Source organism: Bos mutus, chromosome 4, assembly GCF_027580195.1.
Source record: "Bos mutus isolate GX-2022 chromosome 4, NWIPB_WYAK_1.1, whole genome shotgun sequence".
Classification (NCBI taxonomy): Eukaryota; Metazoa; Chordata; class Mammalia; order Artiodactyla; family Bovidae; genus Bos; species Bos mutus.
The window spans coordinates 96,299,299-96,443,477 of record NC_091620.1 but is presented as its reverse complement, the minus strand read 5'-3'; the positions used below and the strand labels follow the sequence as shown (position 1 = coordinate 96,443,477).

The window sequence follows — 144,179 nt, the reverse complement described above, 5'->3', positions numbered from 1 at the left end:
TCAGGGTCTTTTCAAATGAGTCAGCTGTTCACATCAGGTGGCCAAAGTATTGGAGTTTCAGCTTCAACATCAGTCCTTCCAAAGAACACCCAGGACTGATCTCCTTTAGGATGGACTGGTTGGATCTCCTTGCAGTCCAAGGGACTCTCAAGAGTCTTCTCCAACACCACAGTTCAAAACCATCAACTCTTCGGCAATCAGCTTTCTTTATAGTCCAGCTCTCACACCCATACATGACTACTGGAAAAACCATAGCCTTGACTAGACTTTGTTGGCAAAGTAATGTCTCTGCTTTTTAATATGCTATCTAGGTTGGTCGTAACTTTTCTTCCAAGGAGTAAGCATCTTTTAATTTCATCACTGCAGTCACCTAATGAAGTGATTTTGGAGCCCCAAAAAATAAAGTCTGACACTGTTTCCACTGTTTCCACATCTATTTGCCATGAAGTGATGGAACCAGATGCCACGATCTTAGTTTTCTTAATGTTGAGCTTTAAGCCAACTTTTCACTCTCCTCTTTCACTTTCATCAAGAGGCTCTTTAGTTCTTCTATGCTTTCTGTCTTAGGGATGGTGTCATCTGCATATCTAGGTTATTGATATTTTTCCCAGCAATCTTGAATCCAGCTTGCAATTCATCCAACCCAGCGTTTCTCATGATGTACTCTGCATATAAGTTAAATAAGCAGGGTGACAACAAATAACCTTGATGTACTGCTTTTCCTATTTGGAACCAGTCCATTGTTCCATGTCAAGATCTAACTGTTGCTTCCTGACCTGCATAAAGGTTTCTCAAGAGGCAGGTCAGGTGGTCTGGTATGCAAATCTCTTGAAGATTTTCCACAGTTTATTGTGATCCACACAATCAAAGGCTTTGGCAAGGTCAAGAAAGCAGAAATAGATGTTTTCCTGGAACTCTCTTGCTTTTTCAATGATCCAGTGGATGTTGACAATTTGATCTCTGTTTCCCTTGCCTTTTCTAAAACCAGCTTGAACATCTGGAAGTTCATGGTTCACATATTGTTGAAGCGTGCCTTGGAGAATTTTGAGCATTACTAGCATGTGAGATGAGTGAAACTGTGCATTAGTTTGAGCATTCTTTGGCATTGCCTTTCTTTGCAATTCTTTTCTTATACTTCCCTGGTGGCTCAGACGGTAAAGCGTATGCCTACAATGTGGGAGACCCAGGTTCAATCCCTCGGTTGGGAACAGCTCCTGGAGAAGGAAATGGCAACCCACTCTAGTATTCTTGCCTGGAAAATCCCATGGACAGAGAAGCCTGGTAGACAACAGTCCATGGGGTTGCAAAGAGTCAGACACAACTGAGCGACTTCATTTTCTTTTCTTTGAGATTGGAATGAAAACTGACCTTTTCCAGTCCTGTGGCCACAGCTGTTTTCCAAATGTGCTGACATATTGAATGCAGCACTTTCATAGCATCATCTTTTAGGATTTGAAAGAGCTCAACTGATATTCCATCACCTCCACTAGTTTTGTTCATAGTGATGCTTCCTAAGGCCCACTTGACTTCACATTTCGGATGTCTGGCTTTAGGCTGGTGATCACACCATCGTGGTTATCTGGGTCATGAAGCTCTTTTTTAATAGTTCTTCTGTGTATTCTTGCCACCTCTTCTTAATATCTTCTGCTTCTGTTAGGTCCATACCATTTCTGTTCTTTATTGAGCCCATCTTTGCATGAAATATTCCTTTCGTATTTCTAATTTTCTTGAAGAGATCACTAGTCTTTCCCATTCTATTGTTTTCCTCTATTTCTTTGCATTGATCACTGAGGAAGATTTTCTTTTTTTTTTTTATTATTTTTTTTTGGAAGATTTTCTTATCTTTCCTTGCTATTCTTTGGAACTCTGCATTCAGATGTTTATATCTTTCCTTTTCTCCTTTGCTTTTTGCTTCTCTTCTATTCACAGCTATTTGTAAGGCCTCCTCAGACAGCCATTTTGCTTTTTTGCATTTTTTTTTCTTGGGAATGGTCTTGATCCCTGTCTCCTGTACAATGTCACGAACCTCCATCCATAGTTCATCAGGCACTCTGTCTACCAGATCTAGTCCCTTAAATCTATTTCTCACTTCCACTGTATAATCAAAAGGGATTTGATATTGGTCATACATGAATGGTCTAGTGGTTTTCCCTACTTTCTTCAATTTAAGTCTGAATTTGGCAATAAGGAGTTCATATCTGAGCCACACTCAGCTCCGGGTCCTGTTTTTGCTGACTGTATAGAGCTTCTCCATCTTTGGCTGCAAAGAATATAATCAATCTGATTTTGGTGTTGACCATCTGGTGATGTCCCTGTGTAGAGTTTTCTCTTGTATTGTTGGAAGAGGGTGTCTGCTGTGACCAAGGCATTCTCTTGGCAAAACTCTATTAGCCTTTGCCTGGCTTCATTCTGTACTCCAGCCAAAATTTGCCTGTTGCTCCAGGTGCAGTGGTACTTCATAAAAAATATGGGGAGTATTCTGACTAACCTGGATTCAGTCTCATGTTAATCTCTCAATTAAACACTGAGGGCTGGAAATGGATAAAATATTTAACTCGATAACAGCCCCACTAAAATCACATGGGCAGAGGAAGTTGCCAATTAAATGTGCCATATGACTACATAAGAAATTCTAAACTTCCATCTTCCAGTTACATGACCCTCAAAGACAGATTTTGATGTTGGATCAGAATAGTAGAGCTATTAAAAAGTTATGATTGGTCCATTTGGGGTTATAAATTCATCCTTGAACAACTAACACAGACACAGACACAGAAGTCGCTCAGTTGTGTCTGACTCTTTGCGACCCCATGGATTGTAGCCATCCTTTAATAACTTTAGGGAATAGAGAGTATTCTTATTTTCTCTTTCAACTTTTTATTTAGAAATAACTTCAAATTTTCATAAAAATTATTGGAATTCCATTATTTCCTTCACTCGAATTTACTAATTGTCAACATTTGGTCACATTTAAAAATTTATCATACTGTTCATTATGTGTATATGCACTTATGTTTCTAACCCATCACAAAGTATGTTGCAAACATCATTGCCTTTCCCTCCTCAGCACTCATTTTCTAAGTACAAGGACATTCTTTCACACATTATAACCTAATAATCAAGATCAAGAAATCTAATGTCAATAAAATGCTATTATATAATATATAGTCCATATTCAAATTTGATCAATTATCTCAATATTTTTAACCAATTTAACAAATATGTTGGATATTTACAATCTTCTTTACTATCCACACTCATTTTAATCCTATACTTTCTAAACTTTTGTGTACCATGGTAGATTATCTATCTTCTGTATCTCCTTTGTCTTGTTGCCTTCTACTATTTTCTCCTATTATTCCTTCCCTGTGTTGCATCTTTTAAATCTAAATATAGATTTGGTGTTTCCTCCTTTCTCCTGCTATAAATAGCTACAGTACTGTGTTTATCCCCTTTTGATGTCAGCAGTTTTGCCTTAGGTTTGCATATATATACTTTAGGATTCTATGATACAATAGCCATAAGATTTATTCACTATAATAAAAATTTTTTTTTCTTCAGAAAGAAAAAGGAGATAATGTTCCTAGGTCTTTTCCAATGTTCTTCCTAACCTGAAGTTTATTTACATCTCCCTGTAGCTAGTCAACTACTCTAAAATTCAATTAACTACACTGAACTTCTAGTCACTTACCTTAACTGAAAAAATTTCATTGATTTCTTTTTGCATGGTTACCTTTTATTCAGGAATATGGCTTTGTTATTTTCTCAAAAGTGACCTTGACATGGATTTCCTACTGGTTGATTAAACTTCAGCAAAAGTTAAAATAATGCTACAACAACACACTCTGTAACCCGGGGCTTCACCCCTAAGAATTAAACAACAAAATTATAAGATAAACATACAAAGATAAATCTATCTAAAATTTTTAAAATACAGGGGGAGAAAACTCCCTAGAAATAACTAAGTATCCATATTTAAAAACTGGATAAATACATCATAGAATACCTATACAAGTAAGCATTCAGTTCAGTTCAGTTCAGTCACTCAGTCGTGCCCAACACTTTGCAACCCCATGAATCGCAGCATGCCAGGCCTCCCTGTCCATCACCAACTCCTGGAGTTCACTCAGACTCACGTCCATTGAGTCGGTGATGCAATCCAGCCACCTCATCCTCCGTCGTCCCCTTCTCCTCCTGCCCCCAATCCCTCCCAGCATCAGAGTCTTTTCCAATGAGTCAACTCTTCTCATGAGGTGGCCAAAATATTGCAGTTTCAGCTTTAGCATCAGTCCTTCCAATGAACACCCAGGACTGATCTCCTTTAGAATGGACTGGTTGGATCTCCTTGCAGTCCAAAGGACTCTCAAGAGTCTTCTCCAACACCACAGTTCAAAAGCATCAATTCTTCGGCACTCAGCTTTCTTCACAGTCCAACTCTCACATCCATACATGACTACTGGAAAAACCATCGCCTTGACTAAGACGGACCTTTGTTGGCAAAGTAATATCTCTGCTTTTCAATATGCTATCTAGGTTGGTCATAACCCTCCTTCCAAGGAGTAAGCGTCTTTTAATTTCATGGCTGCAGTCACCATCTGCAGTGATTTTGGAGCCCCCCAAAATAAAGTCTGACACTGTTTCCACTGTTTCCCCATCTATTTCCCATGAAGTGATGGGACCAGATGCCATGATCTTGGTTTTCTGAATGCTGAGCTTTAAGCCAACTTTTTCACTCTCCTCTTTCACTTTCATCAAGAGGCTTTTTTATTCCTCTTCACTTTCTGTCATAAGGGTGGTGTCATCTACATATCTGAGGTTATTGATATTTCTCCTGGCACTCTTGATTCTAGCTTGTGCTTCCTCCATCCAGAGTTTCTTATGATGTACTCTGCATATAAGTTAAATAAACAGGGTGACAGTATACAGCCTTGATGTACTCCTTTTCCTATTTGGAACCAGTCTGTTGTTCCATGTCCAGTTCTAACTGTTGCTTCCTGACCTGCAGATAGGTTTCTTAAGAGGCAGGTCAGGTGGTCTGGTATTCCCATCTCTTTCAGAACTTTCCATAGTTTATTGTGATACACATAGTCAAAGGCTTAGGCATAGTCAATAAAGCAGAAATAGATGTTTCTCTGGAACTCTCTTGCTTTTTTGATGATACAGCAGATGCTGGGAATAATCTCTCGTTCCCTGCCTTTTCTAAAACCAAATTGAACATCTGGAAGTTCATAGTTCACATATTGTTGAAGCCTGGCTTGGAGAATTTTGAGCATTACTTTACTAGCATGTGAGATGAGTGCAAGTGTGCAGTAGTTTGAGCATTCTTTGGTATTGCCTTTCTTTGGGATTGGAATGAAAACTGACCTTTTCCAGTCCTGTGGCCACTGCTGAGTTTTCCAAATTTGCTGGCATATTGAGTGCAGCACTTTCACAGCATCATCTTTCAGGATTTCAAATAGCTGAACTGGAACTCCATCACCTCCACTAGCTTTGTTTGTAGTGATGCTTCCTAAGGCCCACTTGACTTCACCTTCCAGGATGTCTGGCTCTAGGTGAGTGATCACACCATCGTGATTATCTGGGTCATGAAGCTCTTTTTTGTACAGTTCTTCTGTGTATTCTTGCCACCTCTTCTTAATATCTTTTGCTTCTGTTAGGTCCATACAATTTCTGTCCTTTATCAAGTTCATCTTTACATAAAATGTTCCTTTGGTATCTCTAATTTTCTTGAAGAGATCTCTAGTCTTTCCCATTCTATTGTTTTCCTCTATTTCTTTGCACTGATCATTGAGGAAGGCTTTCTTATCTCTCCTGCTATTCTTTGGTACTCTGTATTCAAATGGGAATATCTTTCTTTTTCTCCTCTGCTTTTTGCTTCTCTTCTATTCACAGCTATTTGTAAGGCCTCCTCAGACAGCCATTTTGCTTTTTTGCATTTCTTTTCCATGGGGATGGTCTTGATCCCTGTCTCCTATACAATGTCACGAACCTCCATCCATAGTTCATCAGGCACTCTGTCTACCGGATCTAGTCCCTTAAATCTATTTCTCACTTCTACTGTATAATCATAAGGGTTTTGATTTAGGTCATACCTGAATGGTCTAGTGGCTTTCCCTACTTTCTTCAACTTAAGTCTGAATTTGGCAATAACGAATTCATGATCTGAGCCACAGTCAGCTCCCGGTCTTGTTTTTGCTGACTGTATAGAGCTTCTCCATCTTTGGCTGCAAAGAATATAATCAATCTGATTTTGGTGTTGACCATCTGGTGATGTCCATGTGTAGAGTCTTCTCTTGTGTTGTTGGAAGAGGGTGTTTGCTATGACCAGTGTGTTCTCTTGGCAAAACTCTATTAGCCTTTCCCTGCTTCATTCCATACTCCAAGGCCAAATTTAATTGTTACTCCAGGTGTTTCTTGACTTCCTACTTTTGCATTCCAGTCCCCTATAATGAAAAGGATATCTTTTTTGGGTGTTAGTTCTAAAAGGTCTTGTAGGTCTTCATAGAACCGTTCAACTTCAGCTTCTTCAGCGTTATTGGTTGAGGCATAGGTTTGGATTACCGTGATATTGAATGGTTTGCCTTGGAAATGAACAGAGATCATTCTCTCATTTTTGAGACTGCATCCAAGTACTGCATTTCAGACTCTTTTGTTGACCATGATGGCTACTTTAATTCTTTTAAGGGATTCTTGCCTGCAGTAGTAGATGTAATGGTCATCTGAGTTAAATTCACTCATTCCAGTCCATTTGAGTTTGCTGATCCCTAGAATGTCGACGTTCACTCTTACTATCTCCTCTTTGACCACTTCCAATTTGCCTTGATTCATGGACCTAACATTCCAGGTTCCTATGCAATATTGCTCTTTACAGCATCAGATCTTGCTTCTATCACCAGTCACATCCACAAGTGGATATTGTTTTTGCTTTGGCTCCATCCCTTCATTCTTTCTGAAGTTATTTCTTCACTGATCTCCAGTAGCATATTGGGCACATACTGACCTGGGGAGTTCCTGTTTCAGAATCCTATCATTTTTCCTTTTCATACTGTTCATGGGGTTCTCAAGGCAAGAATACTGACCTGGTTTGCCATTCCCTTCTCTAGTGGACCACATTCTGTTAGACCTGTCCACCATGACCCGTCCGTCTTGTTGGCCCCACAGGCATGGCTTAGTTTCATTGAGTTAAACAAGGCTGTGGTCTGTGTGATCAGATTGGCTAGTTTTCTGTGATTATGGTTTTAATGTGTCTGCCCTGTGATGTCCTCTTGCAACACCTACCACCATACTTGGGTTTCTCTTACCTTGGAGGTTGGGTATCTCTTCATGGCTCCTCCAGCAAAGTGCAGCTGTTGCTCCTTACCTTGGATAAGGGGTATCTCCTCACGGCCACCCCTCCTGACCTTGAACATGGAGTAGGTCCTCTCGACCCTCCTGTGTCCACACAGCCACTGCTCCTTGGACGTGGGGTTGCTCCTACAATTAAGCATTACATAACTTTAAAAAGCTATAATAGACAGCTATACCCAAGAAACAGAAAGTCAACCAGTTCAATATATCAGGTTATAAACTTATTATTCTAGGATTATTCCCAGATTTGATAGGAAAACTTGAGTTTATATGGATTTCTTACTCTGGGTCTGATACACCCAGTCAACACAGTCCAGTATGATTCTGCACATGACCTTTATGGCTTCTATCTTCTGTTTCTAGAGCACAGAGACAGAGGACACTGCCCTGCTGGGTCACATGGGGTCCAGTTTGGCTCTAGACTGCCCAGTTCATGAATGTCCATGGTTATCTTCATGTCTGTGGATATAAGATATTTGGAATTCCATTGCCCCATCGTCCTTGCAGTATTTATCAAACCAGCAATTAGGCCCATTGATTCAGTGTTTGTTTAATTATTGGGCTCCAAAATCACTGAAGATGGTGACTACAGCCATGAAATCAAAAGAAGCTTGCTCCCTGGAAGAAAAGTTATGACCAACCTAGACAGCATTTGCTAACAAAGGTCCGTCTAGAAAAGCTATGGTTTTTCCAGTAGTCATGTACGAATGTAAGAGTTGGCCTATAAAGAAGGCTGAGCACCAAAGAATTGATGATTTTGAACTGTGTTGTTAGAGAAGACTCTTGAGAGTCCCTTGGACAGCAAGGAGATCCAACCAGTCCATCCTAAAGGAAATCAGTCCTGAATATTCATTGGAAGGACTGATGCTGAAACTGAAACTCCAATACTTTGGCCATCTGATGCAAAGAACTGAGTCATATGAAAAGATTCTGATGTTTGGAAAGATTGAAGGCGGGAGGATAAGGGGATGACAGAGGATGAGATGGTTTTGCATAGCATCACAGACTTGATGGACATGAGTTTGAGTAAGCTCTGGGAGTTGGTGATGGACAGGGAAGCCTGGCGTGCTGCAGTCCATGGGGTCGCAAAGAGTCAGACATGACTGAGTGACTGAACTGAAATGAACAAGTCACACAAGGTCAAATTTAAACAACATACTACTTCAATTAGCCATGAGACATTAATACAAAACATACATAGAATAAGCAAGGAAATACAGGTGGAGGGTGAGTTTTAGATTTTCCAGAGTAAATGTTTATAGGGTGAGCTGAAGGGCCACAGCAGGAGAACAAAGGGCCTGTGACAGGACAGTTGCTGGGCTGGTTTGGGACACATTCCATTCAAGAGTGTAGTGGAATATCCAGGTTGAGATGTCCAGTAGTAAATTTGAAATTAAGATCTGGAGCTGGAGTTGCATATTAGATTTCTAGAATACATGAGAATAAGAGGTGATAGGAACGATAGGCTTCAAAGAGAGAATCCAGGGAGAATCCACAAAATGACACTAGAAAATGGCAAAGCATGCTAGCAGAGCAAAAATAATACACTAGAGACTGACAGGTGTGACCACAAAGGCAAGACAGAACGATACCTGGAAATGCCTTAAAGATAGAGATAGTGGCCAAGTGTTACTACCAATAAAAGGCTTTATTTGTCTCTAAATCCCCTACAAGACAACCTAGAACTCAAATTTCTATAAATACTAGCATTATTTTCACTATAACATGCATGGGAGAAACTACCTCTTCTGATCAGAAGAATCTACTGCATGTAAGAAGGTTCCTTCCAGTTTTCCTTGGTGTAGGCTACCTATTGATATGTGTGTTGACTCTGACTGTATTCAACCTTTTAGGTCCTGTTAAGATCCTTCCTGTAGAATTGGTTTCTGGTCACCTTAAAGACAGGGCTTCCCAGGAGGTACTAGTGGTAAAGAACCCGCTTGCCTATGTGGGAGCCATAAGAGACACCAGTTTGATTTCTGGGTTGGAAAGACTCCCTGAAGGAGGGCATGGCAACACATTTCAATAATCTTTCTGGAGAATCCCATGGACAGAGGAGCCTGGCAGGCTACTGTATGTAGGGTCTCAAAGAGGTGGATACAACTGAGCGACTTAGCATGCACCATGAAGATGGGCCTTGACCAGCTACTTCTTCCACTTTCTTTCAGCCCTTGACCAGTCCCCATCCACTCCTGTTCACGCTGTGATGCTACCAGACCAGAGTCTACCTATTCTGTGGTTTCTACTGGCATCAAAAGTTTTCAACTACCCTCTGTTTCTCAGTGCCAGTTATTCTAACAGGCCCTAAGTGATGGAGGCCTGAGCTAGACAGAGCTATTTTTGCTCTTTTAACTGTTTTCAATCTTTTGCTCTTTAGTACCTGTGAGTGGGAGCATTGGTAATAGAAGCCAGGTTGATTCACTAGCCTAAATACATATATATATTCAAGTACATTCCAAGACACTCTATTCAGTAATGCATAAAAGTCCACTTTCTCAAGCTGGAAGCCCCAAAACCCCACCCTGGAATTTTGAAGGGTTAAAGACACCCATTCAATTTCCAATCCTGAAGCTCACACAGTATTCTGCAGCAAGTGGCAACACTGAAAAATTGTTCAGATAGACCTGTTCCTTTATTTTATTATTATTTTTTTTTTAGACCTGTTCCTTTAGTCTCTTCTGACATTTATAAATGAGGCAGGATGCTGCTACTGAGCTGCAATTTGGGGCAGAATGTAAAAGACCTTCCAACCAACTTGTGCAGATGTGAGCGTGATGCTGACCTCCCCAGCATTACCTGTAAAGTACTGAATATTTAAAAGCAATCTCTCCACAGCAGGATATCACTGTTATCCATGCCCTTTCTTCACCTCTATTCCACTGCACCCTTTCTTTCTAGGTTTATTTCTTTATATCATTTGGGAATGCCAGATTTTAAGCTTCTTGTGAACAGATGTGAAGATGATAACTTTGTATTCTTCACAATTTTCTTGTGTTTTTAACATGGAGAGCAGACACAACTGTTGGGTAGGGGAAAGGGAGAAGATAAACCCAGCACCCTTCTCTCTTGTTTTTCCCAGAGGAGCTCACAGTCCCTAGAAAATGAGCTTCTAGGGTCTAATTATGATCCTCACCTATCTCTTGACTCAGCTAGCTGCATTCTAATTGATGAGCTTGTCTCCATGCTGCATCCTCGAATATATCTGCACATATCTATAAAAGAACATTTTTTTAAACAATGGCAACCCACTCCAGTACTCTTGCCTGGAAAATCCCATGGACAGAGGAGCCTGGTAGGCTGCAGTCCATGGGGTCGCCAAGAGTTGGGCACGACTGAGCGATTTCGCTTTCACTTTTCACTTTTATGCATTGGAGAAGGAAAGGGCAACCCACTCCAGTGTTCTTGCCTGGAGAATCCCAGGGACAGGGGAGCCTGGTGGGCTGCCGTCTATGGGGTCGCACAGAGTCGGACACGACTGAAGTGACAGCAGTAGCAGCAGCAGCAACCTCTTTCTACTTATGTTTAGGGACTCTTATGGCTCACTTTGGCCAAAAGCTGAGTTTCTAAAATTTGCTTTATATTAACAATCATATGAGGCCTTCTTTGGTGGTCCAGTGGCTAAGACCCTGAACTCCCAATACAGTGGGCCTGGGTTTGATCCCTCGTAGGGGAACTGGATCCTACATGCCACAACTAAAAAAAGGTCCTGCGTGCCACAACAAAGACTTAGCACAGCCAAATAAATAAATGTTTTTTTTTTTTTTGAGTTAAGAATATTTATATTTTTCCAATTCTTTACACTTTTATTAACACACTTACAAAAAAATAACATTCAAACACTGAAAAATTAAATAACTTTGGAAGCAGAGCTCATAGCCTTCTGCTCACATATAAGTGACAATTCTGGGCTGTTGGCACAAAAAAATAATCAACATTCATAAAACCCTTACTACTATATATCAAACATAAGTTAAAATCATAGGCACTAGTTTATCAAATCCACATTTCATCTGTAAGAGTAACCACAGCGAATCCTTATATTTTTCCCAAACAGAAAAATTGGCAATACACAAAGGCTTTCTAGTAAAAAGGCAATTTTTCTCTTTAGGAAACTAAAAGCCAATAGTCTGTGGTAGTATAACAGCAGGTAAAATAATACTTTACCTAACTCAGATCCATCATGTTCTTAACAAGTGATGAAAATTTTAATTAAAGAAAAATAGACATTTTTTTTTCTGATGCAGTCAGGTCATTAAAGGATTTTAGATATTTGAACATACGTTCATCTTCTGTTAGTCAAAGACATTCTTTAAGTTGGCAAAAGAAATTGAGAGAGAAATGGGAAGCTTATATTCAGCATAGTACTGAGGTTTATAGGTTGAGAGAAGGATAAAACTTTTAAGATCAAGACCGCTGTTCTGCCATGATGGACATCATGGTAGTCTTTATTAGCTTGACCAGTAAGGAGTCATTCAGTTAGCACAGCTGCTGGAAGTTTAAACTGCCAGTGCTAGTGTATTTTGGTGTATAATGCAAGGAAGAAATTTTATTCTTGGATTTGAGGGTGATGGGGGTGGGTCAGGAAAGGATGGCGCCAGAATTCCACATATAATGATGAACTTAAAAATGTTGCTTTTCAGAGGAAGATAATGCATCTGTTTCAGGTAGAGGGGTATCTCTTGTAAAAATCTAAGTAAGTAAAAGAGCTAGCCACTGTCTCTTTTAAACCACGTATACACAAGAGGAAAAATAGGTCTCAGTTTTCAGTGCAACATTGCAAAAAAAAAAAAAAAATGCTGCAATCTAATAATTAAAAGGAATTTTAACTCTTACAAAACACCCATTACATTTTTAAGTTAGATTATCAGTTTCAAAAGGAATATTCAGGTTATTTAACTTTTTTTTTAATGGCTGCATCAGATAAATGTTTTTTTAAAAACCCATTAAAAAAATAATCACTTGAGCCTCTTAATTTGACTGATATTTTATGAATTAAATTAACAAACAGTAAAATTAAAGATTTTCCTATTGGTTTGTAATTATATGAATTTTATGTAGCTCAATGCCTACATGTTGTGGTAGGCAGAATAGTGGACCCCCATACTTACAGACTGTATGAACCCTTATCTTTCCACAGGAGAATTTCAAGCTCTAGTTTCAGCTTCTCCCAATAACCTCAACTCTAGGTATACTTCCTCATATTTTCCATCCCATATAAGTGAGGTTGATGGATCTTGTACAGTAGAATCACATGGGATTAAGATTCATTGGAAAAGACTCTGATGCTGGGAAAGATAGAAGGCAAAAGGAGAAGAGTGTGGCAAAGAATGAGATGGTTCAATAGCATCATTGACTCAATGGACATGAATTTGAGCAAACTCCAGGAGATAGTGAAGGACAGGGAAGTCTGGTGTGCTACAGTCCATGGGATCTCAAAGAGTCAGACACAACTTAGTAACTGAACAACAACAAGAATCCCAGTCTTACTGAATCTGAAACTTGGGAATCTTTATTTTAAATCAAAGTCCCAAGTGACTCCAGTGTTAAAGATCTCAGTTGTGTAGGTTGTTGTCCTACTAGAGAGTAGAGCAAAGTATTGAGTGGTCATGGTGTTTGTATGGGTTGTGTATTCATTAGAATTATCTTTGAAACTTTATCAGCATAAGCAAGTCTCCTGCTTTTTGTCTGTTGTGTCAATGGGAGTTGGGGGATGGGGATGCATGGCTTAAGAAAGTTTCCAAGAAGATTCTGACATTCCCAGATTTTCTCTTTCTTCTCACTTGCCAGACCCTGTTATCTACTTGAAATTTTCCACCAAATTTATAAGCTTGGGCTATATATCATTTCATCTATAAAGATGTCTCCATATTCACATTCAAGCAAGATTAACTGCTCTCATAACTGTACTCAGATACTTATTAGATATTCATATACAAAATTTCCCACACTGAATTATAGTCAGTGATCTGTGTCTTTCTTGCTTGCAAGACTGAATTCCTCAAGAGAGGAAGCTTCTTTCTTTTTGTCATTTTCAGAGCTTATTCAATAAATATATGTTGAAGTAATTAAGAATTCTTGTTTTACAGACACAACAAACCAAATATCTCAGGTAACAGTAGTAAGAAAGTCAGTGAGACCAGTTCTAGTGTGGCAATTTTGACCCTCTCATCTCTAGAAAACTCTGTGTGGCCAGATGCAAAGCAGTTCTATTCCATGACTCCCTAAAATTTTTACTATGAATATCAGTGTAGCAACCATCACATTGTTTAAAGATGTCATTTTCCCATTGGGAAATTTTATGATGAATTCCAATGGTATTTTCCTTGAAATTCAAAACGAATATTAAGAGCCAAAGAAAGTTTATTTACTCGTATTAAATGCCCTCCCTCCCCCAGCAGAAATGCTGTACATTCTTACTCTTTGGAACTCAAACTTAGGGAAGTGACATTCTTTGGCTGAGTATGAACAGAAATGATACTGTAACTTCATAGCAGAAGCTCCAAGAGCTATGTTCTTCTTCCCTATAAGAACCATCACTGTTCTGCCGTAAGACTGCACCATCAAAAAAACTCTGGGATGAGACTGCAGCTGAACAGAAAAATAGACTTTGTTTTTGTAAGTCACTCAACACAAGCAAGATTCCTGTGACACTAGACTCTTGAATTCTCCAAGCAAGTATGACAAAACCCTTAAATATGGAAAACTTAGTTACTGAGATTTCTATGGTGAGTGTTTAAAAATTATTTTTTTAACTTTCTGGGAAGAGAGTGATGTTAAGGGCAGTTAGAAATTGTGCGTATGCATATGTAAGGGTTTGACTGTTATCATTACTAGAGGACATACTGGCATGTAATGTCTGGGACCTGCAGATGCCATACATCTTACAAAGCATGAGAATCTTGCTCAAGAATTGTCTGGCCCAAATGCCAACTGTTCTGCTAGTAAAGCACTGGACCAGACAAACCACTGAGAAACACACAGGTTAACCATACAAAAAAAAAAAAGGAATGAAGGAAGGAAGGGGCATGCAGATCCAACAGTTATGGTCATGATGGATATATAAAAAATATGTACTGGGATTTGAATTTTTATTCAAGTAAATTATTGAATATATCAGTTTGTCAAGAAGATTCTTAAGTTCTTGGCAAAGCTTTGTTCAGAAAGCCATTGCATTTCTCTACAGTAATCAAAACAGCATGGTATTGGCACAAAAACAGACATGGATCAATGGAACAGAATACATAACTCAGAAACAAAGCACACACCTACCATCAATTAATCTTAGACAAAGGAGACAAGAATACACAATAGAGAAAAGACAGTCTCTTTAGTAGGTGGTGTTGGGAAAAGCTGGACAGCCACATATGAATCAGTGAACTTAGAACACACCACACACAAAAATTAACCCAAAATGACTTAAAGACTTAAATATAACACCATAAAACTCTTCCAAGACAATAGAGGTGAAACATACCCTGACATATATCATACCACTGTTTTCTTAGATCAGTCTCCCAAGGGGGCTAGGGGATGGATGGAGAAGGAAGGTGGGGTTAGCAGATGTAAACTATTATACATGGAATGACTGAACAACAAGGTCCTACCATATAGCACAGAGAACTATGTTCAGTATCCTATGATAAACCACGATGAAAAAGAATAAGAAAAAAACAATGTATATACATTTATTATATAGGTATTGCTGAATCAGTTTGCTATACAGCAGAAATTAACAACACTGTAAATCAACTATACTTCAAAAGAAAGGTACATTTTGGTACATTCTCAAGTCAATTATTTAATCAAAGGGTAAAATCTAAAGACTTTCTCAGACATATAGTATCTCCCTTTCTCAGGATTTTATTTTTTATTAATGTGGCTATAAACTTACTAATTCTAAGTTTTTTAAGTTGAGTATTCTTCCTTCTCTTTAGAAAATATTTTCTTTTGCTACTCAGCCTAACAGATGTTATACATATATATATATATATATATATATATATATATATATATAAAATTCCTTTCCCTTTCAATAATGCTATATATTTTTTTTTCTTTCATTGTGAGGCTATCCTCTACTTCATAATCATTTTTTTGTTGCTGTATTCTGCTTCTCTCTGTACCTTTTTCTTACTCTGGAAAGGATGTTTCCAAAGGGAATAAACTCAGTCTTCCAGAAGGCACTTGAGCATTGTGTTAGAAACTGATGGATCTTTTATAAACTCATCTAGTAGATCAAACATCCTGTTACGTCTCTTGGGTGGTATCGGATATTGTAAACTCACACGCAAGTTGCTGTTTCCTGTCGCCTCCTGGCATGCTCCGGCTCACTGCTGAAAGTCTTTCTCCTTTCCAAGTGACTCTTGCACTTTGCATTTGACATATACATTTCTCAGTTGTGCCAGGGCACCAGTTATAATTTTACTGGTCTTACTGCTTTTTAGCAGCACCTCCCGACTTAGTATCAACTACGGATTTTATTGGAATGCTTCTGTGTGTGCTAAGTTAGTCGTGTCCGACTCTTTGCAACGCTGTGGATTGCAGCCTGTCAGGCTCCTTTGTCCATGGGATTTTTCAGGAAAGAATATTGGAGTGAGTCGCATTTCCTTCTCCAGGGGATCTTCCTGACCCAGGGATCCAACATGCATCTCTTTTGTCTCCTGCATTGGCAGGTTGGTTCTTTACTGCTAGAGTCACCTGGAAGGCCCCATGTTAATCACTTGGATGTGCTGGACTCTTTGCAACCCCATGGGCAGTAGCCTCCAGGGTCATCTGTGCCTGGAATTCTCCAGGCAAGAATACTGGAGTGGGTTGCCATGCCCTCTGCCAGGGGATCTTCCCAACCCAGGGACCAAACCTAGGTCTCTTGCATTGCAGGCAGATTCTTCACTGTCTGAGCCACCAGGGAAGCCCCAAAGAAAAGGGCTCATCCGGGACCTGAATCTGGGACCTCTCGTTGCCTCAGGCAGGAATCGTACCCTGTAGACCAACCAGCCAGCTTCCCACAGGAAGAGGGAATGCTTCTACTACTTTCTATTTATTTAATAGGTATCCTTTGAACTTGCACCTTAAGGGCAGTATCTACCATGAAGTCCAGATAGAGTGGTGGGATTCGAGTCACTTGAACACTAAAAAGTTGGGGAACCGAGAGCTTGTGTTGTCTTCAGTGATCTTTAGTATAAGGCCAGGCAGACTTACAGTAAATTATAGTATGATTTACCCCATATAAGAAGATGGATGACATAAAAAATGGGCTAGTCTTGAGACACAGAAAAAAGATCAAAGAATAGCATCATGACAAAACTCAGAGCACTACATGAATTCAATGATCCAGTGACACATATTTTTAAAGCCATCAAAAATACGTGAGTTCAAGTCTATGTTCTCCTTCCCTTAAATCTGCATTGACTTTATATACAGCCTGAAACCAAAAGGTGCATTCTGAATTCTTCATTCCATTTCTTTTTATCAAGCCCAAGAAAGCTGTGTGAATGTTAATATGGACTGAATAAATCCTGTGATCACTGGAGCACCTTATAATGATGTGTTCCCAGGCTGCCACATCATGGTTGAGTATTATTTCTTTTTCTTTGCAATCCTTCATTAATTTCCATTCCTTATCATGGTGTTAATATTCCTGACTCTTTAAATTCATTTTAGAGTTCATGAGATACTCTATCAAATGTTTTGCTAAAACCCAAATGTATTACATCTCCCACATTGCATTCATCCACTAATCTTGTAATTCAATAAAAAAAAGCAATCAGGTTTGTTTGGCATGATTTGTTCTTTGTAAACCCAGGCTGCTTATTGCTCAATGGTGCTTAAATGATAAGTAGTGCTCAATGTAAATTTCCTCATCTAACTTCTCATTTTAGCTCAGAAAAGCCTATAGTGTTTTTGTTCATGGATTTTTCTCCTAGCACATAGGAAGTTTATAGGTCCTAAAAAACAGAGACCAGAAGCAGTGTACTGATATTATTAGGGTTGCCACTTTCCCTTTTTGTTTTCTTTTTGTTTTTATATGATTTCTTTTCCCCATATATTATCCCTACAATCCCTTATTAGATTTTCATTATATTATGTGAGTAATCCCTTCATTTCTATTTTCCTCTAACATCTTTTTAGGAAAAGTGTTCATTGGTAAAAGGAAGAGGACTGAGAATAAAATTTATTTTAAACATTCTCATTAAGAATAAAGGGCAATGCCTCAGTTATATTTATGCAATATCTTTGTCTACATTAGTCATGTAATATAAGACACATACAGTTGTAATTTCTCTCAAGCTTAAATCTTACACGTAATGGATAATAATCATTTCATTTTAATGGATTCTTTCATTCAAGCCTAACTTAAGTACCTGCTATGGGTTTAACTGTGTCCTCCCTGAAAAAGACACCTGAAGTCCTAACCGCAACATCTCAGAAAGTGACCTTATTTGGAGATGACGTTGCTACTGAGCCAGGTTTGCCTTTCCTGTCAAGTCAAAGCAGGGGAGACGCCCAGGTTTGCAGGCAAGAGAGGGCTTATGTGCAAGGCAGCCCAGCAAGGAGACAGGAGAAAAGTATCAAAGCCACCTTCCCCAACGCAAGGGGTCCTGGGTACTGATACGATAACAAATAAGAAAGCAGGATGGTTTGAGGCCCCATAGGAAAGCAAGGAGAGGTGATTGGAGGAAAGGTGTGTGGTTCTGCGCAGGTGTAACTAAGCTAAGGCGTCTGCAGCTAGCGCGTGCCTAGATGTACGGTCAGTGATCCTAATCAGGCTTTAACAGAAGCAGTTTGATCGAGGGAGAGCTGACTCCAAGTTCCTAGATAACAACACGGGAACACATCTTATTGTTTAGGCCATGTGCGGCTTGGAGAACATGCAAATTTTAATGAACCTTGATTGGTGAAGGAAGGTGAAATGGATTTAACCACGGTTTCAGGGTCTTGGGTAAGTAATAAGGTCATTGGGGTTAGCCCTAACTCAGTGTGATCAGTATCCTTCTGAAAAAGGAGAAAGTGAACACAGAGGCAGATTCAAAGGAAAGATTAAGAAAAATGGGAAAAAGAAGAGCAGCTACAAGCCAAGGAAAGGGACCTGGAACAGATCGAGCCCTAGGTACCAATCCTGCAAAAACCCTTGATTTGGGACGTCTAGCCTCAGAACTTGAGAAAATAGGTTTCTGCATTTTAAACCACCCTGTTGGTACTAAATACATTGTTCGGGTGGCCTCAGTAAACTAGTACCCATCCTAAACTCATATTGTTTTGCTCTCATCGTTATTCCTCTTATACTCTTAGAGAACTTGGTAAAGACATCCAGTAATTGTTACTCACTGCTTTTATGCACATTACCATGTCAGCAGGCTTTAAAAACCCATAGGAATCAAAATACTCTTGAAGGAAATGGAAGAACAAAAAGGACAAGCTATATTCAGCAGTTTTCCCATTCTGAAGATGGATGATGATAATAATGTTATTTTGGGGGACTTTGAGAAAGACGACACCAGCAGGCAATTTCACTTCTTAAGTTGCCAGTTACTTGAGGGACTTACTTCTCATCCAGCATTCAGGGGCTTGATGGGACAGTATGATCTATGCCCATTTACAGGCAAGGAGTGAGGACATAATCCAAGGGCAAACCCTTGTGCTCTCCTGGACTCTGAGTCTTGGGTAAAGTAATGCAAGAATGGAAAGACAGTTGGTAATCATGGATTTTGGCAATGGTGACCTGAATAGATTGATGATTATTTCTTGCTACTAGGAATGTACACATAAAACAGCAAGTGGGCATTTGATAAATGCTGTTAATCAAGATGTTCAGGGTCAAGGAAGCCCAGAAGTTAATGAAATAAGTTGTCTGGTCTGCCTTGATTTTTAGTTAAATGTTCAGTATTCTTCTCCATGATGGGCCACACAGACTGCATGCAAGTCTATGATTAATTGAATGCTTCATTTTATAATAACAGGCACTATTGACCTGAAACACTCATTATATTTTGGGCTTCCCCAGTGGCTCAGTGGTAAAGAATCTGCTTGCAGTGCAGGAGCTGCAGGAGACACGGGTTTGATTCCTGGGTCGGAAGAGCCTCCGGAGGAGGGCATAGCAACTCACTCCAGTGTTCTCGCCTGGAGATTCCTGTGGACAGAGAACCTTGGTGGGGTTACAGTCCAGAGAGTCGCAAAGAGTCGGACACAACTGAAGCGACTTAGCATGCACGCACTTGCACATTATATTTGAATAAAAGTATACCTGCTTCTACTGTCACAAGCATTCTTAAGTCCACTTTTTAAAATCATACTCCTTTTCCATAGAGTGTAGGCATTAAATAAGGGATTATTGATACACCATATGCAGTTCTCTAAGGATGGGTTGGATTCACATGGGTTAGTCTTATTTAGTTTGAAGTAAAGGATCACTTTTATAAACCTACTATATCTTCTATAGAGTCTTCCTGTGGGGAGGTATACCTAAATTGCATGTGGTAGAAAATGAGATGGTTGAATGGCATCACTGACACAATGGACATGAGTTTGAGCAAACTCCAGGAAACAGGGAAGGACAGGGAAGCCTCGTGTGCTGCAGTCCATGCAGTCACAAGGAGTCGGACAAGACTTAACCACTGAATAACAATAACAACAAAGTAGAAAACCAACTGATTTTATGTGTGCATGTGTGTTCAGTTGTCTGACTCTTTGTGACCACATGGACTGTAGCTCACCAGGCTCCTCCGTCCACAGGATTATCCCAGCAAGAATACTGGAGTGGGTTGCCATTTCCTCATCCAAGGATTGAACCTGTGTCTCCTGTGCTGGCAGGTGGATTCTTTACCACTGAGCCACTGGGGAAGCCCAACTGATTTGATAGCAGTGTTTAATATCAGTTTGTAGAAGATTCATAATTGGTAATTTTGAGGGATTAAATCAATAGATTTCCCAACAAAGAACAAATTGAAATGAATAACTCAAAATCTCTTCTAATGAGTGAATTAATATTCACTCAATGAATAAATCAGTTTGTGATGTATTTCTCCTTTGAGATAGAAATTATTCAAGTATTTATTTTCATATTTCTCCTTGTTTTGGTTTTAGAAACACTGCCTCAGAGTTTCTACTCAATCACAAATTGTTATGAAAATAACTAAACAGTAAATTCTAGGGAAGAATTCCTTTTTTCAGTTGATTCTATTTCACAGTTTTCTTGATACTGAATTTCAGAGGTTAGCTCATGAAATAATTTAAATGGAAATATTATGGGTTATTTGTTATACCTGCAAGGCAAGCTCCTCATGAAACAAAAATCAACAAACAAATTTGGAATGTTATCACAGTTGGGCCTGATATTATATATCTGAGAAAAAATGAATAATAGAATCTTCTGTTTTCAGATGCTGTCTTTTCAATAATAAAGCAAAATTTAATCCATAAGTGAATGATTCTAAACAAGTCATCTTGTGATTAAGTACCATATTTCAGAAGACAGGTTTTGAAAGGAATCTATGAGATTTTAAAAGTCACAGAAAAATATTCAATTTCTGTTTTAATTTAGCAAGTTCTTAGTGTTTAAACTAAAAATATTGTGAAGGATGGTGGCATGGTGCCCAATGTATTGTGTTAGTCTGATTATACATTAATAAAATACATTTTTGTTAAATCTATCATGTTTCTATTTGGGATTTTTTTCCTTAAAAATTTTTATCTGAAACTATCACTGTATTAAAGAGTTTAAGTGTAGCTTTTGTATCTTTGTGTCTTTATGATCTGTTAATCAGATCTGTCCTTTCAAACTAAAGAAGCTTGAGTGCAACCTGTCAATTCTGTTTGATGTGGTTTGTTTTAAAGTGCTGGGCTGTTTTACTTGTTAATATAGAGATAAATTACTGAGTTATTTTCAAACATTTAATAAACTCAGTATCTAAGTGAACTTTTTTTCCCTGCAATCAGAGAGAATTTGAAGACATAGTATTTTTTATTGGAATATATTTGTTTACAATGTTGTGTTAGTCTCTGCTCTACAGCAAAGTGAATCAGCTAGATGTATACATTTATACCCCCTTCATGCCATCTTCTTTATCTATTCTTCTTTTGATGGACATTTAGGTTACTTCCATGTCCTGGCTACTAGAAATAGTCTTTATACGGATTTTTTTTTTCTTTCATAATGTTATTAAACCACAGTATGAAATCAAGGCCAACATATTAATAAAGGAACTATACCATGTGAATTATTAGAAAGCATAAGATTGCATTTTTACATTTTTAATATATAACAAAATATTTCATATATTTTTAAACAATGTTTTAGGAATAAAATAATCTAAATGGATTGGAAATACTAGCGGTGATGATTGTACAACACTGTGAATGCAATTAATATCACTCAAGTGGACACTCAAAATGGTCAATTTTATGTTACATATATTTTACTATAACTTTTTAAATGGGAAAAGTTTAAAGAATTTTTAAATTTTAAAATATTTTCAAGTATAAAGTAAAATATTTCTTGAGAATTAGATAACATTTTGCAATTTAAACTGTAATACCACATGTACTACCTTATTTTCTCCACTTTTTTGATGCCATATTTTTCTTCTTTCAATTAAATTCACAAAAAGTTTTCTACAGGACAAATAGTTTTATGGGCTGTTCACAAAATTTAAACACACATAAGATATCATAGTCCCCTCTGAAACAATATGATAGTTTTTAAAAATTCAGATTGCTTTGAAAAGATAGCTGCTGTGATTTCAGTTCTACTTTCTATTTTATTTTTTAATTGTGTTGTATTGATTTACTTTGTCTTTATTGGAGTTTAGGGCTTCTCTGGTGGCTCAGTTGGTAAAGAATCAGCCTGCAATGCAGGAGACCCGAGTTTGATCCCTAGGTTGGAAAGATCCCCTGGAGAAGGGAATGGCTACTCACTCCAGTATTCATGCCTAAAGAATTCCATGGACAGAGGAACTTGGCAGGCTACAGCCCATGGGGTCACAGAGTCAGACACGACTGAGCGATTAACACTTTCATTTCTCATAGTTGCTTTACAGTGTTGTGCTAGTTTCTGTTGTACAGCAAAGTGAGTCAGCCATATCTATACAGATATCCCCTCCTTCTTGGCTTTCCTTTCCATTTAGTCCACCACAGAGCAATGAGTAGGGTTCCCTGTGCTATACAGTAGGTTCTCATTAGTTATGTATTTTATGCATAGTATTGTTGTATTACAATCTCAATCTCCGAATTCATTCCACTCATTTGTTGCATCTTCTGAATCACATGACTACAAATCACATGACTTTTACCACACTTTAAAAGTTTTCTGGGAAATCTATTACTTTCAGAAATTATGTCTAACAGCATTAGTTATGGGGGCCGTGTTTACAACATCCTGAAGTTGACCTGTCTCTTTTGGAATCATTAAGCTGTATCCTTCTCCAGTGGAAAAACCAAAGTGATACTTCAATCGTTTTGATTTCTAAATGCTTAAAGACTCAAAAAAAAAAAAAATCATGTTTTGATATTGCTATTGTTTAAGTAGTACTTGACTTCTTTTTCAGATTTTCTATAAAGACTAATGAAAAATGTTTAATGAAATACATTTTAATTAAACCTGTTTCAGCAAAATGTGAATCATTGTTACATACATTTTTGTTAAAGTTTAAGTCAAGAAAGTAGCTAGGTTAAGATTACAGAAAAAAGAAGGGTTTATAAACTTGTCTGTGATCACTTGCCTGTGATATCTTAACACAAAGACTCTGGTTTTGTCGTTAGCCTCAGCTTCTCAGACAAAGCCAATGTGATGAAAGCTGTAACATGTGTCATGCATGCATGCTGGTTGGCACATGAGAGTCACTGAAATAATTTAGACAGCTCCTTTCCCAGAATTTCTTCCTAATATAGTTGAACAGATTAAGAGAAAAAATGCATTTAAAGAGATAGAACACAGTTCAAGAAAAAGATATATCAGGTGTCCTAGGACCTAAGGGCCTCCCTGGTCTTCTCCACCTGCAATGCAAGAGATGCAGGAGAATCTGTTTCAATCCCTGAGTCGGGAAGATCCCCTGGAGGAGAAAATAACAACTCACTCCAGCATTCTTGCCTGGGAAACTCCATTGACCGAGGAGCCTGACGGCTACAGTCCCTGGGGTTGCAAAGAGTTGGATAGGACTGAAGCTACAGAATTCAAGGGTCGTGGCCATAAATTAAATGATTAAAATGATTCAAAAGCAAGTCAAACATTTAGATAATATTTATCAGTTTTATATATGCCACCTTCCAGAGTGATCACGATACTGCAATATTTTCAGTTTCTGGGCTTTTATTTTAGACTTAAAATTTGAGCATATTTATTTGCTATAATCACATAAATTTCATAGAATGTTTTCTCAAACTGTACGTGTAATTTTAATACATCCAAGTGAATTAAAATTCTCTTCTCCATAGAAACATTTTAGAATAGAACTAAATAAGAATATTGGAGTCTATATGCAAAAACAGAAAATAATCCTATTTTACTTGGGTTTATAAACCATAGCTATTTTATATATACTTTTAATAGAACATTCTAAAAATCATCAGTATTTTTTTTCTATAAAGGCATCCACTACCCTGATCAAATTCTCCTTTTCTTAAGTTATATTTTTCTATAAACTGGGTTTTTAAAATAAATACATTTTTCTAAAGTAATCTCACATTAAAGGAAAAAAAAAAATAACAGCTAAGTCCTACAAGTACTAGTTAAGTTCTGAATAAATTGAACCAATTATCATGTCCAACACTGGTGTCTTAGGAAAACTTAAGTTTTTATGCAATTCTTATCACAATTGCTTAATATGTTCATTCGCCTTTTTTAACTTCCTTTTATTATTTTTTACCTTTTCTTTTTTCTTGCAATTCTGTTTTTCCCCTTCCTCGTATCAAACTGCAACTGGAAAATATCACTTATTTCTTATTTTCAAATTCAAGTTTTTCTAAGATACCAAGAAACATTCAAGTGGTCTTCCTTTCTGTAATGTTTTGTCATTATAAGGCCTGAAAATGCTGCCTGATAAGGATATGCCTTTTGGAAACATCTATGATCTGGCCAAAGGCTATACACCAGGTAATATATTTTCTTCCTTGTCAAATAAACATGAGTTGACTCATATTTTAGAATTGTCCTTTTGAGTAATAGATATATTCTATATATTATTCTTTCTTAAACAGTAATAGCTTGTATATGTTAAGATTGTACAGTAATAACTCATAATCTCACCAAAAGAAGTTTCTGTTACAAAATATGATCTGGCTTGGGCAATCTAATTCATTCTGCTACGACTCTGTAATTATCACTTTTTAATTTTTCTCTCTCATTACATAATGTTTACACAAGAGGGGATTAAATAATCTAAGCTCTATGTGATTACCAGACACTATTAGAGTAGGTGAACTTTAACCTAAGATGTTCTCATTATCTTTTATAAAGAGTATAGTGAGACTATCTTAATGGTAAAAAACCCAACGATCTTTAGTAATTTCCAATCCTAGATCAATAAAACATTTTTGTCCATACGTTAAGTCAATCAGTATTTTTAATACGCCATGTCTTCTTCTGTGTAGTAAAGTGAATAACAGCCATCCTTTCCCCCTCATATCCTTTATCCGCCCCCTGATCCCTGTGAATAACTTACCTGGCAAAAGGGACTTGAAAAATGTGATTAAGTTAAAGATTTTGAGATAGGGAGATAACCCTGGGTTATCTGGGTGGGCCCTAAATGTAATCACAGGTGTCCTTACAAGAGATAGGCTGAGGGAGATTTGACTACAGCAGAGGAGAAAGACAGACATGTCACCACAAAAGCAGAAACTGGAGTGGCAAAGCCAGGAGACAGAAATGACAACAGGGTGGGGCTGTCCCCTGAATCCTTCTGTAGCCCCTTTAGACTCGCTGTGGACTTCTGATCTCTAGAATGATAAGAGGGTAAATCTGCTTGCTTTGAGTAACTAAATTTGTGGCAATTTGTTATGACATCAACATGAAACTGATAAAATCTGTAAAAAGGAGCTTCAAGTATATGACCTCCAAGATCTTTCTATAATTTGAGGAAACTGCTCTGCACTGTCAGCTGTGTGAATTTTTATTTTTATGCATTTTTATAGGCATAACTTAAGGAAAGTCATTTTTCATTACTTATTTGAGAGGTGCCACTCTTTATTGTAATTAACCCCTTGGGTATTGGCATCGAGAGGCAGCAAACATGAGGGGAGATACTTCTTTAGTTTCTTTTACCAAGTTGAAGGAAAATGTTACATTATTGATTTCTATGTTTGAATAGCCAATTCAATTAGAAATTCAAAACACAAGAATCTTGCAGAAATCAGCTGCCAGATTTATTAATCTATCTGAAAATAAAAATACAACCAAACAAAAAGTAGAATAAGAACAGAACTTAAAAAAAAAAAACCCTTTAGATACATTTCCCAAAAGAGTTTATAATGTAATGTTTTGAACCCTTCTGTGTTGGAAATATACTTAATGTTGGCCAATTACTTATTTTATTCAGTGAGTTACTACCATAAACAGCAAAATATATAATTCGTCCTTAAATACTATATAATCAATACCAATTCTTCCTTGATTCTTTAAAATAGCTCATAGTCCGATTCTTTTTCACTATCAAACTAGAATTTTTAAAAGAATAAAAGAAAATGAGAGAAAAAAGAAAAAGTATTCTCAATATAATTTTCACTTGGATCATATTTTAAAGACCTACTTTCAATTTCTCCAAATGTGTCAATTCTCTTTCCAATAAAATTTTAGCTGAATATTTTAAAATCCATTTTTGTTCTAAGAACTGTAAATGGCCACATGAGCATAGTGGGTAGGGGGGGATTCTGATTTTTAAGGCATATTTGTTAACCCATAATGGGCCTAATGATATATAATGTAAATGTAGAACAACCATTGAAATCACAGGTTACATAAATATGTTGAAATTAGAATTATTTTGGTAGGAATAAATGTGAGTAAGTATAGGTTATGTTATGTGGGTTTCCCAATAACTGTTGAGTTTAGAGACATGAACTGTGATCAATGTCATGTTGGAAAATGGGTAGCCAGGAGATCATCTTTCAACAATTTTTCCTGTGTTCATCATGAAAATCTTTTGTAAGTTGATTTTGGCTTTGTGTTAAGGATTTTTTTAAAAATCCATTTTGCTATTGACTCTCTAAAATTTTTTTCCTCTGAGATAGTGAACAAAATTTATGTTTTTTGCTTGAATCATTTTAGCAAGCTAATCAGACATACTATAACACCATTTACTTATGGTTTGTCAAGGTAAACAGAACAACATACCCTGCTTTCACTATTTCCTCCAAATGCAAAACAAAACCAAAACAAAAACCTTTGAAACTTCAAATCTTTAAATCTTTCAAACAATCCAATCACATTTACACAAGTGTCCAGAACAAGATGATGGATAATATCAGTGCCAGCACTATGTCATACAGCAACTTGCTCATATTCTTGAACAGTTTGTAAATAATTTTCCATTTCACCAAAAGTTTCCACAATTTCCCTTAGCAAGCTGAAGCTTACTCTTCATTTTGTCAATGTGCATAAAAGCTGCTTATAGCATAGCATGGCAGAAGCTATTTTTTAAGCAATAAATGGTTTGAGTCATCTATTTTGTCCTGAAATGCTATCTGTAGTTAACTGCATTGCTTATAAATGGTCATAGTAAATTCAGCATGAAAGAGAATATTACAGAAAAGACAGCAGCAGAAGCATTAGCATTATCTAATATTTATATATGTTATCAACATAACACAGCAGTAAAAGGTTTAAATGCATATCAATGGGTACCATGTCTAAAAATTACTATAGTACCTATTTAGTGTATTGGATATTTTTCTTAAGAAGTGCTTGCTGTATCTAGAACAGCATAATATGTGATTTAGTACAGTTAATTCTTATTGATTAAATAATGTTTTTATGTACTGAAGGAAGTGAATGGAGACAGATATTTTTTGCTTCATTGCGATCCCAGATTTAACATTTAAATGAAGATCTCAAAGGACCATGAAAAATATCATTATGTAACTGAAATGGGTTTCAAAATATTTAAAGGACAGTATTATCTGTATCTAAATAGCAAGGTGGCACCAGATACGTGTACTGCTACTGGCCTTGTGACTCAGTTTGGAGCCAGAGTCCAAAATTGTGCCCCTCATTTACAGTCATGGTGATTACTCAGCTTCAGAGAGAATACCCATTGTATGGTTTTCCTCTGGGAGTCATACATAAAGCAAAACAAAACAAAAAAACAGTAAATGCAGTCTCTAAATAACTTTTTACAAGAGGTGCAAAAACAGTCATTTTTAACAATTAAACTGCCTTTTACAGTAGTTTTTTTTTTTTTTTTTTTTTTTTTGTACACCTTGCGGAGACACAGAAATGCTAGGGGAAAATGCCCAAGGCAGATAGTCTCCAAGTGGATATTTACACAATGTGAATTAACTGTACCATAGATACCCAGAGGAAATGAACATTTTCTAGGTTGTTATGAAATCAAATCAACATGATATAGCGTCATCATACTTAAAACTTGTAGGACCCCATCCCAAGCCTAAGTAAAAAGTAATACCCCAATCCCCCCTCCCATTCGCCCATTATCTTCCTGTTACACAGAATAAATGTTTAGGTTACCCCCACCCACCCTCAAATAAAGTGCGCAGTCCATTGCAGACCATAGAACAATGCAACAGGAAAGCCCCTTTTTGTGTATTATTATTTAAAAATAAAATACAAATGACCAAAATCAAATATTGAAGAGAATTCAGAGATTCTCTTCATCTTGCAAAAGAGCAGAAGCGCGAGGAGGCCCTTGACTGTCACTGTGTTAATACACATAGCCTTCGTTATAGGGGTGGGGGTTGCAGCAGCCCCCTTCCGGCATGTAGGCCATGCTCTCGTCAAAGTGGGACAGAGGCACCGTGTCCTCTTCGTTGATGTGGCGCTCCATGTCTGTCTTCAGCAGTGGGCGCTGATTATCTGGAAAGGCCATGGAGAAGAGGGCTTCTGGATCACACACAAATTTGTAGACATATCTCTCTCCAGCCACCTGAGGGAAACATGGAAGAAAAAGCCCATCCTTATGTGGGATGTTGGGATGGTACCTAAACTTAGAATAGTGAGCGTTTTGCAAGAGATACAAATATCCAATCATTATATTTTACATTGGAAGCTAATGCAAGGTTGTTACGTCAATTACACCTCAATTAAAACACACACACACACAAACACAACCTCATCTTCACCATTTCCAAATGGGGAATGCAGGGAGAGAAATGAACAAAAAACATGGTTTAATGCTCCAGAAAGGATGGATAACAAAAGAAAAGGCAATCAAGTATTAACAGATACAGATAGGGAAAAAAAAAAAAATTCCTCACTTTGTGGGATAAATTACAGTTCAAGCGAGGGAAATGCAAAATGCTGACCTTGAGTGATAATTACATTCATTTTAGATAAAACTGGAAACTTAGCAGTTTGTTGTTTTAATATAAATGTAAACTTACATTGTTATTTGGGGGAAAAAAATCAATGATTTCATGCAGGCATCTCACATTAAATTTTTTTCCCCTCTGTTTGAAAAGGTTTTGTACTTATAAAATAACACGACATTTAAAGTGTAGTGTTTCCCTCTTAACATTATATTTCTGAAATTATAGAAAAGCTAAACTTTCAAACCTTAAAAGAAAAAAATGGACTGTGTTCCTAATAAGACTAGACTAGTGCTTCACTGATTCGCAGGATGAACTATTCTTTCTCTTTCCTTTAATTTTTTTCTTTTTTGCTGTATAGTCTCATCTGAAAAAAGAAAGACGCATAGCCTTATTTAAATGAAAGATGGATCAACAGGGCAGTATTATCCTGGGTACATCACTTTTAAAAATGAAAGCAAGATGCCTTAGACAGACGTTAAGGATGTGTATATAGTGTCAAATTGAATTAAGAGGTGTAAAAAAAGTGAAAGGAATTTAAAATATACAATACATAGGGAGGAAATGAGAAAAAGAAATGTGACAGCTGCCTGAAATAAAGGAGAAGTAGCGTAATTTGTAGGAAATGACACGTCCCAAAGTTAAATTTTGAAGAGTAATGCTTCTCTAGGAAATTATAAACAATTGAGTGAAACAAATACAGCCCTCCCCCGCTGCCATTAATAGACAATGCTGAGCTTCTCAAAAGCCCAGAGGGTTTGGGGTAGGGAGTGGGAGTGGATGAATACAGTTCTTTGTATTAAGTTTGATACTGACTTTGTGTGTATGTTGAGTTCAGTAATTTTAGAAAGGTGAAAATCAGTCAACACCTCTACTAGTTGCTTTGAAACGTGGGGGAATGGTGAATTCAAGGTTTATAAACTGTCTGTGCTTGTTTGTAGGAAAAAAATTACCAAAGAGCACTGTTGTTCTAGACTCAGATTTAGACTGTTTTTTGCCCTGGATTTTTTTTTTTTTTTTTACCCTATAAGAGAAACCAATTTCGAGAATTCAAGAGAATTCAAATACTGTGAATATCCTTAGGCTTGAAAACAGCCAACACTTACAAGTTTCTTAAACCACCCTCGGTTCCCCTTTTTTCTGATGAAATGGAGGCAGCGATGGCTTCTTGGAAAGCCTGTTACAAGACTGAGATGGAAGTTTCTAGCACAGGGCATGCAAACAGAGGAGTCTGGCATAAGTTTATTCACTTTAGCCCTTTATAAAAAGGAAATTAAGTTCATAAAGGTGAAATGGTGAAACTGCCATAAAAGTAAAAATAGGCCCTATCAGAAACAAAGCTCAACAATACTAAATCCCAGTTTTCACGTTATTCCTTTGTTCAAAGTATTTTGAGGAAAAAATGAAGTAACTGGCCAGCATATCTCAGAGCATTTAATAACTGGCTTTGTTTTGCTTGTGGCCACTGAGAAGGAGGCATTTGCTTTGCTTTAGACTACTGGAATGTTTTTGTACAACCTGTTGCTAGTGGTTATAATTAGAAATTATTTAATAAATTATTGTGGGGAATTAAAATGTATGATATGCAATCAGCATTATAAAATCTCTTAAGGACCCTGCCTTGATACACTGTTTTACTTCTTCTTTCAGTAAACATATTTAGAGCTACTACTCTGTTTATTGGATTATGTTAAATGCCACAGAGTTTAGAACAAGGTCTGATAAACAACCAAGGAACATAATGAATCCTCTTATTAGTAATACAATTACAATATGGACAATGTTATACATTGAGTATATATAAATAGTAATGCTCAGGTAAAACATTAATTTTGCAAGAGAGATGAATCAGAATTAAACAAGGAGGTTAGCTTTTGAACTGTGCTTTGAAAGGCTAGCTATTTAAATTATGTGTTAACTCTTAAAATTTCAAAAATAGTACAGTAATATTGGAGGAAAACTTGAAATTACAGATTAAGCCAAAAGAAATAATAATTTGATTATATCATTCAGAAATAACCAATACTTAAATGTCTATATATACTTTTATTTAGGCACTTCTAAATTTTGAAGTAAAAACATACATGTATCGTCTATAATGTAAAATAATCATTACTTCATCATTTCTTCCTTCATAGCTACTGAAATAATTAGGGTTTCTTTCATGTTTTGATACACTTTGGTTGTATTTTCTAATTTTTCACTTAATATTGACATACACTACATATACACAGAATTTTAAGTTCATATACAAGCATCATCAGATAAACATTTTCCCCTACACATTAAAATATGTAATTCTACCTCATATTTTTTTAAAGGACTGCACAATTTTCCTCTGAATGACTATCTTAGGACTTACTTATCCATTATGTTATCAGGGAGAAAATGAAGCAATGAGAAAGCCACAGGTGTATCAGAGAGCAGCAAGTAGACCGGCTCAACATGTGTAATGAGTAAATACGTATGTCTGCAAAAACTGTCAAGTCTTGATTGTTGTGCTAGTTATAAGTACACTTCAACTTTTGCATTTTCACCTTTAAACGGTCTATTCTTCCTTGTATCATATGTGATACCCAAAAGGCCTGTTAAGTACACATTTTGCTATCCTATGTTGGCTGATAAATAGTTACTAATAGTTTACCTTGGCAATTACAGCCTAATAGGGAAAATATGAGGAGCCACAACATTTTTCTCTGTATTCCAACATCTATGCTATCATTTGATCATTTGAAAGCATCTTGCCTTATTATTTTCTTAAAATAAGAGGTAAACAAATGGGATGTGTGATAACTGGATAAATAAATGGGAATATGTTAGTAATGATATCAATAATAAGCATAAGTTTGAATACCTTTGAGAATATCTAAGACCAGACATAACATCCTGCAGATACCCCTTTAAACACTGTGTAAAAGTTGAGGTATGATTAGATATTTTGAGATACTTTTTAGCCTCTGTGACTGCTCCCTTTATTAAAGGGCTTACTAGTCAAGATATACAAGCTAAATATGTCTTGGCTTCAAGGTGCAAGGTTTATTCACAGATACCATCTGCTGAAGCCTTTCACTGCACCAGGTACAAGGCAAGCGTCTCAAGCATATTATTTCATTTAACAATCACAGCAGCTTCATGAGGAAAGAATATTGCTGCTTACTAGCAGAAGAATCTGTTCAAAACCAGTCATCTCACACGACGCTAACATGCAAACCAAAGTCATGACTGCATTTGTTACTGCTGTGTACCACTGCGCAGGGGACCCGCAGAGACCTACTGTGCCCGTTTACTTCCTTTGCCCGATTATGAAGATGGTGATGAAAACTGAAAGGATGGTATGTATCTGAAAAAGGTTGGCTGTGAACGGGAGTGGTTGGTGAAAGAAAGGAAGAATTAAAAAAAAGACTCCAGGACTGAGATGGAGAAGACGGAGCAGACAGTAACTGGTTTTACAATTTGAGGGTGAGATTCAGGGAAACAGGAAGCAATTAAGAATCCCATTCAGCCTTATCTTTTAAGGCTCTTTGAAGTTCTAACTTACTGGCTGGCTAACCAGACAGCAGATTGCCTTTGGTCCAGAAAGCCCAAATGATGCTATTTCCCCTCTTCTTTTACCATTGTCATGGACCAACTGGTATAGTTTTTCTTGGCATAGCTATGGTGACAGTAGCTATGGAGAGAATAGCTACGGAGAAGGCAATGGCACCCCACTCCAGTACTCTTGCCTGGAAAATCTCACGGATGGAGGAGCCTGGTAGGCTGCAGTCCATGGGGTTGCAAAGAGTCAGATATGACTGAGTGACTTCACTTTCACTTTTCACTTTCATGCACTGGAGAAGGAAATGGCAACCCACTCCAGTGTTCTTGCCTGGAGAATCCCAGGGGCGGAGGAGCCTGTTGGGCTGCTGTCTATGGGGTCGCACAGAGTTGGACACGACTGAAGCGACTTAGCAGTAGCAGCAGCATGGTGACATAAAACTATGTCATGATCTGTAATATGTAACTATGTTCATGTTTCCACAAATGAACAAAGGACACATAATGAAACTATAATGTAACGTTCACAATGGATAAATCCTAAAACGCCGTTCACAGTCAAGACTAATAGATTGAGTACAATGCAAGGCTGAAAGATATTAATAATAACAAATGCCCAAATGTTTTATCTTTATTTATTCATTACCTTCTTCAAAAATTTTAGATTTTGTCCCAAGTGTAATTCATTTGTTTTATCTCACACTTTTTAAACAAGCTACCTTGAAATATTAAGACACTGATTTGAAATAAAGCATATTTAATGTCCTTATGCCAACAAGATAAGATTAAATACTCATTTCAAATCAACTGTTTAAGATGTTAAGCTGTCAAGTAATGAAATCAGCCAAGAAAAGATGTTTTTCAGAATGAGAACAAGAAATGCTCTGACTGTTTTAAGAATCAGAAAAAGAGGGGGAAAGGAAACATTCAGCTAATATTCAAAATTGTATAATTGTGGAGAATGAGCAAAATGTCAACAACTTTTAGGGACATATATTGCCATATATGGCCATATTAGTACTAAAGCAGGATTTTTTTTAACCAAACACAGCAAAGTGGGGACTTTCAGAAAATCTATTTTGTATTACATATTTGCCTATAATGCTCATAAATTTATAAACAGAAGGCCCTGTAATAGGAAAACCAACAGCTAAGCATACGTTAAAGTGAGCGAAAACCTTGCTTCAACAATGCAATGATATGTGGCTTTGAAGTATGACATGCGGATGAATGTGAAACATTTCAATAAATTTTAATGCTGTGTTAGCTGCTCACCTTTTGCATGATTCCTTTCTCATAATAATAGCGGAGTGAACGGCTAAGTTTATCATAGTTCATAGCTGGCCTGTTTTTCTGAATGCCCCAACGCCTGGCCACCTGCCATTGAGACAGAACCACATTGTTGTGTTAAGTATTATCTTATCAACATATTTCATAAAAATTAAGTTAATTCATTAACTACTTCCAAACCATCTAAAACATATCCAAATCGATGGCATACGTATAAGAGGCAAAAGCTATCAAGATCTGCATTTCCTGGGTCCTGGTTTGCTTTCTCAACCAGGCACTAAGTGATCATTCTGAAACATCACAATAGAATTCATTGTCACTATTGTTTTGGATACAAAATTAAATGGAAATAAGGGAATGTGTTTACAACGGGACTGAACAGGCTGCAATTCACCAAAATGAGGCATATTTCCCATTCTGAGGTCTCATTTCTGCTTTTTCCTTCTTATTTCTTTTTCAGATTAAAAACTAAAGATCAAGAGCAACTTTATCTATAAATAAAGATCTCTTGGTAAAGGTGTTTTTCAGGTTATGATAAGTCAAAGGAAAAAAGATACCCTGCTTGACACTGGCTAAAACACACTGGCTAAAAGACAAGTGGCATAGTGTGCACAAATTAGTAAGCTGAACTGTACATAATTTTTATTGCCTGAAGCAGCATCAGAAAATAAAAAAAGTGCAGTCAATACTAAACTGGTGGAATTAAGCATTCATTTAAAGAACAGTAATTAGATGCTAAAAATAAGAAGGAAGCAAAAAAGGTCACCATGTATACGAGTCCACAAACAAAAATCTCTAAAGCAGAATATCCATTTTGTGGTTTTGTGAACAATCTCCGAGCTTTTTATAATACGACTTTGGAAGTGCAACTTTTCTGGCAAAGACGAAGTTCTTCAATAGAGCTTTAGCAAAACCTCCTTCCTCAATGAATCTGTATCCCCTCCCTCCCCACGACCCTGGGCTAGCTGTAGATGATCCAGAACAGGGTAGCCTGCTTTTGTGACTCCAGTCAAAGTCACATCCTCATTAATTTCCACTTTTGCTTCATCTGACCAGAAATTGCAGCCCCCGTGTATACCTAGGCAACCCGGAGAGAGCATTTTCTAATTGGGTTAGCGTTCTCCTTCAAGTTCTCAGAATTCCAAGTTGTTGTATGTCATATAGCAACATCTTATACAATGCTTTGCAGAAATACTCTATTTTATTAGCAATAACCTTTCTCTGTGGTTTGTTTTTTTTCTTTAAAAAACACTGATCTTTCCTATTTTCTCTCTCACTAATTTCTATTTCCTGAATGAAGATACAATGTAATTTAGTCACATACATCAGTATACTTTTTAAAAGCGAAATATGAGATGTCACATCCCTGTGACTATGTATCTCCAAATAGAAAGTCACAGTGACAGGCACACATTAATATCATTAATTAATGGATTAACTAATGGATTCCATTAATATTAATCAACCCATTAATTAATTTCATTAATTAAGATAAACTTAATTTTAATGTAAATGTTGGGAGCAATAGTGTGATGGGCAAGTGGCAATAATAAGTGAAAGCAATACTTTCTAAATAAAACATCTTTTAAACAGCTAACAATGGACATCAGTGAATCTTTAACAGACAGGACAACTGAAGAGCCTGCAAACCTGGAGGGGATGTGAAAATAAATTATCAGTATCTCCTTAAACTGAACAACAATTTCTGAATACTTTGGCATTTCTTAATAATTTTTTTCTAGCTCACCAGGATATACCTAGAAAGCAAAATAACCTGCGACAAACTTAACAACAACTTTCTCTCTCCCCAAAGGAGGTCTTTAGGGAGAAAAAGATGCCTTTTTTTTAATATCGTAAGCAGAGTTTGACTTTTCTGATGCCAGCTAATTCACAGCACTGTGGGTATCAGTAGACATATTAAAACAATCAAATTTATTTTTAGAGCTATTTCAATATCACATTTATCATAAAGTTGAAGAAAATGAGACATACCCATATGCCTAGGAGATGTAGACACGTTATAGAAGATAAAGGAATGAGCTCTAGAAATTTGCTTTAACACTGTGCCTCTAGTTTACAATATTGGACCAAGCACTTAAAAACTGGATAAGAAGATACATCCCATGTTGTGTTCCTATCATAATAAAATCGTTTTAAAAGACTGAAACTTAAAATGAACAGACAACATAAAAACTTCCAGGACAGGTTAGACCATCCAACAACTAATAAAGTCCATCCAGCCCTCACGAATGACCCATCACAATCACCACTATATCCAGCCAAAGGACCATTTTCAACATGGAGCATGTACAACGGTAACAATACTTCTAGTAACTTCCTTATAACATTCTTTCAAATGAACACGTTGGCTGTCAATGAGGAGAGTGGAACGATCTATAGCAGTTACCCTTATTGTCAAATGAATTAAATAGGACAATGTAATTGTTCAATTATTAATATTATTCAATTTATTTTAAAAAATCATGCTTGAATATGCAACAGTAAACCTAGAAACCACAGGCTATCAGACTTCTCGATAACTCTTCCAGCTCAACAATCTTGAATATTACCAAAAGACTTCTACTTAGGTGGCATTAGTAGTAAAAACCCACCTGTGAATAAAGGAGATATAAGAGATGTGGGTTTGATCTCTGGGTCAGGAAGGTCCCCCAGAGGAGGAAATGGCAACGCACTCCAGTATTCTTGCCTGCAGAATCCCCATGGACAAGGTAGCCTGGTAGGCTATAGTGCATGGGGTTGCAAAGAGTCGGACACAACTGAAATGACTTAGCATGCTGTGTCCTGTAGATGCTTTGCTATGTCAATAACTGTTCCCTGAACCCATGATTAATTCAAAAATAAGATCCCATAATTTCAAATATCTCAAAGAAGAGAAGGTAAAGATTATGCGCTTGCTGAAGTTATCCTAAACACACAGAGCAGATGATCAGTGCAAGACTGAAATCTCACTCAGTATCATTTTAAACTGCAAGATGGAATATAAACAAGTGGAACTTAAAGTAATTCCAACAAGGATGGTTTCACAGCCACCTTTCATGAGCTGCGCTGTCGCAGACCCTCAAAGAACTGCTGTGTGATTGAAAGAAGAGGGTGACCGGGGGCCACGGAGACTAAAGGAATTTCACAGACACTTCTCAAAGAAGAAATTTAAACATAAACAGCAGAGTCATTGCCTGATGGAAGCAATTGCAGCAGTGAGCAATGCAGCAATCAGAAATGGAATGTTTCATTTTGAACAAAAGGCCTTCGGAGACGTTCAGTGCTTACTTCCCTATTACCAGGGAGTTAGTTACTATTTGGAAATGGTCCGCCGACTCTCTGAATTCCTCAGCTCTTTTTTTTACTTTCAGAGTCTGCTACAGAAAAGGTATCTAAATGCTAGTCTGTCATAAGAACAGATATAATTGTATTCCTTCTAGGCTAAAAAAATAAAAAAGTCACAGAGATTCACAATCTGATGTAACATAATGGTCCCCTGGTCAAGTCTCCTATTCTAGTTGTTTCAACACAATCAGCTTAAAAATCAATACATAAAGAACTTAATCACTAGCCTAAGAATTTTTACACTTCTAAGTGGATCAATAATCACTGATGTAATTCAGTAATACCCCCATCTTAACAAATGAAAGTGAAAGTGAAGGCCGTCCGACTCTTTGCGACCCCATGGACAATACACGGAATTCTCCACGTATTGGAGAATTCCAAGTCCATGGAATTCTCCAGGCCAGAATATTGGAGTGGGTAGCCTTTCCCTTCTCCAGGGGATCTTCCTGACCCAGGAATCAAACTGTGGTCTCCTGCATTTAAAGCAGATTCTTTACCAGCTGAGCTATCAGGGAAGCCCATGGCAACAATAAAAAATTCTGTTTCTGCTCACTTTAATCACAGATGGACAGAAGTAACTGATATAAATCCCTGCTGGATGTCCTTAAGGTCTAGCATGAACCAACTCTTGCAGTGATTATTAACATCTTTCATGAGATGAAGAGCTCACATTCTCATCATTACTTAACAAGCTTTCAAATTACTTTATGTTAAGTGATTCTAGCCTCAATCTTTAGTGCTTCACATTTTTGTGGTTCTTTCACTTACATTATTTAAGTACATCTACATAAAGATGAATTTCCTTTGACAGCCAAATTAAGTTTTAGACACAATACAAAATTCAACTACCCAAACATTTAGCCCATACTTGATAATGGATACTTACAGTTTTGATCCTGAGCCCTCTGTGTGTGAGTAGGTATTATGCATGTATCTGTGTATACTTGGTGTGGAGCTAAAGAAGATGGAAACATACCCTCTCACTGATATAACCTGGAGTAGACTTAATTGTGCTCATTAGTTCTTCTTATTTCATACTTTATTCAATCCATACTCGAATCAGATAAATCCCTTAAATCTTTACAAGTACTATCATCTTATCTTCTGGATATCAAATTAGGACATATTATCTGATTATGACTGAATACAAGGACTCACAGAGCAGATAATATAAGATGTACATAGGCCCATTAGCCTAGGTTGTAGATGTCAAATCTACATGAAACGAATTAATTTAAGGTAAAAAAAATAGATATCTCTGAATTTTTTTTTTTTTTACTTTTCTGGGGTGTTTAAGATACAACAGCCAATCTGAGTCATAGCTATGTTAGCTAAAAGTCTCCCAATGCTTTCTCAGCTAATGTAAAGAGAGAAAGCATCTTTCATGAAAAGACACAAACTTTAATGAAAGTTGGCCCTTCAAACTTCCCTGCTGGTGTAGTGGTTGAGAGTCTGCCTGCCAATGTGGGGCACCTGGGTTTGATTCCTGGTCCGGGAAGATTCTACCTGCTGAGGGACAGCTAAAGCTGCCGTGTCACAACCCCTGATCCTGTGCTTTAGAGACCCTGCTCCACAACAAGACAAGCTACCACATGAGAAGACTGCACACTGCCACCAAGACCCAGCACGGACAAAATTCTTCTAAAAGTGTAAATAAATATAAAACGTCGCCTTTCCCTTGAGGTCCAAATGCTATTTGGTAGGTTACACTGTAATAATAACAGTAGCCTTAAATCTAAAGCTACTCCCGAGAAGAATAAACATTGAACTGGGAAGTTTTATAGGAAAATACTCCACTTGTATGTACACAAGGGCAGGCTGGAAGGGGGTAAGACAACTGAACAGAATGAAAGGAGCTCCATTTACCCATTGTATCTCTATCCAGAGTCCTCTCATTTGGGCAATTTCTTAGGTATCATGTGACATTTTAAACTTTATTCTTACCTTCCAATGGAGTGTATACCGCCCAGCTGATCCAAAACAGGTATTACCATTAATCAAAGGGAAACAATATTCCTATGGGTCCGTGTCTCCTAAGAGACACCCAAGGAGTGAGAATTTCCCACTATGGCCTTTGAGTGCCTGTATTCCCACAGCTGTGTCTCCCCTACAGCCCTCTTACACATGACTTAGTTCTCTAAATGTTTTTCTCCGACCCTCCTGCCAAAAATCAAGATTGTCCAATTAATAGCTTCTAATTCTCAAGAACAATTCCTCTCTCCCTAAAATGAGTTGAACTTGATGCACGTTCCTCTCTTTCTCAAAGACCATTCAACAAGCCCAACTTAGAAGCACCTTTAGAGAAGGCCCAGGCCCTGCCCTACAGAGTCAGATACAACTGAAGTGACTTAGCGCGCATGCACAGTAATGTTCCCGTTGATTTTCTTCAACATCAGTTCTATAGGATAGTATTCAACTGGAACAAGCCTGTAACATGTTCATTTCTTATTTTACACGTATGCTTGCTTTTTTTTCCTTTGGACTACCTTTTCACTCAAAATGTTCCCCTAAAGTTTTAAAATTAAAAAGTGAATTTTTGGCATATTAATCAAGTATGTGTCTTTCTATTATGACATAGCTGATTTCCCTAAATAGAAGCTATGAAACTCACCTCTTCAGGCTCAATCAGTTTAAATTCCATGCCTCTCCCAGTCCAGGCAATAAAATGGGAATTTGAAGGGTCGTCTAGAAGAGCTACCAAAAACTGCCAGAGCTGAAGTGATCCCCGCCGCTGGTATGTGGGTCCTTCCCGATACATCCCTGGCTCTTGTTTTATGTCTCCTAAATTAAAAACATTTTAAGTTTCTATGATTAGCATTATTATGACATTTATATAAAATTTATATTAAAATAATCACTAAAAACGGTTAAACCACAACTAATTTAAGAGTTTCTATGAAATATATCTTTTTCATTAAATAGGGATTTAACACAGTTAAATGGTTGAATATAAACCAGGAATCTACAAACTTACAGATAACTACGCATAGGTCAATATAAATGCACGCAGGGCAAAATAAATGCACAGATGTCACTGACTTATAAAAACGCTGTATCTTTTGTTTTCTTCAGATACATTTTAAAAACTATAGTATCTAATCCTACTTCTTTACTTCATTGTTAATGCCATCTCTTACTGCTCTAAGCAGGGCTTCCCTGGTGGCTCAGATGGTAAAGAACCTGCCTGCAATGTGGGAAATCCAGGTTAAGTTCCTGAGACAGGAAGATCCCCCTGGAGAAGGGAATGGCTACCCACGCCAGTATTCTTGCCTGGAGAAGTCCATGGACAGAGAAGCCTGGCAGGCTTTACAGTCCATGGAGTCGTAGAATCGGACATGACTGAGTGACTAACACACACACACACACACACACACTACTCTAAGCAACAGTGGAGAGGCAGTAATCAATTTTAAGCTCCAGGCATTTTATTTATACAAATTAAAATTTGCAAACTACAATTTATAAATACCTCATTGATTTGCATGTGACAAACTATTGAAAATTTAAATGCAAATGTTTCAAAGCAAATTTAATAGCAGCTTAAACTCTGTGAGCTAAGTAAAAATCAGGAAAATATCATGGGTAATGCAAGGCATACTGGATTACCATCATGCTATCTTTCTACCACACCTTCATATTGCCACCATGCTTTGCTCAGCTGGCAGCAAATGAAAAGTCTCTCATTTTTCCTTATCTCTTGTTTATATTGCACTTATTTGAGTTTAGCTTGTTATTCTTTTTCTGAGAGTCCAATTCAAAAATACATATACACATAAAAATGAACACACCAGAGTTTTCTGTAAAGCTGTATTTTTAAACAAGAAAGGATTGTTTGTGCTACATACAAACTGTAAAAGTCTATTAAATAGATTACAGCAATAAAGGTGTCAGTTTCCAATTCTTTGGTATAAATCTGGTCAGATATTTTGGTTTTACCAAAAGCAAACGAATGAACAAAAGAAAACACACACACACAACTCAGTTTCATGACTACTGATTATACATTTCCAGGTCCAGCAAACTGTCTCAAAAATATGTGGAACCAATCACATTGGGAATTGAATGTCTAAGGCCCTATAAGCATATCACTATTAATGCATGAATTTCTCTCCTTCATGCAGAGGGAAATTGTTTAGAAACAATTTAGACAGAATATACTTAAGGTGATATACTAACATGAAGAGTGAATTATAAAATAGCCCAAATCACAAGCTTTTTAAAACTTTCCTTTGGTCAGAAGACAGAAATACACCTCTTGAAATAATGATAGAAAAAATACTTAAAAAAAATCAAAGTAAAATTTTTCACTCAATAGCTGCTAAAAATCATTATGCTGTTTTGGTCTAAGCTATAGAATATGGAAGTGTCTCTTCATATTGTTCAGTGATAGTTTTATTTACCTTAGTTTTTCCTTCTGAGATTTAGAAATTTTCATGGGGGCAAAAGAATAATTTTGCAGATGGAATGAAACACTATGAAATGTTCTAACCTTTAGATTGCTTCTGCCTATAAAACTGACTGATCATATTCGCCTTGCACAAGGAAAAAAAAAATTCTTTGATTTTCTTTCTTCTTGTTCTCTGTTCCTTATAAAATGTAAGCCCAATACTATTTTGCCCAAAATATTTCCTTAGTATGAAGCTGAGAAGTATTTAAAAATCAAAGGGAAAAAATAATCAAGACAATTAGCTTCCCCAAACACAAGTGTGACTCTGTCTTTGCCCTGTTAGATTACACCCTGATCTTGTCTATATTTTGAACTGTTTTTCTTCCTTGCATGCCCATACTAATTATCGTCATTTCTTAAAAAGTTAACTCACTGACTATGAAAGGAACTGATGAAGGTTATTCCAAAAAGTAGACCTTCTGCTTTATTTCAAGAGAAAAAAAACTAGATTTTAAGCATTTTGATACTCTGCTAATGGTGCTAAATACAATAACACACATCACACCTCTGAAACTCAAAGGTTAAAACTAACATTTATTATAGAATAAAACTGAAAAGGTGATCTGTGTTAGAGTTTAACCCATGACCTTGAGATGAATTTAGCATTTTAAAGGGAGGCTAAGGAAACAGATATTCCCAAGACTGGTCATCCTGTCTGATAAGTCTAAGAGTAGCAAAAGCATCGAGAACAGAGTAGTCTTCAAGCAACTAATTAGAGATAGATGAGTAATCTGTGCATATCCTTTGCTGTTTAAATAATGACAATTAAAACTCCCAAGAGCTACCAAGTCATTACAGCCATGATCCTGAAAGTTTGTGCAATCAGCTAATCAGAAGGCCCCTGCTCATTTCCTGTTAAACAATCAAAGCAGGAAATAGGGAGACCACTCTGAAGAACCACTAAGTCAATCAACCGTTTGCTTTTTACCCAAGCCTCCTTCTAGATGCCGACTGTTTGCAATCTTTGTCAAGAGAAGAAGAGTCTCTCGATCTTGACACCCCTTACCCTTTTCTAACATGTGGGGGTGATGTTTTCATTTTCATTGCCACAGCAAGTGATATTAAAAAGGTAATGCTTTCCTAAATCCATTTGGAGCAATTACAAACTAATGTCGCATTAGTAATGAACATCTTCCAAAGAAAAAAAAAAAGAGGATGCACAATCACTAACTAAATGGGCAGCTATGTTGCTCCTGTGTTCCATAATGCATCTTTTCATGAACAATAAAAGGCAAGAGGCTACATTAGTCAACTGTGCGTCCACAGGAGCAAGCTTTCTGCTCCGCTTTGTTAATTACGGGATCAGCTTTCAATACATCTCAAACAACAAGCTGCATGTACTCAGTCGGGCAATGGAAAGGGCCCTCTCTTATTCTACATAAAGCTCAGCAAGAATGATACTCTGTCTGTCTTTAAAAATGGGATCTCTCATAGGACAAAAGAGAAAAGCTTCTTAATGGGAAAAGGAAAGGGAATTTATAAGAGGCAAAGTTTAGCGAGACTTGAGTGCACCGTAAGTGATGAGCATGAAAATCTTTAAGTAGCAATGTTGACTGCTTTCAGGAGAGGTAAGGGTATCTCTCCACAGCCTCTTACAGAAATCAACACTTGATACACAATGAAAAACCTACCATCGAATTTCTCTGGGACGACACAGGTATCATCATAAAACTGCCTGGGGCCCTTTTCAAACATGCAGCCTGTGGAGGGGAAATGGGATACATTTATTCATGACAGAAATAAAACTCACAAACAATTCAAAATATAACCATGAATGCAAAAATGGAGGCAGAAAAGGACTTCTCTGCTTTTCCACTCTGTGACCTTGGACAGATTATTTGACCTCTCTGCCTCAGTTTCCTCATCTATAAAATGGGAATGAAAATAAACCACCTATCTTATAGGGCTGTTGTGAGGATTGAATGGTTCAATATATGCAACTTTAGAACAGTGACTAGCACATGGTAATATATGAAAGTTAGCTATAGATATTATTACTAACCCAATAATGCTCATGTAAACACTGGCAAACCTGCGATGTAAAACAGATTATCTTCTTTTTTGTTTTCTTCCAAGTTTCATTATTCAAACAGATGAGAATTACTGACATTTATCTTGCATTATGACCCTGATGAACTGAAACAAATACAGTTTATTCCCTCACTCCTTTACAGAAATATTTAGCTGCATTAACCTTTTCATGATTTCATCTTCAATAGACAAGTCAGATTTAAAAAAAAAAAAAGAATTTTCCTTTATTGCTAAATCCTTAGAAAAAATGCAAAATAAATTGATGGCTTTCTACAATCATTTTCTCCCCCAAATATCCTTGACTGTGGGACTTTCATTTAATTGCTATTATCTTCAATTACTAGGAAGAAATTTCACATAATTTAGTCACAGTTTTATTTCTCATAAGTATTGGTCTCTGTGGTAGGTACATAATATTAACAACAACAACAATTAAATTGCATTTGTGCAAAATTTTGGTCTCGTATATTCTGGATTTACCATCTCATTTTACTATCCTTTAAACACAGGGGTTAATTTCTACTGATATCATTTATGCAAAACAACCAATGTTAGACTCAACCTAGAAGGATGGATCCAAGTCGTTTCACTGATGACACAGACTGTTGACATCAAGGACCGTGCACATAATTCAGGAAATACTTTAAAGGTTAGTCTATCCCGATAAAAGAACTTTCATACATGACCTTGCAAATACCATGCCCATTAGAACAAAACTTTCCCACCTCAGTTACTATAACACACCCATGAGAAAAACACCTTTTCTAAGCCTCTTATGTGAGGCTTAACAATTACTTGTCCCAAAATGTAAAATCCAGGATATTTAAATGTGAATGTATTTAAATCAACTGCATTTTATGTCAACACAATGACTTAGCTCTCTCAAGCAAAACTGAAAATTCCTTGAAGATACATTTCAGCAGACAGCAGTAAGGTGGGTGATCTATAAAGCACATGTTCTATTTTAAAAGGATATGGTTGTTGGCAAAAAAGAACAGAGAAATCCACTTATCAGCTGTTTATATGCACATGACTCATGTTAACAGAATATAAGAGATCATGACCTGAAAAATCTTACTTTTACTTCAAAAAGTTTTAAAACAATGGTTTAGTGGACTTAAGTGATTTTTCCCGTATATCATGATAATGTGACAGCATCCTGAAGATGGCTGATTATGTTGACAAGTATTTACAAGAATTTCAATAATGGAAAACTTAACTTCTGTTCTGCTGGGATGAGTCAGGAAGCCTTCTTGCCTCATATAAATGGAGTGGCAGCTAGGCACTTCTGAAAGAGGAAACAACATCGGTCAAAGAGATGTCTGGAGCTGAAAACATGTTGTTATCAGTGGACGGAGTGCAGATAGGAAAGTAACAGAAACAGACACGAGTCTCCTGAGGGGAACTTGTCAACACATGGTTAACATTGCAGGTAGGGCCTGCACTAGAGACGGAAGGTTGAGAACCATACCATGGTGAGCAGTGATTCCCCTGAACAGGTGTGTGAATTCGAAGTTTTACCCACACCAACCTGACTAAACTAAAGGTAGGCTAAGCAACAGCACATAAATGTGATGGAGTCCTCAAAACAAACAGCATCATGAGTTAAAAGACATTTCAGGACACGTATGGGATAAATTTGTTTACCCAGTGGCAACCAAAGCAAAGGTCAATACAAGACTCGTTCATAGTTTATTTCATGAACATTGGCTAGAAATCATGATGGAAAGACAAAATTGTTATGTCTTTTATAATTACTTCAGCCTAGTAAGATGACTGCTATTTTTTTTTTTTCTTCAGACAAAAACAAGACTGACTTTTCATTTTATTAAGCCCACAGGCCATATTCAAAGCCAGTGAGGCTATAAAAGAGAAATCCAACAGCAACAAATTCAACAGCAACAAATCCAACAGCAGAAATCCAATAGCAAACACCATTGCTACCCTAAAAGCAAGGCCTTACTTGTATGACCAACTTAATTCATTCCTGAGAAAACAAAACTTGGTTAATGGTTAAACTTGAGTCATAGTGATGGCTGTGTATGTAATGTGTTTAGCAGCCTAGATATGGGGAAAGGGAAAGAAATACAGATTTAAGAGACAAAAGATAAAAATTCAGGTCCTTCATTTACTACTAATAAAGCTATATGACTTTAGATAAGTTATTTTCTAAGTTTATATAAAATAGAGGACGGGGTCACATGTTATCTGAGTCTGCTCTTCTTTGACTCTGAATTTGGAAGTTCACTCACATAAACAAGAGGTCAATTCAGGGTGAATACTGAAGTTTCAACCTCAAGACCCTCCACGTGCAAAAGTGCTGCTGAGACCTTAAGCCTAATTTTGTATATGCCATTTCATTTACTTTTTCTTTCAGGTTCCACATTTTATAAGTTTTAGGTAACTAAAACCTGGGTCCAAATCTGAGTATAACATACACAGTTTCCACAGAAATGCATAAACATGATTACGTTGATTCTATCTTCTGTATGTATTACTAAAGATTTTAAAGCAACATCTACAAAAATAAACATATACAAAAAAAAAAAAAAAAAAGGGCTTCCCTGGTGGCTCTGCCTGCAATGCAGGAGACCTGAGTTCTATCCCTGGGTTGGGAAGACCCCCTGGAGGAGGGCATGGCAACCCACTCCAGGATTCCTACTTGGAGAATCCCCATGGACAGAGGAGCCTGGCAGGCTACAGTCCATGGGGTCACAAAGAGTCAAGACATGACAGAGCAACTGAGCACATACAAAATTAGATGTTTAAAATATATATGACAGGTTGCTATTTAATATAAGAATACAACCTCCTTTCCACCCCTTGTAGTAATTCTGAACAAGTAATAGCATTTAAGTGAATTGGAATCTAAAGGCTCTTATCAGTCTATAAACTTTCATGCTATAACAGATAATGACCATTATTTAGTCCAGATGTCATTTTTTTTAGGTCCAGAATGTTCCATTTTTATAGTCTATCTGATTTTCTAAAAATTTGCCTGGTGATAAATGTCAACCAAAATATGAGATATCATTTCACAGAAAAAAAAGCATACATTATAAGATCTTAGTCAAAAACATCTTAATGGCGATCCCTAATAGCAATAACGTCGAAAAGCATCTAGCAATCAATAGTTTACAAGCTGAAAATAGTGTCAAACTCATTTTCAAACATTTTATTGTGCTGTGCCTTCTTTAAAGTATTATGCAGTTTATAGTTCTAACCCTATAAAAGGCAGGGTTAAACCTTGTTTTCTGATATCAGTGCTTATAATAGGGTTGCAATGGAGCTGATCTTCTGGGTCACCAAATAATTAGCAATCCATTTTATCCCAACTTCTTAACCAATGGTACTTCAAATTAATGTTTAATGTTATTTTGATTTATTGCCAAGGCATAAGGTCCCTCATGCAGCTGGGCCTGGAAGGGACTGTGTTAATGACTCTGCCATCAGCTCAGCAGCTGCTTAGAGGCAAGCATTTTGTTGAACTGATGTTGACACCCTGCCACAAAATACTTTTACTGACTGCTGCACAGCTGGAGTGTGGCTGTAAAAACAGCTGGCTGGCTCTGGAGGCAGCTAGAAAACGTACAGGTTAAACTCTATTATATATAAGAGGAACTAAATGTAGCCCTTCCTCCCCAGAGGGGGAGAAAAGAAGTTTAAGCATTTCTGAGAAAGTTGAAGGGCCAGTTTATAAAAGTACTCCAACATCACACAAAATAAGCATATTCTGGAAAACTAGACATTGGACATCAAAGATAGGATTCGATGGGTAATTTCACGAACACTCAGGTATTTACCGAACTGGACGATTTACTGTTTTCTGCTGTGCTTTAATATTCTTCATAAATTCTCCTTATTAATCTATGATGTATAAAGTATACTAATTTAAAATTCGCCATAAATTAATGACATAAAATACACCTGATGCCAGGCTTCCATTACATTTCCAAAGGCTCAACTTATGATCTAAGTTCCAAAAAAAAAAGCATCAAACAGCAATTTAGAAAAAAAAAAATGCATATATGAGAATATATTTGTGTTTATGCCAGCTCTTATACTATTTATTACACCTCAGGGTAAATAAAATTAACATCTAGCTCTTGAAATTGAGACACTTGGCTGCATTGTCTAAATTCAGTCTGTCTTTAAATTCAGCATCCTTTATACAGAAAAGAGAAGCCTGAAAAAAATATGGTTAAGAGGAGTTTATTTCCCTAAAGTAACTAAAGTCATGTTATCCTAAAGTGATATCAGTTAATTTATGACCATCAGAGTGGGTCAGACTCTAATCAAATTGTAGAAACATTTCCAAAGTGATTATTCAATCAAATGACTAACATGGTTAATTAGGAGCCATAAACATTGCTCTGAAGTTCATCAAAGTAATGACTTGCCCAGAAAAATTACTGCTAATTAAATTGCCTGCTGCTTTCATTTCTACCTTATCTAATAAAAAATCCAACCAATGAAGTTTGGCATTACATTTTAACTTTTGCTAAATGTTCAACTCAGATCCAAACTAGCCAAGTGGCGACTTCAAAGGCAAATGTTTTGTAGCAGGGAATAGAGGCATTTCATACATATTCATTTATGTTTATTCCTGAAATAAAACTTCTATAATTCAATGACAATCATAAGCTGCAGTTTAGCCTATGCACAAATGTTAAGGCGACTGCATATTTACACTGTCTTAATATGCATCTATAATTACAATCTTAGGACCATTAGTATGGCAGTGATTACAAACATATACCTTGTCATCTAAGACCTGGTTTTGAAATCTCAGTTCTGATATTTTGTGAGAGTAAAACATTTTGTTATTTATTTAACATCTCTCTCAACCTCCACATCTGTAAAATGGGAATCACAGTGATTTCCTTCAAAGATAAGACCATATGGAACAAGCCATGGGTAACATTATGCCCAGTTTCTGAGAACACTAAGAATTTAATACAAGGTACTTATTATTAACAGAATCTATTTTTAAGTGAATCTCATAAGTATTTAAAGTGTGTGAACCACAGTACTTACAACAAAAAGTAATTATGTATCAAAATTATTTTTGTATCTTAATTTTCTATTCTTATATAAGGTTTCTACTGAGATGGCTGACATTGCTTATTCATATGCTTACTCATAATATTCTTCATAAATATATTAACCTGTGATATTTAAAATATTGATTTTAAATTCATTATAAATTTATGATGTATAAGGTTTAAGTGAGATGCTCCATTATATTTTCAAAATATTTGGAGGTACTTCTTTTAAGCTTTCTTTTTACAGTATTATCCCCCAATTTTGTTGCTATATTTAGACTTTCATTTAAAAAATTTTAAATTCAGTCTGTAAATTGAATCATGTATATTTAATTTAGGATAAATAATTTTTTTTAATTTTGAAACTTATGGATCAAAGAGCATGTCATAAAGACACAGCCAAATCAGCTTGCAGAAACTAAACTGCTTATAATTTGTCACAGATGAGTTCATGGTGATGAAAGCTGATCTAATATGCTGCAAAAACTCAAAGCAGCAAAACACTGTTGTTATTTTAATGCCCTAAACACTGTGGGGGGAAGTTAAGAGTAAACTAACACCCTAAACTACCTGATTTGATTAAATCTTCACCTTTAGTAATACTGTTAAAATTTCCTTTAAATAAAGATGTGAAGGTATGAAACTAAAAACTCAGTTTCTGTTTCTTGACCTGCATTTTACAGCTGTATTGGGAAATATAATACTGATTTGGGAAGCTTTACCAAAGATCTGCTCACAAAGTGCAGTTGTGCTTTTGCCAGGCACTTTTCTGGTTTGCCTAAGTGCTACCCTGTAGTACAGAATGAAGGTTCCTCTTCAGGGCATGGTTTGCCTAAAATTTCTAGGAGCTGAACAGGCCAGATCAGAGAGGAACTATCTGCCACATTTGTATGAGACATCCCTACAATGTGTTGAAACTGTTTGTTATCAAATAGTGTACAAACCTGAAAACACTCCAGATTGCAAATTCTATTTAAGAGGAGAAAGCACCTTGCTTTCATTTGATGCTTGTAGTTAAATTCCCGAAAAAAATAATCAGTGTGATAACTTAATCAAGCATACAAATCTCAAAGAGTAAATGAGAAATCCCAGTAAAATAGGAATACACTGGATGTTGTATTTTAATGTGATTTTTACTTTCATATCAGTGTGCAATGCAGGAATGGATTGATTACACACTTAACTAACTCCTTGAGGAGGTGATGTGAGAAAATCAGGTCCACCTAAATTTGTTTAATGCATAAGGATGACAGTGGAAAATTTGGCACATTAAAAGCGGAGGGCCCAGTCCAGGTTCGATGCACGATACTGGATGCTTGGGGCTAGTGCACTGGGACGACCCAGAGGGATGGTATGGGGAGGGAGGAGGGAGGAGGGTTCAGGATGGGGAACACATGTATACCTGTGGCGGATTCATTTTGATATTTGGCAAAACTAATACAATTATGTAAAGTTTAAAAATTAAAAAAAAAAAAAGCGAAGGGCCAAAATGAGTGTATTGACATACATCAGAAATTAACAGGTACTTGGTGAGAAATATGTTTCTGTGTGTGTGTATTTCAATGTAAACATAGGAGTTTAAATAAGTTTTGCAAAAAAATTTACCAAAAAAATATTGAGCTGTACCAAGAAATAATGGCATCAATTTCATTCAAGAAACATGAGTATTATGACAGATCTTGCCTAAGTTTTGTCTGTCTTAAATTTAATTTTTTTGTTTCTACTCATTTCCTGGCAAACTCACAGTTTAACATTTAAAATCCAAAGGTTTTCCAGGGTATGTAAATAGCATAAACTTCGTAAGGATGTATTTAAAAGCAAAACTATTCACATACATACTAGTGTATCATCCTTTGCCTCTGCATATCCACTTGCCACGTGAATAGATTTTTATAGGTGATCAAGAAAACATATTTTATGAAGTTCCCTGAAAAAGATGCTAATGTGAGAAATTTTTTTTTACACCCATACAGTCGTTCTATTATGGAACAAACCTGAAAATAATTAGTTCTAAAAATAAGGCCCAGTATCAGTATGTTTGAATTAAAGTGTGGCAAAATCAAGTGTGATGGCTAAAATGTTGAGTTTTATAAGAGGTATCTGTTGTCACTCACAAAATCTGTATGTGAATGTAATAACTTAGTCATTGAAACTCATGTGAAGAAGGCAGAAAAGCTGGAGTTTTACTTCATTCACACTCAGATGGGAAATTTGTCATTAGGATTTTTAGTAAACTGTAAAAATGAATAATGTAAAATCTGCAGAGATATTTCTTTTGTCACAGTTCAGATGTACTGAATCTACTGCTAACATACTTTGAGGACAGAAAGAGAACTATGTCAGTCTTTGTAAGCCCAGAATAGTGCTTGCAAAGCTTTAAAAAAGAGAAGAAAAAAAAAAAGCTTAAACAGTTATCTGCAGTCAGATGCTTTTAAATCTTAAAGGCTACGTAATTTAAAAGAACTAAAGGCCAGGGAAGCCTGGAGTGCTGCAGTCCATGGGGTGGCAAAGAGTAGGACATGACTGACTGACTGAACAACAACAACATATCTAAAATAACAGGACAGACTTTTACCACAGACTTCTCTTGGAAGCATCTCTTTTTAGGGTGAGGACAATATCCTACACAAATAACCACCACCTTCAAACAGGATTGGTTTATTGTGATCTAGTTGGCTCACTGTTTTACAAGTTTTATAAGCCTGTGGAGGTTTTGTTGTTAAGAGTTGAAAATAAAGCTGAAATGATAGGAAATACAGTTACATAAAATAAGTACAATTTTAACTTTGACTATTTATTAATATTAGATATTACTGTACTCTGACAACCAGTAGAAGTTTAAAAGAAAAGATACCATTAGTTGCCCAAACAAGCCCCTCCAAACTTTCTGAGGTGGGGGAATTTTTTATGATGAGCTTCAATACTGAATTGTTCCCTTTCTGGAATCCACGTGATTTGAAACAAATACACCAGGAATTGTCTTCTCACTTTCATTTCTCCCTGAATCACCACAATATTCAGATGATTTCATCTACTTGCTTTGAACACAGGTAGTCCTAGTAGTAAGTTGAGTAGGATTGTTTCACTACATTAGAAACATCCTAATACTATAGTATCTTATTGGGCATACACAACATGATTGCTTTAACATAAGAACTTCTCTATTCTGTCTTATCCTTTAGCACCAAAGTGTATTTGTAACTGTTAGATGTAACACTGGCATTTCATTCAAGAACTAGCAACAGTCTTTGAGGAAATCTCTAGGAGATAAAAATCATACCAACAGAAATCCTTACTATAATTGCCTGGACCCTTAATACTTTAACATTTACAAGCATAGTCATATTGAATCCTTCGGTCAGTTCAGTTCAGTCGCTCAGTCGTGTCCAGCTCTTTGCGGCCCCATGGACTGTTGCACAAAAACACAAAAGTATAGGGATCATTTGTCCCTTTCTATGAATGATGCAACTGAGGACAAAAGAGGTAACGACGCCCGCTCAAAATGACACCAGTTAGTAAATAGCTAACAGGTCCAGGCTTTAGTATAATGTTTCCAGTGTCATACAAAGTGGGTGGTTTTATTTTTTAACACTAAGAATAATAAAAACAAGTGAATGAAAACAGTGAACTGTGAGCGCCCACAGTGAGTGGAAGGGTTAGCAGAATGGAACATGTAAGGATACTTTTCTAAACTTCAGAGAACAGTAAATACATCACGATGACACATGCATGTCGTTCTTTTAGTCTTGCCTCGCTCTGTTTTTCACATGTGCCTTTGAATAGCTGTTTTTGTAAAATTTCCAAGACTGTATTAGAAGCAATTCAATAGAAAATGCATATACAAGATAACAAAAACAATCAGCTATTTGACAAAAATTCCTTGAAAAGATTTCCATTAAGTTATACACGTTAGGTAAAAATATTTTATGAAATATAAAGTCTCCTTTTTCTCTAAACTATAAAATAGTTAAGTCCCTAAAGGATAGAGTATAAAAAATTCTATAACAATATTCTAAACCTAAAAATATATACTCAGATATATACACTCGTAAAAAAAATATTTATTTCCCTCTCTTATTCACTTTCATGAAGCACACACACAGGGAGAGATTCAAATGTACATCCTTAAACTGTCTCATTTAATTGCAAATCTTAAAGTTGCACACATGAAAACAGTTGTATATTCATTTCACCCACTTGGAATAAGCATTTCTGGGCCTAAGCATCGTGGTCATTTTCTCTAAAAAGAAACTAAAAATCCCACCCTAAAAAAGTACACTCCCCTCCCCATTCTAATTCCCTTTTTTCACGCTAGTACAGCTCACAAGCCAACTATCCCTCCCTTCCCCCTTTCCTGCCTGTAAAATCCAAGTTAGACAAACACTGTGTGGCTGAAATGACATATTTGAATGGAATTCAGACCCACCAGTTCCTGTTTATGTTTCTGATTTGAGAATGTTGTCTTCTCCGTTCACTATACATTATGAACACTGCACGGCCCTACATAGGGTCAGGTTACATGCAGGCAGGACCAATGAGCATTAATCATTACTTCCAGGCAACTGGCAAAAGCAGCAGCTGATGGAACACTACACCCTTCAGCTCTGTATAAATGGACATTCCAGAGAGTCAGAGTGTGTATGTGTGTGTGTGTCTGTATGTTTTTCCTTTCAGTCTCCATTTTATGAATGAAACTCCAGGCTCTATAGAGTCCATTCATGTAGGAGAAATGCTTACAGGGCTCTGCCTCTAGGGATCAATCAGTCATGGGTAAAACTGATATGATTGGTTTAAAACAGCCTTCAGCCTTCCATTACTGACTTAAAATGCAGTCCCTGTCCATTTGACCTGTGTTAATGCATAAAGAGTAAATCCAGACCATGGTCTCAATTCTCAAATCAAATCACTAGCCAATGCCACTTACTGTAACTGTAGATTTAGAGCATATTGAAGTATTTCTTAGAAAAACTGACAGAGTGGACCAAATCTTGGAGAGATTTGCTATTTTCACTCAGAACTGAAATAGGAAAACTCATGTGAGATCTGATAAGCAAAAAAAGGCAATGTCAAGTTGTGAGGCCAATCCATGACCTCTCTTATAATAACAAGATCAATTAGGAAGACATCACCATCACTTTTCACATTTGAAGCACCTAAAAATCAGAGATTATGTGACCTACTAATCCACAAATTACTGGCTGAATAAAAGAAAATTATCTTTGGATGTCAGAGAAACAGGTAAGATGTTACCATTTTCTGAACAATCCAATAACTCATTCCTTTAAATTCCCAAGTGATTTTCCAATTCTTCAAGTGACAGTTTTAATGTTAAGAGGGAAAAAAAAAACAGTTGCCTTGTTTCAGGAGAAAATGTGACCATAAGCAAACGATGCTCTGTCATGGAGTAGGGCCAACGCTTGGCCTTTGGGAGTGTTAAATATCAGGTACAAAAAGCCAAAGTTCATGGAACCATAATCATCACTACACTGGAAATTACTAAAGATGGTAACACTTAAAAATATCTAGAGTTTTTAGGAGGGAAAAAAGCTATTTATGAGCAATTATGGGAACAATTTGTAAAGACCCAGTCCACTACCAAATACTGTCAAAACATATCGTGGGTTTTATCAGCCATCTGTAACTTGGTCCTTGACCCTGAAGGGAAGAAAATACTTCTTTCTTCCAGTGACCTGAAGCCATTTTGCGAAGTGGTTGCAGTCAACAATCCCTGGGTAGATCTTTAACTGATTTCTCAAGGAATCTTCACTATGCTTATAGAAGAAGGAATGAGAAGAAACATGAAAAATGCATGGTCTTTGGTTTTAAATGTGTGCAAGATTTGCTAATATGATGTTATAATAATTTAATATTTATCTTCTAATTTCTAATATCTGCCAAATAAAATGATAGTAAATAAATAAAGTTACCAGCATATTTAACTTTGAACTAAAATTAGCATACTTGACATAGCCAGGAGAGATGATAAGGAAACCTACAACATGTCATCCACAGGAAATACAGAACAGAACAAGACTGCTGAAGAGTCAATATATATTCAATTACTAACTCTTAAATAATATTCTTTTTTCAAGGTTTAAAAAAAACTTCAGTATCTAGAACTAGTTTCCATGGTGGTTCAAAGATAGGTAAGTAAAAATGATGAAGTAAAGCTGAATATTTACAAACGTCGTATTTCGTATTTTTAAAAATTAGAATTATAATTATCTGTCTTGAGGCCTTCCATTTTGGAAATGACAAAGCTTTATGGCAGACCTGAAAGTGTAAAATAAGTATCAGGAGCTCCTGCTAAATCGCTTCAGTCGTGTCCAACTCTGTGCGACCCCATAGATGGCAGCCCACCAGGCTCCCCCGTCCCTGGGATTCTCCAGGCAAGAACACTGGAGTGGGTTGCCATTTCCTTCTCCAATGCATGAAAGTGAAAAGTGAAAGTGAAGTCATTCAGTCATGTCCAACTCTTAGCGACCCCATGGACTGCAGCCTACCAGGCTCCTCCATCAATGGGATTTTCCAGGCAAGACTACTGGAGTGGGGTGCCATTACCTTCTCCGAGTATCAGGAGCCCTTACTTCTATTCTTACTGTTCCATCTAAATCTAATTAGCATTTTCAACAGTTTTCTTTTGCCTTCACTCCACTCCTTGTTATTTCTTGGATAATATTTTTGGTTGTTTACTTACGTATGGATCAATTGTTCATTAAGCATGTAAGAATATTTATCATAAAACATATATGAGGCCAATTTCCCTAAAATACATATCTCCTCTTATAAAGTAAATAATCAGGAATCATTAAAAAAAAAAAAGATATCCTGATGACAGAATTCCTGAGATATTACTACAGTAGTAGTAGTGTAGTAGTAGTAACAATCATAATAGTAATAATTTAGAAATAAACTACTGAGTAAATTTAGCCTTCTGAATTGTCTATTTTTAACTTTGAGCAAGTTGAACCAGTTGATGAGGCCCTGACAAATCATCTTCAACCCAAAATAAAGCACTATTTACTCATATTTCTATATGGCTGCAGAAAATAATTATCTTTTTCTTGCTCTACTAGCTATTGATTTCATCCCATAAATTTAAAATCATATTCTAAATTTTACAAGAAAAATTCCAAGAATGCTCACTAAGAGCAGTGTTAGGAATTACTTCACTATTTTCTTTGCTATTTAAGATGAGTACCCATCAACACAGCAAAACATAGAATAACATTTACAACATAAAATTTTTCTCTCACCATTTCAGAAACCCAAGACTATTTAACTCTGATGACTGCAGTGCCAGCTTGGGCCTATGTGACTACCAGATATATTTGTCAGTTCTAACAGTTGAAAGTTAAACACATTTCTAGTTTTTAACATATTTAACATGAGCTAAATATTTTGCATTTATTTGATCATTTCTCTGCCTACATATAATTTTTCTACATGCTAAGAACAGATAATTATTCTCTAAATTTGAAGGTTTGTCTACTGGCCTTCATTAAAGTCCTTAGATGATAAAGAAGTATATGGAGAACGTAGAAAGGGTTGCTTGGATTTAAAATTGAAAGTGAGAAAAGGCCCATCTAATTTTTCCAAATGTAAGCTTTCTTTACATATTTCAGTTCTTCATAAGTTTTCTACTAAAAAATAGATTGAGCTGACACCAGTTTGAAAATGACTCTTGTATTTTAAGCCATCAAGTGATCAAGTGTTTTTAACAGAGTGAAGTGCAATAAGAAAGAAGGCTCAGACAAACTCAAAGTTTACATAATCAAAGAATTTTAGAGCTGGCTATGACGTGTTTGTTGGAAGAAATGATGCTAAAGCTGAAACTCCAATACTTTGGCCACCTCCTGCGAAGAGTTGACTCTTTGGAAAAGACTGATGCTGGGAGGGGTTGGGGGCAGGAGGAGAAGGGGACGACAGAAGATAAGATGGCTGGATGGCATCACTGACTTGATGGACATGAGTTTGGGTGAACTCCGGGAGTTGGTGATGGACAGGGAGGCCTGGCATGCTGCAATTCATGGGGTCGCAGAGTCGGACATGACTGAGCGACTGAACTGAACTGATGACACTGATTTGTTACTTTTCCTTCTAATTATCATTCATCCTTTTTCAGAAGAACTATTAGGAAAAGTCACTTATCTGACAATCTCAAATTTTGATAATGTTTATGGTGCATTTTTAAAAAGGAGACAGAACACATTTTAATCCAAAATATCATTTGAAGTTTTATATTTTCCTGTCTTACAACAGTGAGTACCTAACAATCAGAATAAAATTTGAGGACTATCTAACATGAAATGAATACCTTCAAATTAGAAAAAGCATACCTTAGGTTTTAATGCAAATGCTTTCATTGCCCTGCATCATATAGAGCTTTTCAAAATCATATGCAAATATTCAGGCTAAAATTAGAGAAAAGAATAAATAATACATCTAACAAATTATGAATTAAAAAACTTTACTTTGGACAATTATATAGAAAGACTGTAAACTGTACACTAAGAATAAGTTCTAGTTTTGGCTGCTTCACAGGAGAACTATGCAACTGATGGTAGTTAACGTGAATGAGCCTTGGACATTTTATCTCTACAGTGGAGTGTAAAGAAGGAATTTCAATGAGGTGATCCCCAAGAGTTTCATGAGCTTAAAGACTTATGATTCTATGAAACAACTATTTGTGTCAATTTCCCAATTGAAAATAATGCCGCATTTGCCAACACATACATATGTCATGCCTCCAAACTGAAAGAAGGACTCATCAGTACCAGAAGGAATGACACTAAAAAACACAATGACCCTAAAAAACAATTACAAAATACAGAAACCTTTTCTTTAGAAAACATGATCCCAGCTTTCGCCCCTACCCTTTAGAACTGCTTCCTTCTCTCCTAAAGCTACAAGCATGCACTTTCCCCCATTTTCTTATTTCCTGTCTCTGAAAGTTCTTTCCCTTCTTCATTCCCAGCTCCTGGCTAAAACTGCTCCAACACAAGGTGGGGAGGCAGCTTTTCAAATTAATTAAAGTAACAGAATAGGCCCTGAGTGTTAAAAACACTTTACTAATGTATCACCTCTTCAATCAACTACTGGGTTAAGATTTTTAGTCACCAGCCGCAAATGCAAAGTAACATAACAGCATTAAATAATGGGGCTTCAAGCACAGCGCAGGGATGAGCCTGAAACCGACCAGGTATCATATGCATTCTCCTCCCTCTCTAAGGCAGCCCTGGAAACAAAGGAATAGAAGCCAGGTTTGCAACAAATGAGACTATGTCCTTCTTTATTTAGTGTTCTTTTTACTTATAGGACTGATGTGATTAACTTGAACACTTTTCTTTTTCAACTCTAAATTGGGTGATACTTGACAATTTAATACTCTGATTAGAAAAGCTGTACTAAGCATAATTAAAAGACAAAGCACTTTATAGACAAAGTAGATACTGACTATATTATCACTGCCTATATAGCGCTACAGTGTTTCTATACTGGGTCTTATTTTTGCCTGAGCCACACTTGACGTGTATAATTTTTTTACGCAATAGTCTCATTTCATTAAATATTATTAAAAGTCTGGCTTCTAATGACTGCATAATATTTGCAATTGAGAGCCATAACTTACATTACCAATTACTCTGTGATATTCCTCCACCACTAAATATTCATCATGTGTCTCCCCTTCCATAAGATAATTTTCTGACAGTGAAAATAGCTGATCAAAGTGTATGAACATTTTGTGCTGATATTTTCTTGAGTTAAATTTTAGTGTCATGTGTTCACCACCCTCCTAAAAATACTACCCTTAGCTATCCAAAACCGAAACAAAAGACCAGTCAATGAACACATAAATTCTAACAAAATATGTTGTTGCGAATATCTAAAATATTTACCTCATTGGGCACTCAGAATCTGCAAAACCTCTTCTGCGAGTATGAACACGGGAAAACAGCCACAATTTTATTTAAATAGAGCACTGTATCCATATGAAGCACAGTGCTTACTCAATTCTTTTGAACTCAGCCACAGGGACAAAAAAAGAAGAAATCAGACTGGATTCAGTAAAACCCAACCAACCAACAAAAAGCCTGTGTCCCTGCTTTGTGCAGCGATATTAGGCTAGAGAAACAGAGAAGGAAAACAACAATAATAGATAATTACATCTATTATTGTACTGGACTGTTGAGAATTAATATTATAATCATGATCATATTGTACTGGTTCATCAAATTGGCCCTAAATATCAATTGTTTTTTATCTTTTCAGAGTCCTCTGATCTAAGTTTTTTTCCCTTTCTCTTCATAAAAATTTCTACTCTACTAACATAATATTTTGTAATTTTTAGCTTAAATACTCAGCAGTTGAAATTGCATTCCTGTAATTATAATTATGACTAATAGACCTTCCATTTCCCATGTCATAATTAATGTCAGGCTTTATTAGAGCATAATCATGTTGCCTTTTCACTTACAAAGCTTCTTTTATTTTCACAACATTTATGTTATATTGAATTAAGCAATGAAGAGTTCTAGAGGCCTTCTTAAAGGACAATCTGTGGATCATAGATGCTGAATAAAAGGATTATGAAATGTTTCTCGCATTGTCTTTAGATTACATAAAGTATTTTCTAATGTGCTATTTGTTCAACATCAGTAAGTGAACTAAGCACTCAATAATTCAGGGATAAATACATTATATTTTCTAAAAAAAAGATTAATAAATTGCTAGCGAGGATGAAAGAACTAAAGACAATAAAACAAAATATCTGGAGATCATATTGTGACAGCAATGAAGGACATATGCAGATGAGTCAGCCTAATTGCCGCAAGTGGGTGGTCAGTATAACACATTTTGAAAGGCACAGGTTAATTTTTCATCAGCCCTGGTTACAGTTACTACAGTTCTTCAGACCACATCCATTCAGAAGATGTAACTTTACTATTGAACTATTTATTTTACTATTTATTCAAGCAAAACTGAACTGTATCTTATTGGCAATATTGAAATTAGAATTCAAAGGTACTGTCCAACTTTAACAACTTGAAATGTAATTTAGAGGGGAGAAAGTTACATTAACAACTTCTTAAATATTAAACAAATGTTCCAGAAGTCATTTGCAAGGTATATGGTAACTTACAAAAAAAGATGCCCTATGTACCTTTAAAATAGGATACTGCACTCTTTATGGACTGAATGATCAAGTTCCCTAAAATTCATTGTGAAGCCTTAATGCTTAACATGACGGTATTTGGAGAGGAGAGCTTGGAGAGGTAATTAGAATAAGACCAGGCCATGAGGGTGGGGCCCTCATGGTGGAATTAGTATCTTTAAAGGAAGAGAAGGAGAGAGGAGAGCTCTGTCTTTCTGTTACATGATGACACAGTGAGTAAGTAGCAATCTGCAAGCCAGGAAGAGAAGACTCATCAGGAAATGAATCCGCTGGCAGTTTTGATCTTGGACTTTCCAGCCTATAGAACTGTGAGAGTTAAATGTCTGCTGTTTAAGCTTTCCAATTGATGGTATCTGATGATAGCAGGCTGAGCAAAAGCATGGACTATCCTTTTTTGGTTATAAGTAACTGAATCTGTGCCTCTGAGGGCCAAACAGCAACTGACTTAGAACTCTATATTACATATGGCCCAAAACTAAAGCAATGAAACCTCACGGTATCAGTTCTTCTTTTTTTCCCCCTCATTGGATTACTTAAATCTTTTTATTTGGTTCACATCTTCTTAAGAAAAGTTACACATTCTCAATACCATGTTATATATGATTTTATATATGATATAAATATAAGGAGAATGTTGTATTAATATAAATATATGCATATTTACATATAATATAAATAGATGGAAAACCAAAGAATCAAGAAAATTATTCCAATTATAATCTTTCTGAGATACAAAATCATTTCTAGAAAACATGAAGAAATTTCTAAAAATGCTATGCCCTGCAGTTCCTTCTGAACCAATTATTTGGGCTAGTTTAAATGATTTACATGCCAAGGTTCTTGAAATCACAATGAATTCAAGAAACTGTGTAGCAAATTAAAATGAGGTTTGGAGAATCAGGATAACATCAGTTAACAGGATTAGAAATTTACAGAAAAAAATGAGCTTTATCTATAATAAAGCCGATGGTAGCGCAGGGTTCTTAATTATGTGCATAAATCATGGACAAATATAAAAGGTTTTAAACTATAACCACTATGGTACATTGTAGGTTGGTCTTGAAATTACAGGGTCTGGGACAAGCATTCAAAGAAAGTCCCTCACACCATATGTTTAAACTTTTAGAACTATAAGGGGATTTCCCTGGTGGTCCAACGGTTAAGACTTTGCCTTTCAGCGCAAGGGGTGCAGGTTTGATCCCTGGTTGGGGAACTAAGACCCCAGATGCCTGGCAGCCAAGAAACTAAAATATGAAACAAAAGCAATCTTGTAACAAACTCAATAGAGATTTTAAAAATGGTTCATATCAAAAACATCTTTAAAAAAACTTTTAAAACTATGAATCAAACAAACTTATAAATAAATATGTTCTTTCCTCCTATTTGAAAATGTGATAACATAGCAACTAGGAAGGCCAGGTCAAACCTAGACTTTGGGGAAATTTCTAGAATGAGAACTGAAAGAGAAAATGGTATGGAGCCAGTTTTCAGTTTTCAGACCCCAGCCCACCCCATTTCCTGCCTCACTTCCTATATCCCTCAAGCCCACACTGCTCCATACCACAGGAGCTTCACACACCAAACTTATGGGTACAACCAAGCTCCATCCTCATCCTCTCACAAACAGCTGCCCGTTGGCCCCCTCCTTGGACTTAAGAGGTATACACAAGAGCAATGTGCTCTGCCTGGAAAACCAGGCCTGGGATGAACTTGCTCCGGTCCTGGAAGTAGACTCAGGGCTGACTGCGCAGGGAAGGCATGGGTCCTGGGTAGCTAGTGTACCTTCTAGAAGTAGAGTCTGAATCTCTCAGCAGAAATTCCTCTTAGTTCTTTGAACTTGTTGTCCAATGAGAAAGGATGGCCGGAAGGAGGCTCTCAGTAGGGCTCCTTCTTGCTGAGCTTTAAGATCAGTTTATAATAAAATAGGTAACTTTATAGAAGTTAACTTAAGACAAGGAAGCAAGACCAGGAGACAGTTTTCCTTCATCAAGTGGAACTGATAGAAAAACTCAGCAGAGTTATGCCTAGAGAAGCAATTGTTCCCTCATAAAGAATATCCATAACTTTTCTCCACATGAAAGGAAGTCACTTTGCTTTCAAATATTTTTAAGTCTACAACCATCTATTGATCATGCTTACAATAATGTTAGCAATTTTTTTGCCTGGTGCCCTTCTTAGAAGCATTAGCTTTTATTTCATACTATTTTTCAAAATTCCAAGATTTCTGAAAGGCAGGTGTCTTGATTTCGAAAAATGTATTCATTTTGTAAAACAAATCCATTTTGTTTGAATGTAAGACAATTCATTTCGTAAGTGTATTTTGAATGTGATTCATTTTGAATGTATTCAATTCATTTTGTAAAATAAAATGAATACAGATTATGTAATTTTTCTGAGTTCTCAACGTTGAATATTGGCAAAGGTTTTGGCAACATTAACAATAGACAAAAATGTTCTTTATTTCCAGGTAACCCAATTCTCCACTTTGCCATACTTAGCAGGGCCTTTCTGGCTCAGTGAGACAACAGCTAAGCTTTATTATTGCTATTTTTGCTATTCTTTGTCCAGTATAGAAGAATTCTTATTCGTGCCTTGGAATCTTGCCATACCAATAAAGAAAAAAATAGTTAATAAGCAATAAGTTAGTACAGAATATTACTTTCTGTAAATATTGTCATTAAATAATGCCACAGGAGCAAATAGAAAAACAAGCCCAGAATTTAGAAAAGAACAATCCTGTTGCTCTCCTGGCCTGAGATAGGAGAGCTTAATTTTACAAATTGTACTTTTCCTCAAACAGGTTTCATTCCTAGACACTATTTCAACCATCGACTCATGCCAAAATAGTTTGATAGTCCAACCCTTCACATAAAGAGAAAGATTCAAAGAAGGAATAAATCAGAAAGTTTCAACCAAAAAAAGGCCAGGAGCCACCTAACCTGCAGCCAACACTAATGAAAGCGACAAGCAAGTGAAAAGATATCATAAATGTAACTTAAAGCACAGGCCTACCTGAATCATATGCAAAATCTCTGGGCTCCTGTTTAATCATCAGAGGAGGGGGGAAGCTTTGGCTGGCTGCACCACCAACCATGGTGTTGTGTTCATACACTGGGTCGTGGTACTCCTGCTTAAAGCCTTGAGGTGGGAAGGGGATGTTTGGCTCAGACATCTGCCGTTGGTACATGGGACGTCCTTCCCTTGGCATTGTTGGCAAAGGAGGAAAGGAATTACAGGGTTCAGAAAGTTGGCGGCGAAATCTGGGAAATAAGAGAGCATATTTCAAATAAAAAGGTAACAAGAAATAGCCTTTAAAAATACTGGCACAATTTTTAATCGCTTAGTTAGTGAACATGACACCAGCTGACTGACCCAAAGTGTAAATCTTCAATGAAGATGAGATTTCTCCTTCCTGGGTCAGTAGCAATATGCTTTCTAATCATAATACACCTTGTGTTCCTCTTCTAATTAGTTCCATTCAGCACCATTTCAGTGTATTACCAGAAGTTAAAGGTGTGCCTCAAGTAAGGCTAAGGAGAGCAATGTAGCATTTGCAAGAAATACATACCCTGACAGTTAAAATGCCCAGTGAGAAATCAACTTGGTAGCTCACCAAATTTCCTTATGAAGTGAGTTAAAATAATTATAGACAAGGGAAAAAAAGCAAAACAGAGACTCTGGAAAGAATCTGATCTCAAACTGCATCCTCTATCTTTTAATTGTTATCAAGCTAATCAACAAACAAAATATCAACCAAATAAAAACCTCCTTAATGGTTTTCCATTTCTTATCATCGATTACTGAGGAAAGAAGAAAGGAATGGCTTTCTTTTCAAATGGGTGGGACTCTTACATCTTCAACAATGTCCTAAAGAACACTGTATTCTAATGAGAAATTAAACTGGGCAATATTATAGAGAATGAAATCCAAGCTAGTTTTTAAAGACCACTTCTTTACTGTCAAAACAGCAACACAGAACACACTGGCTTCTGAGAGCTTCAGACAAAATATAAGGTCGATGAAAATAAGCATAAAATATTACAGCAGACCTCTGAAGATGGAAAGAACATTCATGCATTACATAGCATTGCAACACGTCATGATGTTAGGTCATGTGGAAGCTCCGAGGCCTTGGCAGAAGGCTGACGGTGAGTTTCTACACTCCTTCCTTCTTGGTTATCTACCGTACTGACTGGCTCATCACATCATCATTCAGTTCTGTGTGTCTCATCCTAATACCATTGACCCACCACAAAGATGTGGATTAATTAAAGATTTAAAAGTGCTCTAAAATGCCCAGGAGTGCTTAAAAATAACCTATCCGACATTTCTATGAGCAAATGTATGCCTATTAATTCCCCTGCACCCTTCTAAAAGCATTCCTGTGACTTTAATTTGGAGAGTTAACATTTAATTTTGGTAACGTTAAATGAAAACAAGGGAAAAGCAAAAGAATGGCGGAGCGATTGCTTTAGCGTTTCTCAGAACACTCCACCCTGTGATTTAACTCTAGCCTCGCCAGCTGCCATGAAAAGCACTGAAATTCCAACTACACCTGCAGAAAACCAACTTAGAAACTCAGATATTGCCAAACAATTAGGCTGACTGGCACTGCATTCATTTCCCTTCTCTTGCTTATTTCATTAGCCAAAAAAAGAAACAGAAATTATCATTAAGAACTGTCAAGGAGTGAATCGGAAAATTGTAACTTGAAGTTAAAATAAGAACTCTTGCTCACTTGGGAAGCCACACAAGGAAGTTAATGATACTTCTGCTAAAAGCTTTGTTTAAAAAAAAAAAAAAAAGTCAAGCCATTTGTTTGCAGGAGTCAATGTGCTTCCAGTTGCTACTCACTGAGGACCATGCATATATCAACACACATATGCTTCCTAAGAAACTACAAGTTTGTGGTGATGTTCTTATGACTGATGGTAAAGAGAAACGGACTCAGAAGCTTCTGGAAGAGAGTGCATGGGTAAGGAGAGCACGCTGATGAACTCTTGGGTATAGAAAAACAGCGTCTAAGTGGTGGGAAACAGAGAAAAAGAGACAGGACTCCTGCACAGTGAGTTCAGGGAAAAGTGCCAAAGGGCTGGGCCGAGGAGCAGAGAGAGGCAGAGGAGAGGAAGTGGGGTGCAGCCCAGTTGGCCATGAAGTGTTCCCTGAGAGAGGTTGGGTGCTGGGCTGGAGGGGGCTATTTGGGGACAGGATCTGTTCCCAGAGCAAATTTGCCATTTATAACTGAGGGACTGTCATTTGTTGGCGAGAGCTCTCCAAGAAATCCTCCTCAGAAACATACGGCTTCAGAGATTTTCCTGGGATGGGCCAGCTGGTACTGGCCTCCACGCTCCGCGGGGGACACTGGGAAAAGACCTGAGCTTCCCTCTCCCAGTTCCGGGCCGGCTGTTCGCAGTCTCAAATATTTGACTTCAAGTAGAGACGCTCAAATGGATTTGGCTATGGCAGCTCTAGTTAGGTCACCTAAAAACAGCCACACTGCTTGTTTAGCAGTCACCTTCCATAAAAGAGAACTTCAGAGAGCGCCAACCGTTCCACCTCTAATTCTGACCCTCGTCTGAGGGGGAGAGAGGCTTGGTACCAAGAACTCTGGGAAGTCCCCAGAAGTAGACAAAACAAAACTTGCTTTTTTCTGCATCGTCCTCTCTATGCCCCCATCAGTCCTACACAATGTGCATCTGTTTAATGGCCCACCCGGCAATAAGATTTCTTTCATCTGTATTTACAAAACTGTTTACACAGATGCTCATACCATTACACTCTGAGAAAGTCTCAGGTCCACAGGGTGAGAAGAAAAAGATAATGGACAGCGTTTCATAACCAAAGCACAAGAGGACACAGGGATGGAAACCAAGGTAGAAACATTATTATTTGGTTTCATGCTGGAAAGAATGCTTTCATCTTATCCTTTCATATCAGAAGAGTGACTGAAATTGAGATTGAGTCCCATTAAATAATCTATAAAAAGCAGAGCTGAGTATTCCCTTATTTTCAGAAAGTTGCCAGTGGCCCATCTTTGGGTTTCCTTTGCTGATCTGGAGGATTCCTGGGCTGAGCTATTTTTATAATGCTGTGTCAGAACCCCTTTGCACAGGCTTATTGTTAAATTTGGGGTTCTCTGGTGGCTCAGAAGGTAAAGAATCTGCCTGCAATGCAGGAGACCTGGGTTCAATCCCTCGGTTGGGAAGATCCTCTGGGAAAGGGAATGGCAACCCACTCCAGTACTCTTGCCTGGAGAATTCCATGGACAGAGGAGCCTGGTGTGCTGCAGTCCATGGGGTCGCAAAGAGTCAGACAGAACTGAGCAACTGAACAACAACAGCATGCTAACCATGCTCTCGAGATTATGCCTGTTGTATCTGTTTGGTAGAAATACTACTATTTCATGGCATGTTACTATACATCTCTTTCCAATTCCACATTCAGGGTTGTCATACTGATAGCTTGGAATCTGCCATGGGGGCAATATTTACATCACAGACTCATCAAATGCTACAGATCAAAGTCTTTTGGGTTTTCTTCCATAGATCCTATTGTTATCCATTTACCAACACACCACTTGTTCTATAAGTACAGGGTAGAAGGGGAAAAAATAAATGCTGTATACAACTGAACTGTGTTTTTAAGTTGTATTATTAAGGCCTCTAAGGGTCCTTCAATATTTTATTTAAACACAAATTTTTAAATCTCTAAGAGTTGAGAATTACCTGACATAGCATGTTCTCTATGTTGTGTCTTGCCTTGTTCCTTTCTAAGGAATACTAATTCAGTCTCTATCACTTTAATGTTATATTCTCAGTGTTCAGGGTCATGCATCTACTGACATTAAATATCCATCACTTGCAAAGGAGGAAAGAGAGTTCTATCATATAAGTTCTCTTCTGCAAAACTATGTACAGCTAAACCAGTCAGTCTAAGGTAAAGAACCTAATTCCATAAGCCATCTACTAAAATTAGTTTCCTAACTTTATTTTTCAAGTACACACATATGCTCATAAAAATGGGATGATCTGATTTAAAGTTTAAGTGAAGCAATTTAATTCAAGCAAAGAGAAAGGGAAATGTTCAAATGTCAGTATATAGATTAATTTTCCATTTTAGCAACCAATTTAAATGTTTATAAAGGAATGTTTACAAATGACCTTCTCCACAAATTATTTATAGCTAAAGACAGAGCAAACTCTAAAAATATTTTGCACAGATGTGCAAAATTAATACACTCGCCTTGAATTTACTATAGGTCCTAGGAAGTGGTAAAAGGAATTTCTTCCAAGAATGTTAAAAACAGTTTTGCTTTGTTTTGTTTTGTTTTTTTAATGGTACTTGCAGTTACCAAGGGATAAGGGGTAGGGAGGAATAAATTGGGAGATTGGGACTGACATATGCACACTACCATTGATAAAATAGATAAATAATAAGGATATATTTCATAGCACTGGAAACTCTACTCAATACTCTGTAGTGACCTATATGGGAAAAGAATCAAAAAAAGAGTAGATATATGTATAACTGATTCACTTTGCTGTATAGCAGAAACTAACACACACATTGTAAATCAATTATATTCCAATAAATTTTTTGTATAAGGTACTTGCACTTTACCTGTGATCCATGGGGTAGCTACTGTCTTGGATGGGCTGCGATGGAGGGAGGTGAGCTGGGAAGGCGCGGTCAGGCTTTGAAGTGTGAGCTGAGTTGGGAGATGCATGGTGCAGGGGGGACACTGGAGTGCTGGATGGTGTTGGGGGGTTGGAGGGCCTCATTCCCACTTGTGGCTTCTGATCATAGGCACTACCCAAGAGATAAGAGAAAAGAGAATGTGTGTTTCTTGGGAAAAATTAAAACTCTGTCCCCACCCCAAACAGTCAAGGAAAGAAAAAAATATTTCAGGCTAAAGTCCCAAGGAAGCTTAGAATGGTATGGCTTTTGGTTTTTGCAATTCCAAAACATGTAATCATCAAAACAGCCACACACTTAAACAGAAAATAGGATAATCTATCACTTGGAAACAGCACAAATATAAACCATCTATTTTTAATACATATACAAACAACATAACATAAGGAAAATCTCTGTCAGCAAAAGCAGTGACATTATTTCCATCTATTCTTCGTTGTTGTTTTTTTTGGGCCACACTGTGAGACATTGCAGGATCCTAGGAGGGATCAAACTCATGCTCCCTGCATTGCAAGTGTGGAGTTTAAACCACTGAACTACCAGGGAAGTCCCCATGACCATCTGTTTTTGATATGTCTCCCTAAGCAAGTTTCATAGGTCTTTTCTAGATCATTAAATATTTCTGATATTATAATCCTTCTACATTACAGAAGACTTTACAATAAGAAGTCGTATCAGTTTAACGAGATGCAGATCATACCTGACTCACCTTTATTTGTTGTAGAATTCTAAGCCAATGCTTTTGCCTTATTTTCATTCTTTTAGTGTAAAATAAATGATGGCTGGCATTAACTTCCTCACATGAGATAATAAAGATTTATGAGGCAAATTAAAACGTCTCTGATATATTTAAACCTTCTTGGAGCATATGATTAGGCACAAAATAATGTTCTTAAGAATAAAATCCTGTTATCACAGTCTAACTTCTAAACATAATTACAAAAGAATAAAATGAGTGAGCTTGTTTTTATACACATTATGAATTTAAGTTGCAGTCTTTAGCATAGTTCTCAGGGATATGATTTAACTAATTCTTCTAATCTAAAAATACTTTATTGAAAACAAATTATATTTAAGTTTCTGAACAAAAAATATCTAGGTTAAAACACTCTGTTCCTTTTAAGATAAAAAGCATTTGCCAGTATATTTTTTCTTTAAAAAAGAAACTTAAAACAAAATTGACTTATGTAATAATTTATCCTGTTGCTCCATCCATACAAAAGAATTACATCCACGCATGAAACTACAGAAGTAGAGGAGTATGGGCTGCATAAGTCTTTCTTCCTTTACAGCAAAGTCCACAAACTCATACTATTTGGTTCCACCTGTTTCCTTTACCAGTATTTCTGAATGAGAATGTACTTCTTTTATAAAATGGTTCACCTGTCTCATTCCCATGTGAAAAACAGTGATACAACTTCTGTCCTAGGATATTACTTTTTTCTCATAAAATGCTATACTGTGTTACACTGTTCATATAGAAATGGAAAAAACAGAATTAATCCAATAAATCACTGTGGGAATTATTGGTCTTTGAGAAGAATCTCAAAATACACAGGTAATTCTACCATTAATTTATGGAAGTCAGATGTCATTTTTGAAAAATATGTCTATAAACCAGTAGTTCTTCCATAATCACACTTCTGATCAATGCTAAAATGCAATGACAATTCTATACCTATTTGGTTTATTAATTAAAAATTCTCCAATATGTTAAATAATTACTCTGTGAATACATAGTATTATTCATAAGGAGAAAATGCAAAAATTAAAAATGTGATAAAATAAAACTGAGATTGATCAATACTGTTTTATCTGAACTCAGTATGCTTTAATAGTAGGCTTCTATAAGAGATATATCTTATAAAAGCTTTGCAGTTCAACTGAACCACCTTTATCATTTCAGACTCTGGTGAACTGTCTAGGAAAGAGGATGTAGAAGACAAGTTTGCAAGAACAAATAGTAATGAAATATCCAAGCACCGGTCGGTACCATGAAACTATACAAACCAAAGTTTTTTGAATCTTAAATATCTTAAACAACGAACTAGTGAATGTAACAAAAAGGAAGTAGACTCACAGATGCAAAGAACAAGTGAATGCTTTCCAGTGGGTAGAGGGAAGCAGGAAGAGCAATATAGGGGTAGGAGATTAAGAGGTACAAATTACTAGGAGTAAAATAATCTATAAGAACATATTGTACAACACTGGCAGTGTAGCCAGTATTTTATAATAACTATAAATGGAGCATAACTTTAAATATTGTGAATCACTATATTATACACCTCTAACCTTCAGCTATGCTTCGATTTAAAGAATGGGAAAAAAAATGACATTATTCTGCAGAAGGAAACAGAGTATAGGTAAAAAAAAAAAAAATCTGAGGAAACAGAAGACTCCTCTGAATCATAATGCATTATGAACTTGAACTTGAATCAACATAATTTATAAGACCGCAAATATCTGTAATCATTTTTATAAGTTTCTAAACCAACTCCTTTAAAGGACTATGTCTCTACTGTAATTGAGAGTAATAACATACAATATACAGAGCCAACTTTTTCCTTATGCAATTAGGGGCCAATATGAAAAGTAGCAGAATGCAATTTACTGTGAAGGGTTTTTAATGAACATACATGTTATCAAATTTTCCAACAAAGGAACAATGTACTTCTACTGCTCCACCCTTTATTATCATCAGAAGGAACAACTGGGTTTTTAACAGATAATAGCCTCTGCTAAGCCTTATAAAATTCTAACTTTACTGCAACTGTCCATGAATGCATCTTATAGATCATCTGCAAAGCCTGTCAGATAACTAATGTACTGTTCAGACCTGCCAAATGCTTCATTGTTTTCCCCCTACAAACTCTAAAGTGCATAATGCATTCTTTCTAATGAGAACTGAACTTTCGGTACCTGCTCATGCCACCTAAGACCCTTTTTACAATCTCAGGATGCATCCCCTAACGGTTGTGGAAAAGCAGCTCATGATCTGGATAAAAATTACTCCTTTAAAATGATTCTAGAAGTATATGATCAGACAGTAAACGGTCCTTTTGAGTTCTGCTCAACATATGACCTAATTAGCTTGTTACATGTTGAAGATGTAACTCTTACAAAATACGACTTGAGATTTTATATTATGGTAAATCTGTGTTTCTGTAAGAACCATCAGGTGCTCGCTATACACTCAATTACTTTACCTGACATTGTACAGGCACTTTTCTCCATAGCTGAATTTAAAGGGCTGTTCTTGACTGCAGGCAGAGCCGAGTTCTGAACATGGACTGTGGGGTTCTTTCTTGATTTTCAGTGGGAGGCCATGAAAAGCCACTAGAAAACAAAAATACCCGCAAAAATGAAATCCTGTTAGGAATTAAGTACACTAACCTGTTCTATCCCTCTTGGTTAAAATGTCACTAACATTTCATATTAACTCTCATACATAAGAAAAATCACACTGGACAAATTTTATGCAAGAAAGATTCTGGAGAATCTTATATACTTTCCATATACTCATTGTTTGCTTTTACTGTATAACAAAATGCACGCTTGAACTTTCTCATTACTGAAAGTCAAATGAACTATTTGTAACTGGCTTAGCTGACACTAACAAAATGAGAAATTCAGTTTTCAGAAAATAAACTTGAAAATATTTCAGCAAGTTTTCCAATAACTCAAGCAGGGGGAAAAAAAAACACAACTGACTATTCAAGAATTAACTGAAAATAGAAGCATAATTTTAAGAATTAACTGAAAGGAAAATATTTCAAGTGCATCAATAGTAATGGTTTAATGGAATAAAAATTGAACTATGATGAAGAAACCCCAGCTGCCGTTCTTAGAGTAACTAATGATACTTTGGACAAAAGGATAAAAACTCAACATCTTTGTGGACAGTGGTTATATATTAAACTACAGATAAAAAGTACTTATCTAACTACTTAAGAGAAGTGTGAAGATACATTGTGAGAAATACATTAAAGTTATTTTTTGTATATTATGACCATAAAGCAATTGTTCTATATGAAATGATAGTTTCTCCTTTTTCATATGACATTGTCATGTCATTAATGTTCAATATAATACAAAGATAATATCACAAAATATGAAGAACTATGTGTATTTAGGTGGAATCATATCTCTTAAACCAAAAAATAAAATAAGGTTATATATTTTTGTTATTTTAAGTGAAGCTGAAAAAAATATATACTAGAGATCCTCAGAATAACTGAAGTTTTAGTAAAAATGGAAAAATAAATAAAAAGATAAGAGGAAAAACAGACATGAGAATGAATTTTAGTTTCATACAATATGCACAGGTAAGAATAATCCCAAGAATAAGCCCAAGAAGGACACACTGTGGATAGTTATCCCAACTCTGTAAAACCTAAGATTAAAATACAAAATATTAAGTACATATACTATAAACGAAGATAAAAGAAGAGAAACTTTGTGGTTTATGATGCCATTCAATCTTGATCATAACATTATAGCATTATGAACTTGTACTTGCTTGAATGTCATATATAATTTTAGTATAAGAAATTGATATCAAGAACTATCAAGCTCCAAGAAAATAAATTTGTTAATATAAGCACATAATTTTGACTAAAATGTTTAGTGATATTAAAGAAACATCTGAAGCACTGTGGAAAACAAATTTGTCACCTAAATTAGTTGTCTAAGGAAAACTTAATAAATAATAATACAATTATTTCACTGAGTGATCTATTTCAAAGTATTTTTTCTAATTTAATGTGTGTTTAATATACCTACTCAGAGAAGAGAGAGTCAGAGGAACAGAAACAAAGGGGAAATTATGTATGTTTTCATATGCAAATGGTACATATGTTCATTAACTTTACCAAGTCAGAAAGTTATCATTTATAAAATGCTAAGATGAAAGAGGCTTAACAACCTCAGGATTCACTTCATAACCTGAGGACTTGCTTGGATTCTGATTTGAACATAACAACTAAAAGAGACCAATGAGTAAGACATTTTAATGTGGACTAGGTAAGAAATTATTGTTAATTTTGTTGAATGTGATAATGAAATGGCAGTTGTTCCCAAAAAAGGTTTAAAGCTAAAGCTTCATAAAATATTTATGGATAAAAAAATAAGTCCTGGAATTTCATTAAAATAATCTAGAAAAAGATGTGTAGGGGAAGAATCAAATAGAAAAATGTTGATAAATGTTAAAAGCAGACTGATGGGTCAGTGGGAGTTCATTACATTATTCTCTTTACTTTTATCTAAATTCTAAATTCACAAGATAAAATGCTTTTAAATTATGAAACAAAAACACAAAGGATTTAAAGTAGCATCCTTTAAGAAAATGTTTTGCCCTCTGCATGTGTATGTGTGTGTGTATGCTACTTCTTAGAATGACAGATATTGCACAATGAAATCTTGTAATATGTTAATCATGTATTTGCTGCTTTCTTAACAAATAGTTTTCAACTCTTTATGACTTACTTGAACATATACAACAAAATGTGCATACCTTAAGTTCAGCACTTTAGATTAAGTATTGGGTTTTATATTTTCCTAAGAAAAAGCAGTACCAACATCAAAGGAACTCAAATTATACCTGAGAGATCAGAACTAATTTGTATGAATAAAAATGGGTAAGATCTCAAAAGCTAATAAATTGGTAGTACAATGCAAAGTTGATCATATTTATCAAAATATCAGACATCATCAGAGACTACTATATTCAACATTACTGTTTTAAAAGTCTTTGGGACCACGAAGTAGGAAAGGATTAGTGAACAGGATGCAAAGGCATTAACCACAGAAGAAAATAATCTATGAATTAGGCTTCATTGCAATTAAGAACTTCTCTTCCCCAAGACACTAAGCTACACACACCAAGAAGTTACTTGCTATAGAAAGATCAAAGATATCATACTCAACCTAATAAAAATTGTTACAAAGAGAGAAAAGAAACAACCCAATTAAAATTGGGCAAAAGATTCAAACAGGCAGTTCATAAAAGAAGATATCCAAATAGCAAAATAAATGAGCAACAAAATGAAGATATATGAAAAGGTATTCATCTTTACTCATCAAGAAATTGCAAATAAAGTCACATCAGGTTATACTATATACCGACTAGGATGGCTAAAGATTGGCATTGACATTGACATGAAGAAGACCTAAAGCAGTAAGAACTTTTAAATATATGCTACTGAGAGTATAAACTCACATGTACACACAAACACACACTCTGGAAAACTTTTTGGCAGTATCAACCAAGTCTTTATATAAGATTTTATATAAGATCATATTACTATGATCTAGTAATAACTCTCTTAGGTGGATATCAAAGAGAAAGGACTGAATATGTTCACCAAAAGGACATATTCATAGCAGCTTTATTCATAATACCAAAACTGGAAAAATTCCAGTGTTCACTAGCAGAAAAATGGATAAATAATGTGTGGCTTATTCATACAATGAAATACTCTACAAGAATAACAAGGAACACACTGGTTACACACAGAACGTCTCTCAGATGGTAAGCTGATAAAAGAAGACAAGCACAAAAGAGTATGTAGTAAAGGAATTTGAAGAACAGACCACCCTGATAGTGAAAGAATCTTCCGGTGGTGGATGGGAGTATTAATGACAGACAGGGATCTCGTAATCTAACGCTGATGTTTAGTCACTAAGTCATGCCCGATTGCTTCGTAACTCCATGGAATGCAGCCTGCCTGGCTCCTTTGTCCATGGAGTTTTCCAGGAAAGAATACTAGAGTGGGTTGCCATTTCCTTTTCCAGGGGACCCTCCCAACCTGGGATCAAATCTGCATCTCCTGCACTGGCAGGTGGATTTTCTACAGAGCTATAAATATTTTATATTTGCTCTATGCAGTGATTACAAGTATATACATATGTAAAATTCACCAAGTTTTACACTTAAGATTTTTACATTGAGATAAATGTTTTGCTCCAAAAAAAGGTTTAAAAATATGAGAAACGTCAAGCAACGCTCTAAAAAATTGAGATGTTTGAAAATGCCTGGCCTCCTGTTCCAGTAGAGACATCTGATAATGTGCTTTAACCTCACAGGATAAATAATTCCAGATGAAGCAGGGGAGGGAGGACAACTCTGGGGTACCATCAGGAAAGATTCCTAGCAGGACAGTAGCCTTCTATCAAAATGTCCATTAATATCAGCCTAGAAGCAAAAAAGCATAACTCATCCTTGTAGATACACCATCTGGAGCTTTCAGACTGGCCCTAAGAACTTCTTGGAGTAACCATAGAAGAAAGAACATAAGGACACCCAACGTGTACTCAGAGGGAAGCTGATCCCTAAACAGAGGATCCCCAAAGTTGCCCAATCATCAAAGTACTCAGGGAAATTTTGAAAACAAACAAACAAACGGGGATTCTACTATTCCATATGTCATTAGTTCAACTGTGTCCCCTCCAAATTTTAACTTGAAGTCCTACCTCAGACGTGACTTTATTTGGAAAACTAGTTGATGTCACTTTAGCAAATAATTTGTGATATATTTCTTTGAGTTGGTTTTCTTTTGGGGAGGGTAGTTAATTTGACAAAAAAAAAAAAAAGACAGGGTCATTAGAGTGGAATCTAATCTAGTATTACTGGTGTCCTCGTACAAACAGGGCATTAGGACAGAGAAACACAGTGAGAATACCAAGTGAAATGAAGGCAGAAATTAGAATGATGCTTCTTCAAGCCAAGAATTGCCAAAATTGCCTGCAAACTGCCATAATCTAGGGAAGAGGCAAAGAACACTCTCTCTCTCATAGCCATCAGAACCCTGCCAACACTTTCATCTCAGACTCCTAGCTTCCAGAGCTGTGAGACAACAAATTTCCACTTTTTAAGCCACCTAGTTTATGATACTTTGTAATGGCAGCCCTGGGCTTCATTGGGTGCTCAGTGGTAATGAATCTGCTGGGCAGGAGGTGCGGGTTGGATCCCTAGGTGGGGAAGATCCCCAGGAATAGGAAATGACAACCCACTCCAATATTCTCGCCCGGGAAATCCAATGGACAGAAGAGCCTGGTGGGCTACAGTCCATGGGGTCACAAAAGAATCAGACATGACTTAGTGATTAAACAACAACATAAATGGTGACTCTAGCAAACTCATACACCCTTCCCAGGAACTCTGCTTCACTACAGCTGGCATATAGATCAGCATTATCTTTGAAAATTTTCTAGGTGATTCTCATAACCAGACAAATTTCAGATCCACAATGATCTTAGCAACACGTGGATCCAGTGTATGCTACCCTGAAACAGGTCCAAGACTTGAAAAGACTTTAAAAAAAAAATGAAGTTGAACAATGTCTCCCTTTTTGTTAGATGCCAACACTCAAGGATTCTCACAGGTTCTCCAAGAGGTTTAGGGCTCCCGTACTCTCTCCGTGTGTGGGCCTCTTAATTGCTGTGGGCTCTTGGAACCATGACTTTTTTTTCTAATCATAAGCCAAATACTAGGTTTTTGTTGTTTTTTTTTTTTAATTGCTGCGTTGAGGAGGAAAAAAGAAGCCAACCTGAGATCTTCAATCTTTTGCACAAGAACCAAAGCAACTTTATTTTCCTCATTTTCAGTCTTCTGCTTCCTGGAGATCTCGGATCTCAAAAATGACTTCTTTATTCTTTGGTAAGGGTAGTACAGAGACTCCTTCCAGAGGGGAGACCAGGTTTGGGTATTTCATCACAGGGCTGAGAGTCGGAGCGTCTGCGAACAGGCAGTTTTCCAGCTCGCTGGCACGGGTACAAGTGGAAGCAGCACATTCATTTCGTGCAATTTGCTTTACCTTCCCACATGGAGTTGGTGCATGTAAAAGGCTGTTAAGTACTAAATTATTCCTTATCAAATCACCATCATCTGGAGTCATGATCAACACTAATTAAATTACTTTCACTGAACATGGCTCCAGCCTGCTGCCGAGGCTGCTAGGTACATTTCATCTCGCTTACTGTCCTGTCCTGCCTGTGTTGGCAACAGAGGGCTACAGGCATCAGCATTGTTCGTAGTTTTAATTACAGTGACTCTTTCCTTTTTCAAGTGTATCAAATCATAAGAGTTAACTCCTTCATTTACAAACAAGTGATGGCTCCCAATGTATATTACATTCTATCCCTGACTTCAGACAATTCATATCATTCATCTGCTGACTTCCTCAACCACATTTCCATGCAAACTTTTATGACCCGCAACTCCTCCGGACAATCAGATTTTTAGGAGGAGAAGCCAAGAGAACTCTCCAGAGATGCATCTTGCATTTTTGCTTTGATGGAGGCTTGACCTTTAAAACCACATCTTAAGGCTGACTTGCAATGACTGAGTTCCTCTAATGGTTAAATTTAAGAGCTCCAAAATACCAAGACGTTAAAAAATGCACTTCCAAAATAAACTTAACCACTTCTTAATTCAAAAAGTTTACTTGGGGTTATGGTATTCATCGTAAAGTATTTGCTAGATTAGCGATTGTTTGCATTTTGGAACAATGAACTCTGAGGCATCATCTTGGCTTCCATTTTTTTTCCTGCCCACATTTTAGACCAGAGGCACACTCCTGTCATAATTCTCCTGGAGCACAGAGTGTAGGGCCCGTGGCTCTCCAAATGCAACAACGCTGGCATACAACCAAGTTTTGGTTCAGGGTGGTGTTTAATCACAAAGCTGTGTCCGACTCTTCTGTGACCCCGTGGACCGTGTAGCCCACCAGACTTCTCTGTCCATAGGATTTCCCAGACAAGAATACTGGAGTGGGTTGCTATTTCCTTCTCCAGGGGATCTTCCTGACTCAGGGATTGAACCTGAGTCTCCTGAATTGGCAGGCGGATTCTTTACCACTAAGCCATCAGGCAAATCCCTTGGTTCAGGGTAGACATATGATAAGTCATATGTGAACATCTACAATATTGATGTAGAAAATAAATTTAACAATTTGCTCATAGAAGAATAATTTCCTAAATAATCATGACCCTGAAGTATTTTTTTGGTTACTACTAAACTGAAAACAGACCATGTTATGATTGATTGGTTCATGTTAGTTCAGACAATAAACAATGAAATCTATGAATTCAGTTTTTGTTTATATTTCTATAGTGAACATGAAGTAAATTTAAGAAAGATAATATGCTTAACTTTGGTGTTAATATTAATATATTGAACTCTCATTGAGTTTGGAATAGTGATAGAAAACTCTCCTACAAAGCCTCAAAAAACTCAGATTTACACAATATTATAAAGTTTCCAAAGAATCTTCAACAACTCTGGATTTTCATCATTCAAGACAAGAAGGACATTAGCATTCCAATTTTGGGAAAAAAAAAAATTTAAAGAGGCATAAAGAAGCTAAGCTTCATGCCTAACTAAAAGCCTAGGACTAATTTATTATAGGTAGGAATTAAAGTCTTGGGCTTTGGGCAGCAACTCTTGAACCCTTGACCATACAATTCAAATTTACTTTGTGTAGGCACACTTAAGATTTCCATCATGCATGAGAACCACTGTAACATTATATCAGATGTTTCTTTATCCATATATTTCTTCATTAATTCATCCATTTACTGGCCTAGACATTATGCCATTTGCTAAGGGACAGGACATGTGGAGTTACAGAAGAAGTTGAACAGTAAGTCCTACCATCAAGAGCTCACAGAACTCCAACTGGAGCTTCATAACGTTGCTTTTTTTTTAAGAAAAGTTCTAATAAGTATATTATCCAGTCTTCAAGTTTGATTAATTCATGTGTATGCAATGCATATTTCTATATACATAACCTTAGTAATATATTCTTGGCACTTGCATCTAAATGAAAACAATTCTCAGAGCATTCATGCTTGCTTTTAGGCATTCTGCCTTCTTTCAATTTATTGCTGGGACCAAAGGCATTTAAAAATTCACACTACTCATATTCCACTGAAGGAAAAATATTGCTATCCAACAACTAAAGCTTCCCTGTGACTCTGATAACCAAAATGTCACAAATGATGGGTCCCCTTCTCTATGTGGACAGTGAGCATAAATACAATGATAAGTTGTCTCAGCTGTGACCTTTCACTTTGCTTTCCTCCCAACTCTTATCATATATGCAAGTGAAATACAGCAGTAATTTCTGTGAGTGCAAAACAATTACCCTGGGAAGAGAAACACATCACATTTTTAACTACTTATCTAAATAAAACTACATCTTTGAATCACATCTGTAGTTTTTGAATCAATATTAGCTGGGAGTTTAGAGCCTTGATGAGAATCTCTTGACTTTGATGGTGAGATTTCTGGGCTGTGCAAAAAAAATCTATTTTAGAATGATCTACTGAACAAATTTCTTGAGAGTCCCTCAGACAGCAAGGAGATCAAACCAGTCAATCTTATAGGAAATCAACCCTGAGTATTCACTGGAAGGACTGATGCTGAGGCTGAAGCTCCAATACTTTGGGCACCTGATGCGAAGAGCCAACTCATTGGAGAAGACACTGATGCTGGGAAAGAGTGAAGGCAGAAGAAGAAGAGGGTGACAAAGGATGAGATGGTTGGATGGCATCACCAATTCAATGGACTTGAACTTGGGCAAACTCCAGGAGATGGTGAAGGACAGGGAGACCCGGTGTGCTTAAGTGGCAGAGTTGGACACAACTTGGCGACCGAACAACAACAAAAAAACAGTATTCTAGAACAAGAGTTGGCAAATCACACAGCCCATGGGTCAATCCAGTTTCCCACCTGTTCTGGTAAATAAAGTTTTATTGGGACACTTTTCCACCCATTCATTTATGTAGTCTAGGACTACATTGAGTAACAATGTGACAGAAACCCTTTGACCCACCAAATCTAAAATATTTACCATCTGATCCTTTACAGGGAAAAAAATAAAAGTTTTCTGATCCCTATTCTAGATTATGGTCTGCAAAGAAAAAGAAAAAAGAAAATATAAGAGTGGATGGATGGCATAGTGACACCTCCTAGTGTTAGGATATGCTAAGTTAGTTAACAAGGGACATTCGAGTTTGCTTTATTAACCCTGTGTTTACTCTGACTCTCCAAATCAGATAAACAGCCCTGTGTGGCCTATTTACAGGGATATACATAAACATGATGGTGAAAAAAATGACATATTATTGAGGCTCTAAAACACTAGAAATTTATGTGCTTTGAGGAATTTCAAAGCATTTACTTCGACCATGGTTATGTATAATGCGGAGAGTTTTCTATACTTGTTTACAAAATATAACTGAGAAAGTCAAAACAAATCACTTTGTGGACACTAAAGCACTTGTAAAAAAAATTTCCCTTGGTTATGGCAGTGAATTTTCAAAAAGCCTCTGTAAAAAGGGGAAAAAGTAAATGGTATACATAAATTAGGTTATTTAAGGCCAGATACAAGTATGGCATGAAAAATGCATGTAGCCTTTTATATAAATATATGTAGTTGGAAATACACTCACCAGATGAAAAGCATTCACTTTAAGTTAATATCACTTCAATTCCAAGTGATAAATGGGTGGCAATGACCTCAATTAGTACAGGGTTAAATTCCAGAAGCAAAGGCGAACGTTTGTGTACAAATAAAGACAATAGTGTTACATGCTTAATAAATCCATCTTCCAAGACTTACAGAAAATCGGCAGGCACTTCAGCCGCATCTAAGCCTCTCATAGATTCTTTTCCAGTACATTTACCTCTTTCAAGCTCGCCCTGCCCCCACCGCGGACACATACCACTCACACATACACACACTGACATCCATTACTAAAGGGCCTAATCTCAGCTATCAGCAGAGTGCCTTTATGGGGCCATTAAACCATTTCTCTTGTTTACAGTACCCGAAGAAAGATGTGAATTATGTCTGTGACAAAACAAGCGATAACATTTCTAAACCGCTATCAAAATGCAAACTGAAACACATTTTAAGGACAGAGACCCTGATTCCCGTTTTCCATTATTTTCCGTTATTTGCAGCATCTGGAAATAGATTCACCTATAATACTTCCGAGACAAAAATTTAGACCATAGCACAGCAAGTTGATGTGTATTTTTTCTGTGTTTTAAAAGGAGTATTATCAGTGGGGTTAGACATCATATCTAGTTGGTCCTTTGATGGTACTGGCAGCGCACAGAACTCTGGGCAGTAACAATCACAAAGGTGAACTAAGGGAGACTTTCACCCCTTGTTGTGGGTCCCAGCATTCTTGAATTGAAAACATTATATGTGATCAAGTTTTAGGGACTGAGCTGATATTTCTACCAGAAACCTCTGTGCTAAAGGAATCATAAGTGAATGCCCTATGGGTATGACTCTTTTCCAAACAGCCAATTCATTGGATGCTGGGAAAAGATTGAAGGCAAAAGGAGAAGAGGGTGGCAGAAGATGAGATGGTTAGACAGTATCATCGACTCAATGGATATGAATCTGAACAAACTCTGGGGAACAGTAACAGGACAGGGAAGCCTGCAGACCATGGAGTCACGAAGAGTTGGACACAGCTTAGTGACTAAATAATAAAAATGGGTAAAAAGATAAAAAAGAGGAGCTACTTTTTTGATTACAAAATACATTTTTTTTTGCTAAAAAAGAAAAGCCAAAGCAATTACAATAGTAACATCAAAGATCACTGATCACAGATCACCATAACAAATATAGTAATAATAAAACCGTTAGAAATATTGTGAAAATTACCAAAATGTAACACAGAGACAAGAAGTGAGCAAATCACCTAGAAGCCTTGCTGTGCTAAGAGGAGCACGCTGGAGGAAGATCAACAGTCATTAACCCATCCCTACATTGCTACCGAAAGTAAATACTCAGTACCTGCAAGGAACTTCCTGGGCAGTTTGGAAACCAGAACTGAATCTCAGAGAAGCCACACATTTCTCAGAAGGGGACAATCCGATTTTTTTTAACTAGTACCAAACTCCAAGTAGTAATAGGGACTACACACTCCACTGCAGGGATTCCTAAATGGTCCTGCCAGGGGGCTGTACATACCTGAACAAAAGAGAGGACAGAGTGTATAATGGTCCCGGAAGTCATTCCACACCTCAAGGCCCCATCCAGAATCAGGTGTGATATCTACAGACTTGAAAACCAGTGCTGAGGACAGAGCCAAAATCAGAAGCCAAAATCTCGGGGTCTGCAGAGTAAAGCCTTCTGACAAGGTTCCACAGCCTCACAAGACAGTTATTTCTTAGAAGTACACTTCATAATTCAACTCTCTACATCACAGTGTACCATCATGCCATTTTAACAGACAAAAGAGGATGGACAAGTATTCTGGATATGGGACCCATCCTCTCTTCTAAAATTAGTGGTGATACCATGATGTAGTCAACTCTCTCTCACCTGAAGATCATTCATCTACCTAGCAGTACTGATGGTCTAAACCAGAGGGTTTCTATTTGATTCACATAGGAGCTTCAGTTAATTTCAGTTAGTTGAGATCATTTAAAAATAAGCTTCAAAATCTCTTTCTGGTTTAAAAATCCAAAACTCTGGCTTCTCTAGGAAAAAAAAAAATACACAATATCCAGCAACACTGATTCTACTTTCCAGCCTCAAAAGTTGACTGAACTCACTGTCAGCTTCCTCTTCGGCCAGAACCTGTGTTTTCCTCTCTGCCACAGTCCTCACTATAGCTCCCACTCCACGCTCCATTATCTCCTGCACTAAATTCACTTCCCCCATTTCTACACTGGGCATGAGTGTTTTCTACACCTCACCAAACACGTAGCTAAGAAATCATTAGTGAGTGTGTTTCTACATGTGGATGTGCACGTGCTCAGACACATACACATTACCTCTAATCAGCAAAAATAAATATAAAACTCATATCACGTTCAGGCTTAGGTACTCAAGTACCCTTCTCAGGCAATAAGGCATGGCTGCAAAGGTAGTAGGTACTTCAATCTGTCAGGTTTCAAAGTTTGCCACCACTTTGACTTACCAGTAGTAAAACTGAGCAAGCCTCTGTGCTTCACTTTACTCTCCTATAAAAAATGGGCATGATAACAGCAACTGACTCATAGAGTTGCTGATAGGATTAAATAAATAGGACACTCTATGTGCAGTGTGTAAGTACTCAGTAATATCCGCTATTGGTATAGTTATTATTCAAACCCAGAATATTTAGGCACAACAGCTAAGAGAGCATTTAGATCATCCAGAGACATAGCAGCGGTGGCTAAGAGCATGGAGAGGAACCTTGGCTTTGCTACTTACTGGTTTAAGGACTTCTGGTCAACCAGGTAGCTACTACAAGATTTGGATTCTCCCTATATAATATGAGGCTTATCATAGACCTTCCACATGGAGTTTGTGTGAGAGTTCAATGAGGTAATGCACAGGAGAATTTCAAGTAGTACCTGGCAATGGTAGGCACTCAGGAAATGTTGGTTATTACCATTATGACTCCAACCACTTCCTTTCACAGAGGGTAAACTGAAACTCAAGGAAGTAAAGTGACTAATGACAGGAGCAGGACTTCAGCCATCAGAGTGTTACTTGCACTACTTCTTCTATTTCATCTTGTTTTCAATTTCACATTATTAAGTCAACTACTTACTAAGAGCAAAAAATGTGTACATGGAGAAGAATCTGTAAGCAAGGTACCTTGAGAGAATGAAAAAGCAAACAGCATGGCCTGGTAGAATGAGCACTGGATGAGGAATCAAGTAATCTGGACCTAGTTCCCACCCCACTGCTAGCTAGCTGTGTGACTCCAGGCATACTGTACAACCTCTCCGAGCTTCAGTTCCTAATTTCCAAATGAAAGCATCACACTAAGCAACCTTGCAGTTCTAAAATGTAACTCTGGATGTAAGTAACTGTTCACTAATATCTAAGAAAAATCTAAAGATTTGACATAAGACATTCAGAGGGCATAACATTCTGAGGCCACACAGCTCTAAGTACCTCAATAATAACTGAGGGCATTACTGCATTTTAGCAAACGGTGGTCACTGGAATTCATAATGGGCCTTAATCACTATGAAAAAGCACAATTGGGTGTAATCCACTATATTCAAGGGAGGGTACCTAATGCACATTAGAAAGGTGAACATATGGTTAACATTTTAAAATGCCTGATGCTTTAAAAGGCATTTCATGGACCACCTACTTTCCACTTGATGATGGAAAGTAATGCTATTATTAATATATTGATAAAACAAAAAGCAGGATCAAAAGATAAAAAGTTATATTCCTAATTTAAAAGCATTACAAGCACCATTAATTGAAAATTAAAGACAAACAACGCTCGGACAAACAGCGTTGATTCATTCCTCTAAATTTTAAAGCCTAATCCTACGATAATAGTACTTCTAGTAGTGCTAAATGAACCTCATCTTCACAGTCTAATTGCCAGGAGAAAGTGCCCTGGAAGGAAACTGGTTCTTCCATCTGGAAAAGGGTAAGAACAGGGAAAAGAAGGCCTCCTGTTAGAACAATCCAAATCTAATCAGTTTTGCATTCTGCATTGGCTTCAAATCAGATCTTCCTACCCCTACTGGTCCAGTAGATGGAAAGCAGCACGACACTATTTTTTTGGAAACAGATTCCATATAGTGAGCCCAAACAGAGAGTACTTCATATCCAGCTGGCAGGAATGAAACCTGAACAAGCTGCAGCTATTTGAGAAACAGATCTAATAAATTGAAATGGCATTCTGAATCAAGATACCCACCCAAACCTGCACCCCTCAAAAACCACCCTCCTTCATCAATTACCAAATTAAAACCTTTATAAATATGGAAGACACCTCTTCTGCAGAAATTGTTCCACTATGCTTTGATACAGTTACTTGTTAAGCCCTATAAAATCACAAAAATAAATATTACTTCCCTACCTTGTAATTCTGTGATTTCTTTCAAATAATGGACAACACTTTTTTGGAAAAGGCTGAGCAGGATCTATTATTATTCCTAGCTGAGTTGGAAGATACCCACACTACCTGGTGTTTCTCAGTCTAGCATGAAGAAGTCCTGAGGGTGGCCATGACAGATGGCCAGAATATCCAGACACCAAGGGTGCTCTGTCCTCACTACAGTGTGATCATGAAGACAGGTCCTTCTCATAGGAAGGACAGAACAAGGTGGGCTTTTTCCATCCTGCACTGCTGCCTCCTCCATCTCTCCAGAACAACCCCCAGAGTGCCAGCCCCTGCAGACTAGATCTCTAACAAATGGTTCAAAATGGTGTTAATATATTCTTTGAAATCTATTGATTAAAAAAAGGAAGCAGACAATACACAATAGAAAAGAATGAAGGAAATGGCAACCCACCCCAGTATTCTTGCCTGGAAAATCCCATGGATGGAGGAGCCTGGTGGGCTACAGTCCATGGGGTTGCAAAGAGTCAGACACAACTGAGCGACTTACATTAATTACTCTATAGACCATAATAACATAAAAAAAAAAGAAAGTAAGATAGTACTTCATTGCCAAAGAAGACTGCCAATTACTAATATGCCTGTCACCAATTTAGAATAATAATTACTAAAAAGACCAGCAGTTTTCTGTAATTTGTAAGTTTTACTAAGAACATGTAGTCAAATAAATAAGCTTTTATGCAATTAAGTATAGATATAACCACTTTTCTCCAGTATTCTTTTTTAAGCAATGAAATAAATAGTGATGCAAAGACTTGCTTAAATTGAATTTATTATCATGGTCTTCAAAACTAGAGCAGTATAATTCTAAATTTAGAATTCATCTCACATGTAATAGTATGAACTAGAAAAGTCTTTAAATAAGCCCAGAGGTATGAAAAATGGTACACAACCTACAAAGTGAATATCCCCAAGAAGGCAACTGAAATTCCAAACCTATATTTCACACCCACAAGTCTAAAAAATTATATCATAGCTCTATTTCTTCAAATGTTTGGGCCTTACTTCTTTTAATACTAACCTCCTGAAAAGAATCTTTCCATTTGGATTTGATGACCCCATACTGCTTGAAAGATTCGATTTTGTTTCAAGTTAGTGAATCCTCACTTTTTTTTTTTTTTCCTCTAATTTTATTTTATTTTTAAACTTTACATAATTGTATTAGTTTTGCCAAATATCAAAATGAATCCGCCACAGGTATACATGTGTTCCCATCCCGAACCCTCCTCCTCCTCCTCCTCCCCATACCATCCCTCTGGGCCGTCCCAGTGCACCAGCCCCAAGCATCCAGCATCATGCATCGAACCTGGACTGGCAACTCGTTTCCTACATGATATTTTACATGTTTCATTGCCATTCTCCCAAATCTTCCCACCCTCTCCCTCTGCAACAGAGTCCATAAGACTGTTCTATACATCAGTGTCTCTTTTGCTGTCTCGCATAACGGGTTATTGTTACCATCTTTCTAAATTCCATATATATGCGTTAGTATACTGTATTTATGTTTTTCCTTCTGGCTTACTTCACTCTGTATAATAGGCTCCAGTTTCATCCACCTCATTAGAACTGATTCAAATGTATTCTTTTTAATGGCTGAGTAATACTCCATTGTGTATATGTACCACAGCTTTCTTATCCATTCATCTGCTGATGGACATCTAGGTTGCTTCCATGTCTTGGCTATTATAAACAGTGCTGCGATGAACATTGGGGTGCACGTGTCTCTTTCCCTTCTGGTTTCCTCAGTGTGTATGCCCAGCAGTGGGGTTGCTGGATCATAAGGCAGTTCTATTTCCAGTTTTTAAGGAATCTCCACACTGTTCTCCATAGTGGCTGTACTAGTTTGCATTCCCACCAACAGTGTAAAGGGTTCCCTTTTCTCCACACCCTCTCCAGCATTTATTATTTGTAGACTTTTGGATCGCAGCCATTCTGACTGGTGTGAAATGGTACCTCATAGTGGTTTTGATTTGCATTTCTCTGATAATGAGTGATGTTGAGCATCTTTTCATGTGTTTGTTAGCCATCTGTATGTCTTTTTTGGAGAAATGTCTATTTAGTTCTTTGGCCCATTTTTTGATTGGGTCGTTTATTTTTCTGGAGTTGAGCTGTAGGAGTTGCTTGTATATTTTTGAGATTAGTTGTTTGTCGGTTGCTTCATTTGCTATTATTTTCTCCCATTCTGAAGGCTGTCTTTTCACCTTGCTAATAGTTTCCTTTGATGTGCAGAAGCTTTTAAGGTTAATTAGGTCCCATTTGTTTATTTTTGCTTTTATTTCCAATATTCTGGGAGGTGAATGAAACTGGACCACTTTCTAACACCATACACAAGAATCCTCACTTTTGATTCATAATTTCAACATACTTTTCCTCCAGGCTGCATGTGAAAATAGTGAGATTCTGTAATTTGCCTGGTCTTAAATTGACCACTTCAGTACCAAAATCGGAGAAGACAATGGCACCCCACTCCAGTACTCTTGCCTGGAAAATCCCATGGATGGAGGACCTTGGGGGGCTGCAGTCCATGGGGTCGCTATGAGTCCGACACGACTGAGCGACTTCACTTTCACTTTTCACTTTCATGCATTGGAGAAGGAAATGGCAACCCACTCCAGTGTTCCTGCCTGGAGAATCCCAGGGACGGGGGAGCCTGGTGGGCTGCCGTCTATGGGGTCGCACAGAGTCGGACACGACTGAAGTGACTTAGTAGTAGCAGTAGTACCAAAATGATACACTGGATAAGCAGGAGGCAAGACTCAAATGACTGAAGTACACCTGCAGTATTCTGATGTCACTCTCCTGAAAACATGATTGAGAACAATTCAGACATTATTTGTCACTTGGCTCCTTGTTCAAAACGACCCCATCGGCAGAAAAAGTTGAAAATATGGTCTGAATACCAGAGCTAGCAAAGTTTGCCCAAAAACAGAAAGGCAGCTGGCAAGAGCCAAAAAAAAAAATTACCTTTCAGTAAATACCAATAAAACTTACAGGCTGCCAAAATAACAAAGATAGAGTAATTACAAAGGAAACTTTGCAATTTTCCTGACAATAAACACCTTCTTAAGAAGAAATCATCTGTCAGTTGACCTCAATGGTTACAGCTGTTAATACTAAAGCGGGTAAATACCACAGACACATTTTACTTAAACCAACCACTATGTAGCTCAAAATTTTTATAACTTCTCCCCCAAAATAAATTTGGAGATTTTCTCTAAACATGCTCTGTAATATTTAATTCAATGTATTCTAGAGCATTTTCCATTAGAAATGACCATTTTTACAGAAAAGCTTGCACTCAAACTATCTTGCCTACCGTGAAAAAGATTTATGTAACTGCACCAGATTAAGAATGCTCCCCAAGAAAGGGAGATGCATGAGAGATAAAAGTAAATACTAGGATTTGGGAATCACATTTTTTAACCTCAAAATAATCTTTAGGAAGAAAAAATTATTTAATTATTATGTAGAAACCTTTAGAAAACTACATATTTTTTTCATACAGCAGATAATATTGTTGATCAAATTTCCTTATGGAAATCCATCAAGATTTTCTTTAAAAATAAGAAGCATAGCTAAGTATCAGTGTCTGCTTTCAAAACTGTGACAAGATCATCAGCATCTCCAGATGCCAATCAAGCCCTTTTTTCCATTTCTTAACAATAAATATCAACTTAAAATAATCTATAGCACAGAGACTTCCCTGGGGGTGCAGCAGATAAGAAGCCACCTGTCAATGCAGGGGACACGGGTCAGATCCCTGGTGTGGGAAAATTCCGTATGCCTTGGGGCAACGAGAGCCCATGGGCCACAACTACTGAACCCACATGCCCGAGAGCCTGTGCTCCACAACAGGAGCGGTCACTGCAGTGAGAAGCCTGCACACCACAATGAAGAGTAGCCCCCACCTGCCACAACCGCGGAAGAGCCCGCTCAGCAACGAAGACTCAGCAGAGCAGAAATAAAAAATAAATAATTTTAAAAGTGTGCAGCATAAGAGTGATATCAAAACAATAACTACAAAAGTCTCTACTGACACAGGCCCAGCCTTCATCAATATAATAAGCAAACAAGTCAAAAGCTAGTAAAAAAGACCAACCAAGAAAGCCTTGGCTAGGCTTAACCAAGGTCATGGAATAAATAATCAAGAGATACCACATAAAATGCTGTATATAAGGAGCTGATTTCACTTTCAAATGTTGCAGGAAGCAAATGTAAAGGATCAGTATATACACATATCTCATTTCTACAAATAAAGAATATAATCCCAAGAAAAGAGTTATTGGAATAGAGTTTCAGAATTATATTAGCATTATATAAGTGATTTCTGTAATTTTTTTAACATACTCATTTTTTATAGATAACTTCCTTTGAATATGTTTTTCTTACAAAAATGTATTACATGATAGATTATAATTTTTTTTCTACAGGAACACATCTTTAATTTTTAATCAGTGTAACAGTTGGTAGTTATGAATCACAAATGAACCAAGTCAGTACACAATATTACATAAGGAGTTTAAGAGGTTACTCTTGTACACTTTCACAGTCTTCACAATGAACAGTTACTGAGAATGACTTTATCCATGGATATACAATTTCTTAAATCTGATTTTTATATCCCACAACCCAATTCATTTTAAGACATATTTATATAAATTTACAATTAAATATGAGTTAGTTGATATGATCTAGAGATACATAAGAAGCTTCCCTGGTGGCTCAGACAGTAAAGAGTCTGCTTGCAATGCAGGAGACTTGGGTTTGATCCCTGGGTTGGGAAGATACCCTGGAAAAGGAAATAGCAACCCTATCCAGTATTCTTGCCTAGAGAAATCCATGGACAGAGGCCATGGGGTCACAGAGAGTTGGACACGACTGAGCAACTAACACATACAGGGATATATAATTGTTAGAATAACTAAAATTATGAAATCAAGTATTATGCAACTATTCATTAATTACACACGCTGAACACCTAAGACATTTCCTTAATTTTCATCTTCTTCACAGTATTCCAGAAGGGCTTCTTAAATGTGTTGAAAATTATCCCCCAATTTTTATTACACTTCATAGAGTTGTTGATATAACTTCCCAGCTGCTAGCTCGAAGAATGTCTGTACCTTCATTTCCTACTCTAGAGCCTTTCTACTGCAGGGTCCCAACAAGGGCATTCTGGAGGCCACATTACAGGGGAAAAGCCATGTAATAAGATTGTTCTGGTCCTTCAAGAAACCACCCCATCTGACAGAACCAAGATTTCTCATCAGTTACTAAATTTGGCTCCAGGGCCAATAATGTCATGGCAACTTTCCAATGTATATTTTTTTACTTTGACTTGCTAACTGCAAATAAGGGGAAATTCGATTACTATATTAAGCATAACACGTTGAGCATAACTGGATAGCAGTATTGTACAGGTATTATTGGAAATAGAAAATCATAGCATGGAAGCAATAATATTTCAAAATTAAAAATCTTTTTACATCTATTTTGGGCAAAGCATTCGGTGGTAACATCAAAGAAAAATGAAAGTGTTAGTTGCTCAGTCATGTCTGACTCTTTGCAACCCCATGGACTGTAGCCCACCAGGTTCCTTTGTCCATGGAATTCTCCAGGCAGTAATATTGGAGTGGGTAGTCATTCCCTTTTCCAAGGGATCTCTCCAACTCAAGGATTGAACCTGGGTCTTCTGCACTGCAGGCAGATTCTTTACCATCAGAGGCACCAGGGAAGCACATCATTAAAATACATATCAAATCATACTAATCCTCACACAATGCAAGTCTTTATGTTACAATATATAGATGCACTAACCAGTTAGTAAATTACCCACTAGATTGAATTTTCCCATAAATTTCATTTAAATATTAGCTACTAAGCTCAACATTCAGAAAACTAAGATCATGGCATCTGGTCCCATCACTTTATGGGAAATAGATGGGGAAACAGTGGAAACAGTGTCAGACTTTATTTTTTTGGGTTCCAAAATCACTGTAGATGGTGACTGCAGCCATGAAATTAAAAGATGCTTACTCCTTGGAAGGAAAGTTATGACCAACCTAGATAGCATATTCAAAAGCAGAGACATTACTTTGCCAACAAAGGTGCGTCTAGTCAAGGCTATGGTTTTTCCAGTGGTCATGTATGGATGTGAGAGGTGGACTGTGAAGAAGGCTGAGCGCCGAAGAATTGATGCTTTTGAACTGTGGTGTTGGAGAAGACTCTTGAGAGTCCCTTGGACTGCAAGGAGATCCAACCAGTCCATTTTAAAGGAGATCAGCCCTGGAATTTCTTTGGAAGGAATGATGCTAAAGCTGAAACTCCAGTACTTTGGCCACCTCATGCAAAGAGTTGACTCATTGGAAAAGACCCTGATGCTGGGAGGGACTGGGGGCAGGAGGAGAAGGGGATGACAGAGGATGAGATGGCTGGATGGCATCACCGACTCCATGGACATGAGTCTGAGTTGGTGATGGACAGGGAGGCCTGGCATGCTGCAATTCATGGGGTTGCAAAGAGTCAGACACGACTGAGTGACTGAACTCATCTGACTGAATCCTTGTGGATTTTAAAAATTAAAGATGTAAAGTCTATATAAATGGATCTCCCTGCTTAAATGAGGTGGTATAGCCAAACAATCAACATATTCTAATGTTTAACTGCTTTCTTTGAAAACTGTCAAAACTATGTCTGCTGCTATGTCAACCTGAACCATCTCTTTAAAATTTGCCTTTTGAGACGCTTAGATGTTAACAGCAAGCCCATGTGAATATAAACGAATATTATAATGGCTGCTGCTGATCACAAATTATACAGGAATGATCATTTTTCTACCACTTAGTGATCAAAGAGGATGACAAACATTGACAACAAACAGCATTTCTTTTCAAGCCCCTGTATTTACCAACATAATATAATGTAAGAAACTCACAAGCAGAATGGACTTCTTTTTTAGATTTCCATTTTATGTTGTATTCTGAAATATAACCTCATTCTTTAGTACACAGAGCTCTGTCAATGCATCTGTTATAACTGCAGGTGTAAAGTGACTATAAGGTGTGTCAAATACTGTCACCAGCTAACACATTCGGCAGCTTACATTAGCACCGAAACACACAAAGAATTTATTTAGCCCTTTTTTTGTAATGGATAGCTCCAAGAAACTACAAAAATATGAAGATGAAAGAGGACTCGGTACTCTTTCCATGTGTGCAAATAGAAAAGATGAACTTTGGAGAAACACATGGAGACCACCTGCAAAAAAACTATGACCACCAACACAACAGGCCTGGTTTGCATTCTCCACCTCACCCCTTTGAAGTTAACAGGAGCTTTGTAAACTGAGGGTGTGCAGAGGATAAATATTAAGTCAGATAAAGCTTGATTCCCCTCTCCTGTTACAATGCTTGCATTTAAATTCTCAGCCACTGCACATTTCTTAGACTTACCACATTAGGTTCCACTGATACAATTAAAACAATTCTGACAGAGGTGCATTACTTAGTATGTATGTTTTTAAAATATGGTTAATGACAGTGTGCCTATCTGCTGAAACCTATGTACAAAATATATATATTATGTATGTCCCTTTGCCTTTTTCTTTCTACTTTCTCTTCCTCAAGAATGTGACATCTAATTGCATGCTTAGAAATTTCCAAGTTGGCCTGTTTGTCCTTAGGAATAAACCCCAAATATACCTGATTGATTTTTGTTGCCTCACAGATGTTGACTTACATTGACCTTCAAACTCCATCTCTCCTGCTATCTCCAATGACACCTAATCTCCAAATACAACTGCCTTTCTTCCCAAGGGACAGAGAATGTTCAGATTTCCTGCAGAGAAATTAACACCTGGCCTTCATCTAACCTAATGGGTCCTCCCATCATGACTGGGGAAATCATACACATCATGAGAAGCCAACCAGGGTGCTAGATGCACAGAAATATTGAAAATTAGGCACTAAGGAGGATTAAGTGCCTAACAACCTGGGCATCAACTACTAGTCACCTTGGCAAATTCTCTTGCCCCGTAACCTTAGTCTGGGCACAAAGCTCTATCTGGAACAGTGTAGGAGAGTGGTTACAGGTGTAAACTTGAGAGCCAGATCTGCAACCTGGTCACTCTATGATGATAACAAGCCACTTAACTACTCTGTGCCTCAATTTTCCCACCTGAATAAAAGGAGATAATAGCTCACAGAACACAAGGCTGGTGTAAACACAGAATAATACATGAATATACATATAAAGTGCTTAGAAAAGCACCCAGCACACAAGGAGCACTGAGCAAGTATTCACTACTACTACACATGAAGGGTGGATAATCTCCAGGCTCACTGCATTTCATGGGTCATTTTATTCTAAGGATCTGATTTCTAGTTCCAGGTCATGTTCCATTTTCTTCATGCAGGCATTCTTAACTATTCCAATTTACAATAATCTCTTACTTTTAAAAACGCTATAGTATTTATGCAGCATTCTTTTCATTGCTAGTCATGCAGGACTTTTCTTAATTTTATGATAATAATGATGTTAATTATGAATACCCTGTTTAGTTTTATTCTTGTTCTACATCTATAGCATCTTTACCACTGAGAGCCTTTTTGTAAGCTCCAGGAAGGACTGGAATGGAAGTATTGGGAGATTAAGTGACTTGCCAAGGTCACTCAGCTAGAAGTAGTAGATTGAGATACTGAGCCTAACTAGTTAGGATCCCAGAACCTACAGTACACTCTTGGTTGCTACGTTAACTTCTCACTCTACTGTATCTTAACCATCCCAGACATATTTCACCCTCTTCTTCCAAATTTCCTAGTATGATTTTGAATTCAAGGATCACGGTTTGGTTTGTTTTTTTTAACATACCTTTATGCACAAAAACTGTATTTCATATGAATAAAGACTTAAATATTTGTCTATCTTTATCTTGGCATCATATCTGTACAAATAATTCACAAAATTTCTAAAATAGGATGACTCTTAACCATGGTTTAAAAATGGTTCCATCTACGTATAGCACAGGGAACTATAGTCAGTATCTTGTAATAACCATGATGGAAAATAATTTCAAAAATAATATATGTGTATATGTATAACTGAATCACCTTGCTGTGTCCCTGAAACATTATAAGTCAACTACACCTCAGTAAAATAACATATTAAGAAAAAAATGGTTTCATCTGTCACACCACCTTTTTTTTCCAATTATGAGTCATAAATACACTGTCTTTCTTAGTGGAAATACTTCAAGCACTGGGCATAGACAACCTACCACACAAACAAGAGAAAGCACGGGATCTTTCACAATTTTGTAAGATAACACTGCTACATCTGTAGTGCTCCTTCCTTTTGGGTTGGTAATGGAAAAAATGGTGAGATCTTTACTTTTTAAAGAATAATATAGTCATGATCTCTATCTAGGATAAGTATATTATCAGCAGGTGGTAGGCAGCAGGAATGACGAAACAAACCAAATTCTTCACCTCTATGTCAACCATATGCAGTCATTTTCAATTCTTTTTAACTGTATTATTGGCCCTATGATCCTGAAACTGTCACTGGTAGCTTAAGAAATCCTCTGGCCTCAAAAGAATATAGACACAGATAATGTCTTCCTTCTACACAGAGTGTGAGTTATCAAATACTAACCTGTATACCAAAATCTTGACATAAGACACCTCATTTAATCATTACATCAATCCATTTACTTTCCCCTTTACATACAAGGCTTAAAAAAGGTAATTGGCCCAAGATCCCAAATATGGTAAACTGTACAATTTCCTTAGTGATCAGTGCAAATAAATAGAGGAAAACAATAGAATGGGAAAGACTAGAGAGCTCTTCAAGAAAATGAAAGATACCAAGGAAACATTTCATGCAAAGATGGGCATGATAAAGGACAGAAATGGTATGGACCTAACAGAAGCAGAAGATACTAAGAAGAGGTGGCAAGAATACATATAAGAACTGTACAAAAAAGATCTTCACAACCAAGATAATCACAATGGTGTCATCCCTAACCTAGAGCCAGACACCCTGGAATGTGAAGTCAAGTGGGCCTTAGAAAGCATCACTACGAACAAAGCTAGTGGAGGTTAAGGGATTCCAGTTGAACTATTTCAAATCCTGAAAGATGATGCTGTGAAAGTGCTGCACTCAATATGCCAGCAAATTTGGAAAACTCAGCCGTGGCCACAGGACTGGACAAGGTCAGTTTTCATTCCAATCCCAAAGAAAGGCAATGCCAAAGAATGCTCAAACTACCACACAATTGCACTCATCTCACACGCTAGTAAAGTAATGCTCAAAATTCTCCAAGCCAGGCTTCAGCAATATGTGAACCATGAACTTCCAGATGTTCAAGCTGGTTTTAGAAAAGGCAGAGGAACCAGAGATCAAATTGCCAACATCCGCTGGATCATGGAAGAAGCAAGAGAGTTCCAGAAAAACATCTATTTCTGCTTTATTGACTATGCCAAAGCCTTTGACTTGTATGGATCACAATAAACTGTGGAAAATTCTGAAAGAGATGGGAATATCAGACCACCTTACCTGCCTCTTGAGAAATCTGTATGCAGGTCAGGAAGCAACAGTTAGAACTGGACATGGAACAACAGACTGGTTCCAAATAGGAAAAAGAGTACGTCAAGGCTGTATATTATCACCCTGCTTGTTTAACTTATATGCAGAGTACATCATAAGAAACGCTGGAATGGAAGAAACACAAGCTGGATACAAGATTGCTGGGAGAAATATCAATAACCACAGATATGCAGATGACACCACCCTTATGGCAGAAAATAAAGAGGAACTCAAAAGCCTCTTGATGAAAGTGAAAGTGGAGAGTGAAAAAGTTGGGTTAAAGCTCAACATTCAGAAAACAAAGATCATGGCATCGGGTCCCATCACTTCATGGGAAGTAGATGGGGAAACAGTGGAAACAGTGTCAGACTTTACTTTTTTGGGCTCCAAAATCACTGCAGATGGTGACTGCAGCCATGAAATTAAAAGACACTTACTCCTTGGAAGGAAAGTTATGTCCAATCTACATAGCATATTCAAAAGCAGAGACATTACTTTGCCAACAAAGATCCATCTAGTCAAGGCTATGGTTTTTCCTGTGGTCATGTATGGATGTGAGAGTTGGACTGTGAAGAAGGCTGAGCGCCCAAGAATTGATGCTTTTGAACTGTGGTGTTGGAGAAGACTCTTGAGAGTCCCTTGGACTGCAAGGAGATCCAACCAGTCCATTCTGAAGGAGATCAGCCCTAGGATTTCTTTGGAGGGAATGATGCTAAAGCTGAAACTCCAGTACTTTGGCCACCTCATGCAAGAGTTGACTCATTGGAAAAGACTCTGATGCTGGGAGGGATTGGGGGCAGGAGGAGAAGGGGACGACAAAGGATGAGATGGCATCACCAACTCGATGGACATGAGTTCGTGTAAACTCCGGGAGTTGGTGATGGACAGGCAGGCCTGGCGTGCTGCGATTCATGGGGTTGCAAAAAGTCGGACACGACTGAGCACTGAACTGTGCAACTTAAGATTTGAACCTAGACATTTGGGCTTCAAAGTCATTGTGTCACCCTGTGAAATTACAGCTACTGTTTAAGATGTTTACTTTACTTAGTGCTTGACAATCATTTAATGTTAATAATTTCAGGTTTTTTTTTTTTTAATACAGCTAGAATCTACTTCTCTTAAATTTAGCACACAGAGCCCAATTGCTGGGTCAAACACAACTGGACTGGTAGAAGTTCAGTCACTCCCTAGCTAATTCATTCATTCTATTTTATAAGGAGGACCTTAGGTTATTCACAACTTAAGCAACCAATTAACTTTTAAATGTGCTTCCCCAGGCCCTATCTAAAGCTGATATGGCTTTCAATGCAAGCAGTGTGTTACAGCAAAGGTCCTGGGGGTTAATTTTTATTATTTAAATAAGAGATGATCATAAAATTAGCACCCTTCTAATATAGTTCTCATCTTGATTATTGCTATTTAACTGGTGAAATATTTTCTTCAGGCTGAGTGAACACTATAATTATTATTGCTTTGCATTGTAAAGGTTGCATCTTAATTGAAAAATCAACACTTTTTTCCCTTTCAATGAATACATCAACTTCAAAACCAACAAAAACATTGAAATGCAGGCAATTTTGCTAGGCCCACAAATTAGGGTGTCCTTGATCAACCAGAATGCATAACCCATAATCTTAAACATAAGATGGTAACAGATCCTATAACCAGGCCTTTTTTTCAAGTATCAAATGTTTCCCGTTCAACCTTCTGTTTATCCTTATGGTCAAAATGACAACAGGTTTGTACAAACACTTCCAAGTGTCTCCTGACAGCATCACTGTGGATATGCACTGAACTGCTAGTGTAACCCATACTAAAAGATCAAATCACCCTTGTACAAATTTACAGTATGTTTAAATAAACCTTTTAAGTAAGGAGGTGTAGATACAATTTCTAAATATGGCAAAAACAAAACACACAATACATAAAGGTAAGTTATTCAAAATGAGTACATTTGTGAAATACTGCAATGATTTTGAGCACATTTTGGGAGACAGTGAAGAACAGGGAAGAACAGGGAAGACAGTGAAGAACAGGGATTCACAAAGAATCGGATACCACTTAGCAAATGAACAATAATATGAATTGTATGTTTCGTATATTTCATATATATTTGTGTGTATATAGAATAAAACCATACCTAGGGCTTTCTCTGTGTCAGTCATATTATAATCATTCTGTAGGTATCCTCAGGGTATTAGATCTAGGATCTCCTCCCACTTGTGAATACCGAAATCCTGATACTCAAGTCCCTTACATAAAACGGCACAGTAGTTTATCACTCACTGATTATTACTTACATATTTTACGTAAAAATACACAAGTTATCCTAAAACTCAAGTTACCCTAGGGGATGAGAACATTATTATCCAGGTCTTATCTTGCATTGCTTACAAACCACACGCCAAGTAAACAGAGATCTGAAACCAAGCATCCTAGGTCCAACACCTGGCTCTCATGCAGTATACTGCACTTGGTTCGTTGAAAGGATTCTATATCTATATTACATGGTGTAATACATATACCATGTATATGTATATATATTTAGTGTCTTCAGCATTAATACTATAAAATAGCTGAATAAATATAAAAAAAAGCTGTACCAGACAAAATGCCAAATGTAGTGTTCAATTAATTTCAGGACAATATTGGAACATTTTTCTGGCCAAATTACACAATGTCCAAAGAGAAATAGTGTTCCAAATCAAAATTTAAAAATTCTTTTTGGAGCGCTTCATTATTTTGTTAATCAAACATCCAGGATTCCGGAAGCTGCAGGCTTATGTAGACACAGGACTTAACCACACTTCTACAATTCAAAGTATGAAGGTGATTTTCATAGGGTAATAGGGAACTTAAAGGGCTGTCTATTCCACCTTTGTTTTCCATATATGATTTATTTTGGATATTAAGTTATAAATTAGAAGTCATCCATACACAATAAGAAACTTTTGGATGTTTTCCAATATTTCCTTTAACTTATTATATAAACAAATTTATGTATATATATATTAATATTACCAAAATACTTATATGTTTTTAATTCACTTGCCCAGCGGTATCATTTCAATGAATGATGGGTTATTGCAATTTGTCTGATGGGTATAAGAGAAAACACTACAAGATAAGTTTTGGTTCTGCCATTCACTATCTAAGAGACTGGGAATCTCATTAAACCTGCATGAAGTTGTCTGCTCTGCCTAAATCCCAGGGCTTTTGCGAGGCACAAATGAGATGTGGGTGTGAAAATAACCTACAAATTCTAAATTGCTAAACAAAGAGAGATTAGTATTATCACTAATATTGCTTTTAAATTTCATTCTATAGCATCTAGCATAATGCCTGACAGTATGAATATTTGTTGGCTACACTTATTTTTTATTATGGAGAAAAAAAAAGCAATGGTAGGAACTCAACCAAGAGAAAAGGCTAAAGATGCCAAATCTTAAGATTGTTAAACTATTACCCATTTAATAACTTAATTAATAGGAAAATAAGAGGTTTTCTTCCTGATATCACAATTAGAGCATTTGAACCTTTTTTTTTTTTCTATGTGTGCATTTATTGAAAATTCACCTTAGAGGTTCAGAAGACATCATAACATCAGTTCTGACAAATACAGGTTTTATACATTTAGAGAGAGAGAGAGAAAGAGTTACTGATTAGAATTTGAAAAAAAAGTAAGGAAAATCAGAAAAATATTTTAGATAAAATCCAGATAGATATTTTTATATGTGGATCTGCTTATGTGTACATCAGACACAGTTCATAAACTCTAATGACCGCCTCTCAATACACATAAGAACATAGGGCTATACTTTCCACAAGCACATTCTTCAAACCTTCCGAAATTGCCATTTAAAAGCTAAGGGCCTAAATTTCCACTTTGATCAATGAAACAGCTCTATCACTAGATGGGATGACTGAAGTTTATTGATTAGCTGATAACCTAATGCACCAGCCTTTAATCTGACATAAAACTGTGAATGAAAGTAGAGCTTTCAGAAAGGAAAACAAGGTTTGGTTGCCCAAGAAGGAAACAAGAATGTGGGGCTACTGAAGAAGGCAAAAACATCCTGAAAGATGGAGCAGTAACATCCAGTTACTTGGCTTTCCCTGCAGTCCTGTGAGTAGAGATAACTGAGTCATTACCTGATGCTATAGCCCCAGTGCCAAGGACTAGAGAATCAAATCAAATCAACATAATAGGCTGTTGTGTCCATAAAGTCGGAGAAAAGCAAGCTCAAACAGCAGAAAAAGCTCAAACTTCTTCGCATGACCACTATCTCAAAGGAAAAAGCTCACACTACTGAAGGGTTTACTTCAATGTTATTCATACATCTTGTTAGGAAAGAGCCACTTTTCACCGAGTCCAGTGACCTTTGGAGGATTTGACAGAACTGCTGGCAGCTCTGTGGCTAGAAGACAATCTAAGAAGAGTATATCATGCTTTAGGATTAAATGTCAGTGTTAAAAAGTTCAGAGGAAAAACTGGACAAAGAGGGGGGGCCTATATTTCTTTCTGATCAAAATACATCCAGAATTTTATAGTGGTTTATAGATTCTTGATTATACTTATTTAATGTGAAAAGCCTAAGTAATACTAAACTAAGAGGAGAAGAAAACGGCACCCCACTCCAGGATTCTTGCCTGGAGAATCCCATAGACAGAGCAGCCTGGTGGGCTGCAGTCCATGGGGTCACAAAGAGTCACACGACTGAGTGACTAAACCACCAGCACCACAGACACACTAAAATGAGTAGGGCAGATACACAAAAGACTGGTATAAAGATATTGTACTCAAAATTCATTCTTTCATCCAACAAATAAATATTTGTGCTAATAAGTCTGCAGAACTTAAAAGTACCTTCTTTAATAAGAAAATGGTTGAGAAAAAAATTTTTTCTACTCCAATGTTACAGAGAATTCGATAAAGAAAAATTCCCCAATAAGCTAAAGTGCCTGGGTTCGCATAATTTTTACTTGCTGTTTTCCCACTTTGGCACAAGTATGAGCATACACTTTTTTTTGAAGCCAGAGACATCCCAATAATATTTTTTTTTCAGTTTTTCATCTTTAAAATAAGACTGCTAATATCATTAATCCACAAGCTGCCGCTTTGGGATCTTCATGAATATTTACTACTATTTTGGCAATTCCATCAATACTACTACTGTGACTAGTACTACTTCTACTAACTCTGCAGCTGCTAACTACAACTACTGTCTTAACTACCCAAGCCATTCTTCCCCATCCACCCTCCCCCAGTAAGGAAAATATGCCAGGTCTCAAACATTTCTGAAGTCAAAACCTGCACATAAACATGAAAATATATTGTCATAAATCTCTCCAATGCTAGATAAGTAAGATAAAATATTTGAGGAAGAGGAAAAAACAAAATTCACTGTAACCTAGATGAGAATTGGTATAGTTCCCAAATACCAAGCCCTCCCACCATGCTTTCCAGCTATTACCTCACATCAGCTCATAGAATATCTTTCTTGGGGCTGCTGCTAAGTTGCTTCAGTCGTGTCCGACTCTGTGTGACCCCATGGACTGCAGCCTACCAGGTTTCTCTGTCCATGGGATTCTCCAGGCAAGAACACTGGAGTGGGTTGCCATTTCCTTCTCCAATGCATGAAAGTGGAAAGTGAAAGTGAAGTTGCTCAGTCGTGTCTGACTCTTAGCGACCCCGTGGATGCAGCCTACCAGGCTCCTCCATCCATGGGATTTTCCAGGCAAGAGTACTGGAGTGGGGTGCCATTGCAAATCCCTATAAAAAAGGTGCTCTTGGTCTCCCTCAGCTTATCACACCTTAATAAGAATTTGCAAACAATATTGATGTTCCCTATGAAGAACATTCTTTGCGATGTATGTTTTTTTCAAGATTAATAACAGTTTTGAAATCTACCAGTGGGCTAAATTTGGGCCCTCAGGGAAGGGAGATCTCCACAGAGAGAGCCAGAATGAGGGTGTCTGACCTCTCGAATCTCAACCCTGTGCCTTGTTACCAGATTATTTCACATCCCAGATTCTCTCTGAATAAAATGGGAACAATACTAAGTTACTTAAGATTATTTGTGCTAAATAAAGATTACTGAGAAATGTATTGTGAGATATGAGTCTTAAGTAATATTTATCAGAGAGCCCTTATCTGATAACCGAGACTTAGTTCTAATGTTACTTAAGTGGGAACAGCTTTCCATTATCCCTCAAAGGAAAATAAAACACAGGAAAATAAAAGCAGATATTTGTACAAGATTTTAAACAATGCAAGCTACCTCTGAATGAATGTTTTTAAAAAGAATCTAAGCACCCAAGAAGCTAGTCATTCAGTTCAATATTCAGTGAATACCCACAACATGTGAATTATACAAGGATGAGTAGGACATGATCCATTCTCTACAAGTCAATTGAAATCCTGTTTAAATTGAGATGTATACAAAGCATCTATGAGCACACAGAAGTCATCAATTCTAAGATAATTAAGGAATAAAGGACAAATGAACTGAATCTTCGAGTATGATCTCAAAAAGTAAAGGTTAATACATTGTATATGGTAATATACAATGTATGCTATTAACATGAGAGTACATAAACTTTAAAAAGTGATAAAAATATCTTCTTTTAGTCAACCATCACAGGAATTTAGGTTTAGGAATAAAGAGGTGCGAACACAGAGACATCCCCTGGGAAATCCAGTGGCTACCACTTTAAGCAGAGTGCTTTTTGTGGAAATAAACAAAGTTTGAAAAAATACCCAAGTATATTTTCTTCAGAACATAACAGATTGGAGTCTGAACACACAATGATTATGCATACACACTGACCCCTGATACAACTTCACATCCCTCAACATGAGATGAGTGAGACTTTATATTAGTTACACTCGGTAAGAACAAAAGCTTCATGAGAGGTAATTTTTTCTGGTTTTCCCACCACTGTTATCACCAATGCCTGGATCAAAGCATGGCATATAATAGGCTTAAAACACATTTGTTGAATGAATAAATCTTTGGTGCCGTACAAACTTACTTAATGGGCTTCCCAGGTGGCTTAGCGGTAAAGATTCCACCTGCCAAGGCAGGAGACACATATTCAGTTCCTGGGTTGGGGAGACCTCCTGGAGGAGGAAATGGCAACCCACTCCAGTATTCTTTCCTGAAAAACCCCATGGACAGAGGAACCTGGCGGGCTACAGTCCACAGGGTCACAAAAAATGTGGACACAACTGAGCACAGGCACTAAACCCATCGAGCATCCTTAATATAAAACCATATAGACATGTGTACCAGTAACTAAGTTAAAATCTCATAGGAAAAATTAAAATGTTTACCACTAAGATCTATTATTCATATTTCAAATCATAAAAATGAATATAATGGATATGGCTCACATTTGTAAGCATATACAAGCACTCCAATTTTGCAAACAGAAATATGAGTATAATATTTTCCTATACACATCAAGGAACAATCACAGTTCAAAACCTATTCCATGGGATCTAATAATTACTCTTAACATGACTGTAAATCCAACAAATAGGAGTAACTGAAACAAACCTAAGTGGTTTAACAATGTAGCATCTACAGTAAAATGAATTTTTGGCTAAAACTTAGATTTAAATAAGCTTTAAAGATGGCATACAAAACCATTCCACAAGTAGTTTTTCTTAAAGTTTAATCAGACATTATATAAGTAGGATTTTTAATTTAGCCATTCCTGACAAATTTTCAATAAATACATTCTTGAGTTAACAACAGCCTCAGCTAAAGCCAAATCACAGTAATACTTGTTAGGGCACAACTCATTAGATTTAAAAAAGCAACTACATTAAATCAACCACTTTTACTTAGTGAAACACAGCACAAACTCTCATTAGGAGAAAATTCAATAACAGACAGAAGCAAATATGCACTATGCATATTAAGCAGACAGTTAACGTTAAAAAAGGGAAAAAACGGAAAAAGAATGATATAAATACAACTCCATAAAAACACTAAACATACAATTATGACAGAAAGATTCACATAGACTAGTTTAGCTCAGATTCTCTCTTCGTGTCTCCTTTACATCTGATTACATGAAATTTACATACAAAATTTGGTGGCTCAAAAATGTACTTACTTTCATCGTTGCTTTGGCTTTATTTGTAACTACTAATCAATGTTGTTTTTGCTTTTTTATTCATCACTATACATAAGTGTCTTGCATATATTAAAAATACTAAAAAAAAGAACATAATTTTAGTTCTGCAAATAATTTTCCACCTTCATCCCTTACCTAAATTTTCCAATAGATATGGTTTGGCTCTTAGACTAATAAGTCCAGTTACTGCATAACAGTATACTTATTTAACATTGAGTAAAGTTCAACCAAAGAAGGCACAGATCACTTTTCTCAAAATAATTTGATACTAATTATAGGCAGGGTGACTGGAAAGTATTTGTTGACATATTCCCTTTGAATGTGTTTCTGAAGTTAATTTCTAGGATAATTTGTTATGCTGAAGGCCAAATTAAAGAATAAATAAAATCGGAAACAAAAAGCAAAAATCTTGTGTTGTGATACCTAATTTTAGCTGTCAGCTATAAAAACCCCAATTTTTTTTGGAGGGTGGTTGTTTTGCTTTGTCTTTTGGTTTTCATTTTGGCATTGAGTCTCAACCATCTATCTTATGAAGAATAAACTGGTAAAACCAAAAACTGTTAAAAATATCTATCTACTAGAGTATATTTTAATAAAACTGATGCAACTTTTTACTTGTAAGTCCATAGTCATCTACTATAATTTCTATTTATACATTTCCCCATTAATTATGCTTTTTCTAAAGTTCATTTTTAAATGCAAGCAAGCATTTACCATATTTAGATGTTACTTTTCCTTTTTCTCCCTTGAGTGTAGAAAAAAATGTCACAGAATCATAATGTGGCATGAGCCTGAGAGATTATTTCTTTGCATTTTATGTTTAAGTAAATAAAGGTTTAAAAAAAAAAAAACAGGGCCAAGGTGTATAATTTAGATATACTTCTCTTGAATTCAGTGGATTCCTGGTGGGTTATCTAAAATGAAAATTATTGCAAGATGCAGCTTATTTTCCAATGGGTTTCTATTTTGATTTGAAAAATATATTCCTTATGAAACAATCATAGAGAAGGAAATGGCAACCCACTCCAGTATTCTTGCCTGGAGAATTCCAAGGACAGAGGAGTCTGATGGGCTACAGTCCATGGGGTTGCAAAGAGTTGGAAATAACTGAGTGACTAAACACACTGAGTGCATGAAACAACCAAGCACCAAACTAAAAATTGATTTTGCTGAAAATGTGGCTGCTGGACTCCAAAATGACATACATAGGGCAGATGTGTACTACCAATGTCAGAGTGAACTCTCCAATAACAAGAAACCTTAACGGAGGTACTTGGAACAGGACAGGGCACAGTGTTTGTTTTTTTCTAACCAGATTGGGAAGATTCAAAGTTTACTAGGTAGCCTTCTAATGTAGAATTGATTCTAGGATGACAGGGATGAACAATCAGCAATGACTTACAGCTAAAGGTTAGAGAAAATAAGTAGAAAATAGTCTTTGGAAATGGGAAACACAAATAACTCAAGCAAAAATGAAAATGAAGAAACCACTTCAATAATATCATTTTTATATAGACTTAATTTCCTAGTATTTTCAGTAATAATATGGTAAAATATTACTTGTTAACATTTTCAGAAACTGTATCTATTACATAATGAATTGAGTCCACCTTACAATTTAATTGCAAAAAAAAAAGAAATGATGTTGCTGCCTTTATTTTACAAATAAGTAAATGACAGGATAAAAAAATGTCTAACCTTATTTCCATGGAAGGCCTGTATCAGAATCACCTAACAGCTCGTTAGAAATTCCAGGGCTCAGTTCCAGACTTAAAAGGTCAAACTCTCACAGGATTGGGACCATGATGCTGTATTTGAACAAGGTTCCCAAGTAATTCATGTTCATACTCAAATGAGAATAAGATTACTGTACTCATATAAAATTATATAACTGATGACTTTCAGGAAAATAATTTAAAATTTACCCCAAATAATTATCTGAACAGGGCAAAAGAAAAAAATATAAAGTTGATAAATCAATAAGTTGCAGTACAATTACATCACTTAGTATGTGAGCTAACTACAAAGGGAAAAAAAAAAAAATGGTTGCCTCTATGCCTCCACAGAAGAGGACTGTGAAAATGGGGACTGATCTGACTTGCGCTTTTTCTCCTCCTCTATCAATATATTGCTTTGATAAAATATTTAAAATGTTTAAAAAAAAAAAGCAAAAGACAAAAAACAAAGCAACAAACAGACCAAGAACAGCCAAAACCACAACAAAAAGCAGCACAAAGCAAACACCTTTCAAGGGCTGGAGACGGCTGAGATCTTAGGCACACAGATGATCTCAGATGAAAAAGCAGGAGACACTTCATCCTTCAAATGGAGAGTTTGAGTCTGAGGACAGCAACATACTCAAATTTTCCTCAGAAAATGTTTAAAAAGAAGACAGGACACAGTTGCAAAATCATGCACTCCAATCCCAGAAACGGAATTCCTCTGTGAACGTGTGTTCTTGTTGTTCAGTGGCTCAGTCGTGTTCAACTCTTTGGGACCCCATGGATGTAGCCTGCCAGACTCCTCTCCTCTGTCCATGGGATTCTCCAGGCAAGAATACTGGAGTGGGCTGCCATTTCCTCCTCCAGGGGATCTTCCCAACCCAGGGATAAAGCCTTTGTCTCCTACAGGGGCAGGCGGGTTCTTACCACTGAGCCACCAGGGAAGCCTGAGTGTGTACGCACCTCTGGTAAAAGAAAAATGAAAGACAAAACCTTCCTGTCAAGTCACATCCAAAAAACGAATTGGGTAAGAAAGGTTTCAAAAGTAGTCACAAAAAAGTAAACTTTATAAAGTACTCATTGTCCACGTAGAAAGGAACAGAATGCAGGAAGGTAGCTTAGTAGAAAAGAAAATTAAGAAACACAAATGGGACTTTCCAATCTAGGAAATACATGTTAATATAAAAGGAATTATTCAGTTAGGGTCTGCATAGACCTGTCTAACTTCAGCTTTTTTTCAGAAGCAGATTTATACAAGAATCTGTTAAGGTATTTTTATCTCTCCTTCACTGCAAAAGGGATCCAAAGTGCTATTCTTAAAAAAAAAAAAAAAATAAGAAAATGAAGTGCAGCTATGAATTTAATTTACATACACAAAGTATCACCCATATAATAATGACTTCAAACAGTTAAGTTCCCACACACTGGTTTGTCTTTATTTTCTGAATGGGTCACTAGTATTATTGTGTTACAAATTTCAGTTAAAGTAAATTGCAACCTTTTTATATTTACTTTCATAAATAAACCAGAGAAGAATCTAGGCAATATTATTCCTTTAATGACATCCTTCTAATTGACTTGCATTCCAGTGTTTTTTCTCAGGTATAAAAGAAAGAAGTATAGTTACAAGGAATTGTGCTACTGGGAATTGTGCCTAATCCTGGCTATACCCGTGGGAATGTTCTGGAAGAACATAAAATGTAAATGTGAACATCATCTATTGTGTGAATCAGTGTAGAGCAAGCACAAAAAGAACTAATGTCATCAAATGGAAACAAGCTAGTTAGAAAAATAATAATACAACTTTGTAAAGGAAGAAAACGAGGGGTGGTAGATTTTAAAGGATTAGCTGTGTAAAAATATTTTATTTAAAATATAAGGTTATCAATGTATTGTATTTAAAACACATGATTTTCAAAAATTCAAGGTGTACACAAATTTGTATCTACTTTGGAAACATAAGGTTGATCTATATTCTAAACACTCTTTCAATTCTCTTAAGAGTATAATTCTACTTCATCTGGACGAAAGTGTATCCTATAGTTATTCTGTTTTTTGTCAGCAATGTCTGAATTCTGGACTCATTTCTAAGAAACAATTTGTTCAAGCCAGGTAATTGTTTTTCTTAGCCTCCATTCATTTCCTAGGATGGGCTTGTAGGCGGTTTTTTGTTTGTTTTCACTTGTTTTTAATGTCTATACATGCTTAGAAAGTCAGCATCCTTGAAAGGTTACCAGACTATAGCATGACATCATTAAAATTCCAGGTTTCTGAGTGAAATACTTTATAAACAAAATAAGGAACGCTCAGGAAAATTTTTAGAAAAACACCCAAGTGTTACAGTTTAATTTCATTTTTCAGATTTTTTGAATGCTCTGGTCACTACTCTTCTATATATGTTTATATGTGTTACAGTCAAACATATGTTCTAGAATACAAAGTTGGGAAGGAATTTGCCATTCATTCATCTAGCCTACATTTACCAAACAGCTAAAGCAATAAAAGCAAAAACAGAAGCATTTTATTTGATTGAGGTATGTAAGGAAATCTGATTATTCACAATGGAAAAAAATAGCCCCACAGAATTAATAGATGGGCCACACAGAGAGGATGTAGCTTCTTTCTGCTCCTAGAGATAGGGTCCCTCTGCCCCACTAATCTTCTCCAGACAGACAAGTATCAAACATTTATAAAGGGCATTTAGGAGACAATATAGCCTTTCAGTTCCAATATTTGATAAACTTCTCCACCCAGAAATCTTCTTTAGAATCTAATCCATATGCCCTATTCCTCTTTTAAAATTATATCCCTCTTGTTCCATCCTCAGCAAAGACTGAAATTAGCTGGTCACCATCATCAGAACAATAGTCCTTTATTTCAATGAAACTTGAATAAATTGCACTTCTACTTTCTTTTTTAGTAGACTCTTTCAGATTTATTTTTACTTGTGTTTATAGGTTTCCCTTTATAATGACGTTCTTTATTCAGAAGTCCCAGAGCCATATTTGTTAAACTGTAAATATTCACTAATTGAAGGAAAATTTCAGCATTCTGAAAATGCCTGGCTAAACATTCATGGTTTCAGCATGTTTTCCAGATGAAAGCTATATATATTCTTTAAGGCGTGATCATATGTTTATACCTTAAGAAGGGAATTGGGACTTTGAAAATACTTGAATGAAAATAAACACTAAGACACTGATCGTGGTTATGACAATTTTAATTATTGTGCTTCTAAAATAGGCCAGGCATACTGAAATATGACATGCTCCTAGTCCTCAAGAAGTTCACAGTCTTACTGACATGTATCTAAGATATAATAATAAATGAAACATACAAGATGCCATGAGTCTTAACTCTGCAGGCTAAGGATGAAAAGAAAGGTCAAGAAAGATCTCAGTATGATGAAGTCTCAGCTGAATCTGAAGCTGGAGATGCCCCAGACTGCAAAGAATGATCTTAAAAACGTTAAAGCAAAATGAACATGTGCAAAGGTAGAGAGGCATAAAGGAGCTCACTCTTTGGGGGAACTGAAAAATTAGAAAGCTTCAAGTTTAGAGAATGGGGAGGGACAGGGTACTGGGAAAGCAACAGTTAAAACTGAAAAGGTAGCCAAGGCCCAGGACATGGAACTATGTTCTGTACAGCTAAATTAGAATTTTGTGTTGAAAGAAGTTCAAAGAAAATTAACAAAGTCAGATGGCTGTGCGTCAGGATCACTGCAGAGAGCAGAATGGAAGGAAATCTGAAGGCAAGAGCCCCCATAGAAAGGCTGACTCACAAGTTCAGTGGAGGCAGATATGGGTGTGAATTAAGGTAGTGAAAGGGAAATGGAAATGAGACCATGAAATTAAGATACTCCTGAGAGGAGACGTAGAATTAACAACTTGGTAACCTAAGGGAGTGATGATAAAGAACTGGGAGGGCTTGAAGATAAAGGTTTTCAGCTTGGACTGGTAATATCATCAACTTAGGCAACAGAAGTTGAAGAAAGATGCTGGGCAGAAAAAAATGAAAGACTTCACTGTTGGCCTTAGGGAATGTGAACTCGCAGTGAAGCCTCACAATGAGAACAGGGGGTGTTGCATAAATGGTGTTTTATGCTGATGCTCAGCTGAGGGTGGAGGGGATGAGTCCAGAGGTGCTGTGTAGTTATAATTTGCACAAGGACCCCAGTGGTGGATCAGGGGCAGATATTCAATAGACAGGAGCAGACTGGAGAGCAACACTACAATAAGCAGTGTAGGAAACCTATTTCAACAGAACTGTGCTGACCACTACAGTAGCCGATAGCCACATGTTCACATAAATTTAAAATCACAAAATTAAATATTAATTTCTTCAGACCCATTAGCCACATTTCAAGTGCTCAGTAACAAATGTGGTTGGTGGTTACTATACTGAACAGATATAGACTGTTGGTCTATGGAACTGTGCAGGCATGGCATAAGAAACAGAAGAGGAAAGGTTTGCAGACAAAACCCTGGGCAAGAGAGAGAAGGTAGATAAGTGATGTGAGGAGTAATCAGAGGAGTAAAAAGAGAAAGAAAAATAATCATATGCTGTGAACCAAGAGAACTGAGTTCAGGAAGATGAATTAACCAAGAATATGAAAAACTGCTGCTGCTGCTAAGTTGCTTCAGTCGTGTCGGACTCTGTGCAACCCCATAGATGGCAGCCCACCAGGCTCCCCCATCCCTAGGATTCTCCAGGCAAGAACACTGGAGTGGGTTGCCATTTCCTTATCCAATGCATGAAAGTGAAAAGTGAAAGGGAAGTCGCTCAGTCCGACTCTTAGCGATCCCATGGACTGCAGCCCACCAGGCTTCTCCGTCCATGGAGTTTCCAGGCAAGAGTACTGGAGTGGGGTGCCATTGCCTTCTCCGATATGAAAAACTAAGAGAGGGCAAATAAGATGTAAACAGTTATCTTTAGGCATTTGTGAAAGGTGAAAGGGTTAGTCGCTCAGCTCTATCTGACTCTTTGCGACCCCCATGGACTGTAGCCCACCAGACTCCTCTGTCCATGGAATTTTCCAGGCAAGAATACTGGAGTGGGTTGCCATTCCCTTCTCCAGGGGATCTTCCTGACCCAGGGATTGAACCCGGGTCTCCTGTATTACAGGCAGATTCTTTACAGTTTAAGCCACCAGGGAGCAGAGTATTAAAATTACCAATTTTTTTCAGATGTAAAGTGACTCCATGAGGCTAACTCTCCTACTCAGATGACAGGTACAGTATTTAGAAAGAACTCTAGTTCCTAACAGGAAAGGACATGCAGAAATGTGACTATTCTCTTCCTACACTTTATCAAAGAAGGGGAAACCTTGCCAAGCTGTTATCCTTAGCCATCATCTTTCTGGGAATTTCTGAGAGTCTCTAATGAAGGTCTGTATCTTAGCTGAATAGGTTTCTGGAAATCCTATGTCTAATAACTATATTCAGACAACAAACAGCACAGAACATTATTTTCTCAGATTAAAAGTTAAATTGATAGAACAACAGTTATCAGGGGCTGGAGGCAGGGTAAGTAGGGAGTGAATTTTTAGTAAGTACAGTAGAGAGTTTCAGTAGAGATCATGAGAAAGTTCAGATAAATAGTGTTCATGTTTGCACAACAGTGTGACTGCCCCTAAGTGTTACTTGCTCAGTTGTGTTCACTTCTTTGCAATCCCATGGACTGCAGCCCACAAGGCTCCTCTGTCCATGGGATTCTCCAGGCAAGAGTACTGGAGTGGGGTGCCATGCCCTTCTCCAGGGGATCTTCCTGACCCAGGGACTTAACCCACATCTCCCACAATGCAGGCAGATTCTTTACCAACTGAGCTACTAGGGAAGCCCCACACTGCACACTTAAAAATGGTTCAAAAGACAAATTTTCTGGAATGCATATATTTTACCACAAATGAAAAAGAACTTTAATGATGCTGAACTAAACTATGTAAAATGGGAGAGAACCTGGAAGAAACCACTTACAACCCTTGACACCTGGGAAATAAAAGATTTCAAACATAAAAGTTGAAAACATTGCACACAAACATCTGTTCCTCAAAGAAACGTAGGTATTTGTATTAGATTTATGATATTAGGTGTGAAAATACGAGTTTGATAAGTTATAAGGTATTAAGCATCTGTTGTTGCTCTTGCTACTGCCTCCTGTGAAACTGTCAATGGTCTGGAAAAATGAAACAAGTTAGAGTTTTAAATGGTGCTAAAAGAACAAAAATGACACTTCTGTGGCAGTCCAGTGGTTAAGACTTCCTGTTTCCAATGCAAAGGATACGGGTTCAATCCCTGGTCAGAGAACTAAAATCCCACATGAGGCACAGCACAGCCAAAAATGATAAAAAAATAAAAAGTAAAATAAATAAAACTAAGGCATGGTACGCCATGTTCATTTTAAAAATTTTAAAAATAAAAAATAAATAAGAGAACAAAATGTATTAGATCAGTTTTAAAATCAGGATGGCATTTATACCTTTTTCTTTACTATTCCTACTCAGGCCAATAGCTGCAGTTTGCTAATAGAGGCAACCACGCTTATACAGGCAAAATGCTCACTGGGCGATTAGAGGGCAGAACCCCTGAATCAGTTCTCTTGCATCCTCTGAAAGGCCCTGGAATGAGGCTCAGGGAAAGAAACATGAAGGGACTCTAAGGGAAGCCAATGGCAACTTTCATTTGTGTCACTGTGTCCATCCAGGAAGCAAATAATGAAGATAAAAATGAAATCCGAGCAAGTGAATGTTCATTAATGTAAAATAATACAATAAGCCAAAGAATGCTTGTTCCAAGATTTTTACGTCATACAACAAATGTCTTCAGGATTTTAACTACTGACTGTCTGCCATCGGTATTCAGACTTTTCCTGGTGGACCCACTGAAAAGCTGAAAGTAAACACCTGAGCATTCATGGATGGCACCCTGTTTCTTCTCCAAGGATATTAACCAAATAGGGAACAGGGTCCTCTTTTAGTCCAGCCAGTTTCCCCAAGCTCTGTTCAGATCACAGAGGAATTCTGCTGTACAACCTAACAAATACAGTTACCTCATGACTGTAAGCTGAAAAGTACCAAGAACAGACACTGGAAGAGGAGACCAAGCACACGGAAAGAATCAAAGGAGGAAACAAAGACAAATCCAAGGGATAAGTCATACTGTACTTACGACTTTCAGCCTGGTAGTCTGGCACAAACTGCTCATCATTGTCAGGTACCTGAGCTGAAGGGAAAAAATGAAAAAAAAAAAAAAAAATTAAGAGAGAAACTGCCAAAGCATAAAGAATGTCAAGTAACATCTCTCATGGGAGATTTTTTTTTAGGTTGAGACCAAATCTACCATTATTTGCCAGTGAGCTCCTATTTCAAATGGTATTGACAGCAAAATTCAAGAAGGGAAATAGAAGCAATCATCAATGTCAACCAGCAAACACATATATCAGAAATAAAATGGTGGCAGTTGTAGTTTCTCTGCATTTTACTTGCCACATGGAAATAAAAAAAAACATGAAAATAAAAGCAGCTACAGGAATTCTATTAGCTGCAGTGTTTTTTTTTTTTTTTTTTTTGCAAGAATGGAGTAAGAAGTATTTCAATTCACCTACTGCCGATGTTTAAACAGCCCATTTACATTTATCAGAGAATTCTTTCAAACGATGTGCAGTTATTACACAAACCCCTCTTGCCTTTCAGAAATGTCTGTTTTTGATGTGTTTGACCTACTGCTAGACTACCATAATTAACATTTGCCCTAAATTTGGCCAAAATACGTGATAATGTTTTTTACATGAAAGACAGTCATTGATTTTGGTCATATGGAATAAAATATTATATCTCAATGATTATGGTCACAATCATAAAAATAACAGTTAACAAAAATAAACCTCATATTTTTATTCACAATATTTTCCAGGTGACCATTCAACACTAACAAAAAGAATATCACTATTTCATCAGTCTTAGTATCAAATGACTTCCCTGTCTTTAGTAAAGGAATAAAACAATGAATATAGCAAGAACTTAATGTATTCAGCAATCAAAACAGAAGTATATATTTTACTTCTAGAATATTTTTATCACAGTTAATTCAGGCATCAAAATAACCTACTCCAAATTGACATAACATTACAAAAACAAGTTTCCATATACACACAAAAATATGCACAATTACACACATACAAACTACATAAAAGTGGGGTCACTTTTAATTTGGCAAAAATATAATGAGTTATCATCCTAGTTAACTTTAGGTATAATCTGATCAGCTAGTATTATTTAACTAATATTACCTAATCCTGAAACTTATCTAATCAAGTCATATTAAAACAGATGTAATTTTTTTTTAAGTACCTATTCTGTGAAAACAATCAGTCTTTGTTGAAAAAGTTTTGGGTTGGCAATAGAGTTAAGAAAAAAATCCATATAAAGAGAAATTCGATATTTAAAAAATTCTATATAAGAAAGTAATACAATATACACACAATTCAAATGTCTGGTACGTCAGCTTATGTAATAGGATTTTAAAAAAAACATATCTTTTGAAAAAAATTTGTTATATTTCAAGAGCAGAATAAATGATAATCTTGCAAATTGCCAAAATATATGCAGCAGGACATTCAACTATTTTCTAACAACTTTCTTCTGTTCACCAATACTTAAGTTTATTATAGATAAATTACATCCCCTGCCACTAAAGGAAATGAGACAAATTAAGAACTTTTTTTCCAAATTAGAACTGATGCCTGTTTCACCAGCCTGTACTGGAGGAAAAGGTGTATTTTCTTCAGGTTCCACTAACATCTGATACCAAGGTTAATCAAATCAAGCAACTTTCAAATCATTTTTCTGTGCTCTGCTGTGTAAACTATGCAACATTATTTAATCTCTTTGAACTCCATTTCACTCATCAGTTTAACAGTGATAATACATATTTTTCATGAAGACTAAATGAAATAGTTTAAACACAATGCCAGTCACAATATCAGATACTCAAAAAATGTTACATATTTTCTTCTTTCCCAACCTCCACCACCCACAATTTTTTTCCTTTCACACACGAAATACTACTCAAATTACTATAATGCAAGTTTAATATTCTTACTTCTAATGAATTAGATTGGATATGAAAAAAAAAATCACAGCTAAAATTTGTACATTAGTATTCTCTTAGTTATAATCATTTTTTGACATTGCAGTAAGCCTCACTTTTCTCGAAGACTCACAAATTATGTAGAGGAATGCCCTTTAGAGTAAGTGTTTTCACCAAAAAAAGTACAAAAATGTCTTAAATATTTATTTAATAAATGACAGTGGGCAGACAGAATCAAACCCTATACATTTTTTCTATCATATCTACACGTTTTGGTTTTTGCTCTAAATTCACAGCTAAACAGAGATAACCATTGAGATGCGAAGTTATCAACCACAGCAATTACTACGCTTTTAAAAAGCCAACATTTACAAGAATCTAATAAAAATGTAATATCCCTTTACAGGAATAGTTAAAAATAGCAAATGAGTAACAAATATATTTGTAACAGAATATGCTGGTATGAATGTCCTAAAGGCCAAACTTTTTTTTTTCTTACTATCATAAGACAAATTTGCAACTCCATGATATATATCACTGCAAGAAAGGTATAAAAATAACTGGTGGATAAGTAGTATATATTGGCATATGTGTGGGGTGCGGGTCGGCGTGGGGGAAGTTGTTGAGTGGAGGGGGCAGAGGTAAAACTTTGGGAAGAGAAGAAATCAGAAGTTATACCTCACAGAGACAGAAAATAGCTACATACTAACAATTTTGTAAAAAGAATAAGAATTGCTATTTCTAGTCTAACTCCTTAACATACTGAATAAATACTTCACACTTACGCCTGAACATATTACAGAATTTTAACAAAAAACATATGACTCACAGTTTCACAGAAGCTAATCTTGAGAAACCGAATAGACCAAATGAAGCAGCATGCCACTTAAATAGACAAAGGCTTCAGTCTATCTCTAATTTCAAGTTAGAGTCAAAGGAAAGCAGTTAACGAAAAACACAAGTTGGATCTGGGCAAGGAAAATATGACAAAGTATTGCCACACTCATATCATACATTTCCTTTTCTGCCTCCATTCACGAAAATTCTATGAAGTAGCAAACTACAGCTGCCTGAAAATTTGTGGCAAGCCATACCCACTCCAAAGAGGAAAATTTAACAATAGAGGCCAACCTAAAATATATATATATATATATATAGTTATTTTACTACTATCTATTATAAACTATGCTTGGAATAATCACCTTTGGGGAATGAAAATGTTTTCCCACACTCTGTAATTAAAGAGGAAGGGGAAGAGTAAGAAAGGGGAAGAGAAAGTATATACCAAAAGACCAATAAAAGGCTTTCAAGAAGATGAAGCATGTGGATTTTATTGGTAATAGCTGGAGCGCTCTGTCAGTTCCTTGCACATTAATAGACAAGCTGCCATCAAGTCTCAGGACTTCGGCTTTAAAAGCATAGTATGTGCACTCTCAGCTACTTGCTTTACCTAGATTATCATTGAAAGTTGTTTTTTTCTTCCCCCCTCTCTCCTTCTCTTTTTTATTACATTGCAATATATATTATAAGAGAGAAAATCATGAAAATATTAACCACAACCTTGATGTCACAGAATCATTAATCCTTATTTTGAATTTTAATATATACTTTCTTAACTGACATTGCCTAGGCAAGGGGGTGAGGTGGAGAGCAGACAATCTTTAAACAGTTTGTCTCTCTTTTGTGCTTGCTTTTAACGTTCAAATAAAGCAGTAATCATTACTTAAGAAAAGGTGAATGTTGAAATATTTTCCAAGTTTGGCTACAGACAAGGAAAAACCGTCTTATTCTTACAAACTAGGCGCCTGTCGGGTTTTCTTTTAAAGCTAGGGAAAAAGTGGAAAACTTACAAATGAAACAAATGTTAAGTTGAAAAGGGGTTAATATTTAATTAAAACCAGTTCTATCCACTGTAACAATGACCTGGAGCCAAACAAGGCGGAAGATGTATGAGTCATTCTTTCTGCCCGTGAATGAGACAGCTGATCTCCTCGGCAATTCCTCCAGACAAGCAGGCAGAACTGGAGTTCTGCCTCCATTCACAAAAACACAGTCCAGCATGAGCCATGTGGCTCAACCGCAATCTTTTCATGTCACACCCTTCCAGAGAGTTAAGGCAAGTCAACTTGAACTTGCAATATAAACACACCAATTTTACTGCTCTATCTCAAATACAGCTCAGATCCATCAAGGTATACGTTTAAATAAATGGCAAAATGAAATCCATATATACATTTACATATATTTAATCCATCCTGCTCTATAGGGTAACTTGTCACAGAAACTTGAATGCATAAAACTAAGAGGGAAAGACAGATGGATGGATGGATGGATGGATGAAGGAAGGATGGAAGGAAAGAGGAAGGGGAAAAAATGACAAAGCATTAAAGAAATACCTTTTATTTTTCTTGCTTATTCTTCAAATGCTCTTTTTATTTTAAGATTATAATAGCCTATTGCTTAACTTCATAGCATTTCCCTCTCACAGGATAAGAAACAAGTTTCTCTGAAGAAATTTAACTTTTCTTTTAAATAAAACAATAAGAAAATCAACCTTCACACAGTCGTATTTTGTTTAATTCTACAATGAAGCGTCAGGCCATGGAACGAAATAATCATGAAACCTCTAAGCCAGGTTTTATACCACATCCTCTTTTAACATTAAAATGATTGTACCAATGTATAAGCATTAATTAATGCAGAGGTATAAATATATTTAAACAGCCCAAAAAGGGGGCTATTCTTCCATGGCAGAAAAATCTTTTATAGTGATAAAGTCATGCTTTGTGTATGCTCAAAGAGAAAGAAACCAGTAACTTTCAGTTGTTTTTAGCCTTAAATCAACTTCAATTTCCTAACTTTAACTTATATAGAGGTTTGAAAACTTACGCATAGCTCAGAGCTGTTGCTGTCAGCAAAACATTCTCTATAAGGTACTGAGAGCTGACTTTATATTATTATTGTTATTATTATTATTTTAATTACAATGTTGCACAACAAAGGGAATAAAGTTTTCCTATGAAATTTAACAAAGTACACATTTTCTGTAACTGAATTAGCTTAGTAATTTTATTAACATATATTAAGACCTTCTGGAAAAACTATATCTAGGCTATACGAGATCCAAATTTTATTTTTTTAACAAATATTTCTATTTTGCAAATAGATTCTAGATGAAATGCATTTATATATTGTCAATAAATGCTGAAAAATATAATATGTTTATTCCAACTGCTATCCCTTAGTCAGGTCCAAACAAGAAGTCTTTGTTTCATAGTTTAGAGTATTTCGTGGTACAAGAAAAAGATGGGCAGTAGCTCCCTTTTGCCCCCTCACAATGACTCTTGCTCAACACTAGAAATAGTATGGACTTCTGTAATTTGATGTCTAATTCTCAATTCCTCTTTTTTAAAAAAAAAAACAACACACAAATAATGAAGTTTTTAAGCCTTTTCTCCTAACTGCATCACATGGAGGAAAAAAAAAAAAATCTATGAGTACATATCCAATTTATGTTTGATTTCAAAAAGAAAGTGTAATTTTTGAAAAATAAAAATGAATGCATTGTAATAGCTTTGTATTGTGGGTGACATTATGCACATTGAGTAACAACATATCATTTAAAGAAATTCATGATAAATGATTTTGAATATAAATTTAGTATCAACCACTAAAGTTGAGGAGATACGATGATATCTCTGCTTTTCAGCAAACCTGATTATTAATGGAAGGTCACAGAAAACAAAAGGAAAAAGCTTATCTGCACAAGGGCATGAGGTAATAATAACCTTTAGAGTAGAAAAGTTATTTTTAGAGATACAACTTTGACTCAAGTGTCATGGCAGCATGAAATTTAACTTACATCACAACTGAAAAACATTCTGCCCTGATAGGGGCGAATCATTGTTGACATTTATCCTTAAAACTACTAACGAAAGGAAACCTCACGGACATCTAGACCAACATCAAAAATAACACTCAAAAGTTGCTATATATTTATATTAGCTACATATGAAATGTATCATTTCTCTCTAAGTTGTGTTAGCAGGTAAGCTTTAATGAGTAACTTTTAAAAATGTGAGCCTCTTTTAACTCACTTCTACATCCTTCTATTTCTGTCCTCCACATATAAAAGGTTCCATTTTAATGATGAATTACTAGGATACATTTCCTTAAAGCACCACTAAAAAAGCATGTTACCAAGATGTTATTAGAATGGACATTTGAACTCATTATTCCATGGATCAAATAATTGGAATTGCCTTTCTGTCAATGGCAATCTAATTCAAAAGTCAAAGAATCAATAAAGAGTTGTACATGGAAAATGACAACATAAGTAAGTGGCTTTGGCAAAATTTTAAATAAGCACATTCTCCATTTTTTAACTGCTACTGTGGCCACTGAAGACATAACCTTTTCAATTTTCTTCAGAATGAGATGTGATTAAAGTGTGGCATATATGTTTAAAAAAAAAAAAAAAAAAACCTTGAAATTGCAATGTTAGTACTTCAAAAGTGATACTAATATAAAGTTATATTCTTCAAAAATATATTTTTGATCCCTGTTCAGAAATTGCGGTGGGGGGTGGGAGGGTGGGGGGAATGGAAGTATGTATTTTTGGAGAACACTTTAGTGAACCGAAAAGACTGGTTCCAATCTCACCCTCAAACAAATCCTGCTTTATCTACCCCAAATTTTTCCTTGGACATACAACACATTTCATAATCTATAATAATCTACTTATGACTAATTCATGGTGCACTTTGGGTCTACTTTATAAAAAGTCTTATAGAAAAAAAAAACAAATTAAACCTGAGAGAATGTATTGTTTCCCAAGTATTTAGGGACTCTGATTATTTTTTTAAAAATTCCTATGACATATCAGAACTAACTTGACTTTCCTGTCTAATACATTTTTAGACCTGTTTAACTTTCCAATGGGATTCTTACTCAGGGGAGAATCTTGGTTAATTGCTAATGATCTTTTTTTTAAAGGGTCAAGATGCCTTAAATTCTATGGTATCCTTCTTAGAGATAAAACATTATGAAAAGAAATAAGTAAATGGTTCACAGTCTGACAGCTTGGCAATGTTTTAATTTCTGGATGTCCAGAAGGACATAAATGAACAGATCTAGCTACCAACGAATAAACTAATGTAACTTTGAGATCTCAGCTAATGTTGATCAAGATGTAGAATAAGTTAAAATGCTAATGCAAATATCATATAAAATTGCTAAAAATAAAAATAAATGTGCAGCCCATTAACAATAAAAAGAAAAATTCACCTTTCTTCTTACTATTAGATTTTTAAAAAATCAAGTTACTGTTAATGCTTATATCATCATAGAATTAAATTATTCTAAAATACAGTCTTATTCATGGTTTGTAAAAGGAGCCCACCTGGTTATTCAATAAAACACTCCAAGGATTAATCCCTGAACTTATTTAAGCTTATAAATTCTTTTCCAAATAAAAGTCCATGTTCTTTCAAATACATCAATCACTTCCTAGGTTTATTTTATAGAAAACTAAATCTTCAGATCCAATTTATAGGTTAAGTTAATTATCACAGGTAAGAATATTCAGCTCAGAGTTTTAAAATAAACTCAGATAAATTACCAAATCACTTATCTGAGTAACAAAGAAACAAAACAAGTCAAAAGTGAAACACTGCACTGAAACTGATTATAAAATGGTAAGAGTCTGTCACAGTTCCACATTTTTAAATTCCAGGAACAGAGTTGCTATGCATATTCAAAATCTGCCAGCAAGTGCACTGACTTGGAATCAGTGAGACTTAAACATCTTAAGAACCAACAAACCTTCCAGAACAATTAAAATAGATATTAGAAGGTATTTTGGAAAAGCGAATAAATTCCCTCATAAATGTAATGTTCTTACAACCTTCAACTCTGCAAAACTTAACAGACAAAAGTTCATGCAAGAGCCTCTGTGCAGATTTTTGCTGAGAAAGTTATGTTTGAATATATGGTTTATGTTGCAATAATAAGTAATCTATTGCAGTTTCATTTACAGAGACAAGCAAAATGACCTTTAAATATAACTAAAACTTTCATTAACATACAAGTACAGTGACTCTTTCAAAGGGCTCCTGGAAAAGCTATTATTTAACTTAAAAGCTTCATAAAGATTGTAGGAGCTCTTTGGAAAAACTAGGATATCAGCAACACAAAGAAACTTATTTTATATGCTAACAGCAATTTGATCAACTACAAGCAAGACCACCGAAAAACCACATCAGTCTGCCTCAAAGTAGCAACAGCAATGCTCAATTCCATTTTAAAGACCCTCTCTCTTCTTTGAACCATCTTTAAAAAAATCTGTTCCAAAAATTGCATGTTTCCCATATAATGTAAAGATAGAAATAACACAACTGTACTCAATGCTTAAATATCTATAATTTTCTCTTTGTGTTTCCCACAAGATACATAATATAATAAAATTATTTCACATTTAGCATAACAAATCCAAAGGAAAAATTTCAAATTATAGACACCAACAAAAGTCCCTCAGCATTAGACATATCTCAAGTTGCATAAAGCTGTACTGAAGCAGTATCCCCTTGTTCCTATAAAATAAAGTTTCACACAATAAAAGATACAATAGATGGCAACACAAAATGTTATCCAAAAGCAATCAAAATTAAAAGCAATGCCTTTAAATGTCTCCTTGCTACATTAAATAAATCCTAATACAAGCAACAAAATAGCAAAAGTCAATTTCAACAAACATCACATCATAGTAACACACAGAAACATTTTAAAAATCTTCCAATCCCCCTAAGATTTATTTTAAAGCCATAGATATCCTTAGCATTGGATACACACCTAACGTTCTGTGTTGTGAGCAAGGTGGAAAGAAGACACTTGCACTTAAATCTTGAAGCATCCCGTCCCGATGAACCCAGTGAAACTAATTTCTGCCATCAGAAAAGTCCTCCACCAGAACACCAAATAATGATATGCGCTGCTCTAAAGGAAACAGCAAGCCGGGTTCTGGCTCTAGGAGGTCTCTCGAGGTACAATAATATAAACCTGATCAATTGCAATTAAAATCTGAACAGAGGCTTAGAACTTGAAGTCTTGGTGCATTAGTTCTTGCCAAAAGCAGATGTGATTGTGAGCTGGAAGCAATTTCTCCTGGTAATTTGTGATGACACTGGGTAGTGCAGTCCCAGATTCCCCAAAGACAAACTCATCAGAGGCTCTAATGTATGCATGACACATGAGGTGGCTCTTTTAGAGCTCAATTAATTGGGCTGAACATTAAGACAGCAAGTTCAGGACTTTTTTTTTTTTTTTATCTTTCCCTTCTAGAGTTGCTTTTCCCCTCCTTTGAAAGCAATTTTTTGCCTTACCTTCTGCAAGCCATGTTTCCTGTAATTGACTTAGATCTTGAAAGAGTTCTAAAAAACAAGTCAAAGACATAAACAAAAGATTTGAAAACCTTTTAGGCGACATTAAATAGAAATGTTTGTCATGAAATTAGTCCTATAGATCAATTTAATTTGGGGAGAGGCATCAATAAAGAAATGAGGATTCATAACTTAATTATACCAACAATCCTGCCCATTTTGATGCCTACTAAGCAATGCTTCTCAGTGTCTTTTTTACCCCCTTTTAATACATAGCTTAATAAATAAGCCTAGAGACCTCAAACAACACACTTACAGTAGAACTCAAAAAGGTTGAGATGAAGGTGTGTCTATCCTCAGAAACTTTTTTTAAACATATTCAATTCTTGATAAAATAGTGTTAGGGGAAAAATCAGAAAGACTAAATAACATTTTATTTCTGTCTTCCAAATCTTCTATCAAAGATTTAACAGGACATGGTATAATTTTCAAAGTACTATATGTTTTGATGTTCAGTGCTTCAGAACTCAAAGGGACAACTATTAAATACAAGATTTTAGAAGAAAATTTGTACACTAATAGGTTTACAAAAGTAAATAGATAATTCCCAGGCACCTGCTTATTATCAAGTGCAAAACTGTGTATTCTGTCACTGGGGAGGGAGAGGTATGTGTAACTTATTCCTACTTATATGAAGATTTGAAGAAGTTTGAGAATTCAATATACCTAATCTAAATGGCAAACTGAACTTTGATAATTAAATCTAAGTTTATTAAGTTTATTATGAATGCCCCCATACGGCTGGAATAATTGATAACATATTGACCTCCTATCAATAGTTCATAGAAAGAATCTGCAACTTAATTTCCTAAATATGTATTATAATTATTAATTAGGTCTTAATTATGATTCATTGACCACTTAAAAGGCCTATAAACAAGGTATTATGACCATACCATGTGGTCATCAAAACCATCTCTGAAAAGTTTGGTAACAGTATATGTTTTAGTGTAAGGAGATGGGAAACCAAACAGTAACTTATATTGCTCAACTTCTAATGGAGGAGAAAAGAGTAATTAAGCTGTGCGCATAGCTGTCTAATTTGTTCCTCTGTGTTGGATATTTTCAAATTGTTACCTTAGTGTATAGGATTGCTTATATGCCATATGGACAAAGGTATTTAAACACAAAATGGTTAAAAGAAGGATGTCACTCTTATTATTTCCTTCTTTCATTAGTTTGTGACAGGGCCATAAAACAGCAAACTGTCACATCACATTAATTGCTCCAAATACAAGTCTTGCTTAAATGCAGTCATTTGAAAGTTTATTATTCTTAAGGTAAGACTGAATGCTTCTCTTCTTTATGAGGGTGGGAAGTACAGGTAAAGAGGGGGAATTCAGCTCTAAATCAAACCTCACCTTCTGAATCATGAGCCAGATCTCTGTTAATGAATTTTCTTTTCCTGACATTTGTTGGTTTCTCGTTACAATTTCTCCCACGCTGATTCTACAAAGGGAAAGATAAAATTCTTTTAAAAGAATGTAAACCTCAGATGTCACACAGACACACACACGCACACACACAGGCATACAGAAGTCTACTGGATCCTCTCCTTAAACAGAAAAATAAAAGTCCATGGTATCAATCCCAATATCCATTTTCTGCATTCATTTGACAGTGAAAGCATATGCTGAGAATTCAACAGCCAGGGAGAGTTGCTTCCCTGTGCGGATCTGAATACACTGTGTATCAGTCATAGATTCATGGTATCTCAGCATCAAAACAACATTAAGCAATTACACTTAAAGTCGTTTTTAGGCTAGATCGAAGCTAGATTAAAACACAGTTGAAGTTTATTCTCTCAGATAATCCCCTAAAAAAAGAACAAAAAGAGAGTGATGAAATGAAAAACATAAGAGAGACAATGAGAAAGAAGAAGAAGAAAAAAGAAACAAAACCCATGTAAACAAAAAAGTGTCAGCATTTGTCTCAACTTCATTCTTTTCAATGTGGCAGACAAACCCAGCCAAAAACTTTGAGTGCAGCAGCTGCTGCTGCCCTCCTTCTCTTCTTCCACTCATCTTGAGCACTTTAAACAGAAAAAAAGGGGGGGGGGGTCTTAAAAACAAAACTATGCCTTATCCAAATCACTGAAAGGTAAGCTCATTTTGAAGACTGGGCTTCTAGAAGCAGAGTCGCCCTACAGTGGCAACAAAGCAGATAAAGTATCTGCAGTCCCAACCCCCTTGCTCCCCCCCCACCTTCTCACTCGCCCTCCTCCCCCCTCTCCCCTCCGTCGGAGTCAAGTTTATAAACAGCAACTTTCGAACTGATCACTCACATTGGTGACCATGTAAGGCACTTGCTGGTCATAAAATCCATCCATTCTGCTGCTCTTCGCAAATCTCAGCTCAGTGTTTTATATTTTAAGCATCTAGCTGGAGATTTCCTCGGAATCTGGACTTCTATCAACCTAGAGGGGAACAAGATGGCTTTTAGGCTTTAAAAAAAAAAAAAAAAAATCATGAATGAAGCTCTTGAATTTGCATAGCTAATTATCCTCCGACAGTCCCATTCACAAAAATAACCCTCCCTACACAGCCTCCTTCACCTGGATCCAAAGAGAGCCAAGAGAGTTCACAATTTACATATTTTCCTCAGTAGCAAAAATTCGAACAAGAGGCGATGTATTTATTTTCACTCTCGATGTTTCCCTGCGCGGTCGGTGTACCCCGGGCAGCTCTGATTCGCAAACGTGTGCAAAACTAGCAATGGCGATCAGCGAGACTTGCTTTGCACCTAACGGGACTAAAGAGACGGAGACACCTCTTTCGTAAGGATAGTTTTTGCAACCCACAACCATGCAATTATCTGGAGAGACATAAAAAGTTGTCGGAAAGACCCACCTGAAAGCCACGCTAGGCGAACGGCTGCAAAAAATTCCCTCCAATTTTAATAAAAACATTAATTATTGCCCAGCACTTCCCCCTTGGAAGCCGAAAGCGCCTCTGACAGAGCTCAATTCGGTGGTTTTTCCTCTACTTCTCCTCCAGGGGCCTCCAATCCAAACTGATGGATCGCTGCCTCCCATTGGCTCCGCGTCTCTTTCACAAGATCAGATTTCGGGCTGTCAATCAGGAGGCTCGCTGCCCCTTCTCGTGAATCTCCCGCGCCCCTCTGCCCAAGCTGGTGCTGTGCCTGCCGGCGCTGTGACCACAGCCTGGAAACTCCACAGAGCAAATCGGCTGCCGTCCTAACCTGCTGCTTATTGTTAAGGCGCCTGGGGACACCGAAGCCATGTGTATCGAGTCGCCAGTTCTCCTAACTGGTGTGTTTGGTCCACTATCGGACTGAAGCACTTTCCTAAAGCACTTTCGTTCGCGTCAGATACATACTCTGAAGCGCGATCTTCCAAGACCGTGGGTCCGTAGTCTCCTACCTCACCTTCCTCGAGATCTCCAGTCCCTCCACTTTGAACCTGATAAGGAACCCACCTCGCAATACAGCCTCGTTCCTACTAAGCTTTTGGCCCAAGTTCTCTTCCCGTTTTTCAACGCCCACCATCACCGTTATGATGTATCAAAAACATTTTTTTTAAAACGTCATCCTCAAGTCAGTCTTTCATGGGACAGTAAGATCTGTGGGGAAAGCTCTTAGGAGAAGCAGAGGAATTGCTTTTTAGAAGGGGTTGCGTTGGGAGGGGGAACTGAGAGAACTACGGAGCTATCTAAGTGAGGAAAAGTATAAAATGTGTCCCACGTGTGCACTCCAACTAGGTGTTTCGAGTCCCCAGTGGAGGTGGGGAGGGGCAGGGATGGGTTGGGGTAGCTCGGATATCCTAGGGACTCGCACATTTCCTGAGCTTTTGTTATGTATACACGGAGGCGGAGGGTGTCACTTACTGTACTTGACGCTTTCACTTCCTCTCCAGTTTTTAAACTGCTAGAGCCGGGAGTTGGTGGCGAGGGGAGAAGGGGGGTCGGGTTTCAAGGACAATGACTAGGACGTTAAAAAGGGAGGGCTGCAATTCTGAAACCACTTGCCTGACCCTCCAACCTGGCTTAGAGCTGTAAAGAGTCACTTAAGAAAGCCTCGGCCCAACCGGGGCTGAGAGGCCGCGGAATGGCACCGGGGACTCAGCGGTGTTAAAATTCATTTGTGATCCTGGTGGCGACCAGAGCTAAAGACCAAAGGAAATTTTCGGCAGCTGTTCAGCCCGTTGGGAAACGTGCTGCAATTCTCAATTTCTAATTCAAAGTTTTTCCTTAAATGGAACATTATGGAGCCATATTAAACTGCAGTATGAGTGCACAAGACGCAATTCCGGACCCATGGAAGTCAAGGGTCAATTTTTTTAATTAATAATAATAATATTAAAAACCTTAATACTGGGGAAACACCCAATAACTGTGGACAGCAAGGGCACACACCGTGAGTTCTTTAAAAGCAGTGAATCAGAGTTAGCCGGTCCTAAGGCGCGCACCTACAAGTATTTTAAGCGGGAACCGCACATTTACCCCGGCCAGGGAGAGGTTTGGGCGCAGCCTGGCTTCAAGGCCGGCACAGTGAGGCTCTCGGGTACTTTCCCAGGGTGCAATCAGGCAGCAAGCGTGCCCCGCCGCCCAACACTCCCGGGATAGCCCAGCCCCTCTAATCTGGGCAACAGTTTCCAAAGACCTTCTCTGCGCCTGGAGCCGGACGGGTAACCAGGGTAACAGGAGGGGCGGAGCTTCGGGCTCAGCCCCCGCGAGGTTCTCTCCGCAGCCAATAACGTACCGTCTGTTCCCAGCCCATTGTTGTTTATTGCTGACCCCGCAGCGCTCCGCTAGGAGATTGGCCGCTTTAGGGAAGGAGGCGGAGCTTCTCCCTCCCTTGCACCCACCTTTCAGCTCCATTCACAAAATTCCGGCCTGTCTTGGTCACGTGGTGGGGGCGGGGAGCGGTGGGGGAAATGACACAACAAAGGCCCAAGTTTTCCAAACCACAAAACTTTTTTCTGCCTCGCTACCTCCTCCAAGCCCCGTCAACCAACAAATATTAGAAGATGAGGAAAAGTAGGCTTGGGTCTTGGAACATAAAGGGTGGGAGTTGGGGGTGGGGTGGGGGGAGTGCGGCGGGAGCTAGAAATCAAAGGAAGACTCGGGGTTAATTCCAGGGTACACTGCATATGAGAAGAGCTGCAAAAGAGGAAAGGAAGAGAATTTAAGGAGAGGTGTGAGAAAGCGTTAAAGACAAACTAGGAACTTTTGCTTGTTGCTGCAAGTCACTGCTTTTAGACTGACAAGCAGTAAAATGGATTTCAGTTTTTTCACAACATTCTGTAATGTTCATTTCTACCTTAGATGCATCCCATAGTTTATTAATTTTTTAAAGTTTCCTTTACGAACACTGCAGGCTTTCGCTGGCTGACAGTTTTAGTTTCCATTTCCCAAAACTTCACTCTTTCATAGGCACCCCAAAGCACTGCCGCTTCTCCCCACCTAGGCTGGATTGACCAACAGAAGCGGAGACTTAATCCTCGGATTTGATTACGTATTGCAGGGGCTCCATATTTCCCCCTTTGGATTCTTTAAACGAACTCAGCTTTTAACTGTGTGATCTTAACAGCAATGGAATATGATGATACATATTCAAGCCAGGCTACAGCTCAGTTTTGTTGAAAGAGTACACAGTTTTGAGATAAATATTTCTGTATAGCAAATGGACTATCAGACTATTCTCCCTCTTCTCTCTTTCTCTTCTGTCCTTTTTCTCTCTGTCCTTTTTGTGCCGTGATACTTAGTGAGACACTAGCTTGTAGTTTGGTTACTGTTTATCTTCTATGCTTGGCGCTGGGAAAAACCAGTAGACCCAGTGGCTGAAGACATTGAAAGGGCTAAAAATTCGTTTTTCAGAAAACATTACCATTGTGGAAAATGTCTACAGAGGCAGCTGTTCTATTCACAGAGGAACGTCCAAAGTTGCACAAAGTTTCCACTACTTTTAAAAGTGAGTCTTTAAACATCAGCTTAGTAAATGCCAGTTCTTCTTGAATGGAAAATTTCATTTTGGCAGGATTTCAGGCATAGAATGGCAGAGCAGAGGCCAAGAGGCTTTGACATTTATTTACTTCTATTTTGAAATTCCATTTGGGTTTTGAAATTAAAACTCTTGAGAGAAAGCCCATTTCTCTCCCCCCTCCCCCCATAAAAATCCATTTCTGAGGTTGGAAAGTTTTTAACTTGCATATAAAGCTATTTAAATCTTTATAGTTCCTTTGCTGTTATTTAATAAAATAAAAATCACTATTATTCTGGAGTTAACTTATTATAGCATTATACTGAAAATGCATGGTGGTAAATAGAGCACATTTCTAAAAGCAAAAAGAGAAACTAAGGGTACTGATTGATTCAATGGGTGAATATGATTGAAATTAAGTAAAATTTTGTCCAAATTGGGTTGATTATTAAGTAAAACAGTAACCTGTATAATTCTTTAAATACTTTTTATAGTGAATTGCTAATGGCCTAGTTTGCACAGAGCTACATCAAATAAATAAGGAAAAGATAGACTATTAAAATAGCCAAGTGGAGATAGGGATGAACAAGTGAACATAAAACTCAGAAACATATACCAGAATGGTGAAAGACAATTAGTGGCTATAGTGGGCTCCCTGTGGGAAGAGAAGCAGCGATCTGAGAAGAGGGTAGACCCTAGGAAGCAGGTAAAGGTGTCAATAAAATTAACACTGTATACAAGGTGTTAGCTTCCACTCTAACCTGCTATTCTCAGCAAGGATATATCTCCAAACTCCTCAAATAAAGAAAATGTAAACATGTGTTTTCTAAAAATATGCTTAACTGCATTGGAAGTCAGAACATTTTTCATTTAAAAAAAGAAAATTTTTAAATCTTTATTCTATCAAGAAGAAAAACAATTCTAATGTCCAGTGATGTTACTGTTGGGATAAGGACACTCATATATATTTCTGGTTGGAATGTAACTTTCTGCACCCTTTTTAAAGTAAATTTGCAGTATCTACTAGACCCTAAAATGTACAATATCTATTAGACCTTAATTAGATCCAGTAATCCTGATTTTTTAAATCTATAAAAATAAAAGCAATGTGCAAAAGGACATTTACTGAAGTATTATGTATAGAGGGGGGAATTTAGAAGCAACTTCAATACCCACCAATAAGGACATGGTTTTTAATACAGTATGGTCATTTCTTACTTTGGCATCCAATTATGGAGGTAATATATCTGTTAAAAAGTATGCTGTGTTCTTGGTTATCAAACTTGAGATTACATAAGAAACTCCTTGTTAAAAATTCATGTTCCTCGATGGATCCATAGAGTTTCTGATTCAGTAGACCTGAACTGAAGCCCAGCAAGCACATCACATGAAAATTCTGTGCAAGGAATTTTGTTGTAGTTGGCTTCTGAATCAATCTGGGGAAACCCCAGGTTGGACCTCTACCAGAAGTCCAAAGGGAGACCTGCGATGTTTACTCGTTCGGACATGTTTCACTTGACCCACAAGATGTTGACACACTTGGAAAATTCAATGTCAACACGTAAAGTTTGTGTTTCCACTATTGCTTGGCAAATCAGAGGATATGATAACACTGAGACCAAATTCCCACATAGCAGCCTTCAACTGGAGCCGAATCCCACTTCCCCCTTGTGTACAGGAGCATGGGTATCAGTTTTGCTGTCGTCCACACCTCTTCCCTAATTCCTGTTTTTCTTATTTATGTTACCTACCTGATCCCTGCAAGTATTGGCCTGTGTAAATCCTGCTTTACATGTGACATGCTGTTGTTCAGTCGCCCAGCGGTGTCCGACTCTTTGTGACCCCATGGACTGCAGCAAGCCAGCTTTCCTGTCCTCACCATCTCCTGGAGCTTGCTCAAACTCAACGTTCATTGAGTTGGTGATGCCACCCAAACATCTCATCCTGTGCTGTCCGCTTCTCCTCGTGCCTTCAACCTCTCCCAGAGTAAGGGTCTTTTCTAAGGAGTTGGCTCTTCATATCAGGTGGCCAAAGTATTGGAGCTTCTTCAGCTTCAGCATCAGTCCTTCCAATAAATATTCAGGACTGATTTCCTTTAGGATTGACTGCTTTGATCTCCTTGCAGTCCAAAGGACTCTCAAGAGTCTTCTCCAACACCACAGTTCAAAAGCATCAATTCTTTGCCATATGTGACATAGCATATTAAAAAATAAAAGCAAGGGACAGATACAGAATATCATATATTGTTTTGTTCTAAAGGAAAAATAGTGAGCATAAAGATGCCTATATATACATATATGAGACATGTGTATATATACTTATACACTAGTGTTACTCAACATTTTTTTATTATTACCCCCCAAAGAGCCTTTGTGGATATTTTTTATTCCTAACTTCCCTCCTATTAAATTTTGATATTATGGATACACTATTTATCTGTTTATATCCTGTAGTCCTTTGTAAGATCACAAATTAGTGTAACACTAGCATCCATCCTTCCAAGAACCAATTTTCAACACTTGGGGCAATATCAGCCCCACTGCCAATCTATAATGTATAGTGTATATACCTATATTTTTCTCTTTCTATAAGTATTGAATTTACCCAGAAATATTGATTTTTATCATCTAAAAGAAGAATACACAGCCTATCTCTTACTATTAGTTACATGTACCTACAGGAAGTCTGATTAGAGTTGTGATATAAAAGATCTTTACATTTTTCTTTTAGCAAGTGGAATGGTTTATTACAACATGCACATATCATGGTCATTTTTAGTCCATATAAGGGATGAACACATTAGCAGTTTATAGTTAGTTTTGTAAGAACCACAGAACTTTTCACATAGAATAACGATATATCTAGATAGTCATGAATCTTAACTTTGAGTGACTTGTAAATTTTGAAATAAATAATGAACAAAGAGCAAAACATAAATCCTTTACCTTTCTTTGGAAAGAGGACCACTGGCATTTCCTCTAGATTTGAAGGCATGGCACTGATAACTTTAAACAGTAAAGTGTCAGCAGAGGTCACCAGTCTCTATCCTCATAGTTGTTTTCTGGCCCACCGTGGGAGATGCAGGTGTGGTGGAGGTGCTTTCCTCAAATATAAAAGACAAGTTAGTGAAAAAGGGATTCTCAAGGTCCATTTTAGAAATGGAATTTTATTCTCCTGGGACACAACTTGATTTAGAACAATCTAATGACTAACAAGTTAATCATTTTATTATCAATGTTATTACACATTGGGAAGAGGCTTTCAAGATGGGCTTTCCAAAGTACTTTCTGGAAGTATAGCTTTCTTTCTGGAAGTATAGTTTGCTTTTTTACTCCAAGGTAGAATTAGGAGCATTCCTTCCTGTGGCCTCTCAGAGCTGGCATTTTTTGATAGCTCTAAATACTGTGTAAATGTTAATTACCATCCTTCATTCAATAAACTTCTTCGTACTGTGATTACAATTGCGTTCTCAGCTACTGGCATATAGAAGGTGTTGTAGGATGAGTGAACCAGTGAATGGACACCATGCTACTGAATTGCCTTATTCTACAAATATAAATGCATTTCAAATATTCCCTAAGCAATGTTGTAGGCAGTGACTGTTCTGAAAACAAACCAAAATTTACTGGATAGTTGAAAAGGACTGACTGCTGCTGCTGTTGCTAAATCGCTTCAGTCGTGTCCGACTCTGTGCAACCCCATAGACGGCAGCCCACTAGGCTCCTCTGTCCCTGGGACTCTCCAGGCAAGAACACTGGAGTGGGTTGCCATTTCTTTCTCCGATGTATGAAAGTGAAAAGTGAAAGGGAAGTCGCTCAGTCGTGTCCGACTCTTAGAGACCCCATGGACTGTAGCCCGCCAGGCTCCTCCATCCATGGGATTTTCCAGGCAAGAGTACTGGAGTGGGTTGCCATTGCCTTCTCCAAAGGACTGACTACCTGCGTACAAATGGCTTTTAGATAAAAATTCTTAAAATTATCATCAAAAAGAAAATTAAAAGATGCACTGAGCTAAATATATTTCTCCTATGTATTGGTTTCTTTTATTTTTGACACAGATAAACATTCTTTGTGATTTCTAAGGATCTGATATGTGACCAACAGCAAAGTATCTGAATTATATAATTCAGAATCATAACCTGTACCACTGTGACCTTTCTTTCATTTTTAAGCACATTAAATAAAGAGTTTGATGCTCTTGAGATCCCTTATGAAAGAAGTCCCCTAAGTTTATTATTTTTAGTCAATGACTGTGTTAAATAAAATCACTCATAGGACAATAAAAAGTTGTGTAGTGAAAGAGGATTTGGCATCAGACAGTCATGGACATGAATGGTGGCTCCAACAAAGGCCAAATTGCTTCATCTCTCTGAGTCTCAGTTGCCACATCTATGTAATGGATATAAAACCTATCTTCCAAAATTGCTATGAGGAAGAAATGAGCTAATGTATTCAAATTGCCTCTCAGAGTTGGTACTCATAGAAGTTGCCTTTCATGTCCTGTTTATTAGAGCTTCTCTCTGACATCAAACAATAGATTCCGCCTCTCTGGGTCAGTCCTCCTTGGCCTGAGGTCACAGATCTATCCCTATGACCTTCCAGCTAACTTTTAGAATGGTCCTTAATACATGGGACTGGTCTGCCTGGCTTCCTGCCCATGTTTTAAAATAATTTTCCAGCTTCCCATCGACGTGGGAGCAATTCCTGGTCTCTGATATTTTTCCTGCTCCAACCAGGGACTGACACCTCAGATTCCTTTCCCTAGTCTCTTATGATCGGCCAACTTGATGCCTGACACCACATGCTAATTACCTGCAATTCGGATCTCCTCACTGAGTTCAAAAACTCTAGCCTAGTAGTTGAAGGAGACAGAAAATGTTGCCTGACAACAGAGGGATTAGTCTCAAAAAAGTAAAGCAGAAAAGTGGTCCAAAACAGAGTGATTTCTGAAAAGGGGCAAAAGAACAGCTTCATGTCCATCACTTCCTTAAAAGCTAGAAAAGTCGTCCCAGAATGAGGGTCACCAATGATCCTTAAGTCAGCTTCTTGGTATTTGAAGAACAATGTGTCTTTGAACTTTGTAATAGTGATTTCACTTCTCTGTGATCTTCCCGAGAGTTCTCTTTTATATTTAAAATGTTCCTTTTGTCCCGAATTTCTTCTCAAGTTTAAAAATAGCCCTTTGACTACAGGCATTTCATGTGAGCACATCAAAGAAAGCTGCAAATCTTCTTTGTATCTGTAAGACACACTCTAAATACAACTTGGATTTTTATTCTTGGTTCATTTTTATGTTCTAAATTGAAATTACTACCTGTTTCTCTGGTGTCAAATAATATCAATGCTCATAGGTTTATCAAATGTATTTTGGAGAAACATAGTCTACCCAGAAAAATAAGTTTTTTATGATGAGAGCCTTACCTTTGTTAGGAAAGATTTGTATCTGATGCTCTAGACATCATTTGAGTCCATAAAGGAAGGCATTATCAGAAAGGCATTCAGGAAGCAGGTATGTATATGAATGAGAACTAAAAATAATTTTGCATTTAGAGTTGAGACAACGATATTCTTTCTTCTACATATACACATTCTGACACCCACTCCTACTGATAACTCAGAATTCTTAAAATAATAAGTGTTATCAGTTAAAACAGAGGAAAAGGCCATGACATTCATTATAAATAGCTCTTGTTACTTGACTCTTTCGTGACATAAATGTGAGATATCAATGCTTGGATCCTGGGTAACTCAATCTTACAGCTCAAACAGACGCCAGTAGTGCATCAATTTTGGTATCAACGCCATTGCTACTCTTCTTATTTTTCTAGCTTATTGAGAGCTTATCAATTCTCACTTAAGCTTTCCATATTTGACCATTGATCAAGAACACTCTAGATCATTGTCTCTCAAATCATCTGCACTGAAAGATCTGCATTAGTTATCTATCACACAGTTACAAACTACCCCAAATTTAGTGGCTTAAGTTAATCCACATTTATTTATCTCACAGTTTCTGTGAGTCAGGAATCTGGGAGGAAACGTGCTGAGTGTTTCTGGCTCAGGGTCCCTCTTGAGATTCAAGCTGTAGACTGGAGCTGCAGACATCTGGAGCTAGGAAATTTGCATCTAAGTCCACTCATGTGGTGGCTGGCCATCTCAGCTCCTTGTAACTATTGGCCACATAGCTCGGATTTTCACCATGTGTTCCTCTCCACAGAGCTGCTGATGACATGGCTTCCCAGTGCAAATAATCCAAGAGAGGTAGCTCAAGATGGAAATCCGTCTTTTACAATCAAATCTTGAAAATGACTAACCAACAGTTCTGCCACAGGCTACTGGTCATACAGACTAATACCTCATGAGAGAGGGATGGTACAGAAAGCGGAAGAATAACAGGAGGGTGGGATCATTGGGGGCCACCTTAGAGGGTGACTATAAGAACTTCTCTCTTTCCAAATGCCCAGTCCATCACAGACTGAATCCATTTATTTGACATTCAAATTTATGCTACAATTAGACACAAGGCTCCAGGAGACAGGAATTCCTCTTACTCATGGTTGTATTCCTGTCACCTAGCTGAGGAATGACTCTTAAGGGAATTACTAAATACATCCTATTGTTAAAGATGCTAAAACAAAGCATATGGACTGAATATCTATGTTCACCCCTTCCAAAAGAAAAAAAAAATTGTGTATGTTGAAACTCTAACCCCTAATCTGATGCTGCATGTGTGCATGCTAAATCGCTCAGTCGTGTCCAACTCTTTGAGACCTCATGGATGGTAGCCCATCAGGCTCCTTTGTCCATGGTGATTCTCCAGGCAAGAATGCTGGAGTGGGTTGCCATGCCCTTCTCCAGGGGATCTTCCCCTCCAGCGATCAAACCCTCGTCTTTTGAGTCTCCTGCATTGGCAGGCAGATTCTTTACCACTAGCGCCACCTGGGAAGCCCCATCTGATGATTGCTGCTGCTGCTAAGTCGATTCAGTCGTGTCCAACTCTGTGCGACCCCATAGACGATGGCCACCAGGCCCCACCATCCCTGGGATTCTCCAGGCAAGAACACTGGAGTGGGTTGCCATTTTCTCCTCCAATGCATGAAAGTGAAAAGTGAAAGTGAAGTCACTCAGTTGTGTCCGACTCTTAGCGACCCCATGGACTGCAGCCTACAAGGCTCCTCAGTCCATGGGATTTTCCAGGCAAGAGTACCAGAGTGGGTTGCCATTGCCTTCTGTAATTAGGATTAGATGATTCCTGAGGGTAGGGCCCTCACAGTGAGTTTAGTGGCCTTGTATAAAGAGTAAGAAGGGCAAGAAAGAGGGATTATCTCTCATTCTGTCTCTCTCTTGCCCCTTCCCACTTTCTTTACAATAAGTGCCCTACATTCGAACATTCAAGTTGCAAAATTTCAAAGATGGAAATGTGCATCTGGTTCCGCCAGGGAACCAGAACCTGTGCCGTCAATGTCAGGCGAAAGTGACAGTTAGTTTGCCCTGTGTCCTACTGCTGACAATCCTTCAGCTTTGTCATTTCCCACCTCCTCTCCTGCTCGTCAGTAACTCTTCTTGACTGTTAACGGCAGCCCCCGTATGTCAACTGTTGTACTGTACTACTGTACTTCTCAAGGTACTGTAAGATTAAAAATGTTTTATTTTGTGTGTGAAAAGTATTATAAACCTATGACAGTACAGTTCTATATAGCTGACTGTGTTAACTGGGTATGTAGGCTAACTTTGTTGGACTTTAGAACAAATTGGACTTACAAATGCACTTTTGGAATGAAGCTTGTCTGTGGGTAGGGGACTTATGGTACTTCACTCAAGCGCACATTGAGAAGCCAAGTTGGCACCCACATCTTGTATTTCCAGTCTTTGCAATGGTGAGAAAATGAGTCTCCATTGTTAAGCCAGTCTGTGGTATTTTGCTGTGGCAGCCTGAGCAAACTAAGACCCAGAGGAAATCGAGAACTGCAAATTACAACACCATTTAGGGATTTAACACTTCAGGATTGGGATATGCTTAGTAATAACTAAACTAAATCCCTTCTGCTGAAGTGGAAACTTATTTCCTCTTGTTAAATTCTCTGTTTAGCAAATGGAGAAGTGCAGCTGCTACCAGCAGGTCTCAGCACTCATCATCACAGTGTGCCAGGCGCTGTGTTATATGAGGAAGACACAAATAACATAGCACCCCCGCCAGACAGAAAGCATAAGCTGGAAGCAGAGACAGCACAGTAAAACAGCCTTTTAGAAGGGCCCTCCATGACTCACCCTGTGTCTCCCCTACCTCATCTCTCCCGCATATTCATCTGCTTTACTCATCATAGCATTTAGCTTGTCTAAAATGTTCCCACTTGTTTACTTATATGCCCGAGTTTTTATTTGTTTCCTGATTCTTCCTTCTCCACTCCAAGACGTAAGCTCCAGGAAAGTAGTATGGATTTTTTTTTTAAATATTTATTTATTCAGCTACATCAGGTCTTAGTTGTGGTCGGTGGGCTTAGTTGTTTCGTGGAGTAGGGCGGGTTCTGGTGTTCTTGTTCATTATTTTATGTACAAGCCTGTCTGGAAATGGACTTGGCCCACACTGAGCATTCACCAAATACACACTGAATAAATAGTTAACTAGAGGCATGCTCAAGGCAACATGAGATCTATTACGCTTTTCTATAAATTCTCTCATTATCCATAACAAGGCCTAAAATTCTACTTCCTTCATTTATGCTTTCACTTAAGTTCTGACCTTTCAACATTCTGATCACTGATTTTTATCCTCTATGAGTTTGAGTAAACTCCGGGAGTTGGTGAAGGACAGGGAAGCCTGGCATGCTACAGTCCATGGGGTCGCAAAGAGTCGGACACGACTGAGTGACTGAACTGAACTGATACTGAGTCCTCTTCTTAGCTTTCTAAGCTGTAGAGCCAGAATACAAGCACAATATAGATATGGACAACTGAATCACTTTGCTTTACAGTAGAAATTAACACAACTTTGTAAATCAACTCTATTTCAAGAAAAGTTTTTTAAAAATGATAATAAACTACTTTTTAGTTTTCAGAACATTTTCAAACCTATATCACCTGTCCACCCTCAAACAAAAAACTGGATCTCCATTAAATTAATGAGACCTAGTAAAATAATTTGTTTGACTTTACTCCTAGGCTTTGTGAAATTGACCTCAGCTACCTTTTACTGTGTCTGCTTTTTAAAAATGATTTCAGTATGCAGTTTAGAAGTAAAAATTGATATTTGCATGAAAAGGATGATTTTCATTTCTTAATTTGTTTTAGTTAGGAAGAGATAATGACATATCATTGCTGATAAATATGAAGGATGCTAAATAATAGGCAGATAACTATTGGGGAAAGTTATTTCCACAAATAAACTTAAGAGCATTTGACTGTGAACTTTATTTATAATGAGAAGCATCATAGCACAGTGATTAAGAACATGGCTAAATTTGACTTCTGTGGATCCTGATCATCTTTGCTTTCATGGGGTCCTTCCTCCTTTAAATATTATTAATAAAATATATAATTATATTGTTATATTTTAAGATTGTGTTGGCATAAGAAATAATTATTATATATTCAGAATTACCGCATTATTGTTGGGTTGTTTTTGTTTAGTTGTTAAGTCATGTCCGACTCTTTTCAACCCAATAGACTATAGCCCACCAGGCTCGTATCCACGGGATTTCCCAGGCAAGAATACTATAGTGGGTTGCCATTTCCTTTTCCAGGGGATCTTCCTGACCAAGAGATCAAACCTGGGTCTCCTGCTTGACAGGCAGATTCTTTACACTGAGTCACCTGGGAAACCATTAATTATATGTATTATATTTTGATATTATATTTACTATATACTTGATATTATTAACTTCATTTTTATTTCCATTTTTTTATTTTCTTTTAAAAAAACTCAGATTAAAGCACATTTATGGTCTTCTAAAATATGGCAGGCCCTTGGCATTGTGTCTATGTGCCTAATAGAGAAATCAGCCTTGCTCAGGAACATAGGGTCTTGAGCCAGATTGACTTGTTGCAAATCCTAGCTTCTCTAATTAGCAGCTGTGTGACCTTGGGCAAGTTATTTTACTTTTCTGTGCCTTTATCTGTTCTTTTGAAAAATTGGAATAATTAGATACCTCCATCACAGAGTTGATAAAAGGAATTATCTCTTATCTAGATCAGTGCATGGCGCATTCATTTTCTAGCAGATTATACCAATGTATTTTATCATCTTAAAAATAACTGATATTGCAGTTGAAGTTCTTCTGAATAGAAATAGGCTTCTACTTACCTAGGAAGCCAAATAATCATATATTGGGACTTCCCTGGTGGCCCAGTGGCTAAGATTTCACACTCTCAATGCAGGGGACCTGGGTTCAATCCCTGGTCAGAGAACTAGATCCCACATGCTTCAACTAGGAGTTCACATGCCACAACTAAGACCTGGTTCAGTTCAGTTCAGTCACTCAGTCGTGTCTCTTTGTGACCCCATGAATCGCCGCACGCCAGGCCTCCCTGTCCATCACCAACTCCCGGAGTTCACTCAGACTCACGTCCATCGAGTCAGTGACACCATCCAGCCATCTCATCCTCTGTCGTCCCCTTTTCCTCTTGCCCCTAATCCCTCCCAGCATCAGAGTCTTTTCCAATGAGTCAACTCTTCACATGAGGTGGCCAGAGTACTGGAGTTTCAGCTTTAGCATCATTCCTTCCAAAGAACACCCAGGGCTGATCTCCTTCAGAATGGACTGATTGAATCTCTTTGCAGTCCAAAGGACTCTCAAGAGTCTTTTCCAACACCACAGTTTAAAGGCATCAATTCTTTGGCACTCAACTTTCTTCACAGTCCAACTCTCACGTCCATACATGACCACAGGAAAAACCATAGCCTAGACTAGACGGATCTTTGTTGGCAAAGTAATGTCTCTGCTTTTCAATATAGACAAATAAATAAATAAATATTAACAAAAAAAGGAAATAGGTTGCATTGAACATAGAGAAGATGGGAGAAGAGGTGGACACTGAGAAAGATAAATTCCTCGGGCTATACCTGTTGATTCCAACCTTGCTTCTGCCATTTAACAGCTGTGTGATCCCAGGCAGTTTGCTTAATCTCTCTAAGACCTGTTATTACATTGCTGAAATGTAACATCCAGTTTATAAGGTTTTTGTTATTAAGGTTATAGTCTAAATGACCAATTTTTAATACTTATAATAGCAGCTATATACTATCAAAGATTATTTTTATTTAATTTTCTACCAGCTGTTTTGCACTTTATTTCTCCCTTATTACTGCCACCTTTCCTTGGAATCCAGAATGTTGGCCTCAACTCCAATGATGTGACAGCTGTAGCTATAGATGGGGAAACCATAGTGTCCTCTGCTTCATCCTCTGATCCAAACTGTATAAGAAACTATGAAACTAAGGAAATCCTACAGTATAAATATAATTTTCATCATTGAAAAGATTCTTTCTCTCCATTTTCTCATTAATCTCCACAAGCACAAATCCCTTCTTAATTTGTATTATCAACTTAGCCATGACTAAAATACTAAAGTGGTGGGATGTAGGCAATGAGAGGTAAGTATTAAGGGTAACTTCTAACAACATTTGCTGTATATATTGTTTGTTATAAAGAAGAATCTCTGATAAAAGATCATTACTAAGAACAACTGAAGTGATGTTTAAATGCAAATCAATCAATCTTTTCAGGGCAAAATAAAATTTAGGGACAAAAATACAAGTGAATGTCTATTTAAGTATGTGGATCCTTGTTAAATGCTGAGTCCCCTCTTGTCTAGGACAGGCCTGCTGTTGCTGCTGCTGCTATGTCGCTTCAGTCGTGTCCGACTCTGTGCGACCCCAGAGATGGCAGCCCACCAGGCTCCCCCGTCCCTGGGATTCTCCAGGCAAGAACACTGGAGTGGGTTGCCATTTCCTTCTCCAATACATGAAAGTGAAAAGTGAAAGTGAAGTCGCTCAGTCGTATCCGACCCTCAGCGACCCCATGGACTGAAGCCTACCAGGCTCCTCCGTCCATGGGATTTTCCAGGCAAGAGTACTGGAGTGGGGTGCCATTGCCTTCTCTGAGGACAGGACTACTTGGAGGCATTGTAAGTCTCTCCTATTACCTTCTATTCTCCCACACTTTCAAGAATGAAAAGGGTAGGAGAGATATATATATTTGTGCTTCCCTGGTGGTTCAGATGATAAAGAATCCACCTGCATTGCAGGAGTCATGGGTTCGATCCCTAGATCAGGAAGATCCCCTGCAGGAGAGCTTGGCAACCCACTCCAGTATTCTCTCCTGGAGGTGCCTGGCTGGCTGCAGTCTATGGGGTCTCAAAGAGTCGGACATGACTGAGCAACTAAGCGTGCATACATTTCTCTTATATTCTCCCAAACTTTTAAGAATAAAAAGGGTAACATACATATGTATATTTGGTATTCATAATTTCATTCTAATGGTTGACTTATGTTCAATGTAATTCTATAACTCAATGAAGTGGCATATCTTTAATGCAATAATAATAAAGAAGAAGAATGACATTTCCTTTTTGCTAAAGTGAATAACATATATAGAATTTAGGAAATGACTGCTATAATTGTCAGGAGTTAGTTATAAACTATTATGAAAGATTTTTTTTCCAACTGATATCATAGTTCAGTTTAGTTCAGTTCAGTTGCTCAGTCATGTCTGACTCCTTGTGACTCCATGGACAGCAGCACACCAGGCTTCCTTTCCCAGAGCTTGCTCAAACTCATGTCCATCAAGTCAGTGATACCATCCAACCATCTCATTTCCTGTTATCACCTTCTCCTCCTGCCTTCAGTCTTTCCCAGAATCAGGATCTTTTCTAATGAGTCAGTTCTTCACATCAATATTGGAGTATAATGAAGCATTGGAGATTCAACTTCAGCATCAGTCCTTAAAATGAATATTCAGGAATGATTTCCTTTAGGATTGACTGGCTTGATCTCCTTGCAGTCCAAGGGACTCTCAAGAATCTTCTCCAACACCACAGTTCAAAAGCATCAATTCTTCAGTGCTCAGCTTTGATTGTGGTCCAACTCTCACATCCATACATGACTACTGGGAAAACCATAGTTTTGACTAGATGGACCTTTGTTGGCAAAGTAATGTCTCTACTTTTTAATATGCTGGGCTTCCCTTATGGCTCAACTGGTAAAGAATCCGCCTGCAATGCGGGAGGCCTGGGTTTGATCCCTGGGTTGGGAAGATCCCCTGGAGAAGGGAAAGGTTACCCACTCCAGTATTTTGGCCTGGAGAATTCCCTGGACTGTATAGTTCAGAGGGTCACAAAGAGTCGTACATGACTGAGCAACTTTCACTTTCACTTTTAATATGCTATCTAGGTTTGTCATAGCTTTTCTTCCAAGGAGCAAGTGTCTTTTAATTTCTTGGCTACAATCACCATCGGCAGTTACTATGGAGCCCAAGAAAATAAAGTCTGTCACTGTTTCCATTGTTTCCCCAACTATTTGTCATGAAGTGAAGGGACTGGATGCCATGATCTTCTTTTTTTGAATGTGGAATTTTAAGGCAGCTCTTTCACTTTCATAAAGAAGCTTTTTAGTTCATCTTCACTTTCTGCCATAAGGGTGATGTCATCTGCCTATCTAAGATTATTGATTCCAGCATGTGCTTCATCCAGCTTGGCATTTCGCATGATGTACTCTGCATATAAGTTAAATAAGCAGGGTGACAATAGACAGTCTTGACATACTCCTTTTCCAATTTGAGAGAGAATAAGATGGCAGAGTAGAAGGACGTGCGCTCATCTTCTCCTGCAAAAACTCCAAAATTACAACTCACTCCTGAACAACTATCGACAAGAATATTGGATCCCACCAAGGAAAGATACCCCATGTCCAAGAACAAAAGAGAAGTCTCAACAAGATGGTAGGACGGGCGAAATCATATTTAGAATCAAACCCCCTATGCACCAGAGATGCTTGGAGGGCTCAAACAAAACTGTGTGCACACCAGGACACAGAGACCCCACAAAGACTGAGCCAGGCCTGCTGTAGAGTGTTTGAGTGATCAGCAGTGGCCTGACTCAAGGACAGGGCCTCTGGCTGCAGCAGAGCTGGGAGTCACAGTGTGTGAGCCCCACCATGGAGCCCACCCAGCAGATGTCCCACAAACTAGAGAGCAATTATACCAAAGAAATTCTTACACTGTTACAAAAATTCTAGGACTCACAACAGATTTCCCAACCTTGGGATCCAGCAAAAGGATTGAGAACCCCAAAGGAATTTGACTTTGGAGGCCAGTGGGATTTGATTATAGAACTTCCACAGGACTAGGGAAACAGACTCTTTGAGGGCACAAACAAAACCTTGTGTACACCAGGACCCAGGAGAAAGGATCAGTGACCCCACAAGAGACTCAGCTAGACTTGCCCATGAGTGTCCAGGAATCTCAGGCAGAGGTGTGAGTTGACAATGGCCTACTGCAAAGTCAGGGGTACTGAATAACAGTGCTGGCATAAGCCCTTGTGAAGGAGGTCACCATTATCCCTACCATAGTTTGGCCTCAGGCCAAACAACAGGGAGGGAACACAGCCCTGCTCATCAACAGAAAATTGGAATATTTACTGAGTATGCCCCCATCCATCAGAACAAGACCCAGATTCCCCCAAGCCAGTCTCTCACATCAGGAAGCTTCCACAAGCCTCTTATCCTTACCCATCAGAGGGCAGACAGAATGAAATCTAGAATCACAGAAAACTAACCAAACTGATAACAAGGATCACAGCCTTGTCTAACTCATTGAAGCTATGAGCCATGCCATGTAGGGCCACCCAAGACAGATGGGTCATGGTGGAGAGTTCTGATAAAACGTGGTCTACTGGAGAAGGGAATGGCAAACCACTTTGGTATTCTTGCCTTGAGAACCCCATGAACAGTATAAAAAGGCAAAAAGATGTCATATATACGTGTATAATTTCTTAAGTCTAGAAAGGAAAAAGTTGAGAATTTTAAATCAGGGATTGAAAATATGGGTAATTTAGAGTTCAGTTCAGTTCAGTTCAGTCGCTCATTCGTGTCTGACTCTTTGCGACCCCATGAATCGCAGCATGCCAGGCCTCCCTGTCCATCACCAACTCCTGGAGTTCACTCAGACTCACATCCATCGAGTCAGTGATGCCATCCAGCCATCTCATCCTCTGTCGTTCCCTTCTCATCCTGCCCCTAATCCCTCCCAGCATCAGAGTCTTTTCCAATGAGTCAACTCTTCACATGAGGTGGCCAAAGTACTGGAGTTTCAGCTTTAGCATCAGTCCTTCCAAAGAAATCCCAGGGCTGATCTCTTTCAGAATGGACTGGTTGGATCTCCTTGCAGTCCAAAGGACTCTCAAGAGTCTTCTCCAACACCACAGTTCAAAGGCATCAGTTCTTCGGTGCTCAGCTTTCTTCACAGTCCAACTCTCACATCCATACATGACCACAGGAAAAACCATAGGCTTCACTAGATGAAACTTTGTTGGCAAAGTAATGCCTCTGCTTTTCAATATGCTGTCTAGGTTGGTCATAACTTTCCTTCCAAGGAGTAAGCGTCTTTTAATTTCATGGCTGCAGTCACCATCTGCTGTGATTTTGAAGCCCCCCAAAAATAAAGTCTGCCACTGTTTCCACTGTTTCTCCATCTATTTCCCATGAAGTGATGGGACCAGATGCCATGATCTTTGTTTTCTGAATGTTGAATAAGTATGTGTGTATAGGAGCTTCCCAGGTGGCTCAGTGGTAAAGAATCCTCCTGCCAATGCCGGAACCATAAGAGACACAGGTTTGATTTCTGGGTCAGGAAGATCCCCTGGAGAAGAGAATGGCAACCCATTCTAGTTCTGCCTGGAAAATCCCATGAACAGAGGAGCCTTGCAGGATACAGTCCATGGAGTCACAAAGAGTCAGACACACCTGAGTGTACACACACACACACACACACACACACACACACATATATACCAGATCAGATCAGATCAGTCGCTCATTCGTGTCCGACTCTTTGCGACCCCATGAATCGCAGCACGCCAGACCTCCCTGTCCATCACCAACTCCCAGAGTTCACCCAGACTCACGTCCATCGAGTCAGTGATGCCATCCAGCCATCTCATCCTCTGTCGTCCCCTTCTCCTCCTGCCCCCAATCCCTCCCAGCATCAGAGTCTTTTCCAATGAGTCAGCTCTTCGCATGAGGTGGCCAAAGTACTGGAGTTTCAGCTTTAGCATCATTCCTTCCAAAGAAATCCCAGGGCTGATCTCCTATATATATTTAAATATGGGATGAGGGACTTCCCTGGTGGCTAAGACTCTGAGCTCTTACTGCAGGGGGCCTGGTTTGAACCCTGGTCAGGTAACTAGATCCCACATGATGCAACTGAGAGTTCACATGATGCCAACTTAAGATTCTATGTCTCTCAACTGAGACCTGGCATAGGCAAATAAATAAGTAAACATTAAAAAATAAAATAAATATGGGGAAAAAATATTTATGCCATGTTTGTCTAATCACACAAATTTTTACAATCTGAGTGCTTAGCTTATCTTCTGTGGGTTAAAGAAACTAAAGATAAGATTTCTTTGCTGTTTAGATGTAAAAATTTCATAGATGCTTCACAAGGCAGACTGCATTCCTCCCACCGCCTGTTATTACCTACTTCATGTCAGTTATTCTTATTCTTTTTCTTTAAGAAGTAGACAAAAACTTTATTTGCTAAATATTCTTGTACTTTGGTAGGCATAAAGGACAGCCAGAACATTTTACTGACAGAATTAACCCATCTGACTTTCTTTTCATCCAACGGAAGATAAGTGTTTAAGTATATAGTTATTATACAACAATATAGTTGCTAAACAACATTTTCAGGGGTGTTGCCATTGAAATTTTCACCAATCCTATTGATGTCACATGTTAACTGAAGTCTGCATTGATTGTTCTTTTTTTCTTCGAGACTACTATC

The 144,179-nt window shown here is 37.2% G+C and overlaps 1 protein-coding gene across 3 annotated transcripts; it reads right to left on the bottom strand.

Moving 5' to 3' along the window:
• Positions 1–25,676: 25,676 nt before the first annotated feature.
• ETV1 (ETS variant transcription factor 1) lies at positions 25,677–124,598 on the bottom strand. 3 transcript variants are annotated; one of them, XM_070369775.1, is made up of 14 exons: positions 124,093–124,597; positions 123,798–123,994; positions 123,528–123,659; positions 122,605–122,692; positions 121,187–121,234; positions 111,888–111,941; positions 70,585–70,714; positions 67,304–67,492; positions 62,696–62,943; positions 44,684–44,750; positions 43,063–43,133; positions 39,596–39,765; positions 33,625–33,726; positions 25,677–28,433 (listed from the first exon to the last, which is right to left on the bottom strand). In XM_070369775.1, exons 3-14 carry the CDS (start codon positions 123,570–123,572, stop codon positions 28,212–28,214), a joined length of 1,434 nt encoding a protein of 477 aa, XP_070225876.1. In that variant the 5' UTR covers positions 123,573–123,659; positions 123,798–123,994; positions 124,093–124,597; the 3' UTR covers positions 25,677–28,211. The 3 variants fall into 3 exon arrangements, with proteins under 3 accessions (XP_070225876.1, XP_070225877.1, XP_070225878.1); XM_070369776.1 differs by lacking the exon at positions 123,798–123,994 and having other exon boundaries at positions 124,093–124,598; XM_070369777.1 differs by lacking the exons at positions 121,187–121,234; positions 122,605–122,692; positions 123,528–123,659; positions 123,798–123,994; positions 124,093–124,597 and adding an exon at positions 120,657–120,906.
• Between the last annotated feature and the right edge of the window lie 19,581 nt (positions 124,599–144,179).

Excerpts from the sequence above, each read along its gene's own strand:
- ETV1 (XM_070369776.1), bottom strand. The coding sequence starts at position 123,572 with ATGGATGGATTTTATGACCAGCAAGTGCCTTACATGGTCACCAAT. Across the intron at positions 62,944-67,303 it reads AGCTACCCCATGGATCACAG|ATTTCGCCGCCAACTTTCTG; the intron begins GTAAAGTGCAAG and ends CTTATTTCCCAG. Across the intron at positions 44,751-62,695 it reads AGATTTTGCATATGATTCAG|AAGTGCCTAGCTGCCACTCC; the intron begins GTAGGCCTGTGC and ends TTCCTCTTTCAG.